The 144,179-nt window shown below is 38.8% G+C and overlaps 1 protein-coding gene and 2 pseudogenes across 2 annotated transcripts; all 3 read right to left on the bottom strand.

Annotated features, from left to right (window-relative positions):
• Window positions 1-16,354: 16,354 nt before the first annotated feature.
• On the bottom strand, window positions 16,355-17,102 carry LOC114208006 (large ribosomal subunit protein uL30 pseudogene; annotated as a pseudogene).
• Window positions 17,103-27,961: 10,859 nt separating this feature from the next.
• TRIM33 (tripartite motif containing 33) lies at window positions 27,962-143,721 on the bottom strand. Of its 2 annotated transcripts, XM_028101962.2 has the most exons (20): window positions 143,172-143,721; window positions 91,723-91,841; window positions 91,184-91,328; window positions 90,891-91,023; window positions 65,449-65,565; window positions 62,606-62,720; window positions 60,377-60,523; window positions 59,750-59,867; window positions 58,095-58,369; window positions 57,107-57,271; window positions 52,550-52,750; window positions 45,543-45,675; window positions 43,726-43,789; window positions 41,685-41,844; window positions 40,151-40,500; window positions 38,256-38,379; window positions 36,306-36,380; window positions 34,483-34,635; window positions 33,022-33,072; window positions 27,962-32,942 (listed from the first exon to the last, which is right to left on the bottom strand). In XM_028101962.2, the coding sequence occupies exons 1-20, from the start codon at window positions 143,695-143,697 to the stop codon at window positions 32,730-32,732; spliced, it is 3,384 nt and encodes a 1,127-aa protein (XP_027957763.1). In that variant the 5' UTR covers window positions 143,698-143,721; the 3' UTR covers window positions 27,962-32,729. The 2 variants fall into 2 exon arrangements, with proteins under 2 accessions (XP_027957763.1, XP_027957764.1); XM_028101963.2 differs by lacking the exon at window positions 33,022-33,072.
• Window positions 54,190-54,255, bottom strand: LOC114208127 (U4 spliceosomal RNA; annotated as a pseudogene).
• Window positions 143,722-144,179: the final 458 nt, after the last annotated feature.

Below are 144,179 nucleotides of genomic sequence, written 5' to 3'. Positions count from 1 at the left end.
GCCACCTGTACAGTCACACATGGACGGGTGTGGCTGGGAGTACCAGGCCCTCTCCCCACAGCAGCTGGGCCACAGCTGGTATAGAAAGGAGGCCGTGGGCCTGCGAGCTCTTCAGACTTGTGTCTGTGGACGAAGGTTCTGGTCCCCATCCGGTCACCACCTGTGTGGCCCCGGACACCACACCAACCCATACGGTTCCTGAACCCGATACTGAGAAGGTTCCCTGGCCGTGCAGTCTCTGAGGAGGGCCCTCAGAGACACAGCTCTATCTTTCCTGGACGGCGACTGTTGGGAGAGCCAGAACCCACCACCGAGGAGAAAGTGCGGCGTGTGGTGTTGGGGTAAACTGAGGGTGAGTGTCTCCATCTATTAGTCAACCCCGAGCACCGAGCTTCTCCCCAAAGTCAGCCCTGAGCTCAGGCTCCTCCCTCACTCCGCACAGCCAGCAAAGCACTTCTCAGGAGCCAGATTCTGCAAGCCCCAAAGCGGGTAGTTTGGTCTGACGACTACTCATAAGAGCTAAATATCGAGCGGTCAGGGCCACGCCACGGTGTCCCTGTGCGGCAGAAGCCCAGGCAACCGTGTTCAAGAACCTTCCCCCACATCTCTGCTGCTTCACTTCATGACCTCAACCTCACACCTCCCCAGGCTGGGGGGATTCGATCCTCATTTACGGTGGAGCAGCTCCCAGCTTCCCTTGTCTTTTTTCTCCCCAGATGCCACCCCTGAGAACTTTGAAATACAATAAATGAGCTCATTGTGATGATAAGATTAATTACAAAAATTGTCTTTTCACTAAAGGAAAAACTCTGGCGTTTCCAGGAAGCCTCACCGAACAGTAGACTCCAGGTAGAGGGAAGCTCACATATTCCAAGAACCAATGCTATCTGCATTTTGCTGGAACATGTGAGTGGGGTTCAAAGACTGAAATCACGTGGCTTTCCAAAAGTTTGGCTCATTTATTTTTTTCTGACAAGTACCGTTGCTCTCATGTGCTGTCCTTATGCCGTTCATGGTGTCCCTTCAGGCATCTTCCCTCCCAGCTTCCTAAGGGCTCTGTGTCCAAGTTATTTTGGTTCTTTTTGTCCTCAGGCTCGACCTTGCACCTGTACTTAGCATGTGTCGCTCTTCAAAAGTCAGGACGGAGGTGGACGTGGAGGTGGGGGGGGAGGATTGGAGCCTGAGGGGCCAGTGGTTGGGCCAGTGTCAGACCTGCAGCCAGTCCTCAGGCTCTGAAGTCTTAGACAAGGTTCCCAGGGGTTCCTGACGGGAAAGTTCTGGTGCCCTCAGGCCATCAGGTGGGCTGGGCATCAAGTGTCCCCGCCAGGGTGAGTTGGGACCAGCTGATCACAGACGGGGAGCCTGGCCAGATGGGGATTTGCCTGGCTGCCATTTTTCCTGAGCTGCCCAGGGCAAAGGGGCAGTCAGTCCCTGCCTTCAGCCCTGGGGCCCTACTATCCTGAGGCAGCAGGGGCGACTTGCTCCAACAACCTCTAGCCTCAAACTCTTGGCCTCCCCTGGCAAAGAGTGTCTTCCTCTGTGGGGCAGACTCCTTAGCCCCCAGGCGTGTTCCACATCCTCCAGGAAGCTTGTCAAAGGCAAGGCCAAAACCCTCCCAGCTCTCCAGAGTAAGTGGTCTGCAGGCTCATGCCACCCTCGGGTTCTGCACACATCAGAGTCCTGACTCACAGCCTGACCCGGGCAGCCCAGGAAGCCAGCAGGGTTGAAAGGCCACCACTGAGCTTACGCCATGCCAAACTTAATTTCTAGTTTCTCAAAGAATTTCCATGTAGTTTCTCCCTCTGTGTCCTCAAGCACTTCCTATGATCTAGGGAAGATGCTGAGACTGAGCCCACTGTGTTTCTCACATGTGAGAAGTCTCCGACTCGTGAGGTTACCCAGGTCTGAGGCTACATAGCCAGGAACTTTCAGACTTGCTTCTCACTCCAAGTCCAGGAAGCCCACCGAAGCTGCCCATCTCCTCCTCTCCCAGGCCCACCCCAAAAGGGACCCTGAGTGCCACGCTCGTCCAAGAGGGCCTGGGTGAACCACCTGCGGGAGGCTGACTGAGCCAGGTTGAGTCTAAAGGGCACACACTGCAGAACTCCCATCCACACACAAAACCAGACGATGCTTCCCCTTAACCCCTAGATATTATAATATGTGCTTTATTTGAAAAGAAATCATTTTAGGATGCTCAACAGCACTCACCATCAGGGAAATGCAAATTAAAACCACAATGAGCTATCACCTCACACCTGTCAGAATGGCTAAAATAAAAAACGCAAGAAACAACAAGTGTTGGCGAGGATGTGGAGAAAAAGGAACCCTCGTGCACTGTTGGTGGGATTGGTGTAGTCACTATGGAAGATGTTATGGAGGTTCTTCAAAAAACTAAAAACACAATTACCATATGATCCAGCAATCCCACTCCTGGGTATGTATCTAAAGAAATATTATTCCTATTTTACAGATAGGAAGACCGAGGCAGAGAAAGGATAAGTGACATGCCCAAGGCCCCAGAGCTAACATTCAACCCCAGCAGTCTGGCTATGAGCCCACACAAACTACGAGGCTATACTTCTGAAGACATGTCACTGAGAAAGGAAAACATCTGGGAGTCAAAATAGGAGTTATGAGCTAAAGAGTGCCCAGAGAATCTTGCTAAATAGGACTGTTTGCAGGGAGGAGGGGAGGACACCAGCCAGGGCAGGTCCACACACAGGGGCGGCCCCAGTGAACATCCAGATGGAAATCCAAAACTCCGTGAGGGGCCTTCTTGCTGTCTGCTCACGCTCCATCCCCAGAAGAGGCCAGACGTCTGCACAGCAGTGGAGGGCGCTGCTCCCTCCTCTGTCTGTCTCTCCCCAACTCCTGAGAAGCTGTGGTTCTTTCTCTTTGCAGGGCCACAGGCCTGGTGGCGTGTGTTCACCGTTGGTCCTCTCCTGACTAGATGCCGGGAAAGGCCTGGGTCACACCTAGGAACCCACAAGCTGCCTGCCACAGTTCCAGGTGGGAGAATTCGTTCCCTTCCTGAGCCAAGTGTGTCGACAGGGTCTTTGGGGCAACACTCTCACCCCGTGGCTGTCATGTGGTTCTACGTTCCTGGCCCACCTCACCAGTGTTACCAGGCCTTTCCTCCCTTTCTCTCGCGTTCCTTAACGTCATTCTGGATCTGGTCTTCAGGAGAACCATTACTGACCGTGGAGGTGTTGGCTGATGAGACTATCCTCCCAAGGTGCCAGTATGTTGAAAAGACAGTGCTAAGAAGGTTTATAACTGGGAGACAATATATTGGATGGACAGATGGAAGGATGGACGGATGGACAGATGGATGGATGGAAGGATGGATGGATGGATGGATGGATGGAAAGAAGGACGGATAGATGGACGGATGGATGGACGGATGGATGGAAGGACGGACGGACGGACAGATGGATGGATGGAAGGATGGATGGATGGATGGACGGATGGACGGATGGACAGATGGATGGGGCCTTCCTGCAAAAGCCTTAGCTCTTTTCAGAGTATGGCCAGCCTCACTGCTGAGATTTTTGGCAGCACAGGAGAGGCAACAGGCTTCAGTTAACTGCTTGGGTTGAAAGAACAAAGACTCTCCAGTGAACCTGGGGCCACAGTGTTCTGGAGCCCCCCGAGCTGGAATGGGAAGGAGCAGTCCTCGGACCAGCCAAGCCGCCCACTGCTCATGGGCCAGGGTCTCTTCTCTACATATGTGCTCTGTTCTCCTTTAAACCCAGACTCGAGGCTGCTGCTTTTCCTCTCCTTTATTTACCTTTTCTCTCCTGTAGCTTCTGCCTCTTCATAGTTTGCATTTCCCCATGAGCTAGGCACCCCGGCCCCTCAAAGCTCTAAGTCCGTTTCTTGCTTTTGCCCCACCTGACCATTCAGCCGCAGTGCCCGGGCTACTTGATTTTCTCTATATTCCCAAATTCAAATGTCTCTCTTAGACCAACCTGCCTAAGCCCCCCAAGGGACAAACCTGGTGTTCCAACACGACAAAGCCAGGTTTATTGACCCACACAGAACTCACCAGATGCGGGGGAGATTGGGTGATTAAGAGAATGTTTAGGGGGCATTTAAATGGACAGTGGTTTGCGAGACTCATGGCAAAGCCAGGCTGAGTGTGAAGGGCTCAAATGAGGTCTGGGCTGCAGAGTGAACCCCAGTTCTCCGTCCTTGGAGACACAGCCAGGACAGCTGTCACCTACTGTGTCCAGCAAGCCCTTATCTGCAGCTCTGCCCTTGGGCTATAAACAAGGGCTCCCTCCTTGCATCAAAGTGACTTAGACCCTCCAGGCAAGAGGGGGCCCTTTCATTCGTACTGATAGAATTTCAAACACTGAAATTTCTGATCATCTATGATTTTAGAAGACAAGGTTTCTCAGTGAATGAACACACAGTATAGGGGTGTCTGGCTGGCTCCGTCAGTGGAGCCTGCGACTCTTGATCTCAGGGTTGTGAGTTCGAGCCCCACCTTGGGTGTAGAGATTGCTTTAAAAAAAATAAAATCTTAAAAAAAGAAAGAAAGAAAACACAGTATACACTCAAAGAAGAGAGCTATGACCTTTTACAGATAGCACCTCCTTGGGAGAAATATGGTTTCCTGTTAGCTCTTCAGCGTGCTCTATTCATGTCCGTTATTCCAGCATGCATAGCCAGGCAGACTGGTACCGTCTCGGTCCAAGAAGGAGGATCGGATTGACCTGGCCTATCTTTGCAGGCTGGGGCACGGAAGCTGGGTGGTGAAGCACACTGCAGGTGGGATCTCAGGCACTGGGCCTCCTTGGGTTGGCTGCCCTCAGCTCCGGTGCCCTGAGCTGAGAGAGAGCCATGGGCTGCCCCCCTCACAGGGACCATGGGCACCCCGAAGTTCAGTGTGCCTGGCACAGGGCGAGTAAATCCCACACAGGCAAAGGGGGGGCTCCAGCTCCCAAGCTGAGGAAGGTCCATCATACGGTCAGCCTGGCCCGGGTTCCTAGCCTCAGGCAGCCTCCACCAGCTGCTCCCGCTTCCTTCACCTCTTTAAGCGGAACGCTGCATCTTAGGGCAGAGCATAAACTCCTCTAAAAACACGAGAGCTTAAACCAGAGAGAAGTTTCTCGTTTCTCAGGTAACAGTCCAGAAGCAGACAGGTGATCCGGGTGGGCAGCTCTGCCCTCCTCAGCACGCGGTTGCCATTTGCAGATAAAAATGGTGCCTGTGCTTCTTGCCAAGGCCCCAGCCAACAGGAAGGGGAGAAGCCGAGAGCACGCACTCAGTCCTTTCAAGTGCATGGCTGGGGAACAAGATCCATCATTTCAGCTCACATCTTGGGGGCGGAACTTGGTTTCCTGCAAGGGAGGCTGGGAAATGTTCTTGGCTTGGTGGCCACGGGCCCAGGTGAACCTCTCTTCCTGTGGGAAAGGGAAGAGCAGAAACAGAGGCACCAAGCCCAACACTGGGGGACATGGTCTTCATTAGCTGAGCCTCGTCCACTCCCAAACGCTTCCTTTCCCCTTTGTCCCGTCCTGGCCTTTGAAAGGAATCAGGGATTTGAACACTCGAGCCTCCCTGCGCCCAGGCAAATGGGGATCCTGGGAGGGGTCTCGCTGGTGATGAGGATGAGGGATTGCTTCATCAGATCCCACCTGCAGTGTCCTTCACCACCCACCTTCCGTGCCCGCCTATGTCATTTGTCACTGAATTTCAGTTGCCTGCCCATGCCCGCGTCACTCCAAAGGGTCTTGGTAGGCCAAGGAGGCGTCGCCCTGGGCCCCCCGGGAGCACTGGACCGTCCTGAGGCCAGGGCTTTTCCCATCCTCCTCCAAACAGCTCGTTCTCTTCTCTCTCCCACGGGGCCAAGGTGAGGGGCCAGTTGGGAGCAGAGGTGCTGATGTCATGCTGCCCTTTGCACCCGGCCCCCTCACTGCCCGCCTGTGTGGGCAGCTCTCTGGGCTCAGTGACCAGTGGCCGGCCAGGCTGAGGGGGGCCACTCTCGTCAGCGTCCAGGGCAAAGCAGCGGAAGCCTGGCACCACAAGCACAAGGTCACACATCCCCACCCAACTCAGATGCCAGTCTCCACAGCAAGTGCCGCCCCTGCCAGCCTTGCGGACACTCGGGTGCTGGTTCCCAAGCCCAGGAAGATGCCACAGCCCTGAGGGGATGGACAAGGTTCTGACTTGTGTCGGGCCCAGAGGAAGTGGAACCAGTGGACCGATGGACACCCCCCCACACACACACACGATTATTGTTGACACACCCCTCCACACCAACACTTGCTCTCAAGTTGCCATGGAGGAACACCCCAGAGACACAAATTCAGACTGAGGTACTAGTGACTTCATGGGCAGAGAGGCGGGGTGGCAGAGGGGTAAAGGGCACAGACCTAAGCCAAGTTAACAGAGTTTAAATCTAAAGTCTGCCCCTTACTAGCTCTGGGGCCTTGAGCAAATTACTTAAGCCCTCTGAGCCTCAGTTCCTGCATTTATAAAATAGGACTAATAATGATACCTACTTCACAGGGGTCATGGAGACGAAAGAGTTGCTACATTAAAAGTGCTTAGAACAGGGCGCCTGGGTGGCTCAGCCAGTTAAGTGTTTGACTCTTGATTTCAGCTTAGGTCTTGATCTCAGGGTTGTGGGATCAAGCCCTGGGTTGGGCTCCACGCTCAGCACAGAATCTGCTTAATTTTCTCTCTCCCCTTCTCCCTCTGCCCCTCCCCCTGCTCGCATTCTAAGTAAGTAAATAAATAAAACCTTTTTTTTAAAAAGAGCTTAAAACAATATATGTAATCTAAAAAGCAAAACAAAGAATAAACAAACAAAAAGCAGAAACAGACCCTTAAAGACAGAGAACAATCTGATGGTTGCCAGAGAGGAGGAGGGTGTGAGGATGGGCCAAATGGGTGAAGGGGAGAGGGAGATACAGGCTTCCAGTTACAGAGTAACTAAGTCATGGGAACAAAAGGTACAGGATAGGGAACACAGTCAATGATATTGTGATAGTGTTATATGGTGACAGATGGTAGCTACCCTTGTGGTGAGCAGAGCATAACGAGCAGACTATACTGTACACCTGAAACTAATGTAACACGTGCATCAACTCTACTGCAATAAAAGGGGGGGGTGCTTAAAACAATGCCTAGCACAAAGCATTCAATAAATATTGGCTATTGTTACCTTTCTGGATTTTACTAAAGGATAAGGACATTAAATGACCCTGTGGAAAGACACCCCAATGGTGGATTCCCACCCATGGTATTACATAGGTAATTGCCACGAAATTTTGGCCCTTTCTTCTTCACTCTAATTCTTGCCTCCGTAATCCTGGGAGACTTCACTGTCCATGTGGATAAACCGTGCAATCCCTGGCTTCTTGCCACCTGACCTCTCCCCACCCCCCTTCTAGCCCCTCCATGTTCATAGTAGGGATATTATCATTCCCCAATTTTCTTCCCCTTGAAAAATCACTAACTCAAGTATCTTATTATCTTCCCAGCTTGTCTATTCTACTACTCTGGCTATAACAGGTCCTCAACATCATGAAAATATCCTGTCCATCCAGGTAATATTTACCTCTTCCCCTCATCACCTCTTCCTCTCGATCAATGGCTCATCTTGGTCTATGGTTCATCACATCATTATTTTCAGTCAGCATTCTAAACTCCTTTGCCTTCTGTCCTTTTATGCACGAGTCTAGCAAAATCCCAGCACTGGATAACTCTGCCTGCCCTCAGCCAGTGAGCAATGTTAGAGAAAATAAAGAGCTAACACTAGTACCTGTTAATGCCTTACTATATTATCAAGCACTTTTCTAAGTGCTCCTCATATAATCATTCATTCACTTCTTCCAACAATCCTATTAAGATACGGATTATGCACAAAATCACACAGTCCGGGTTTCTCTGGCTCCAAAACCCGAACTCCAATCATTACATCAAATTGCCTCTTACACAAAGTCTCACAGAAAATCAGATTGCTACCAATGTATAAATTCATGGTCACTGACCTCCAGCAGTGCCTCAGCGAGACCTGATAATCCTGTCTTTCTCAAGTCAATTCACCTACTCCTCTCTCCTCCACTATGGATGTTCTAAACTTTCGTTCTTCTCAAATCTCAACCCTCTCAACAACCCCACACTCCCAGCTAATGACCTCCAACATAATGCAGAGAAAAAAAGAGCCAGCAAACATGGATGCACTCAACTTCCCAGCACCAAATCCATAAACACCGTGCCCCGCCCATCCTCTCCTAGATCCATTCTGTAAGAAGAGGGGCTCATCATTAGCTGACCTCTCATACAGATTAGCACATGAATAGTCCTTCCTCTCTAGATTCTGTCTCCCACCTCCTTTCCCTTGGGACCCTATATTGATTGTTCAGCTCTCTTTAGTCTTGAACTTCTCCTCTGCTGAGTCTTTCATAGCAGCTCTGAACTTGCTTAAGTAGCTCTCATTAAAAAACAAACCATCCCCATCTGTACTTCCCTCTTTGTCTCTTCCTCATCACGGCCAAATATCTCTAAAACATGGTCTACATTGTCTGCCTGATAGCCAATTCTTCTGATGCTATAGTCATGCTGAAAAATGGGAGCAGAAGATACAGGCTCTGGATGACCACAAAGAAGAGGTTAACTACCGTGGCACTACCACAGAGAGCCTTGTCTTTCTCTGCACTCCCTCGATGCGGATCACAGACCTCAGTAGGACCAGTCTCTCCAAGGTTCCACCCCAGAAAAATTCCAAATTGTCAAGCCCCTCAAAACATCACAAACTACATGATTAGCAGTGGCTTATTTAACCACAATGATGACCATTCTTGATCCAGAGGTATGGTCACTTAAAGGCTTTGCTCAGTTGCCCAAGGATGGTTATCTTTCATTTCTAGATTTGGAAGAGGATGAAGAGGAGGGTGCCACTTTTTAGGTTCAGCAGCCTCTTCACATGGAACAGAAACCTTCAAAAGAAACTAGTAACAGGGTCCTCCTACTACCCATACTTCAGCATGTGGACTGGTTACTTACTGTTACAGCTTCAAACCCAAGAAAGCATCTTTCATTCACAAACTGAATTTCACCCTCACTACCTATGGGATATTATGTCTCTCTGAAATTTCTCGGGAACTCAGGTTCCCTTTATAATCCCAGGAGAAGAGATGACAGCTGTTCCCTCCACACCAGTATAAATTCTCCTGCTAGGTAGGATAAATTCAGCATTGGTGAATCCATCACCAACTAACCAGATTCTACTGTAACCTTCAATAGCATCATAAGCGTGGCCAGACTCCTATAAGAGTGAGGCAGCTTTCATAAAGTATATCACAGCCTGGTCTTGGAGAACCCTCTCCTTTTGCCTCCCCCAAGGCCCTGGCTATTACTTTCACCCCACCAAATCTACCCTCTCACATACCTTGCCCTTATCCTTTGCTTTTTAAGCCTCAAGCACATCTCTCTGAAAGTTTTTGGGCCTCCTAATGGGATGAAACATTCCCCCAGGAAATGTCTGGCTTAAGCCCTTCATGAAGTCCTCCTGATGGGGGCCAGTTGAAGAGGAGTGTGGTGGACAAGCTGAAGAGATTAAGGATCGCCAAAGTGATAGATAGCACTGATGCCCAAGAGAAGGGAAGATGCCAAGAGGCACAAATTCATCTTCAAAGACCATACTCTGCTGTTTATTTAAATGTAGGTAGCAGTTTATTGGGTGAAACAAAAAGAAATCACTCTTTTAGGCATGAAAGGTAACTTTGGAATTCCAGTCTGTCCATCCCAACCCAAAATAGGTATCATGTAGGACTGGGGCTCCACATTAGCTGACCTCGCATACAAATTAGCACATTAATAGTCATGACTGAAAAGAAAATGTGTTTTGAAAGAAACATGTTAATAGAAAATGTAGAAATAAACCCACAATAATATAGTCAATTAATCTTTGACAAAGCAGGAAAGAATATCCAATGGGAAAAAGACAGGCTCTTCAACAAATGGTGTTGGGAAAACTGGACAGCAACATGCAAAAGAATGAAACTGGACTTTTTACACCATACACAAAAATAAACTCAAAATGGATTAAAGATCTAAATGTGAGACCTGAAACCATAAAAATTCTAGAGGAGAACACAGGCAGTAATTTCTCTGACATCAGCTATAGTAGCATTTTTCTAGATATGTCTCCTGAGGCAAGTGAAATAAAAGCAAAATTAAACTATTGTGATTACATCAAAATTAAAAGCTTCTGCACAGCAAAGGAAACAACCAACAAAACTGAACAACAACTCACTGAATGGGAGAAGATATTTGCAAATGACATATCCAATAAAGGGCTAGTATCTAAAACATATAAAGAACTTATAAAACTCAACACCCAAAAAACAAATAACCCAATTAAAGAATGGGCAGAAGACATGAATAGGCATTTTTCCAAAGAAGACATGCGGATGGCCAACAGACACATGAAAAGATATTCATCATCACTTATCAACAGGGAAATGCAAATCAAAAGTACAATGAGATATCACCTCACACCTGTCAGAATGGCTAAATTAAAAAATACAAGTAACAAAATGTGTTGAGGTTGTAGAGGAAAAGGAACCCTCGTGCACTGTTGGTGGGAATGCAAATGGGTGCAGCCACTGTGGAAAACAGCTTCAAGGTTCCTCAGCAAGTTAGAAATGGAACTACCTTACGATCCAGCAATTGCACTATTTGGGTAGTGCACTATTTGGGTATTTACCCAAAGGATACAAAAACAGTGATTCAAAGGGATACATGCACACCTATGCTTATAGCAGCATTATTAACAATAACAAAGATATGGAAGCAGCCCAAGGGTCCATTAATAAATGAATGGATAAAGATATGTGTGTATGTATGAATATATTCATCCAATATATATTGGAATATTATTCAGCCATAAAAAACAATGAAATCTTTTGTCATTTTCAATGACATGGATGGAGTTAAGAGTATAATGCTAAGCCAGGCAAAGACAAATACCATATGATTCCACTCATATGTTGAATAAGAAACAAACAAAACAAAATAATCATAGGGGGAAAATAGAGACAAACCAAGAAATAGACTCTTAATTATAGAGAACAATGTGATAGTTACCAGAGGGGAGGGGAGGGGATAGGGAGATGGGTTAAATAGGTGATGGGGATTAAGGAGAGCACTTGTGATGAGCACCAGGTGATGTATGGAAGGGGTGAACCACTGTATTGTACACCTGAAATTAAGATAACACTGTATGTTAACTACCCTGGAATTAAAATAAAAACTTTAAAAAGAAAGAAACATGTTATGTAATATACCCCTTCAGTTGTGTTTTCCTGTCTTGGAAAAAAAATAGTGGATACAAAATGAGTTGGTGAGTAATCCCTCATTATTTTTTGGAAGGAATTGAGTAAATAATTTCCTCATATGATTAGAACCATTTGTCTTTGGAGTTTTCTTTAGTGAAAAATTTTTTATTATAGACCCAACTTCTTTAAAAGTTGTAAGAATTTTCATCAGTTTTGGGGTGCCTGAGTGGCTCAGTCAGTTGAGCATCCAACTCTTGATTTTGGCTCAGGTCATGATATCGAGGTCATGGGGATCCAGCCCCGTGTCAGGCTCCGTGCTCAGGAGGGAATCTGCTTCTCTCCCTCTCCTTCTCCTTATCTCTCTCTGCCCCTCTCCCTCATCCGGCTATCACGCTCTCTCTCTAAAATGGATAAATAAATCTCTAAAAAAAGAATTTGCATCAGTTTTTATTTTTCTAGGAATTTGTTAATTTCATCTAAATTTTCTAATTTATTGGCATAAAGTTGTCCATATCTATTTTTAAAATTCCTTTAACATTTTAATTGTAAAATAAAATAGATATAGAAAAATCACACAAATGTATAGTTTAGTGAGTTTTGATGAGGTTAACATCTTTGTAACTAACCAATCAAACCATAAATAGAACCCCGGCAGCCACCCCAGAACGCTCAAGGCCTTGTTCCTATCACCACCACTTTCTCCCTCCAAAAGCAATAACCATCCTGAGTTCTGAGAATCATTTCTTTAAGTTTTTATAACCCAAGAATGTATCCTGAAACAATATAATTTAGGCTTGCCCATTTTTTTTTTCAGCTGGCATTGTCTTTTAAGCCCCTTTTATTGCACAGATTGCAACTTCCATCTGTCTTTCCCTCACAATGTATCTGTTGATGAACACAGGGCATTTCACCTATAGAGTTTCAATCTGGATTTTGTTGATGGCATAATCATGGTGCAGCTCAACATGTTCTTCTCAGTCTTGTAATTTCTACAAATTGGCAGTTGGATCCAGAGGCTTCATGATTCAGGTTCTATTCCTTTGGTCTATGGGTTGGGTTGTATTTTTCATCAGGAAGCATGCTTCCCATCCCTCCCCCCATGGATGGCACACTGCACAGATCCATTAATTCACTGAGGGTTGCAAAATGATACTTTGATTCTATAATTTCATTTTCATTCATGAACTACAATAATTTTATAAAGGAATACTTCCCTCATCTACTACTTGGTTATCCAGTGATACGGTTCATATAGGAAAAGACCGGATAATGTATTTGATTCTTTCCACTTATTTACTGTTTTGTAAGGTAATGAATTGGTTCCCATCATCTTCTAAGTTTAGGTGCCCATCACCTCAATTTTTATATCATTATGAACTCACAAATATAAGTATATATTATGGGCTTCAATCAATTGCAATTATTCACTTTGAAATTAAAATTGTACCATTTTTGGAAAGGGAAAACCTCTTCATAGTGGCTTCTAAGTCCTTATAACATATGGTTAGCTTCCTTTATTCATTTATATGACAAGATGCCCAGGCTTGTCTTCTACATTTCCCACACCAAAACTGGAATCAATCATTTCACTGAAAATCTGATTAATTTTAGTGGGAATAGTATTTCAAGACCACATCATGTGCTAGGAATTGGTAGTAGCTTGGATATAATGACATCTTTAGTGGAACAGTTAAGGAAGAAAAAAAACACCTAAGAAAATATTCTTTTAAAATAAACTTGAGATGTAATTTATATAAAATGCATCCATTTAAAATACATAGATGAATTTTGACAAATTTATACATTTTTGTAACCATCACCCCAATCAAGATATAAAACATTTTCATGACCTGAAAATGCTCTTTCAGGAAATCTACCCTTTCAGTAAGTCTACCTTCACCACCAGAGGCAACCACTACTCTAATTTCCATTACCATACATTAGCTAGCCCTGGATACTGTGTTCTATAAATCCTCACTGAACTTGATAGTATTTTGTCTGTTTGACCTATCAGTTACCAACCCCTAAAATGGTGGAGTTTTCCATTTCTTCTTGTAGTTCTGCCAATCCTTCATGTTTTTCATTTACTATGTTCTCGCAAGTTTACTATTTGTATTTATTATTTGTCATTATGTGGTGAATGTTAGTTTTCACCTGGTGTATTTTTTTGTAAATTTTTCTTTCAGCCTTTCTGAGAGCCTTGTTTTAGGGGTATCTCTCATACACAGCAGATGTATGGATTTTTACATGGAGTTTGACAGTTTCTTTTTACTCGGTGTTTTGGTTTGTTTACATGTACTGACTATTAATATTTGGATTTATTTCCAGCATATTATGCTTTATGCTATTCCCCCCTTCCTTCCCTGCCTTCTTTTAGATTTTCCCTCTCTCCTTTTCCTTGTATGTATATTACACACTCTGTATTTATTCTTTCTAAAACGTTGCCTTTGAAGTTTCAGCAAAAATGTTTAACTCAAGGTCCAACAGTGACCAATCTTCACTCCCCTGTCAAACAGCTCAACATCCTTAAAATGTTCTGAGTACCGCTGTCCTACGTATATGCTATTTTTAATAGTAGTTTAGTTTTATTGTTTATGGGGTTTTTTAAATACATTTATTAAGAAATTTCAAATACCACACAATTCATCCTTTTATAGTATGTAATTCAGGGATTTTAGTATACTCACAATATGTACAATCATCTCTACCATCCTTTATAGAACATTTTTACCACCTCCAAAAGAAACTCCACACCCTGTAGTTATCAATCCCTACCTCCAAACAAACACTAATCTATTTTCTATCTTATAGATTTCCCTGTTCTGGACATTTTATATAAATGGAATCATATTGAAATGTGATTTTTTTGTGACTGGCTTTTTCACTTACTTTAACATTTTCAAGGTTCATCCGTGTCAATACATTGTTCCTTTTTATGGCCAAATAATTTTCATTTGTTTAAATATACCACTTTTTGGGGCACCTGGGTGGCTCAGTTGGTTGAGTGTCCAACTCTTGGTTTCAGCTCAGGTCATGATCTCAGGGTCATGAGATCAAACCCCATGTCAGGCTCCGAGTTGGGCAGGGAGTCTATTTGAAGGTTCTCTCCCTCTGCCTCTCCCCGAAATCACATGCGTGTTCTCTCTCAAATAAATAAATCTTTAAATAAATTAATAAACCACATTTTGTTTATATATTAGTCATTGGTAGACATTTGGATTATTCCAACTTTTGGCTATGCTGCTATGAACATTAGTGTACAAGTTTTTGTGTGGACATATGTCTTCATTTCTGTTGGTTATATACTAAAAGTGGAATTGTTAGATCATATGGTAACCCTACTCTTAATAGTTTGAACAGTGTTAGACTGTTTTCCAAAGCAGCTGAACCATCTTACATTCCCACTAACATTGTATGAGGATTCTCTCACACTTGTTATTATGACTTTTCACTTCCAGCCATCATAGTGGGTGTGAAGTGCTATCTTATTATGGTTTGCTTTACATTTCCCTGATGATGTTGAGCATCTTTTCATGTGCTTATTGGCCATTTGTCTATCTTCTTTGGAGAAATATCTATTCAGATCCTTTGCCCATTTCTTAATTGGGTTGTATTTTTATTATTGAGTTGTAAAAGATTTTTATACAGGGGTGCCTTGGGTGGCTCAGTTGGTTGAGCATCTGACTCTTGATTTCAGCTCAGGTCATGATCTCAAGGTCATGAGATCGAGCCCCACATCAGGCTCTGCAAAAGACTTGCTCCCTCTCTTAAACACACACACACACACATTCTTGATATAAGTCCCTTATCAGATATAGGATTTGTATGTATTTTCTCCCATTCTGTGGGTTGTCTTTTTACTTTCTTGATGGTGTCCTTTGATGAACAAAATTTTTAATTTTGATAAGTCAAATGTATCTTTTTGTTGTTCCTTGTGCTTTTGGCGTCACATTTAAGAATCCTTTGTCAAACACAAGGTAATGAAGATTTTCCCCTATGTTGTCTTCCAAAAGTTTTATAGTTTAGCTTATATTTACATGCATGTGGCTATCCAGGTAACCATTAACATTGTTTTTGAACCATTAACATTTGTTAAAAAGACTTCCTTTCCCATTGGATGGTCTTTGCACCCTTGTTAACAAATCAGTTGACAATACATGTATGGGTTTATTTCTGGACTTTCGATTCTATTCCACTGATCTGTTTCTGTCCTTGTGCCAGTATCAATGTGTCTTACCATTGCTTTGCAAATAGGTTTGAAATGGGGAAGTATGAGGCCTCTTATTTTATTCTTTTTAAAGATTGTTTTAGCTATTCTGGGTCCCCTGAAATTCTGAATGAACTTTAGAATCAGCTTGTCAATTTCTACAAAATAAATCGATTGGGATTTTGATAGGGATTACAATGAATCCATTATCAGTTTTCTGATCCATGAACATGAGATTTTTCCAAGTAGATGTTCTTTAATTTCTTTAAATGTTTTGTTTTCAGAGTACAAATTTTGCACTTATTTTGTTAAACTTAATTCCTAAGTTTTTTGATGCTATTATAAATGGAATTACTTTCTCAACTTCATTTTCAGAATGTTCATGGCAAGTGTGTAGAAACACAACAGATTTTGTATATTGTCTTTTATCCTGTAACCCTGCTGAACACGATTATTAGTTCTAATAGATTTTTAGTGTATTCATTAGGATTTTCTCTTTATAAGTTCTTGTCATCTATAAATAGAGATCATTTTACTTCTTTGGAGGCCTTTCATTTCTTTTTCTTGCCTAATTGTCATGGCTAGAACCTCAAGTACAGTGTTGAACAATAGTAAGAGCAGATATCCTTGCCTTTTTCCTAATGACTGAGAGAAAACATTCAATCTTTTACTGTTAAGTCTGATGTTAGCTATGGATTTTTCATCAATGCCCTTAATCATGTTGAGGAAGTTCCCTCCTATTCCTAGTTTGTGGAGTGTTTTTTTGTTTGTTTGTTTGTTTTGTTTTTTCCATGAGAGTAGTCATTTATTAACTGGCCAGATTACAAAAATAATCATAGCAGATACCTTAGTTCATCTTTCTAATAAGCCTATTGATCTGGTCTTCCCTGTTACCAGCATCTCCACCTTCTACAAAATGGGTGGTCTTTTTCTTCATTCCCCCTCGTGGAGAAGATAATTTGAAGGGCCATAAAAAGTTGTTTGCTTCTTTGAAACGTTTTCCAACAGAATAGATCTCGTGAATCAGATCCTCCATGCAGATGATGCCATATTTACCAAGAGATCGGGCAATCAATGTGTCATCTGTCAGGGCAATTCGCTTCTTGTTGATTTTGCCATAACCACGCTTGTAGATCAATTCATTCACCGACTTCAGATTTGGGTACCCCCAATGCTATATAAGGTTCCACAATCCTTAGCATGTTAACTGAAACCTTGTTGAGCTTAACAAAGTTGCCATTGAAGATCTGGCGAAGGCGAAGAAGCTGCAACACCTTTCGAAACTTTGGGCTCACACCATTGATACCTCTGATCCTGATGACAAATGCCAATTTGGGTTCCGCAGGTATGTAGAAGTTGCCAGCTTTTCCTGCCATTCGAATCTCAGTTCTGTACATCTGCCTATATTCCTTGTGGTAATGCTTAGCTTTTTCATAGATAAGCTTCCTTCTTGCCTTTTGAAGCATCTTCTGAGCAAACTTCTTCCTCAGACGCCTGATCTTCAACTCTGCGAAATTCCTTCGCTTCTTCTTAAGGGTTTCTGGCACAGCAGGAACCTTCTTTTTCTTCTCTTCTGCACCCTCCATGGTTCCAGCCGGAAAGGAGTTGTGGAGTGTTTTTATCATGAAAGGGCACTGCATTCTGTCAAATGCTTTTCTTGAACCTGAGATGATCATGTAGTTTCCTTTATTGTATTCATATGATGTATTACATTGATTTTCAGATGTTGAATTAACTGTGGATCCCCAGGATAAATCCTACTCAGTCGTGGAGTATAATTCTTTTTTATGTTGCTTCATTCAGTTTGCTAGTGTTTTGTTGAGGATCTACACATCTATATTCATGAAAGATATTGGTCTGTAGTCTTTTCTTGTGATGTCTTGTCTGGTTTTAATATCAGGGTAATAAAGGCCATATAAAATGAGTTGGGAAGTGTTCTTTTCTCTTTTTAGGAAGAGTTAGTGAATAATTGATCTTATTCTTTACATGTTTAGAATTAAAATGTGAAGCCAACTGTGCCTGTGCTTTTGTGGGTAGTTTTTAAATTACTACTTCACTCTTCACTTGTTACATATCTGTTGACATTTTCTATTTTTTTCCTTAGTTTTAGTTTGTCTTTCTAGAAATTTATCCATTTCATCTAGGTTATCTCATTTGTTGTCATACAATTGTTCATTGTATTCTCTTACATTCTTTTATTTCTAAAGAATAATTTCTAAGGTTAGGTTATTGATTTGAAATCTTTCTTAATATAGACATTTACAACTATAAAATTCCCTCTATGCACTGCTTTAGCTGAAGCTAATAACTTTTGTAATGTGTCCTTTTCATTCATCTCTAAGTGTTTTCTGATTTCCCTTGATTTCTTTATTGACCCATTGGTTATTTGGAGTGTTGTGTTCAGTAACTCCACATATTTATGATTTTCTCAACCTTTTTTCCTGTTACTGATTCCTAATTTAATTCCATTGTTCCTGAAGAACATACGTTGCACTCTTTCTATTCTCCTAAATTTACTGAGGTTTGTTTTATGGCTTAGCACATGACCTATCCTGGAGAATGTTCCATACACACTTGAGAAGAATGTGTATCTGTAGTCCATTGAGAGGAGTGTTCTACAAATATCTATTAGATCAGTTTGTAGTGTTGTTCATCTTCTGTTTTGTTGTTCTGTCTAGTTTTCTATCCATTATTGAAAAGTAGGATATTGAAGTCTCCAACCATTAGTGTTGTATTTATTTTCCTCTTCATCTTTCTTTGTTTTCAGGTATTTTGGTGCTTTGTTATTAGGTGTATATATGTTTAGAATTGTTAAATCTCTCTGATGTCAACTGACACTTTTATCGTTATAAAATGTGCCCCATTTGAATTTTTGTATTAAAGCCTATCTTCTCTTAAAATAGCCACTCCAGCTTATTGTGATTGCTGTTTGCAGTATATGACTTATTTCCTCCTACTACTTTCAAACTATTTGTATTTTTTAATCTAAAGTGTGTTTCCTGCAGACAGTATGTACTTGAATCAGGTCTTCTTACCCAGTCTGACAATCTCCGTGATTTGAATTGTTTAATCCATTCGTATTTAATATTATGTTGATGTCTACGATTTTACTTTTTGCTGTCTCATGTCTTTTTGTTCTTCTACTCCTCCTTTAATGCTTTCTTTCACTTCAAGTGAATATTTTTCAAAGTATTTTAATTTCTTTAATGAATGTTTTGCTGTTTTCTTAGGTTTTTTTTTTTTTAAGTTGCTCTAGTCTTTATCATATACATCCTATCAGAATGAGCTATTGATTTATACTAGGCTAATTCCATATAGGAACATTATTCTTTTTTTTATTTTTTAAAAAATTTTACTTTATTATGTTATGTTAGTCACCATACATCATTAGTTTTTGATGTAGTGTTCCATGATTCATTGTTTGTGTATAACACCGTGCTCCATTCAATAGGTGCCCTCCTTAATACCCATCACCAGGCTAACCCATCCCCCCACCCCCCTCCCCTCTAAAACCCTCAGTTTCTGAGTCCATAGTCTCTCACAGTTCGTTTCCCCCTGTGATTTCCCCCCCTTCATTTTTCCCTACTTTTTTTTTTAACATATAGTGTATTAGTTTCAGAGGTACAGGTCTGTAATTCATCAGTCTTACACAATTCATAGTGCTCACCATAGCACACACCCTCCCAATGTCCATCACCCAGCCAACCCATCCCTCCCACCCCCCACCACTCCAGCAACCCTCAGTTTGCTTCCTGAGATTAAGAATTCCTCATATCAGTGAGATCATATGATACTTGTCTTTCTCTGATTGACTTATTTCGCTTAGCATAATACCCTCTAGTTCCATCCACATCATTGCAAATGGCAAGATTTTCTGTTTGTTTTTTTATGGCCGCATAAGATTCCATTGTATATGTGTATACACCACATCTTCTTTATCCATTCGTCTGTTGATGGACATTTTGGCTCTTTCCGTAGTTTGGCTATCGTGCATGTACCCCTTCGGATCACTACATTTGTATCTTTGGAGTAAATACCCAGTAATGCAATTGCTGGGTCATAGGGTAGCTCTGTTTTCAACTTTTTGAGTAAACTCCATACTATTTTCCAGAGTGGCTGGCTGCACCAGTTTGCATTCCCACCAACAGCGTAGGAGGGTTCCCCTTTCTCCACATCCTTGCCAACATCTGTCGTTTCCTGACTTGTTAATTTTAGCCATTCTGACTGGTGTGAGGTGGTATCTCATTGAGGTTTTGATTTGGACTTCCCTGATGCCGAGTGATGTTGAGCAATTTTTCATGTGTCTGTTGGCCATTTGGATGTCTTCTTTGCAGAAATGTCTTCTGTCATGTTCGTGTCTTCTGCCCATTTCTTGATTGGATTATTTGTTCTTTGGGTGTTATCATGGTAAGTTCTTTATAGATGTTGGATACTAGCCCTTTATCTGATATGTCATTTGCAAATATCTTCTCCCATTCTCTCAGTTGTCTTTTGGTTTTGTTGACTGTTTCCTTTGCTGTGCAAAAGCTTTTTATCTTGATGAAGTTCCAATAGTTCATTTTTGCCTTTGCTTTCCTTGCCTTTAGCGATGTTTCTAGGAAGAAGTTGCTGCGGCTGAGGTCAGAGAGTTGCTGCCTGTGTTCTCCTCTAGGATTTTGATGGATTCCTGTCTCACATTTAGGTCTTTCATCCATTTTTAGTCTTATTTTTGTGTGTGGTGTAAGGAAATGGTCCAGTTTCATTCTTCTGCATGTGGCTCTCCAATCTTCCCAACACCATTTGTTGAAGAGACTGTCTTTTTTGCATTGGACATTCTTTCCTGCTTTGTTGAAGATTAGTTGACCACAGAGTTGAGGGACCATTTCTGGGCTCTCTGTTCTGAGGAACATTACTCTTATGTAGCTCTATTTGTTTTTTTTTTTTTTGTGATGTTATTATAAATAAACTTCCTTTGATGTTACAAACCCAACAAATAGTTATAATTATTAACTTACCAACTACAGTAATTTCCTTAGCCTAATACAAATTCTCTCCTACCCATCTCCTTTATGCTATTAGCAAATACAAATATATTACATTTCTGTATGGCCCCAATGATATACCATATGAAGTTTTATAGTCCCACTTTTTGTATCAGAGGAGGAAAATAAGCATTTATGTGGTCTTATGTTATTGTTTTTGCAATACCTTGGGGAATTTTTCATCTGTCTTTGAATATTTTTACTTCTTTCTCTCCTTTCCTTCTGCTACTCCCATTATGCATGTGTCAGAGTGTACTTGATGGCATCCCACGTTTCTCTGAAGCTGTGCTCATTTTTCTCCATTTCTTTTTATCTCTACTGATCTATTTTCAAGTTTGTTTATTCTTTCTTCTGCCAGCTCAAGTCTACTGTTCAGTCTCTCTGGTCAATTTTTTATTTGTTATACATTTCAACTCGTTTTTTGTTTTTTGTTTTTTTTTAAGATTTTATTTGTCAGAGAGAGCACAAGCAGGGTGAAAGGCAGGCAAAGGGAGAAGAAGGCTCCCCGCTGAAGGAGGAGCCTGGTGTGGGACTTGATCCCAGGACCCTGGGATCATGACCCGGCCTGAAGGCAGACACTTAACTGACTGAGCCACCCAGGCATCCCTCAACTCCAGAATTTCCTTTGGGTTCTTTTTAATGTCAATCTCTTTATTGATATTCTCCATTTGATGTGACATTGACATCATACCTTCATTTACCTTTTAACCATGGTTTTTAGTTCCGGGAACATGTTTACAGTGACTTTCAAGTTTTTCTCATGTTTCTATTGCCTGCTTTATTTCCAGCATATTATACTTTTGTATTTGAATGAGTATTTGTTGGGGAATGGAGATTTTAGATAACATAGCTGCTGGTCATTCCCCTCCTCCACCCCAAATGACAGTCATTGTTATTTGTTTAGTGACTGGTTGAATTGTTTTAGCCAAGTGTACTCCCTCCTCTCTCCCAGCATTAAGCCTCCAATGTTTCTCTCTGAGAAGGCAGAGCTTTGGGTTAATTTCCCTGGGATGACAGTGGGTTTGATAGGGCTCCCGTATTATTTTTTTGACCAGGCCAGCTGTTAAAACTCCCATAATTGCCAGCTGCTATATTGTTTTCAACAATGCTGTAGGGCATAAATTGCTCTATAAACTAATCCAATCATATTCTGGCTCCTTTAAATATATAGTTACTGAGATCTGTGTGTTAGTCTTATAATTCCAGGATGGCTCCTTTGGGCTTGTTTCCCAGTTCTCTCCTGCAAACTAGCTAACCTACAGTTTAGATTGTTATCTTGATCTCTCTTCAGTTGCCTTTTGTCACAACCTCCAGCGCTGTGACCTCATGTTTGAATTTGGCCATGCTCTTACAACTGAAGTCTATCCTTTTGGAAGAGATTAGGGGCTATCAGTTTCATAAAGTGCCTCCTTCTCAAGTTAAAATCTCAAAGCTAGGGCTTAGCTGAAACAATGTGAAACTTCTGAGTGACATCTGTAAGTGCTCAGTAGAGGAAGCGGGGAAGCAGCCTGAGGCCTTCTCGCTTGTCTCTCCTGGTATGGAACTACCACCTCATGTGCTAGGGCAAAGGTGGTCAGTGTCCCGAGTAATTCTAAGCATGCCATACCCAAGGTAGAGTCTCCATTCTCTGAGTGGGGGCTTAGAGTAAGAGCCCCCAGACACACACACTTCTCAACCACACTTACTTCAAACTTCACCACAGCAACAGGCACATAGGACAGGATGAGAAAGACTGATGTCTTGCTTTTCCCAGGAAGACAGCCCTTCAACTGGGAGTTGAGAAAGACGAAGCTTTGTGATTTTTGGCTGTAGCAGTCTGGAGTCTCCACATTGCTGAGCTGGAGAAAGGAGCTAGAGAGAAGCCTTGATTCAAATGTCACCATCCCTACAGAATTTTCATAGGTTTTCTTAAAAAGATGTTACTTTATCACCTGCTGTTTGCACAGCTGTTTCTTCATTTGCTGTTTGTTCATAGGTCCATTTCCAGAGGCTTCACATGTTTTGTTTTGTAAATTTTCACCACTTTCCCTGGAAGCAGGGAAGCAGAATCACACTGTCATGCTGGGTGTCATCTGGTTCACTTTTTAACTCAAAAATTGACACTACTGTTTTAAAAAGTTTAGCTTACCCTCATTAACCATTTTCCTTGATCACCATTCCTTCTTGTGTCTTAGAACTTTGTTTTCTTTTTCCAGGAATAAACCAGGAATTCATTTAATGAAGATATGTTACTAGTAAGTTCTCACTTTTTATCCAAAATGACCTTGTCCTCCTTTCTTGGTAGTTTTGTTGGGTACAAAATTCTAGATTGACAGCTTCCTCTATCTAAAAATATCCCACTGTCTTCTAGTTTTCATTGTTGTAACTGTAGCACTAACTACTGTGAACTTCATAAGTCTTCTGTTGCTCTTTTAAAGACTTATTTTCAGTAGTTTGCTTTACATAAGAGTGTCAACTCTGACTTCCCACTTTTGTAGGTCCTAGATTTTGTCTATCTTCCAGAACTTAGCTCAGTATGTCTAGATGTTGATTTATTTTCTAAACTCCACAAAGCTGATGTATGACTTTAAGCAAATGTGGAAAGTTCTCAGCCAAAATACCCTCAAATATCATCCCTAACCATTCTGTGTGTCATCCTTCTGGTACTCTATGTCTCTTGGCCTTTACCATATGCTTTTGGTGACCTTTAACTTCTTCACACATTCTCTCTGTACTGTACTGCACTGTGTAATTTCTTCATCTTGGTCTTCTTTTTGTTCTCAAATCTGATCATTTTTCTTCCCATGCACCCATTATCCCCACCTCCACCATTTTTAATAGTCTCTCATTCTTGCTCAAATTTTGGACATTCTTCTATTCCTTATGCATTTTGTATTTCAATGAATCTAAGCCATCAAGTATTAAAGGATATACCACTTTTTATACCAGTAACATAGCCGATCTACTACAAAGCCACCCCAATTTTAGAGACACTAAAATCTTTTCAATGAATACACTCATCCAATAATTCCAACGTCTGCAATCATTACAGGCCAGATTCTGCTGTCTCCTAATTTTTAATAATGACTTGTTTCTCATTTTTGTGACTTTGAATGAGTCCAAGATTATTATAACACTATCTGTGAAAATTCTTCAAGATTGGGTTTGAAGTGCTTTCCTTAATAGAGTTATAACACTTGTTTAAGTGCCTGGAAAACACTTCTAACCTGATACCACTTTAAGTCTTAGTTTTTCTCATGACATAAGTAAGTCCAATTCCAAAACCGTTTTAAGTGTCAGCTTGTAGACACCAATTCTAAGGGTAGGTTTTTGTTTTTTTTTTAAGATTTTATTTATTTGAGAGAGAGAGTGAGAGAGAGAGAGAGCACATGAGGTGGGGAGGGTCAGAGGGAGAAGCAGACTCCCTGCTGAGCAGGGAGCCCGATGCGGGACTCGATCCTGGGACTCGATCCTGGGACTCCAGGATCATGACCTAAGCCGAAGGCAGTCGCTTAACCAACTGAGCCACCCAGGCACCCTAAGGGTAGGTTTTTTTTCCCCCTTCCCCCCACCCAGTTTTCTTTCTCTCCTCTCCTCAGGTAGGCTATTCCAGCTCATTCTTTCACTGAGTGTATCATATTTTGAGGTACCAGGTTTTGGAAGACTGTCTCACTCTGACCCTACCCTTATGTTGGCCCTATGCTCTGTCTCCTTTTTAAAGTTTAGCCCATTCCAAAGTCTTTAGGACACAAGGACTGGCAGAGCCTTTGGAGCAACTTTTTCAATACTTCTTTGGATTCACGCTTTTTGTTGCACCCCGCTAAACCTTATTTTGAAAACTTTGTGAAGTCTTCAAAAACTTGAAATAACAATAAACACCACAACTACTTTTCACTAAGACTCACCAGTTGTTATTCTGCCACATTCACACGATCTCATATATCTATTTTACACACATACCCATTTAGCCTAACCATTTGAAAGTAGTATGACACTTCATTCCTAGATATTTCAGCATGCATTTCCTAAGAAAAACGACATTCTTCTGTATAAGGAAAAAAATGATTGTCACCTAAGATAATTAAACATTCCATATCATTAAGAATTCATATACAAATCTCCACAAAAGTCTCTAAAATGGCTTTGATTGCTAGGTTTACTTAATTCAAGATCAAATCTAAGTTAATGCATTACACCATTTTTTTTTAAAAGATTTATTTTAAAGAGAGAGCAAGCGAGCATGCGGGGCGGTAGAGAGAGAAATGGATAAAGCCAAGCAGACTCCACACTGAGTGCAGAGCTGATGCAGGGCTTGATCTCACAACCCTGAGATCATGACCTGAGCCAAAACCAAGAGTCTGACGCTTAACTGACTGTGCCACCCAGGTGCTCCCATTACATGTTGTTTTTTGATCTATAAGTCTCCCCACCCGTTTCACACAACAGTTACTTTAAAAATTCACACCAGGCATGTTTGTAAATGTCCTACATTGCACTTTTGTCTAATTGTTTCATATGATTAGACTGTCAAATATTTTTGGTTAAAATGCTACAGGTGATAAAGTGGAGCTGTGTTTTGTACTGGTCTCAATCTACCAATAACTAATGCTGTGGCTGGATGGGCCTCTGTGGTTCTTATTATGATAGCAAGACACTTCAGCAACAACCATCAAGAAACTGAAGAAATAAAGTTTTATGACTTACAAAACCTGGAAATTACACAGTACACCTGGGCCCACATAGCAAGGTTACAGAGCGAGATGGGGGCGGGGTGTGGGGGTGTGGGGGGAGACACACACACAGGACCAGAGGTTCCATGTTTACTGAGGTTGGGGGTAGGTCTAGGGTTTCATGGGCTCACTCCTTATTGGTGAATTTAAAACAGCAAAATGGGAATTATTTAAAGTGTGGAGAAGACAAGTGGTTCAAATGGTCACTTACTGAAATCAACCAAGATTTGTAAATCAAAGGAGCCTCCTTGGGGAAAAGAGTCCTAGCTCTTTATCTAGTTGTGTGGCTGGCAATGTGTTTAGTCAGAAAGTTGTCTTCAAAGTGGATGCCTCTTTGAAACGGATGCCTTGGCAATCAAAGCTTAAGCCAGACACTCACGTACAAAAAAAAAAAAGACCAAAAATCAAAGGAAAAAAACAAAACAAAACAAAACAAAAAACCAAACCCCAGGGCTTAAGCTACAGCTCTGAGTATTTTCCTTGCTAGCTCAGCAATAAATTTAAAGATTTTTTTAAAACCAATCTTATCCAGCATTTCAGATGTTTTATACCATTAGGAGGGTTCCTCAGTGCATGCAGTCTACCATATTGTCAGAACAGAGGTCACTATATATTGCCTTTCCAGATCAACAGTAACAACTTTATAAATGAAAGAATAGTGACATATTTACCACCACCTAAGGCCATGAAAAGGGGAAGCTTGAGACAAAACCTTGGATTAAGTGTTTTATCCTACCAATTCATTTTTGCAAGTATTATCTTAAAAATGTAGAGGCCAATTTGGGTGTTTGTTGGAGTTTAGAACTCAAGTCTCAAATAAGTGAAGGACAAGCTAAATATTTAAGAGTTGAGGACAGATTTTAAAGCCTTGGGGTCCTGCATCTACATTTTTTCTCATCTCATTAGTAAAAAGGGAGAAACTACATTTCTAACTTGCCCCTTTTCATGGCAATAACAGGAAGAGGAAATAGGAGGAAAAAAGGAAACTATATGTTTCCTTATCACAACTTACCATTTGTCAACCTTGTGCTATAAATGACCTCTCGTCCATATTAATTCCAGGAGCTAGATATAACTATCCTAATTTGACAAATAAAGTGAAACTCAGAGTTCATACAGGTAACTGGTTAAACAAAGTTTACCAGTTCAAACCAAAGGGTTCATGTGGCCCAATGGCCAAAACTCGATTTTTCCACTACACAAAATGCATCCAGAAAGGTAACAATTTGGTACTTCCATTGTGATATTTCACTTGGTTATTCATGGCCATAGTTCTGCATAACCTAAAGAAAAACCAAAGTCAAATTTCTTGAAAAACAATCTATACTCAATCACTTATCTAACCCACTGTATTCTTACCGCTGCTTGAAATGGAATAGCTCTCCCAAGGTCATCTATGGCTTCTATATTGCTCAACTCAGTGGCCACTGTACCTTTACTTCATTCTTGTTCTAACACTTGATTTCAAGGATACTCCTTTTGAAACCCCTTATGAAACCTCTCTCATCTTCCATTATGGCTCCTCTGCCTTTCCCCCATAAATAATCCACAGTCTTCTTATAGAATCTTTTTTTTTAAATATACTTCTTAAATGTTTCCTCTGCTACCATAAGAATCCAACTCTTACCATTCTATAACTTTCCTAGGCAAGAACGTATCTTACATTGTTTTAGTTAACATTATGCTAAAGGCTCAACTTTTGACAGGTGTTTGCTGAATGCCTATCATGTGCTAGCCATTTTCAGTGACAAATAAGACAGACGGGATCCTGATGGATCTTAGAGGCTCTGTCTGCAGCTCAGTTACTTTTCATGAGCACCAGAACCATGGACACCCACACCTTCATTCTCCACGGGTACCTAAAACTCAACATGCCTCCCAAACTGAACTCATTTCTCTCCACTCATTATCTATTCCTTTTTCCCCACTCTTTAATAGGTGTCATATAAAATATGCCTAAGGTAAGGACCACCTGGCCTCAATTATTGGTCTGTTTTACTTTCTCTCTCACTCTAAAATTTGACTGCTAGTTTCCATCTCCACTACCAGATAGCTAGTTTAGGGCTCATCTGGATTACTCACAGCCTATAACTCTCTCCACTTCCAATATTCTCCATAATCCATTCTTCACAGTTTAAAACAAACTTTCAAAAAGGCAAATCTGATTATATCAGCTCTCCAAGCATTATTCTTGGATAATTCTTTAAGAAGAATTCTTAAAATTCTTCAAGGGCTCCCTGTTACCATCAGTGAAAGCCCCAAACCCTTTAACATGACTCTCAAGGCACTGCTTAAAAAGGACCCTGGCTCAGTTCTCCAGCTTAGGATTTTACTGCTTCAACTAATACTCTAATCCAAGCTGAACTTCTCAGGTCCTGGAATATATAAATACGTTCCCTTCCATTTTCAGACTTTTCTATATTTTATTCTCTCTTCACTCTTTGCCTGGTCCCCTGTCATCATATTTTTATGAGTGAAAGAGATCACTTCCCCGTTAGAGACTTTCCTATATGTTCCTACTATATTCTTTGTTGATGCCATCATAACATGCATGTTCTCATATAGAGTCTAAACACTTGTGGAAGGCAGGGACTGTAATTTATCTTGTTCACTTCTGTATCTCCAGTGCCTGGCACACAGTAAATATTTTTCAAGCAAACTAACAATTAAATCTCAACTCAAAGAGGAAGAAAAAAAGGAATTCATTTGCAAACTTTTTCAATTTTCTAATTTAATAGAAATAACCAAAACAATGTGGCTTTCAAACAAGGCTTTAAACTAATCTAATACAACTTCTACAACACATTCCAGAGCATTATAACAAGAAATATTTACAGGCAGCTAATGTATTAAATAACCATGAAAAAGAAAATCTTGCTTTTAATACACACCAGCAAAAAACACAGGAACGGAACAATTAGAAACTGCAACCTTGTTTTAAAAAATTAAATATGATTATTTAGAGAATACAATACCACAGAAACAGCACTTTTTCTTAAGAATCATATTGAAGGGTAGTTAATTATGTGCAAAAATAATAGTAGTTGTAGTAGTAGTAGTAATAATAATAATAATAATAATAATAATAATGAGGGGAGGAGACCAGTTGAAATACTGGAAGCAAGGAACTAGTAAGGCTGTGAATTTAACCCTTTCGTGTGTATGTCTACATAGAAAATTAACAGGCTTTCAGATTGCACATACCGTTTTTATAGGCTTATATACATGTTTCACTGTGATTTAAAACATAGTAAATGCCTACATTTTTCAGACCAGGAGCAGACAAGCACTTCCTTCTTAAGACTGAAATTTAGGCCACACCTGAAAGGGAATATTGCAGTGGCACCTACAAAATCATTTGAGTGCCTTCCCACATACAAATTCGGTGCATTTTTGACTTTAAAGATTACTTGCTAGAAAAGGGCTAAACTTAATTTTGTACATTTTGTAGTATGATTATGACAAATATATCCAAATTGAGTTATTTTTGAAGATAATTTTCTCAGATACAATAAAAAATATATAAAAGACCACGAAGGCAAACACAAGGAACTAAGATGGAAGATATGCTTTACATGCATTTTGGCCAAGTAAAAGAAACCATTATATCCAAGAGTACATGTTGAAATCTGAAATGTCTATGTAAACTGTGGCATATAAATTTTTTTCTTAAAAAAGTACCTTCAATTTTTTTTACTCAAATACCTACTTTTAAAAAAATATGCAACTTTCCCCAATTTTTAAAATAAAATGCCACAATATATTGTCATAAGCTCCAGCATACATTTAAATTTCTTATTTTTTAAAAGATAGACTGGGTGATATGCATACAAACTTTCCTATAAAATCATCCGGGAGAGGACTATGACATGCCTATTAGGCAACAGACCTAAAGCAGTGTTATTGCTTTATCAAGGAGGAGAGAACTATGAGAAAACTAAAAGAAAGCATCCAGGTTCAGTTCAAGATCAAACTGATACACCTTGAAAACCTTGGATCATCTTCAGCAGATTAATAATACAGATGGTATGAATTAAGCATCTGATTGTTTTAATTAGGGGAGTTGGGGTGGGTGGATTTTACAAAACTACTCACCGATCCAATGCTGAGTATGCAAATAAGCAGTGTTGACTTCAACAAGAAATGAGATCTTTATACTTCCTGTATTGTGAATGGGAATGGGTAAGGGACTTAAAAAGGCCAAGGGAGAGGGGGCCACAGCATCTACTCCCATTTTGGATACTAAGAGATTGCTGACTAACATATGGTAGGCCAAAATCCAAGGGCACAGTCAGAAGACCTAAATCTACTGGCTTATTAACACTAATTACTAATAATTACATGGCAGGATACCTGCTGAGGTAATTGGTAAACCTACCATTTGCACACTATTAACCTTTTGCTTCTACTTAAAAGCATTATTTCTTTGGATTAACTAAAAATCTCAAAAACTGTTACAACAAAAAGTGAGAATTAACTGACTTTATATTATTTAAAATTCCTTTATATAAGACATAGAAGTCAGAAAGTACCTTGTTGATTCCAAAAAGAATAATTTCAACAGGGGATCCAATGCCTTATCATCTCTCTGTGGTAATGATTTGATGTTTCTATATAGAGCATGACCTACAATCTAACCATACTTTGGAACACTTACATGCTTCACCTTGCAAAACAGTTCCTTTACTCAATCAGCTGAGCCAAGTGCTAAAAAAAAAATACAAATTTAGGCCAGCAGAACAGACTGAGGAACACTTTGTTCTTAGTGTTCTGATGGGAGATGGGAACTGAAGTATTCCAAAACTTTGCACATTTTTAAGGAAATATTTAACACCTCCAAATCTAAAATACTGCCTTTTAACAAAGAAAGAGTAAATTGCCTTCAGGAATTGATATTCAATGTTTGCTTTTTTGAAACATAAATTAATAGAAAAACATGAAGACATCTGAATATCAATTTAAGCTTTTATACTTTCTAACGGTTATATTAGATAGTGGCTGAACTGATTATCAGCTTAGGAACACTGATCAGTGTACAAGAAAAAAGCTTCAATGAAATCTAAATCTTCATTTAAGGGTGGTTTGTTGATAGCTATTTACTTAAGAGTAAATCCTCAGTAATATGAATTGTCTTCTGTTAACAGAAATGGAGCCTATTAAATGTTGACAATAAAGTGGCTTTTCAAAAACCAATCTTAAAAGAAAAAAAATATTACACCTAACACATGGAAATATCTTTAAGGGAACACATTATCTTTTAAGGCCCCAAATATCAAGAAATATTTACTTAAAATTTAGTTTCTCCCCCATTGGTAGAACCTATATAAAAGATTTATCTAAGAATCATGAAAAGGATTCATCTGAAGAGCAAGTATAAAATATCAGAAATCAATGGCTTGACAAAAGAAGTTATACTGCGTGCTACTCATCGCTTTCCAAAAACGTGCCCTTAGATACAACTGATAAACTGAAATCATAAAAGTTGTGGGAAAGAGAGAAATGCACATAAATAAAGCATTTTAAAATGATTCTCTCCCTCTTATAAGAAAACTCTTCTTAGGTACCTGAAATTTGAGTAAAATGATAAAACAGTTTGGTGTAAATTTTAAAGCTGAACTTATAACAAAACTGAAAGAGAAGCTAGAAGGAAGCCACAGAATGAAGTCAGTCAACAGCAGTAATAAAATCAACACCACTTACATACACCATCAAAAAGCCTGAATAATATTCATGTTTACCCCCAACACTTGTTAAGAAAAGAAAAACAACCCAAAGGAATTTGTATAATAATTTCTTTAGAGCACTTTATTTGATTCAATATGCACTAAAAAATATTTACCTCTTAAGACAATTATGTCAAATAATTTTTACTTAGTCTACTGTCTGAACTGCAGAAGCTGAAGTTTTAAAAAGGCAAATGATTTGCCAACAAATCTGCTGACGTCTGAAAAATATCTAATGGCAAGTCTTCTATTTTGGTCACTTTATATTCTAAGGTGTCCATAAAAAAGTAGGACTAAATTTTTTAATCCAACAAAAGAGAAGCCTGTACACGGTCTAGAACACACATCTTGGATCTGAGCATCACAAATGAAGAGAAGAAAAATGAAACCAAGCCAAGGTGGTTTATCTGCCTCAGGGGCTGAACTCAGGGTAGTAAAGGTGGGTTTACTCCAGTAACCATTCAAGTGGGGATTGGCTCATTTTCAGGATTTACTTACAGGCCTCTTCTAAGTCCGTTAAGCCCCAGTCCATGCAAATGTCCCACTTGGTGGACAGATGAGTAATCTAACCCCACCGGGTTTATTTCAATAGTTTGATATTTAATAATAAGCTGCTTCTGAAGATTTTCTGAGAAGTCTGTTCTCTATTAAAATAAGATAGAACCTCAAAATATGAATGTGAACATTAGAAATAGACAGCATATATTACAAATCCATTCTTGATAGGAACATTAGTAAGAATACACATTAGCTTAAAAAACAGGCTCAGCAAATGTTGCTGATCTGCCAGAAGTTTTAGTTCACTATTTACAAATAAGACAAAGTGAAATACAGAAAATTTTACACATTTGGTAGTTGACAGATTACTGTTTGCCAATAGTGGTCTATCAGAAAACTGACATGAAGGAAGACTGGATAAGAGCCAGTTGTCACCTTCTCAATCAAATTTAAATGTACAGAAAACTATAGATTAATTTTGAAACGAACATTCTGCCTTTGATGGGAATAACTGTATGATCAGATGATCTGATTGGGAAGTGCAATTCTGTGGAAGTGTTTTTCTGGAAATGATTACTCTATGATCTGCCACTGAAAAGTTAATCATATTTATTTCAGCAGACCATTAAAATTGATTAAATGATGATCAATGATGTTTCTTAGACTAAATAGAAAATAAAACTACCTTTGAGTTCTTTAAGCCGTTATAAAAACTATAAGGCCCAACAGCATGAAAGTTAAGAAAAAATATAATGGCATGATTCAACACACATCTGCACTGACATCAAAGTGGAATCTGAGCAACTTTGATTTTACCTAGAAAACAAACCAGTATGTATGTGTGTGGAAGGGGAGGCATGAAAGTTGTTTTTAACAGCTGTGTACTCTTGTCCAAAGAGACAATTTATCAAGCGACATGACCCTCAAGTATTTACTTGTACACCCAGCATCCTGAACCAATCAATACTACATGATCACCAACATCTGCCATTCTAAAGAACCATCCTCTTTAGTAACAGAAATCTTCAAATCATTTCACTTTTGCTTTTTGTTTTCACTTTTAAAGTTGCAAATAGAGTTCTCTCCCCCCTTTCTTGACAAGAAGTGACTTCTGTCCATTACTTCAACCTAATACTGTGTAAAAGCTATCAGCTTCTTCAAGGAGGTGCCCACTGTAGGCAGGATATTCCAGCAACACTTAAATAAAAGGGTTTTTTTTTTCTCTCTTTCTTTTATTTTTTTTTTAAACAATTATTTAAGTTCATGTCATTTTACTTTATATGTACTGGTCTCTCATCTGACTTTAGGCGTTTCCTGCGGGGCTGTATAAAGTCTTCATCAGAGTCCTCAGTTACCTCACCATCATCCTCTTCCTGCTCAAACTCTGGCAAAGGTGCGAAGGTCCTGTCTGAGTAGATCTCTGTGAGTTTATCTTCAAAGTACAATGCAACTGCTTTCCCTGCCTGAGCTACTTCTGAATCAGCCTGCAAGCAAAAGATAGGAATATTCACCTATTGGTAATGCATATTCTTTCACCAAGTTTGCATGGTCTGAAAAGCTTACCTTCAAATTAATCTCTTGTGTTTCTGCATAAACTTGAACAACTTTCATCATCTAAAAAGGATACCAGAGTCAAAAAAAAAAAGGGAAATTATAATCCTTTCTAAAGTTATGAAACTGCATAGGATTGGCGACGAAAGTCAGCCATACTAGGGGGAACAAATTGCTATAACCAGATTAAGTGCTTTCTAAAATTCTACAGAACACATGGAACCACTTTCTTTACAAAGTTCTGTTACTACAGCTGATGTGAAACCTCAAGAATGCTCTCAAATTCTGAATTAGTAAAGTCAATCTGAAATGGAGGTCAACTGAATACATCAATCTAATTAAGACAAAAAAACTAATCATATAAGAAATGTTGCTTTTTAAAAACTGCCAAACCATCAACAAACCACTTAGAATTCTATCTGTATGGCAATCTGTTAACCATAAATTATTTAACTATTACTAAAGCAGATAAAATGTGTCTTCTTCCTCGCAAATGTTAGCTACAATTCACAAAAGCACATTTATTTGAAAATAATCTAACTAGATTATAAAGTAAGACAAAAAAATGGGACTATACCGATTTAACTTCAAGTGAGTAAGGTTTTACTATACTCTGTGGTATAGTGCTACACTGTACTTTTAACCTATAAGGATTTTTTTTTTCAAATTTTAAAAAGGTCAACTAGATGCTTCCAGAGGTAGCTATGAGTATACTTTAAATGATTTGATGTCCTTTTAGTAACAGTCATATGGCACCAAATTTCAACCACAATAAAGAAGGTATTTTACTGTTAATCTTTCTAAAGATTTTATAGATTCTTATCCAATTCCATTTTCTTCTCCTAGAATAATGAAAATCTTCCCTAACAATAAGAGACTTGCCTTTTCTCAAAGAAAACAAAACAATTTCCTTGAAGGAGTGAGTCATGTATCATATTTTTCCTCAAGGATAGCCATCCTTATCCTCAAAAAGATACATAATCAAAGTTAATGAAAGTCATATCGCTGAGATCAAAAAATTCAACATTATATATTCTGGGCTACTATTCAAGATGAGTCACCAGAGATTAGTTTATGATATTATTATTTTAATATTATTAACCTACATTAATAATAAAATCAAAGTAACCAGTACAAATGCCTTTCCTAAATGTACCCCAAATATAAGCTATTTATAATCATATCCCATATACTTAACTACAGACTACTTTCTATACTTGTATATCTCAATCCTCAACTTGTTCAAAAAGGCATATCCAATATACTTCAAATTATACACAGTAAACTTTCTTCATTAGAGCTGTGGATGCAATCAAATTTTACTTTTGACAGAACTGCAGCAGAAAAAAATTTTTTAATCAAATTAGAAAAATCTCTTAGCAGGAAAAACAATTAAAAAATAAAACAAGCAAAAAAAAAAAAAAACCCAAAAAACTAATAATCCAAGACTTTATAGTTTGGAAGCTAACATACTTCATTAAACCTTTCACAGTTCTTGAAGATCAAACGGACATCAGCCACAAAGTCATCTGGGATTTGGTAGTGTTGGGAATGTTTTTTCTGAAGCTTCTTTTTCACCGTGGATAAATCCATTGGTTTCTTTATAATTTTATAGTAGTTTGGTATCTAAAGAAACAAATAAATAAGGATAGATAAGGATTCTCCAAAAATGCCAAACTGTTTTATTTGAAAATGCATAGCACATTGATTGTAGAAAACAACATATGTTAATTATTGAGCCAGCTGCTTGCAAATTTTAGGTATAGTAAAGGTATTTTAAATCTTATGCCCCAATCATATATCATAAAAACCAAATCATATTCAGAATCTGTGGCAGTCTTAATGGTTAATAAAGACCCCAAAAGCTCTATCTGTGGTAAGGAGATATGGAAAGAACACAATCAGCAAGGGTAGCCAACCATTAGTGTTAAGGACACATCTGGCTCATCAGAATATTATGACTCCTGAAGAGTTTTGGTTTTTTTTAGAAGGAAAGAAAAAATAAAAAGAACAAAAATTATTATTATTATTATTATCATTAGAATGTTATCTTTTAGAGGCTAACTATATCACAAAGAACTCTGGACATAAAACAACAGAGGGAGAAAGAGCATAAATAACAAGAAAAATTTTATTAACCCTTTAGTGATCATGCCAGGGAGAGTTCTGACCCCAACTTTGACCAAAAATTTGTACCCTTGAGAAACAATTGAACTTGGAGAAGCTATTTAGACAGTTGATGAAAAGAAATGTTTGAAAGTTATTTTCTACTGTAAAGTCCCTGAACTTGAAGACAAACTTCCTAGTATCAGATGATTACTACTTACACAAAACAGCTTCCTTGTGTCTAGGTCTTTTGTGCTTTAAAATTCATTTCTGAGCCTACCCAGTAAACAAGTCTACTATTTAATATTCTATTATAGGCCTGGTATTCAACAATATCTTAATTCAACAAATGATGGTGAGCAAATGTGTGTAGCATATTCTCATTCCATTTATGAAGCCTGAGGACCCCTGATATTCCTTTTCCTATGGGACTTTACAGCTTTTATTCCTTATTAGTCTCCTTTAAGATAAACAAAGAGCATTGACTTCCAAAACTTCCAGTCTTTTCTTAATCTTGACTATTCACAAAGAGGGCTTATCTTCATAACGTAAGAGCCAGTGTGAAAGATTCAATTTTACATTTTTATTCAAATTAATACTTACATATAGAGTGTTTTCTCCCAACGTACAGAGCCTAGAATCATAGAACTGGAATTTTAGAAATAATTCAGTCCAGTACTCCCACTGTATGTTTAAAAAAGTAGAGGCAGAAAATTAAATAGTTTCCCCAAAGTTTTAAGGCTGGTTAATGGAAGAACTGGGAGAAGTTAAGTCTTCTGACTCTTGGTCCAAGATTCTTTCCATTACACCCATATCCTTTATGTCCATTTTAAAAGTGAAAGAGGATATAGAAATTAAATTCATTAAGTTTTCATGACAACAACAAAACCTTTAAAAAACAAAATGCAATTTTTGAGAAGTGAATCCCACATCCATAAGAGCCCTAATAAAATTTTAGATTAATAAATACTTACATTATCAGGTACTGTGCTAAAACATTCTTTATCCTATGTGTTCTTGGAATATCCAAAATGGGGAAAGAAATAGTATTAGAAAAGAAAACTTGGAACCTTGGAGAGGTTGAGATTATTCAAGAAGCCTGACACAAGAAGTCTTAAGGGCATAGCCAACACTCTTAAGTCTTAATACTAAGTTTCTTCATCAGAGATGTCAAAAAGTAAACAACTCACCGAAGCAGGAACTGGCTCCTGGAATTCAATACTTAATTCATGGCAATAGAGGTAAAGCAGAAGACGTTCACATTTCTGGCCCAAAAAAAAAGAAAGGAAAACTCATGAAATGTTTTTTCCCCTAATAAGATATTCTTTTTTTTTTCTTAAGAGAACTTTATCAGTACAAAGCATTATTACAACAAACTGAACATATGCTTCCTATATATTGACTTATCTAAGTAAATACACATACCCAAAGAAAACCGTCTTGTTTCCCATTTAGTTTTGAGACTATCTTCTGTTCTACTTTAAATGAATTTCTGTTCTACTTTAAATGAATTTATCGAAGATAGAGTGCTTTTGTTCTTAGACAATGACTAAGGTAATTTATCTACTACTATTTACAGAAATGAAAAGGAGTTGGTCATAAAAGCAACATACAGCATTTTGTGCAAAAATTTATAAATTACTAGGTAATCCTATAAATCTTAGTAATTAGGATTACCTAGTAATCTTTTTTTTTTAAGATTTTATTTGGGGCGCCTGGGTGGCTCAGTTGGTTAAGCAACTGCCTTCGGCTCAGGTCACGATCCTGGGGTCCCAGGATTGAGTCCCGCATCGGGCTCCCTGCTCAGGAGAGAGTCTGCTTCTCCCTCTGACCCTACCCCCCCTCATGTGCTCTCTCTCTCATTCTCTCTCTCAAATAAATAAATAAAATCTTTAAAAAATAAAAATAAAGATTTTATTTATTTGACAGAGAGACAGTTTAAGAGAGAAAACATGCAGGGGGAGTGGAAGAGGGGAGGGAGAGGGAGAAGCAGGCCTCCCACTGAGCAGGGAGCCCAATGTAGGGCTCGATCCCAGGACCCTGAGATCACAACCTGAGCCGAAGGCAGACGCTTAACGACTGAGCCACCCAGGTGCCCCAGGATTACCTAGTAATCTATAGCAATCCTAGTAATCTACAAATTACTGCTGTTGCTATTCACTGTAATTTTCTGATGCAAGCAAGACACGTATTATTCTTTCTTTTCCTGAAATGATTCCATGCAGGCCCAGAATTAAATACAAATTATGTCTTCTCAATATAATTCTAGAATTTTTTTATACAGTCAGAAAATGAAATGCATTTTACATTTAGTTTTCATTTGCTTAAACTTCTTTTAATAGAAGTTTACACACACTAAACAGATAGTAGAGGGGGATTTTGCAAGTATATACATCAGGATCAGAGCCAAACATAACTGTAATGACCATAGAGATTTTGATTTTGGAGATGAGACCAGATCAGCAGAAATCTGAGTGAAATGAGGACAGGATTCTGGATTTCATTTTTAATGACAGAAAGCTATTAGAGGATTTTAAGCAAGGAAGTGGCAGACTTATTTATATTTTTTAAAAAGAATACTATGTAGAGGCGCCTGGGTGGCTCAGTCAGTTGGGCGTCTGACTCTTGATTTTGGCACGGGTTGTGGTCTCAGGGTTGTGGCTCTGCACAGAGCTGGCTTCAGATTCTCTCACTCCCTCTCCTTCTGCCCGTCTCCCCTCTTGTACTGTCCGAAATCTTTTTTAAAAAAGAACACTATGTACAGTACAGAAAACTATAGTAGGAAGACGCAAGAGTAAACTCAGGGAGTCTGAGTGAAGAGTTTATTATGATAGTGCAGATGAACAACCATGAGGGCTATCTCAGAAGGTGATGGTGAGGACAAGTAAGAAAATCATATTATGGTCATTTCTGATTCTTTTACTTCTAATAGATTTCTGGCTTGGTACCATTTAATGATGGGAAATACCAGAGGAAGAGTGCAGTTTTTTGTTGTTATTTGCTTATTGTTTTTTTTTTTTAAATCAAGCTTTTGGTTGGGACATGTTAAATATGAGGAAGCTGGATGTAAAAGTCTAGAGGTGCATAGCCAGACAACTACAGAATCCCTAATAATAAATCCAACTTTATCTGACACTTACCCTTTGGTCCACGGGGCTTAACCCTTGTGCAGTTTTCCCCTTCTTACTATGTTGCAAATTATCACAATCATATTCAACTTCTGGTTTCCCAATATCTCTGCAAAATGTGCATATCCAGTCCCCACTAAAGAGGGAAACAGGCAATTAGTCCTTGTAATTATTAAAAAATCCACTCTAGAGAAGCTAATTCTCTGGAGGTAAGTCTCCAGTTTGCTTTCTTTCCTTTCCAGTCTTTGAGGGGAAGAGAGGCTCTATTCTTGTCAGATCTCATAAAGTGAAGCTGTATGATAAAAGCTTCCCAAAACTTTTCCCAGTCATTCTTCAATTAATTACTTTCTAGAAAGCTTTATGAAACTGGTAGCCCTGCATTTCAAAAGGGATCTCTTCATAACACCAAGTAGATGATCAGTACTTACAGCATAAGACTGACTGTCAACCCCAGTTACTACCTCACAATGACCCCACACTCATGAATAAGGAAAGAGTATGGGATATGGAATTCCTCGGGTATCCCATACTGGTTTGGCATGTGTTAAATAGGCCAAAAATAAAACAATTCTTCTTCATGCCAGTCAAAAGCCAAGAATACACACACACACCTCTATAAATACAAACACATGTACATATACCCCTTACCTTTTAAATTTTCTCAGTCTATAGTTTGTTTACATCAGGATTTCCATCAAACTGTAAATTCTAAAATGATTCATTCCCAGTAATTCTCCCTACTCTCCCCCGCCATAAAGAAATTCTAAATCTAGAGATTGTACTAGTCTTTGCCAACAGTTCCAATTCCTTCCGAAGTATCAGCCTTTGAGAGAAAGCATTCAGTGGCAAAATTCTAACATTCCAGCAGATGTTACAACCCAAAGGGAAGAAAAATATGAAAAGCCTTAATTACAACATCAAAATGTCAATACTTTTCTTCTATAAAGAGTAAAGTAAAAGAAGGTCCTTATTACATCTCTGGCAAATGACTGTTCCTCTCTTAAGACCTAGGTAAGAATTATGATTCTTCAGAAAAATATTCTGGCACTGTTTATATATTCACCATTTTTCTAATCCAAAAGGCTGAATTATTCAAAATGAGTAGCATTTACTCAACTAAAAGCACTGCTTCTTAGGACTGAGAGGAAATGTGAATGTTTTATTTAAAGGCAGAAAAAAAGCTGGGCTTTCCCAAGAACACTATTTACTGCCACTTAAAAGGGTAATTTGAGGGTAAGAGCTTGGGAAGGGGGAAGGTCTCTGAAATCAACTGCAGACAAGATGGCACGAACACAACTTGTTAAATGAGAAATGTGCACACAGTGCTACAGGCTGGCACTACAATTAACTGCTTCCACTGGTCAAGAGGAAGCGATAACTAAAAACTTCAAGATGTTGAAGGTGTTTTTACGAAGTACTTTTTCCTTTAAAATGCCTTTCAAGAGCTTTCAAACTTCAGAAAAGTAGGTTCTAGGTAAGACCCAACAGTTGCCTCCAACTGAATAGTATTCTTAAATGAAATTATTATACATCCTATTAAGACTGATGGCAATAGATAAAAAAGATTCAGCTTCAATAGGAAATCGACTAAATTCTCCAACACCCCAGGCCCCTGCCTCTCATAATTTAGAGTGTTATCTACTTTGTTTACACTAAGTATAAACTGAAGGCCAGGAAGTAGTCTACTTTTTATCATTCATACACTACTTAGATCTTGGACATTTCACCATTCAGCTGTTAGTTTCTCTAGAAGGTAGTAACAGAGGAATAATAGGCTCCCTGTTTTACAGAAACAGTATGCATTGGTTAGGAAGGCCATCTGCATGAACAATTTTGTTTGTTTTTGTTTTTGTTTTTAAGCTTATAAAAATAAATAAGAACAAAAAAATCAATTATCTCACTGGTACCTTGGAAAGCTAAGAAGTGTTGGAACATGACAAGTTAGATGAAAGACCTTTGGACATTTTTCACAGCATAACAGATCCCCTCCATTTTGGCAGACAGCACACCAGTCTTCATTTGGGTCATCATCTTTGCTATTGCCATCTCCTCCAATCCTTGATGACCTGTGTACGAGGCTTCGAATTGGGGACTTTCCATTAACAAGGCTGCTGAGCCCTGACTGTTTGCAGCTTTCATTTGTATCTGCAGGTTCAGTTTTCACATGGTTTTCCAGGCTTGCTAATGCATCCAATTCACTCTCTAGATGCAGGTTGGTTGAGAGAGGTGGTGTCAAGCTACTCTCAGGACTGCTCAACTAAAACAAAACAAGGACAAATTCTTAAAGAATCATTTAATCTAATCCTTAGTGTATGCAATGTGCATGTAACTTAAGAGTTATGTCAATACAAATACATATATGCTAACATAACTTAAAAAATAATTTGGAAATGACATTAGTGACATAAAGTAACGAAAAATTATTAGGCATGTTAATTTATGATTTTACAGAACACTCTAATATTGGTTCATTTGGATAATAAGAAAATTAAACTAACCTGTTAAGCACACTGATTGTAAAGTGAGCATAGGGTTATACTTTTCCTACAAAGAGCTGACTAAGATATCCTATTTTTCACACAAGAATCTGTTGCATAGCTTTTAAGAAATGTTACTCTGCCCACTTATCATTTTACTAAAGTAAGAAGATTGTGACAATGGTAAAAAAATATCTTTTACCACCCTTAAAAGCACCCAGTTTTCTGGGGGCACTTTCCAAACCGGATACTGGATGAAGATGTGACACCACAAATACAAGGCTAAATCCCTTTGCTCTTAAATGTACATATACTGTGTTAAATATGCTAATACTCCAAGTTGAAATGTCTATATGCCAACCATGTAGAAAATGACACCTAAGCCTGGGCAGGAAGAAAAAAACCAAGATCAAAATTTATTGCGTGGGGGGAGGGGGGTGGCGCAGGAGGAGGAAGAGAAGGTGGCTTTCCTTCATTCTATATTGTAAATTGTATAAAATGTTCTATCTGAAAAACTTCTAAATGGTTAATTATTCATAAGCCAAAAGCAATCTTCCCATCACACAACTCTTTGAGCATTAACTTCTTTCATGTCAGCAGTCCTAATCCTGAGCTCACAGGTCCAGGAAAATAGTCAAGGATCTTTGGTGTCCTGAGACTCAATATGACTGTTGAGATGATTAATAAAGTCAAAACAAAATAAAACCCAATTTAGAACCACGACAAAAATACTGACCAATAACAAACTAAAAGATATTTCAAATTTGTCAAATCTTTTGTGATAAACTGCAGCTGACACTTAGATGAAAAACTTGAATTACAGAGAGATATTTGAATTATACCAGGCATAAATATCCAAAAATAAATAAGTGTCCACAGAACCACTATTCAGTCTAGTAGGGAGAGCTGGAGATTCCATGAAGCGGCCTCCTTGAATCCCTGAAAGACCCCAGTGGGAGCTTACCATGCAGGCACTCCTCCTGCCATCCTCTGTCTTTTCTTGTTTAACAGCTCCTGAAAAGCTACATATTTCATCTTCAGTCCCAGGTTCTTGTTTGACCTTCACTTGATCAGACTTAAAACTAAGACTTGTCTTCTCAGCAGTTCTTCCTGATGACCCACAGCTAATAAAAAACAATAAAAAATGTCACATGTCTGTATAATATACATAAAACCAAATACACAAAAAGTAATATTCATTAAAGTAAAAACAGACAACGTATTAACTTTCTATAAGATAAAGATACCTCATAATGCCGGTAAGAGAAATATGATATAAGCTTAGCTTCAGATTCTTTAAAAACGTAGATCAAACTTTCAAAAGACCCTAAAAACATATTTTATGGTGTGAGGCACTTATACTAAGTCATTTAAACCATTTTCCCAGACTAGTTAATACAGAATGTTAGCGATTGCTTTTCTCTATAAAAGTAGTTCTGATTCTTCTCTGCCCCCAAACAAATGAAGAAGACCCTAATAATAGTTGTTCGTGAAACCTCCTCAAGGGAACCTCTATTTTAGCTTGTGAGGGGAGGACACTGGGGGATGAGGATACCAGGCAGTCACCAGCCCTGAATATCCTTATTTGAAGAAACAAAATGACAGGCTAAGAGGACAGAGTATACGACTAATCAGTTCCATCTAGACCAGAAAGTAAAACCACTGGCAAGAGAAGCGAATAACTAGTAAGAAGACTGTACTGCTACTGAGAATGAATACCTTTTTACTCAATTTGTACTTTTCTTTTAAAAGTAATGATTATTTATTTAAAGTATAATTAAAAAGTCAAGCAAGTATTTAATAGCACTAGTCTTCAGAATGCACACACACAGCCAAATAAAAAAAACATTCATGTAGCTTAAATCTTTCCTGCAGCATAAAAATCAGGCAACATTTATTCTACTTTAACATTTATTCCATTTTATGTTAACACACTCCACATACCACCCCATTTCTTAGCTTTGTCCACCAAAAAGGCATAACAAGCAATTCAGCAGCAACGAGTGCCCCTAGTACCCAGGAGACTGTCTCCAAGCACTATTTCCTCACTAACACAACCAGGACTTCTTAGAAAAATGGTGGGCTCTAGGCCTGAGGCAGGAAATATGTTAAGACAAACCTGGAACATCATTTCAGAACAGGAAATAAGGAAGCTTTCAAAGACTACTGGGGTTATACCAAAGGCCTAAGGAGCCAACATGAAAAAGCTCTGACAGGCCAAAGATGGAACAATATAACCCATTAATAAAAATAACATCTATAATAGTTTGCAATATATAAAATGTTTAAATATATGAGTTCATGAAGGTAACTAAAAAAACTCAAACAAAACAAAACAAACACTCACTGGTCACTATTCGAAGGTGCTGGGAACCAACTCACTATTATGAAAACAGAAATAAAAAAGAATCTCTTCTGCCTGTCCTATAACCAAACAGATGATGACAGAAAAGTTTCTCTATATAGAAATATTCTAAACTAGTAAATAAAAAGAAATAACACAATAATTAAAATATCCTTATTTTTCAACAAGTTAAAAAAAAAAAGAACTAGGCAATGATCAATTAATGGTTGCTGTCACAAACAAAAACCACCAAATGTTATGTGCCCCTTATGGAAGTACATGCCACCATCAGTGAAGAATTCTTCCCACCCCACCCTCCCCCTGATCAAAACTCCTGATCAAAATTATCAATACAGAGGAAAAAAACAGCACATACTGTATTTAAATGACAAGGTGGGGGAAAACTCTGTATGAGAAACAATGTATTTCTTCATCATATAAATCAATTTTGACCTCAATATATCTGTTGATGGCAATGTTTCAAAATAATCAAGACCAGGGACAAATACATGGGAGCAAAGAAGAGATAAGACTGGCTATAACTTGGTAATTGTTGAAGCCAGGTGATAAGTATAGGAGTTCAATGTAATTTTCTACTTTTTTAAATACATATTTAAATTTTTTCTTAAGGAAAAAAAAAACTAATAACATTAATACTCACCTGCCTCGACTGCCAGTACTAGAGGTACTAGGGGGTCTTACAGGTGTGTGAGAATTGGATAAACCTGGAAAATAATATGTCAAAATGAATTATCAATGCAGATAAAAATATTCAGAATTCTACCTAGTAGTTACAGAATTAAAGATTACTATAATGCAATTTAGCAATTCTTGGAAATCAGGCCTAGCCTTAATGTCAAAATCAGGGATGGCCATGTATAACCCTTGGCAGGAAGTCATCAACCAGTTTCTGTCAGCTGAGCCCAGATAGGATTCTCAGAATCCTCCTCAGAGCAACACTATCCAATCAATGAAAACTACCAGGTCAAGAGAAAGCTATTTGCCACCTTGCCCCAAGTCATCTGGTAAGTCTCCTACTTAGATTCCTAGTAATTGTTCTTTCTTTTAGAAGTCCTGGAATAACTATATTAAACCTTAAAAATTCTACAACTAAAAATCACATTAATGATGCATCTCATGAAAGACTCACATTTATTTGAACTATTTTTACTCTAGAAATAATAAGGTGGTCTGTTTCAGTAAGAAATAAGTAATATTTAATTTAATCCAAAAAAATACACTCCATAACCACTTGTGCACTGTCAATCTGTTTGGAGTTGCTTGAATCATTCATTTATGATAACAGGGTCAATAAAATAACCTGGATTTTCGAAGAGATGTGTATCTCATAGACTTGATTAGTCACAACTTTGTTTCCAGTAAATTTAAATTTTTGTTTTAAAATTGCAATTTGAAAATTTACTTGTCTTTCCTCAACTCTTGTTTTTTTTTTTTTAATTTTTCAATATCTTACAAGTTTTAAACTTGGGATGAAACCAAAGAACTCTTCAACTGACCATCTGTATCACAAAATATAAGCAAATGCATCTACAAATCTCGCCACGAATGTGAAAATAGCTAGGGGTTGAGGGAAGGGTAATTAACAGCTCTGAACAGTGTATACTACAGATATACTACTTCAGTTAGCTGAAAACTGCCAACAGTATTTGAAGAGATATAATTAGAAAAAGCAATCAGGAAAAAAAAATGATCTGATACTATGATGGTTAATTTTATGTATCAATTTGGCTAGAATATAGCTACTCAGTTGTTTGGCCAAACACCAGTCTAGATGTTGCTGTGAAGGTATCTTTAGATGTGATTAACATTTTAATCAGGAGATTCTGCCTAAGCAGATCAAGCTCCACAATGTGGGTGGGTGTCATCCAATCAGTTAAAGACCTTAAGAGAAAGGACTGAGGCCCCCAGAAGAAGGAATTTTGCCTCCAGACTCAAGCCTGTAACATCAACTTTCCCCTGGGTCTCCAGCCTGTTAACCTGCCCTATATGGCTTGCCAGTCCTAACAATCATATGAGCCAATTCTTTAAAATCTCTCTCTACACACACACACACACCCCGCTCCTGTTCGTTCAGAACCCTAATATATACATATACAGTTGACCCTTAAACAATGTGAGAGTTAGGGACATTGACCTGACCCCCAATTGGGCAAAAATTGCATATAACTTTTGACTCCCTAAAAACTACTAATAGCCTACTGCTGACCAGAAGCCTTACCAATAATATAGTCAATTAACACGTATTTTGCATGGTACGTATATTATATACTGTATTCTTATAGTAAAGTCAGCCAAAGAAAATATTATTAAGAAAATCACAAGGAAAAGAAAATACACTTACAGCACTGCATTCTTTGAAAAGAATCCACATATATGTGGACCTGTACAGTTCAAACCCATGTTGTTCAAGGGTCAGCTGTAACAAAAGAAATGAGGCAGTACCTCTGATGGCTTTACCTGATGATCCTGGAGACAGGGCAGAGGGTCCTGGGGAGGGATTCATGGTGCTTGTAGGCTGTGGGGGTAGGTGACTGCCTGAGATGTATCTACTTAGTAGATTATCTAAACTACTTGAACCAGCATCTTCCAACTAAAGAGAAAGAATGAAATGACAAATTTGCTTTGATTAAAGCAGAGGAGAAGCTATTAATTTCATTAATATAATCGCTTATGTTCACAGTTTACTAAGAGATTATTTTATCAAACTTGGCTTAATTGTTGCTTCCTTAGCCTCTCCTGAGGACCCACACAGTTTAAAGTTTTTGTGAACAAAGCTATAATAAATACTATTCAGCAAATACCTGGGGCAGCTCATGACAAAACCCAACAAATCACTAAATCCCTCATGTTCTACCATGAAAATAAAATAGCTCTGACACACACTGACACTTTTGCCTTTTCTCAAAGTTGATGAAGACCCTATTTATCAGCATTCTTGTCCATCTAGTCTTCCTTTCTTTATTCCAACATTCACAGTCCTGCCAGAATCACTCACCTCAATAGAAATTTAATCATGTCAGTGCCTAACTTCAAAGCTTTAAAAGATTTCAAACTCAAAATAAAGCCCTTAGCCTGGGATATAAGGCCCCTTATTACACAGGGGCAGCCCACAGGAAAACTGAGCCATTTTCTCACTTATAGGCAAGGCAGTAGGTTAAAGCCAGAGGACCTGGCAACCTAAACATCCATTTCCTCTCTTTAAAACCTCCCAACTACACTGAAGAACTGTAATGATGGGGCGCCTGGGTGGCTCAGTTGGTTAAGCGACTGCCTTCGGCTCAGGTCATGATCCTGGAGTCCTGGGATCGAGTCCTGCATCGGGCTCCCCGCTCAGCGAGGAACCTGCTTCTCCCTCTGGCCCTCCCTCCTCTCATGTGCTCTCTCTCTCTCTCTCTCTCAAAATAAATAATAAATAAATCTTAAAAAAAAAAAAAAAGAACTGTAATGATGAAACAGAAAATATTTAGTTAAGTATTTACTGTTAAGAAACAGTAAATACTATTTAATTATGAAAATTACCTTAAGAAAAATTTTACACTATTCCATAAGAGGTGGTCAAACTATTCTTAAACAACTGCCAATCTTGCTTATTGGTCTAACTTGTGCCATACTTGCCCCCTTTTTTTTAAAAAAAGATTTTATTTATTTATTTGACAGAGAGAGAGAGACAGCCAAAGAGGGAACACAAGCAGGGGGAGAGCGAGAGGGAGAAGCAGGCTTCCCGCCGAGCAGGGAGCCCAATGCGGGGCTCGATCCCAGGACCCCGGGATCATGACCTGAGCCGAAGGCAAACGCTTAATGACTGAGCCACCCAGGCGCCCTTATACTTGCCCCTTTTAAGCTTCTCTCTCACTAGAGGCAAATTACCTTTTATGCATATTAGATAACTTATTCAAGACAGAAAACTGAACACATACATTTACTTCTTGTTCTCCTTTCCTCTCAAAATTGCACTGATTTTCATAGTCATAAAACAGAAAAGGATGTCATCAAAGTAGAAACTTTGAAGAAAATTATAGAAATTAAAGCAAGGTAGAATTGGATCAATAGAAAAATGATCAAAATAAAGCAGGTCACAATATATCACAGGCAAGGGAGGACTCTCCTAAAAAGTAAACAGGCCTTTCTCATTGAAGCCCTTAAAAAACTTCACATCAGAAACATAAAGGGCTGAAGGTGATAGCAGGCAGTGGGCTCATTGGGAGTTGTGACTGCCCACTACAAGACTGGACAGATTAGGAAGACGCAAACTGGAAGTACATAAAAGGGCCTCCATTACATCACTACGGTTGCCAACAAGGAAATGCTAGCTGAAGCATTCACCCCCAGGTTTCACTGGACACGGATGAAGAGCAAGCATTAATAAAGTTATAAGTCTAACTGGAAAAACATTAATTCAATTATTGATTAAATCAATGTTCTCTGAACATGTATAATTTCTATGAATTAAAAGGAAAAAGACAATCCAAAGAAAAAAATACAAATCATCAATTAACCTATGAAAAGGCAACCAAGCACACAAATAAAAGAAATGTAATCAAAAGAAATGAAATCAATTAATATCTTTTTAACTATCAGATTGGTAAAGATGGGGAGAAAAGACTGATTCATTTATTTTATTTTTTTTTAAAGATTTTATTTATTTATTTGACAGAGAGAGAGAACACAAGTAGGCAGAGTGGCAGGCAGAAACAGAGGGAGAAGCAGGCTCCCTGCTGAGCAGGGAGCCCAACAGAGGGCTCGATCCCAGGACCCTGGGATCATGACCTGAGCCAAAGGCAGACGCTTAACCGACTGAGCCACCCAGGCACCCCAAGACTGATTCAATTAGTTAGTACTAAGAGCACATACAGAAATGGGTATCCCATAACATTTAAGTTTACATACAAATATCAGAAATATATAGTTTTCCCAAAACTTCATAATATCCAATACAGTATCCAGATAAATGGTTACTAAGTATGCCAAATATGAAAAGTTCTTTATAAAGAATAGATCTTAGAATATACATCTATTGGGGTGCCTGGGTGGCTCAGTCGGTTAAGCTCTTGATTTCGGCTCGGGTCATGATCTTGGGGTCCTGGAATTGAGCCCTGCGTCAGGCTCTGTGCTTAGGAGTCTGCTTAAGATTCTCTCTCTCCCTCTGCTCCCCGCCCCCCACTCACGTACACTCTCTCTCAATAAAATCTTTAAAAAATATATATTACATCTATTAATTATAATCTAATCTGAATAGAATCTAATATTATGTATTCAAAAAGTATTCATGGGCGCCTGGGTGGCTCAGTTGGTTAAGCAACTGCCTTCGGCTCAGGTCATGATCCTGGAGTCCCGGGATCAAGTCCCGCGTCAGGCTCCCGGCTCAGTGGGGAGCCTGCTTCTTCCTCTGACCCTCTCCCCTCTCATGCTCTCTAATAACTAAAATCTTAAAAAAAAACAAAAAAAAACAAAAGTATTCAGGTTCATCATGTATCACCTCAAAGTCGAAATTACAAACATGCATTATACCACTATGTTGGAGATGGACAGTAGAGCAAACACAATGAGAGAATTCTATTTAGATCTGTCACGACTACTATTAAGATATATCAACAAATATCAAGTATCAAAACTGCCTTTGAATTTACTTCTGATTTGCATTACATAGTTAATGCTACCTTGTCTACTTCCTGTGTAGCCTCCGCCAGGTTTCTTCTTACTATACCATGGAAACTACAGGATAGGAGAGAAAGTAAGTGATTCTTTAAGAGGGGATAGATTTCCTTCCCTTTCTGTTCTTGGTTCATTTGGTTAACTATTTCTTACTATAGTTGTGCTTTCATGGTAACCACCTCCACTTTTAAAAGCAGATGACAGTAACAAGTGTTTGTAAGAATGTGTAGAAACTGAAACCCTCACACTGTTGGTGGGAATGTAAAATGGTGCATCCACTGTGGAAAACAGTTTGGGAGTTCCTCAAAAACTTATACAATATATGACACAGCAATTCCACTCCTAGAAATTTACCAAAGAGAACCAATAACCTGTGTTTATACAAAAACTTGTATAAATACGTTCATAGCATTATTCCTCACCAGCCAAAAAGTGGAAACCCAAATGTCCATCAACTGATGAGCCCATGAACAAACGTCGTATAACCATACAATGGAATACTAAGCCATAAAAAGGAATTAAGTACTAATGCAGGCTACAACACAGATGGACCTAGAAAACACTGCTAAGTGAAAGAAGCCAGGCACAGAAAGGCATAAATATTATGTAATTCTACTCATGCAAAATGTCTAGAAGAGGCAAAACCATAAAAACAGAAAGTAAATTAATGGTTTCCAGGGATTGGGAAAGAGGGAAATGTGACTGTTAGGTTCTTTTGGGATAATAAAAATATAAAAATATAAAATATATTTTTATATTTTATATATAAAATATATATATAATTTTATTATATATTTTAAATATATAAATATATATATTTTATATAAATATATAAAAATATAAATATATATTTATTAAATTATTAAATTATAATAATATAATATATATTATATTAAATTATATATTAAAATATATAAATATATAAATATATATTTTAATATATAAATTTATTATATATATTAAAATATATATATAATATATATATTTTATATATAAAAAATAATTTTATATTTTATATATAAAATATAAAAATAAAAAAATAGAAATAGTGGTAATGGTTCATAATCTTGAGCATATATTAAAAACCACTGAATTGTACATTTTTTAAAAAATTGGGACTTCCTGGTATGTGAATTATATCTCAATTTTTAAGAGCAGGTGATAAAAACGGAAGTCTAATATGATGCCCAGCTTTTCAAAGATGCATAGCATCTATATTTCCTCCATTTGGTCTCTGTCAGAAAGCACCAAACCAAGATCAAAGTAGCCTAGCAAATTATGTTAAATAAGACATTAGCAAACTTCTTTTCCTTTTGAAAGTTTCTTAAGACCTGGAACCAAGTTTTATTTATCTTCTTATTCTCAATCCCCAAGGACTTTAGCATATACTAAGTGTTTAGCAAAACTTGAATGATTCTTCTAACACTACACATTCCTCTCTCTCATTGCCCAAAACCTCTCAATACTATACCTTTCGAGGCCTACAATCCAGAACTATCTCCCTACCATCTCTATGGATAGTGGGGAGAAAACTAGACTTGTAATCAGGAATCTGAGCTTTGAGTTTTCCATGTACTGGGTTACTAGTCACTAACCTTTCTTACTCTCTCATCCATAAAATAGGGGTATCATATTATCACAAGATGGTTTTACATATTAAACTGATAAACTGCCTGTGGAAATGCTTTGTAAACTATAAGCTTATAACTTAGAAATTTTACTTTTTAGGGGCACCTGGGTGGCTCAGTCAGTTAAGCATCGGACTCTTGATTTCAGCTCGGGTCATGATCTCAGGGTTGTGGGATAGAGCCCTGCTTCAGGTTCCATTGCTCAGCAGGGAGTCTGCTTGAGATTCTTTCCCTCTGTCCCTCCCCCTGTTCATGCATGCACTCTCTCTAATAAATAAGTCTTAAAAAAAGAAATTTTATTTTTTATAGATATATTCCCAAATTTCCCATTCTGTATTGTCCAGTCCTCTCAGCACCAATACAACTACCATTCACTCAGCCAAAAAAGATCTCTCCTAATATTAGGGAAGCAATAAGATTAAGAGAATTCACAATGAGTTAAGTGATTTTGAAACAATTTTGAAGTTAAAGAAACATCCTTTAAAACTGATAAAATCCATTAAATACATAAAAATATTAAAATGCAATCAAGGGCCCCAGTGTCTTAGTAATTTCACTGCTCCTTGCTCCCATGGTGACCCTTGACTCTGAGTAACTCATACAATGCACGAGAGGACGACTCGGTATAACTTCGAAGGTTATATTTAAACTTATAAGTAAAATGTTTTTTGTCAAGTCATTGCCTTGACTTGATGCGGACAAGCAGTCTGCTGTGCCCACTCTTGGTGCCTCAGTGCTTCCACCCACCCTGCCCACAAGCAGATCTACCAACTTGAACAAGTATTTCAACGAGCAGAAGGAGTACTGGCATGTCATGTTACCCAGAGAACTTTCCAAACAAGTACCCAAAACCCATCTGATGTCTGAAGGGGAGTGGAGGAGATCTGGTGTCCCAAAGAGTCTAGGCCGGGTTCATTTCACAATTCATAAGCCAGAATCACAGACTGTTCTCTTAAATAAGCTCTTGCAAAATATCAACAAAAATGAAGTATACCCAGGGATCGTTAATTAAACCTTTTTCAATTTAATATATATGTGTATGTAAGGTAGTATTCAGTGAATACCTGAAAAATGTACAAATCATTCATAACTGTGCATGAGTTGTATTCTTCACAGCAACAGAGATCAGTTAAATTTAACTGTAATTAAGTTACAATAAGGTAGATTTTTAAAGATCTTTTTTTTTTAAGTAACCTCTATACTCAATGTGGGGCTTGAACTCACAACCCCAAGATCAAGAGTTGCAAGCTCCACTGATGGAGCCAGCCAGGTGTTTAAGATAAAATTTCTTCTAGTCAGTTTTTCTCTTAATAATAAGCATCTGTTTGACTTTGTCTATTATTTTTATATTAAGTAGTTTGTATGCTGCACCAAAAAAATATTTATTTGAGGGAGAGCGAGTGAGCATGCAGGGAGGAGGGGCAGAGGAAGAGGGAGAGAGAGAGTTCCAAGCAGGCTTCACGCTCAGTGCAGAGCCTGACGCAGGGCTCAATCTCAGGACCGTGAGTTCATGACCTGAGCCAAAATCAAGTCAGATGCTTAACAGACTGAACCACCCAGGCGCCCCCCCCAACCAAAAAATTTTTTTAATAAAATGCTTTTAATTCAAATGAATTCATGAAATTTCAGAAGGCACTGCAAGATCTTTTTCTTCAGGAAAATGCTACAGGTGAAAGGGACAGAAGTCTCAGAAGCTTCTACTCTTCACCATCACTTTCTCTCTCAGTATGCACTACCTCCACCAAGTGCCTGATATCTAGACTTTCCAACTTCTTCCTTTCTTAAACCAAGCTGTTTGCAGAAGGGGGTACACCATCCCTTTTAGACCTAACAGAAGACTGGCAAATATGTGACCACATTTTGGTCCTGGGTCTCCTCTTGGGATCCAAACTTATAGCACAAGTGCTTTATCTAACACAAGGTTTGTCTGTTGGCAAGTGGCAGAAAGATGAGCAAAGCTGCTATCTTACAGCTTTAAAATATGGAGGCATGCTAGTTTTAGCACACATGACTTTGAAAAATCAAATATTATACTCTACTCTTTGGAAATTTCAAAACACGTTGCTCCTGAAAAAGGAAAAGAGAAAAGAACAGCAGAAGAGAAAAGAAAAAGAATAGGTATACCCTTAACTCCCTAATTAATAACATGAGGTTTTAAATCTCTCATTCAACTTAAATACAAACCTGTATGGGTGGAATATCTGGCAGTGATGGAAGGTTTTCAGGATTGGTGACTGAGGGGATTAGCTCTATTGCTGTAACAGATGGGCTCGTGGGACCTCGATTTGCATTTGCCATCGTAGCTGTAGTAGGGCTGGTTGGATTGATTGTGGTGTTGTGCACCGACACAACAGGGAAGGGTCCAGCATGCCCTGGGTTTGAGTGCTGTTAGGAAAAAAGATGTTATCATTACTTGATCTGCCAAGATATCCTAATATGAACTATACCTTCACAACAATTTTTAGTTCAGGAAAGATACGTAAGTGTTTGACATCGGTGACTGAGAAACAAAGAAGTAAGCACTATCTTAACAATAGCCAAGACACAGAAGCAACCTGTGTCCGTGCACAGACGAATGGACAAAGAAGACATGATATGTATGTGGATGTCTGTCCATGTACAAAATGTGTATGTGTTTGTATACAGAACAGAGTATTATTCAGCCATAAAAAATGAGGCAATCATCTGCCACAGCATGGATGGACCTTGAAGGCATCATGCTAAGTGAAATAAGACAGAGGAAGACAAATACTGTATGATCTCATTCATATGTAGAATCTTAAAACAAAAACAAATGCATAGAAAAACAGTTCAGATCTGTGGTTTCCAGAGGCAGAGGATGGAAGAAGGGGGAACTGAAGGTGGTCAAAAGGGGAAAGGTACAAACTTCCAGTTGTAAGATAAAAAGTACTAGGGGTGTAACATATGTACAATATAACATAGTTTTAACACCATTGTATGACATGTAGGAAAGCTGTTAAGAAAGTAAATTCTAAAGAAGATGTGGTGTACGTACTTGTGTACACACACACACACACACACACACACACACACACACACACACACACACACACGGAATATTACTCAGCCATCAAAAAGAATGAAATCTTGTCATCTGCAATGACATAGATGGAGCTAGAGTGTATTATCCTAAGCAAAATAAGTCAAAGAAAGATAAATACCATATGATTTCATTCATATGTGGAATTTAAGAAACTAAACGGATGGGGGTAAGAAAAGAAAAGAAAAGAGAGGGACACAAACCATAAGAGACTCTTAAAGACAGAGAACAAACTGAGGGTGGATGGGGGGCACTTGTGATGAGCACTGGGTGTTGTATGTAAGTGATGAATCACTGAATTCTACTCCTGAAACCAATACTGCACTGTATGTTAACTAACTAGAATTTAAATTAAAAATTTGAAAAGAAAAAACAGTAAATCCTAAGAGTTCTTATTACAAGGAGAAAAAAAGTTTCTTTTCTTTTTATTGTTATCTATATAACATGAATGTTAGCAGAACCTACTGTAGCAATCATTTCACAGTATATCAAACCATTATGCTGTTAAGTCTTAAATTTATAAGGTGATGTACATCAATTATTAATCAACAAAACTGGAAAAAAAAGAGTAAGCCTTCTCCAACTTATACAAAAAAATAATCATAATTCAAACTTAGGCTTTTCATTTTCCTACTCATTTTTGTGTAGTATTAGGAAAAGGCAGACTTGCCAATAATTTTCAACCTGTCAACCTGGTGATACGTTATTTCAGAACAAAGATGTATATAAATAGATGATCTGGAAGCCCCCAAAGTTTTCAAACATCAATTAGCAATAATCGCGCCTCGGATAAACCTCATTGGCTACGATACTGCCACTACACAAAGCTAGTTTTCAAACATCAGACCAGGAAAGCCACTGCTCTATTTATAGTCCTCTTTAACTCTTTTGTCTTTTTAAAAATAATTGTGAAAAAAATTGTGTAGTTGTACATTGTGTAACTGATAAGGTAGGAAAAAAACAATGAATGTACAAATAGAAATATGACACCAATTCCTGATTGTAATACTCCGTGACTTCAGGCAAATCACGTCTCAGTAATTTAGAAATGTGGCTAATACCTCACTTGTCTCATTGTGAGGGACCATTAGGAGGATCATCTTTAAGGTAATATGGGAGGGGCGCCTGGGTGGCTCAGTTGGTTAAGCGACTGCCTTCGGCTCAGGTCATGATCCTGGAGTCCCAGGATGGAGTCCCACATCGGGCTTCCTGCTCAGCAGGGAGTCTGCTTCTCCCTCTGACCCTCTTCCCTCTCGTGCTTTCTATCTCTCATTCTCTCTCTCAAATAAATAAATAAAATCTTTAAAAAAAAAATAAGGTAATATGGGAAACAAATTATACATCTATCAATAAATTAGAAATTTAAACATTTAAAATTCTAACATCTAGTGATTTCTGTAGGAGCCCTGAAGCCTAATTCTGCAGCTTCTGTGCTCTTCCAAAGGGTGTGCCTGCCTCCTGGCAATACTTGAGGGCTTTCCACATTCTAACAGGCACATGGGTACATTAACAGCTGTAAAGAAATTAATGTCCATTTCTTCAACCTTTATATGTATCTTTTCTAAAGAAAACCCGATTTCCCTAGGAATGTGCCAGAGTCTACAGGCTCTCCTCTTCTTCCTTCACTACTGCGCTTCTCCCCCAGCCTCAGAACAGCACAGCTCTGACTGGATCCTCATCTTATCTAGCACATGGCCCCAGGGGCAGAAAATACTCTTGGAAAGACAAGCAAAGTATGAGTGGCAAGCTGGTGAAAAAGTGCCCAGCTCAAAAACCTGGTAACAGATCTCTAAGTGGGTTCTGATACCTGATGATCAACAAAAACGAAAAGACCTAGGGGCGCCAGGGTGGTTCAGTCGGTTAAGCGTCTGCCTTCGGCTCAGGTCATAATCTCAGGGTCCTGGGATCGAGCCCCGTGCATCAGGCTCCCTGCTCAGTGGAAAGCCTGCTTCTCCCGCTCCCACTCCCCCTGCTTGTGTTCCTTCTCTCATTCTGTCTCTTTATGTCAAAATAAATAAACTCTTTAAAAAAAAAAGACCTAAAGAAACTGTCAAATGATAAAAAGATTGATAGAACAGTACTAATAGCTCATTTTGAGTTTCAGTTTATAACCTACAAAAGTTCAAACAGCTGAGGAACATGAGAAATTTCTTTTAATTCCCAGATACATGATTCTGTGAACAAATTTCCTGAGGATCATGAGAAAAAAAGTAATAAAAATTAATGTTGAATTCTAACTTACTCTAATAAGTAACAGACATACAAATATACATAAATGAATAGGAAGGGGGAAAAGGCTTCTTCTATCTCATAAAGAAATGTATACCTAAAAGAATTTTATTTTATGTTTCCTAGTATTTTTAAATCATGTCAATATACTTATGTTGTTTAAACGATTGTATAGGAGTTATTGTAATGAAAATTTAGTCCAGGAAAAATCTTTTTAAGCTTAATAATAGTCTTATTGTTGCTGGAAATTTAAAAATTTTTAAATTGACATTTTTCCCACAGAAAACTACAACTAACTGATCTATCAGTCTATCAAACGTAAGTATATTAAGATAAAATTCTGTAGATAGAGTAGAAGATTCAAGTCGAATTCAAGTCCAAGGAGAAAGACAGAATAAAATTTTAACTTTCAAAAAAGAGCTTGCTATGGTATTTGGGATTCTAATGGATTTGTCTACAAGAATGATACAAGGGTTTTACTTTATAATTTCAATATTTACAATATGCCAGAAAATGCATCCTCAGCAATCATTTAAATTTAAGTTTATGACAGAACTTTTAAATGTCAACCGTAAACGTGAGGGAGTGCATATTTTTCAAGTCTTTCCAGAGATACTTGGGCCTAAAAGTTGAAGGACCACTGCTCTGGGACTGTTGATCCAACTTTAGTATGCAGATTGATCTGAGAGTTAAGTAAAAATTCACATATTTCTGAGTATTCCACTCCTAGAAATTCTGATTCAGTAACTATGGCTCAGAATCTATTTCTGACAAGGACCCCCCCAAGTCATTCTGATGGTCATTAAAGCACGCTATGAGAAATATCACTGTAGCGGTTATAATATGAACTTCATTCTTTTATAACTAAAAATCACAGGTAAAAGTAGCCTGATTGTATAATCCTAACTCCTATTCAAATATAACCTGCTATTCAGGCAAAAGTTAGAAAACATGTTTCTAAATATTTATTTTTAAGAGTAGGCACATCTATATCCTTAAAAGAAAAGCAAAGAGAAGCAAAAAATAAATAAATAAATTACATATAGCGTAGCTCTATTGTTTTCAAAGTCCTTTTTATAGATTAGGTTCCAAACATCACATTAAAAGAGTAGAGGAACAATTTCAGGAAACTAAGGTTCTAATCTTGACTTTACCATTACCTCTTGTGACTGTGGATAAATAACTAGCTACTGTGTTTTTTACTTCTATAAAATGAATTGGTTGGACTAGGGTTCTTAACCTAGGATACAATGGGTTGAATGTCATTAAAGAAGCTCTTAAAATTGAATTCATATGTATGTATATTTTTCTGGGATAAGAAGATACACAGCATTAATCAAATTCTCAAAGGTATCAATGGCCACACAGCACGTCCCCCCAACTGCTTAAGAAGAATGATGTCTTTTAGTTTTAAAATTGTATGATTCTTACAAATGTAACTCTAGGCATACTTGTCTTTGGAGGTGTGGCTGCATCATGGAATACTGAGGGCCGCTGTGCCTGGGTATCCCTGGTATTCGGGCAGCGTTCTGAGCCAATCTCATCTGATGGGCTTGGAAAGCTCCACAGTTCATGTTGCCTCTTTGCATTGTTTGCACACTGATCAATCTTGGAGGCTACAAAAAGCAGAAATTGCATTTATGTAATAATATTTTTTATATATATACCTTTCAATTATAAAATGTTATGGGAAAAATCATTCTGTCAGGACAGAAGGGCATAAAGTAAAAAGTATAAGCCACAATTCTCCCCATCTCTAGCCCCAATTCCTTCCTCTCAATACACGTGTGTATTTAAGGCCTATCAACATTAACTTATCCAACCCTGGATTAATGGTTTTGATTTGGATGGGGGTGGGGAGATCAGGAGAGATACAGGGATGGAAATGATTTGAACAAATGCCTAAAGAACTTATCAGATTAGGGCGCCTAGGTGGCTCAGTCGGTTAAGTGTCCGACTCTTCATTTCGGTTCAGGTTGTGATCTCAGGGTCGTAGGATCAAGCCCTGTGTGGGGCTCTGCACTCAGTGTGGAGTCTGCTCCAGATTTCCTCCCCCCCACCCCCTTCTTAAATAAATAAATTAAATAAATAAATAAATAAATAAATAAGAACTTATCAGATCCTAGACAAAAACTATCTGTCCCTCTGGCCCAAAACCACATGTGGAAAACAAAAAAATATCTGGTATGGAGGGATAAAATAATCCTGTGCTCCTCCATAGTACTAGTGAATTAATTTTGTTTCCCATGGTAAGTATTTAATACCCTTCCTCACATCTCCCCCAAATCCCTGCCAAACCCAGAGCAAATATTTAAATTCTAACTTTTGAGCTTTGTCCCTGCTAGTAACGTTGAAATGTATAATTCATCCATACAGGACAGAGTGTAATCCTGAGGCCTTCATAATTTGTCAATAATGTCATGACGTAGTAATACTCACCTGTTGCTGTAACATCTGTGGGGCTGCTTGCCTAGGGTGCTGCTGTGTTGTTGTTGTTGTTGTTGATACAGGTGCAGGTGGTTGCTGCATTCTCATCTGTTGCAACTGCTGATGTTTCTGTGCATACACTTGTTGTTGCATGTGCTGGAGTCGAAGCTGTGCTAAGTTAATCTGTCCAGGGGTTTTACTAATGTGGTTTGTCCCTGGAGGAACTTGCCCAACTACAACATTAGGAGTATAACCAGGAGCTGGTTTACTCTCTATTACTAGATTACCTGAAGGATTTAAAAAATGAGAATAATTTGCATATAAATGATTGTATCATCTACTTTGTGGATTAGTCACTATCTTTTCCTCTTTCTTTTGACAACTATCAGCACCAAAAGCTTCTGACAGTACAGCAGAGATGGGAGCTAGGTTTAAAGATAATGAAGATCAGAAACATAGTCCAAAGCCAAATAACTGACTTTTGAGGTGTCAGAATAATATATTACCTGCCCTTTTTCTTTATTTACACAAATGCACAGAAAATTAAAGATCTGAAAGAGATATTATCAGAGGCGGCCCACGTAGTCAAAATCAATTCTCCCGGACAGACTCAAGGATACCTAAGATTGCTAATGCTGATGTCATCTGCCTCTGAATTGCCAAAGTCTGCAGGGCAGAGTAGGACACTGCTCCAAAACTGTCTGTGGAAACATGGAACGTTTTAACCACTTATGTCGCTAAAAATGACAATTTTCCTTGCTTCTTACTGAGCCCAGTGTTTTCTAGGAATAGAAAGCAAATTTTAGGAAGGTTTGATATAAGGCAGAGTCGGCAAACCTTTCCTTTAATGGGTCAGATATTTTAGGCTTTGCAGGCCACATAAGATCTATCATATATTCTTTTATTTTCATTTGTTTTTACAACCCTTTAAAATGTAAAAAAACTCAGCCACCATGCCACACACCGTTTGCCAATGCCTGATCTAAGGCTATAACCAAATTTTAATATACACAATTATTTTTTTACAGAAAGCCATCCACCTCTGCTTTTACAACTTCCAATGGTGAGGATCTGACTATTTTGAAAGTGAGTTTACTCATCTGTAGATAGTTCTAACTGTCGGGAAGTTTTTGGCCTTTGTTGTGAATTGAGCTGTTTGTCTGTCTCCCTGTAACTTTCACCTGTGGTCCGCAGGTCCACACTGTGGAGTAACTAGAGTGAAGTCCATTTCTCTTCCGTGTGGAAAAGAGCTACTCTTATCTTTCAAACATTCCTCAGTACATGACTTTCAGACACATCAGCATCCTGGAGGTCCTCCTCTAGTGGACAATTTGGTACAATTTATATACAAACTACTAAGCATCTAATAAATTCTTCCAGAGAATGAAACTCCATTTGCTAATAAGTTTTTGACATGAAATAGTCATTATTAATTTTAAAAGATGGGGAAAAGTTAGCAATGACACACATTTTTAAAATCTACACATAGGAGATTCTCAACATTCTTAAAGATGTCATGAACATAGCTCAAGTTCCCAATGAGGAACATATTTTCCAAGAAGTTTACATGTTAGAGTGAAGTTTCAAGTCTCTAAAATTTGCTTTAGATGTTTTCTCCTCCTAATTCAGTGAACCCAGTTACATTCATAAAACTAATTATTTCTCACCTAAATTGACTACATTCTTTGCCCAGAAGGTGGGATCACAATGGAAACGAATTGCTCCATTAGCAGCAGGCACAGGATCACACCGTGCTTTCAAAATATGGCGCAATTGAAAAGTAATCTTAAAGGGAAAAAATTCACATTAGTCTTAAAAATTATAAGTATCACTTGAGAAAACATACATGATAAAGACATAAAAAGCTCATGTAGCCCCACAAATCAATCTCAGATGAGACAGTATGTGTTTAAAAGGCTATCTATATTAGCAATCAAACGCACATGCTTGAACTTCTGACATTTCTGGTGATAAAACTACATTATGATGGTGATAAACTACTAGGTACATTACGATACTAGGTATCTTCAGGACAGTAAATACTGTATGATTCCATTCGTATGCGATTCCAGAAAGTGAAAGAAATCAGACTATGGTTGCCTAGGGTCAGGAGCAGAGGGGAACAAGGACACTTTTGTGGGTGACAGAAATTTTCTGTATCTTAACGTGGCGGTGGTTACACTTGCAAAAATACAAAATCTAATACTTTACCCAAGTGCAATTCACTGAATGTAAGTATCTCAATAAAGTCCACTTAGAGACCATAAATATACTATACTATGTATGTGTCTCACCAGTCGCTTGCTGTACAGTAGTGCTGTGCTGCTGCCACTTGCAATTGCCCAGTTTGTAAAGTTCATAACATGCTTCACCTGCCGGGAGAGGCCCGTGATGTCGTTCTGCTGCTGCAGTAACTTCATCTGTCTTTCTTTTGTAACATTCTGAAACAGAACAAGAATTCAATGACGAATTCTATATGAAAAATTCAACTCACAATTTTTATTGCAAATGAACACAATACCTACATTACTTTTTAAAATTAGGATAAGTTGGCAAGCACCTCATTATTTAATGAGTCTCTGATCAAAAGAAAAGTCACTAACAAAAGCGGAACTAAAACTTAAGTTCCCTAAGCTAACAAGGGACATTCCATATATAGAAATTAATGTTAGTTGATGTCTCTCTTTTCCTTCAGAAGATAAAAATATTTTTATTAAAAGCAGTATCTATTATTAGGCTGATCCAATACACAGAATCTACGGCATAATGAGCTGACCTTTAGAAATATGATATACTCAACTCTACTTTTCAGACCAAAGAAAATTTTGTGTTGCCAGTGCCACCTACTGGTGCAGCATGAGGCTAGAGTTAAAATCTCTTCCTTTAAATACTTTAGACAAAATGAGAAACGTAAATTCCAAAGTTCTAAGAGCAGAGTTAGGGAAACTTTTTTTAAAATGACAAAAGTTCATAAAAGAACAAGGAAGTCAGTAAGAGTTGAAGGACCAATTTTGGGGGAAATGTTGCAAAGGAAAATTAAACTATCTGGGAACTAAAACTCCTAGAAGCAATATAGGTGATGTCCTATACACTTTAACATTTGGCACGCCAAACAACCTATCTACTTGGTACTTAACCATTTTTCTTAATGCCTCAACTTGATTTATTGGAACAGATTTTTTCCTAAGAAAACAAGTTGCTCATTTTGTAATGTAAAACAGGGGATAAAAGTATTCAACTGATAGAAGCTTGATTCACAACTTCCCTGGAAATAACCAAAGCTTAGGAAAACTTCTGTTTTACAAAGTTTAAGAACATTTTACACTAGAAAACATCTATCGTTTAAATTCAGCATATTAGGAATATGTGGCAGATTTATCATTTCGTATTTTTGTATATTTTAGTATTAAGATGCATCTTTTCACTCAAAAATTCTTGAAACTGTTTAACATTATTTTAGACTATAGTTAAAAATGTATTTGCAGTAACTTAAAAGGTTATCAAAAATAGTTGCTGCTCAGTGCTCTCCATTCACACAGTCCTTTTGAAAACAAAAATCTAGTAGAATTAAATGCATCAGCTGGATGTACAACAAGAAAGAGACCTCCAACTTTTAAAAGTATGTGCAAGAGTACTTTTAATCTCACAACTGTGTCTCAATAAAAAGATGTATTTCAAAAGACTAAATTCAGAAATAGCACTGCCAACATCATTTCTTTCATTTGTATGTAACTATGTCTCTAATATTTCTACAATGTTCTATGAAGGACTGGAACAGAAAAAAAACTGTGGAAAATGTGAGGTTAATAGTAATGGAAGTTAAAAAATCAAATACATAGTTTAAATTGCTACCATTTAATGGTGCAGAAAACGCAACCCCATATCATCTAAGCCTACTAAAGAGCACCAAATCTTGAAAACCAATGAACATAGCAGTGGTCAGTAGAGGCGACTCTTTGTTTAAAACTTAATTTGGATTTCACAAATTGACTGATTCTTATCTAGAAATTTATATCTACATATTAATCTCAAAATATGCAACAAAAAACAATACAACAAAATTATCAGTAAGTTTAAAGTTTATAAATTTCAAAATGAGCATTTTTAGCAAAACTATGGAATATTTTTAAAATAAAGTGAAACACACAAAGGACTCAAGCAGACTCCCAATATACATTCACATGTTAATAGTTAAATTGAGGGCCTATCTTGGGGGGTGGGGAGGATGTAGCAGGTTGGCTTTGTCTTAGTTTATATAACATTTTAGTAATAATTCTTTCATTCCTAAGAGGACAACACTATCTCCTAATTTATACAGCTAAAATCAGTATTATTAAATTGGGCTGCAAATTAACTAACTCAATAAAGCTCTATTTTCCAATAGAAAATGAAATAAAAAAATGTTTTTAACTTTCTTTACTTCCAGGCCCCCCCAACCAATCTAAAAGAGCTTTCAATAAACATTAAAAACAGCTAAAGAGCAATAGAAGCAGTTTTTGTTTTATTTTGGCTTTGAACCGTACCTCTAGCTGCTGTAAGAGAGATTTTCCTTTCTTATTAATTTCATTGATAAGGGTGAAAATGGCCACTTTAATTTCCTGTTCTACTCGTTTGTTAGTCTCATTTACTTCTTTTATCCTGAATAAGAGAAATGCATCATTAGGTTATCAACTTATCCTATGTCTCTGAATCATCAACTGTTACAGAAATTCATCCAACTGGGCACTTAAAGCGAGTAATTAAAATTAAACCTTTGTCAAAATGTACAATTTATGTTTCGGTAGACCTGAGCACTCAATTTGGTCCAAACAAGTTATTTATACAAAGAACGGAATATTTAGTAATTTTAAATTAAGTTCATAAAGGCCAGTTTATTAGTCTAGATGGAAATCTCCTTTAGTTCCTATGACCTGAATGTGATATATAAACATCTGACATCAACATTTGTTGGCTAGTGTCAAATCTGGCACCTTGGATCTACTTAACACTTATCAAGAACATGTGCAAAAGAACAATGAATGTTGCAAACAGTAATTATCTGTTGAAATAACAGGAATTAAGCTTAGAAGCATTTATTTTCTCTTACAACTTAACCACTTCAAATGTGGGTTCTGATACACACCCCCCCCCTTCCCTAGCTTCTTCTCAAAACAGTTTTCCTACTGTACAGAATTAAGGGTATAAAACAACTTCAATCCATTTTGTAAAAGAGTTGTCAGATGTTTTAGAATAGGTATAAGCTCCCACTTTGGCAATGAAAAGTTCTGGTTGCAGATATGAAATAGCTGATACCTATTTCAGAGGGGGGGGTCCCACCAATATAAATATGTAAAATGTTCAACAATCAAAGAAAGCAGCCTTCAACTTTTACATTCTACTTCTTTAGAAATTATTATCCATATTTTCAACCTCTAAAATGTCTTTTATTTGCCCAATTCAAATTTGAGTAACTTTAATCTGAGTAATTATAATGTAATTTTCCCTCCTTTGTCTATACATCAGCACATGTTTGGGCACTTATTTGAAAATTTTATTCAATTCTGTTCTTATCTTATTAAAGTGAGTAGAAGATGTCTTTTTAAAAAATAAGAGTGCTAATTACTATTGATAATGTAAGGTTCCAACTTAAAATGATTCAGCCAAAGACTAAAATCATTAAGCATGCTAAAAGCAGAGAACAGTTAGCCATAGTCAGATTCTCATTAGATTTAAGCACGTCTACTATATGTTCAATTGTGAAGAAAGAAATCAATGTACATTCAAAAATGGAGATAGGTCATTAAAGAATGTGCCTAAAGGGAAGTATTATCGGAGATTTCAATACTTTAAAAAAAAAAATCTTTCTGGAGATGAAATCATTAGTCTCCCCAACCCTCTGCAATTTTATAACACATAAACTCCTTGTTCTCCTTCTCTACACAGATTCAGAAACACATATATAAAATATGTACAAAACATTTGTACAAAAATACGGGACACCATATGAATCAACTCACTATCCTTTTCCTGAAAAGGACATTCATCTGTTATTTATGAGATGGTAGCTACCACCCTCTCCAATATCACCCACAACAGAGCAGTATCACTAAAACATCCTGACATTTTCATAACAATTAACCATCCATGAATAGTTTATGTAATATATTAGTGTAGGTATATACAGTTGACCCTTGAGCAAAGTCGGGGTTAGGAGCACCTACCCCTATGCAGTAAAAAATCCATGTATACCTTTTGACTCCCCAAAAACTTAGCTAGTAGCCTACTGTTGACCAGAAGCCTTCCTGCTAACATAAACAGCCGATTAACACGTTTCATGTTATATGTATCACATACTATATTCTTAACAATCAAGTTAGCTAGAGAAAAGAAAATGTTGTATTTATTGAAAAAATATATAAGTGGCCCCACAGTTCAAATCCATGTTGTTCAAGGGTCAACTGCATTGTTACATCTACAACTTCAGAATAGCCTTTGTTTTCTTTTGGTATCACTTCGGAAGATGAAAGTTAAGATGAAAGTTCTACCACCTTATGGTCTAATATATAATGTACTATTCATTCATTCATCTATTTAATACTTTTGAGTATCTACTGTCATTTTTAATCATTTTAATCATCATAAATTAACTTCAACATTCTAGAAGTACCTAAAAGTCTCAATATTTGTGAAACTGAAAAATAAATACTTATTAACCCTAGTCACACCTTCAGGAATATACAGATTTTAATTATGCCAGCTCCAAGTGTTCATCTTTCTACACTGAGTCCCCACCTTGTTAATGTACTCTTTATGGAACCTATTCCAACTTCCCTTATCAATAAATTTAGTTCATTTAGAAATGAACCTGAATAAAATGTTTAAATACTGATGGTATTATTGATAAACAGCAACAGTTAAAATCTGAGGGTCTGCTATGTGCCACAAATTGTGCTATACACTCATCTTATAATAACACTATTAAAAGAAGTAGTATTTTTAATTCTTGTTTTACAGATGGGGAGGTAAATTTAACCACCATTCTTCATATCCTCTCCTCTATACTATGTCTTCCACATAGTTAAAATTTGTAATTCAACTCTACGTATTAATTGCTTTTTCCACAGTTATTTAAGGCTTTACAGAGTCTAGAGTTTTGTTGATTATAAAATAGTCAAAGACATATCTTAAAAGTATTCAAAATTTTGGTGAATTAAATCTTACTTAACTAACAAATATTATTATCCAAATTCAAACTTATATGATTTACCCTTCCAAAAATGTTTTCTACATATGCTTAATATAATATAGAAGGAAAACATATGTAAACTGGACCTACTGTGCTATTAATTCTTAAAGTGAAATTATGGTTTTAAGGCAACACACTTACCTATTCTGCACCTGAGTAGCTGCAAAATGAACATAATTCTTCTTCTCAAGAAGCTTAGCCAGTAGATTCTCAATTGCACCTTTCTGGTTTTGAAAAGCTTCTTCCAAAAACTGGTATCTTAGAACAAAAACAAAAACTACACTTAGAATGGAAAATTTACCATTAAAATTATGAAAATGAATTGCTACATGACTCAAACGTAAGACCTTACTTAAATGATGGACATTCTATGCTGTCCTCACATACCTTACCTCAACAGCAACTTTTAATTACCAATCCCTTTCCTTCTGAGCCAAGCCTGAGAAGCCATTTTATAAGACTAAAAAAATTAAAAACTATTCAAGTGCTCTTACATCAGAATTTTGATTCAGAATTACATTTTTTTAAAAATCCAAATATTGGAATAAGTTGTATACGTTTTAAATCATAAAATATAACATTACAGAAAATACTTTCAAAAGTGGGGAACTACCCGTAGTTTTAACATCATAAAACCACTACTACCACTGTAATATATACTCCTTAGCCTTTTTATTCCGTATTCCAAAATACAAGTATATAGAATGTATGTGCAATTTTATATCTGACTTTTCTTTATCTTGTCTTTACAATCACCATCTGAAACAGTATTTCAGCGCTCCATACTAATCAAATTTTTCTAAGACTTGAACCAATTAAAAAATCACCAACACCAGTTTTAATTTAACTTTGTCAATGTGAGTGGTGTTTATTATTTCCTAATATTATTGTGTGAAAATTTACACTTGAGAGTAAAGACTACAGTTCTTTGGCTACTAGGAGGGTAGAATGGTTTTCTTTCCTAGTTTTAGTTCCTTTGTGTAAATTGTTCATTAAGTCAACAAATATTTTTGGGATTCTTCTGTATGTTAGAGATACATGAGTAAAAAAAAATCCATTATTGTTCATATTCTTGTAATAAATAGGCACACATATGAAATGATACCATACTGTGATAAAAACTATAATGGAGATACATATAGTCTGCAACAAGAACACAGCCTTAATACCAAGGAAAGCTTCACAGTGAAGTCAGAATAGTATTATCATATGCTACATACAGAGGCATATTTAGGGAACTACAAAGACTTCAATTTAGCCAAAGAAAGCCAGGCAAAGGTCAAAATATGAGATAATAATTAATAAAATCCAGAATCAGGCTGTGAAAGGCTGGGTATGCCATGCTAATGTTTGGATTTTACCTTCTTAGTAATGAGAAGCCCTTGAAAAATTCTAACCAAGATGTAATAATCAGATTTATGTTCCAGGAAAATCAACAGACAGAGATATAAAAGATAAATCCAAAGAAGAGAGAACAGGATGACCACCTAGAACTCTATGACAGTAGCTCAGATAAGGTATCAGAATATAACACTAGCTTACATAGCTGCACAAACAAGCCTGAACAATGGACTCTGTCAGAGAGATCAGCACCTTTGGTAATTTGGGAGTTTACACGCTCCAGTTAATGTAAGGTCTATGGTATGCCCTAAAAATTAAACGCCTAGCTAAGGCACAGTCAAGAGAAGGTCACTGGAAATGAGCTCAAGATACTGATAAAGTTACAACTGTCTATGTGGATACTGAAATCACTAAAGGCAGAAATTGAGATAAAGAGGAAGACTATGAGCATCTAGATGTCTGTGTCTTCAGTGAAAGTCTCGCTTAAGGTAAATTTAGAAGAAAAGGTTAAAAAGTTGTGAATGCTGAGGAAAGTTTGGTAAGATGAAGGAAAAGTTCACTTAGTGCTCAGGTTCAAGAGGTAAAGGAAAAATGGAGGGCAGTAGAAGGCAAAATGTATGGCAATATGAGGACTGGTATAACAGAACATTCAGCAACTGAGGTTTTTATTTTGTGCATTGCTTTTAAGAATTTTATTGTAGTAAACCATACTTAATAAAACTGGCCACTTTACAATTCTTAAGAATTCATTTTTAAAGCAAAACAAAACAAAAAAACAAAACCCAAACCCTGTATGTAAAGTCTAATAACACTTCATAGTTTAAGATATTAAACAGCAAAAAAAGATGTGGGTATTTTAATTTTAAATTAAAACTATCAAAATTAATTAAAACTATCTACTGTCAGATAGATAGGTAACCCAAAGATAGTTTCATTTCATTCTTTTATTGAAAAACATCTGATTTATTCCATATACCACAATTTCTCTATGTCAAAAATAAAATTTTACTTTGTTAAATCTGTACAAATGAAGTAGGAATATGAGATTACCATGCTAACGAGTTACCATTTGTGACTCAATGAGCTTTAAATTGAGATGAAGAAAGAACTTTTGACAGAGTTTGATTATGTCAGTAAATAGAAAAGCACTTGGTAGAAAGGTCAACTAGTATCATAATTCACAAAATTTTAATTCATAAAATTTAACCCTGTACAAATTTATTTCTCTTCTCACCTCAAAATAAAGGTTTCAGAATCCTGTTTCTAGAAATATCTTCTTGATTTATGTGAACAAGTACTAAGCAAACACACTATGATATACCTACATTTAAGTATGTGTTCTTTCCTCCCCTTATACAGGAGTTAACATTTGAGCTGGATGTTTAAGGATGAGTAAGAGTACTCGGAATAAACTTGGGAGGAAGGTAAGCCTTCCCACTGGGGGAAAAAAAAATCTGAATGTATATTAGTTCATAGTTCTGAAGCGATCTGTCCTTTTCAAGGCTAAGGAAAAGAGAGCAAAACCAGAAAAGTAGAAAAATATGAGATGCTAAAAAGACTTGCACATTTTGCTTAAGTTGCATTCAGATAACAAATAATAGTGAACCATTAAGGAACTGAATGAAAAGTGATGCTCAGATTTGTCTCTGTTCACTTGATTAATTTCAATTATATAATTAGAAGAAAAATACTAACTGGATCTTGAACAACAAAAAAGCAACATGGAAGTAGTTTTGGCTACAACTTCTGATTCTCCTAGCTAACAGAATAACTAACTCCGCATTTTCATTTTTAGCAAATCAAAATTATTGTTGAAATACTTCAGGGGCTCCTGGGTGGCTCAATCGTTAAGCATCTGCCTTCGGCTCAGGTCATGATCCCAGGGTCCTGGGATTGAGCCCCTCATGGGGCTCCCTGCTCAGAGGGAAGCCTGCTTCTCCCTCTCCCACTCCCTCTGCTTGTGTTCCTGCTCTCACTGTGTCTCTCTCTTGTCAAATAAACAAATAAAATCTTTAAAAAACAAAAGGAAAAAAAAGAAATACTTCAGAAATGGGGAGAAAAAAGAATAACCAATAAATGGATTAAGTATAATTTCCATTAGGGGCGCCTGAGTGTCTCAGTTGGTTAAGCATCCCAACTCTAGATTTTGGCCGAGGTCATGATCTCAGGTTCCTGGGTTGGAGCCCCAAGTCAGGCTCTGAACTCAGTGGGGAGTCTACTTAAGAATTTCTCTCTCCCTCTCCTTCAGCCCCTCCCCTCTACATGCTCTCTCTCTCTCTCTCTCTAGGTCTCTCCAAAATAAATAAATAAATCTTTTTTTAAAATATAATTTTGAGGGCGCCTGGGTGGCTCAGATGGTTAAGCGTCTGCCTTCGGCTCAGGTCATGATCCCGGGGTCCTGGGATCGAGTCCCGCATCGGGCTCCCCGCTCAGCGGGAAGCCTGCTTCTCCCTCTGCCTCTCTCTCTCTCTCTGTCTCTCATGAATAAATAAATAATCTTTAAAAAAAAATAAATAAAATAAAATAAAATAAAATAAAATATAATATAATTTTGAGGGGCGCCTGGGTGGCTCAATCGTTAAGCGTATGCCTTCCGCTCAGGTCATGGTCCCATGCCAAATAAATAAAATCTTTTAAAAAAATAAAATAATAAAATATAATTTTGATTAATATGTAAACACATGAAAGCCTTCTCTTAGGTGTTAATCTTTTATATGAAGTAGAAGTGATTCTTAACCTGGGCTTCAACTCACAGTGAGTTATATTCAGTATTTCAAAATGTGTAGGTAAAAATTACAGATGCCCATGATTTAGTTAGAATAGGCAGGCTAGGTAAGACTTTCTGTGCTTTTTTTTTTTTTTTTTTTTTTTAAGATTTTACTTATTTATTTGAGAGAGAGAGACCACAAGGCAGGGGGGGCGGTTGAGAGGGAGAAGCAGACTCCCCACCGAGCAGGAAGCCCAATGCGGGACTGAATCCTGGGACTCCAGGTTCATGACCTGAGCCGAAAGCAGTCACTTAACCAACTGAGCCACCCAGGTGCCCAGACTTTCTGTGCTTTTGATTAGAATCATAGAAACTCAGGATAACATATAAACCACTGGTTATGTAGTTTAGAACAGAAATTATCATCATGATTATATGTTTTTTATTATTGAGAAATTATTTAATGCAGTTTGCTAAGAAATTTTTGAAAACATGTTTGTCAGAAGACTGGGAAATGAATAAGGGCTTTTTTTTTTTTAAGATTTTATTTATTTATTTGACAGAGAGAGACACAGTGAGAGAAGGAACACAAGCAGGGGGAGTGGGAGAGGAAGAAGCAGGCTTCCAGCGGAGCAGGGAGCCCGATGCGGGGCTCGATCCCAGGACCCTGGGATCATGACCTGAGCCGAAGGCAGACCCTTAACGACTGAGCCACCCAGGCACCCCATCATCTTAGTTTATAACGAAACTGAATATGCACTTTTTAGCTAGTATATAAGAATTCTGACTCAGTATCTTTTTTAAGTATCAGTATTTTTTTAAGATCTTTAGAGAGAGAGAGAGCGCACATGTGTGAGTGGGGGGAGAGGAGGAGAATCTCAAGCAGACTCCCTGTTTAATCACTCCTTACACTGTACTTTTAGGTACTTCTCTGTATATATATGATACTGTCTTGTGATTTTAAAACTTTTAAAAGTATGCAGTCATTAGTGATATGCAATGAATTCTTCTATTTACCAGGAAGTATTCAAAGGGTAGGGATACTGGGTGCCTGAGTGGCTCAGTCGTTAAGCATCTGCCTTAGGTCATGATCCCAGGGTCCTGGGACTGAGCCCCACATCGGGCTCCCTGCTTGGCGGGAGCCTGCTTCTCCCTCTCCCACTCCCCCTGCTTGTGTTCTCTCTCTCGCTGTATCTCTCTCTGTCAAATAAAGAAATAAAATCTTAAAAAAAAAAAAAAGGTAGGGATACCACAGTAAACAAAACAAAATACGGTCATCGTCTTCTTCCTTTCCTTACATTCTGAGGAGAAAACAAAAATTTAACTAGAGTTATGTGACAGAGAAAACACAAGTAGAAAAAAAATCTAGATCAGAAACCCAGAAAAGGTTCTTGAAGAGTTTGTACTGAGATCTCAAAGATCAGAACCAGCCATGCAGAAATCATAGATGAATCATAAAATGATCAGAGGCATGTCTGCATTGCTGCAAAGGAAAATGACCAACCAATAGAGTTTTTACTTTTGTAAAATTTACCAATTAACATTTTTGCCAACACACATCTCAACCAACCTGTCCCTTTGCCAAATGGATAACTGATTACTCTGAATGTTTCTTTCTCAAATCTTCTCTCCTGATATTCCTGTCATTCAAGCTCTTAGCCAAGCCCAATTCTTTTCCTAGTCATAAGCATTCATTCTGCTGGGTAAGTGAACCTGAGACTTATGAGTTCCTCAGATAATCTGACAGGCACACAAACTATAGTACTAAAATTAACAACTTTTTTTTTTTAAGCAAAACCAAAAGGAATTAACTCTATTTTGGAGTGAATCACTAAAGTGAACTACAACTGAACCATATATTCAATCTCAAGACTCATACAGACTCCAAGATAGCAAGGACAGTCTCAGTTGTTTTTATTATTGTATAGTCATCACCTAGCATGGTACCTGGTACATGGTGAGCCCTCAAATATCTAATGAACAAAAAGAGCTGAATGAATACAAATACTGAAACAAGCTGCTTTTTCTCACAATAAATGTACCACATGAAAACAATATGCTTGGGGGCACCTGGGTAGCTCAGTTGGTTAAGAGTCCAACTCTTGATCTCAGCTCAGGCCTTGATCTCAGGGTCATGAGTTCAAGCCCCTCACTGGGCTCCACACTGGGCGTGGAGCCTACTACAAAAGAAGGAAAGAAGGAAAGGAAGGCAGGCAGGCAGGCAGGCAGGCAAGCAAACAATATACTTGGACAGAAAATCTTGATTTGTCACCATAGCTCTGAATCTGAAATTTGCTCCCTGAGAAAACTGATGGTACATATGAATTTACATGTCATTTTTACCGGCAATTTGGATTTTATCTGAAAGTCTTCGGGAACTTTGCAAGAATTTACAGAAAAATAATGGGTTTGGCAAAGGTTCTTCCTAAGTAGAGGTTATCAAACTTCACTGAATAACAAAAACCACCTGGGGTGATTTACCAGTATTTGTAACATACATAAAAAATTTTGATACCCAGGATGTAATTTAAAATTCTTATTTAACCAGTCTGGAGTAGGACTAAGGCATCAGTATTTTTTTTTTTTAAAGATTTTTTATTTATTTATTTGACAGAGACAAGCGAGAGAGGGAACACAAGCAGGGAGAATGGGAGAGGAGAAGCAAGCTTCCTGTGGAGCAGGATCCCAGGACCCTGGGATCATGACCTGAGCCGAAGGCAGATGCTTAACGACTGAGCCACCCAGGCACCCCAACATCAGTGTTTTTTTAGAGCTCTCTAGGTAGGTCTACATCTAGGATTGAAAAGAAAAATATCTGCTCTAAAGCTTATTTATCCATCTATCCACCCATCTATCCATTTTTCAATATAAAAGCCTAATACAAGAAAAGTTATTTCTCAGGAAAATATTTTAGAGAAATTTCACTTATACAGCTCCATTCAAGTGACTTCCATTATAAACTATCTTGCTCTTTAACAAAAATGTCTGGCATTATATTTTAAGTACACTCTTTTAAACCATAATGATCCTAAAAATCTACAAATGCCCCTATACACAAAACCTCAGACATAGAATCAATGAACTCCTCACAAGTCCTCAGCCAAAATCTGGGCTGTATATGTACAGCATGAGATTATGCAAGGCTTAACAGAGAGCAGTTGCTATGAAGTTGACGGTAGAACAGAGAAACTAGAGGTCAAGCAGTTCCAGGAAACAGAATTCCAACTGAGCTAGTGGGGGAAAAGACTTGTCCATCTCCCCAGATATCTATTTGAGAAACCAGAAAGCCACACCTTAAAAGAAAAAACTATACTTGGAACAAATTTTATCCTAGGCCTATCCTGTCCTAAAAAAGCCTAAAACCAAGTCCTCTCAAGATCTTCCAGGAAACAGAATTCAGAAGTTGAGTCCAACCGAGTTAGAGAGGCTGGGGAAATACATTGGGCTTTCCATAGATCCTCCCTGAAAAAGCAGAAAACCAAGCTTACCCAAGATCAAGGTGATCAGCCAGTAATTTAACCCCCCCGACAGAACAACAATCAACAGTCTACAAAGGAAAATAAAAGAATCTAGTTCCTATAATGTGACATCCACAACATCCAAACATCAATTCAAAAATCACTAGGTGTCGGGAGCACCTGGGTGGCTCAAATGGTTGAGCGTCTGCCTTCTGCTCAGGTCGTGGTCCCGGTGTGCTGGGATCAAGTCCCACATCAGGCTCCTGACTCAGCGGGGAGCCTGCTTCTCCCTCTCCCTCTGCCTCTCCCCCTGCTCATGTACTCTCTCTCTCTCTCTGTCTCAAATGAATAAATAAAATCTTTAAAAACAAAACAAAACAAAAATCACCAGGCATCAAAGAAACAGGAAAAAAAATTTTTTTAAGTAAAAAGTAAAAACAAAACAAAACAAAACCCAACAACAGAATATAACTTCAAGAAAATAAAGAAAAACAGTTCAGTAGAAACTAACACCAAGATGGTTCAGATAGTCTATTTAGCAGACTTTAAATAGGTTATTGTGTATTTGTTCAAAATTTACATGAAAACATCTTTTAGTGAGTGAACAGAAAATCTGAGCAGAGAAATTAAACTACAGAAAGAGAAATGGAAATTCTAGGAAAGTGCAATAATTGAAATAATTCACTACATGGGTTTGGCAGCAAATGGAAATGGCTGAAGCATTAGTGAAAATGAACACAAATGGAAAGTTATAAAGTCTGGAAAAGAGAGAATAGATTAAAGGAAAATGATCAAAGCCTCAGGGACCTGTGTGACAAAAACAACATATAATTGGGAGTTTCAGAAGACAGAAATAATGGGGGGAGTGTTTAAGGAAATAATGGCCACGTTCCCAAATTTGATGAAAACCATAAACTTATAAAGAACGTCCGTGAACCACACACAGGATAAACAGAATGAAATATACACCTTAAAACATAATAGTCAAATGGTGAAGACCACAGAAAAACACACTCTTGAAAGCAGCCTGAGAAGCACCAAACATTCGGGTAAGAACAATATGAATGATACCATTAAAAACAAAGGAGGCCAGAATACAAGGTAATACAACTAAAAATGTTGAAAGAAAACACTGTCAATCCAGAATTCTATAACTAGTGCAAACATCCTTCTAAACTGAGGATTTTCTGATGAACATAAGCTGAGAAGATTAACTACAGCAAACCTGCAAAACAAGAAATGCTGAAGGATATTCTTCAGGACAAGGGAAAATAATAAAATATGGTTAACTCATATAAACAGGAAGATATAAAGAGAAACAGAAATGGTAATAAATGGAAAAATATTTTTAAAAACTAGGATTTTGTTTTTCCTTCTCATAATTTCCTTAAAAAACAGCTTTTATGGGGGGGGAGGATAGTGTGTACACATGGCAGGGACCAGAAGGAGAGGGAAAGAGAGAATCCCAAGCAGGCTCCGTGCATAGCACAGAGCCCATTATGGGGCTGATCCCACAACCCGGAGATCATGACCTGAGCCAAGACACCCAGGTGCCCCAAAGACAGCTATTTTTTTAAAGAAGGCATTGTAATGTAAGATTTATAAGGTATGTATGAATAAATGATATGGCATTAGTATAAAGGAATGAGGGTTTGATAAACTGAATCATCCTTTTGTATTCATAAAGTAGGAAATACTACAATACTTTAAGAAGGCTTTAAGTTAAAACTGCATATCATTAGCCCTAGAGCAATCATTAAAAGTAATAGAATTAGAGGCGCCTGGGTGGCTCAGTTTGTTAAGCGACTGCCTTCGGCTTAGGCCATGATCCTGGAGCCCAGGGATTGAGTCCCGCACCGGGCTCCCTGCTCAGCAAGGAGTCTGCTTCTTCCTCTGACCCTCCCGCTTCTTATGTGCTTTTTCTCTCTCATTCTCACCCTCTCAAATAAATAAAATCTTTAAAAAAAAAAAAAGATAATAACAATAATAATGATAGAATACAGGGTGCCTGGGTGGCTCAAATGGTTGGCTGTCTGCCTTCAGCTCAGGTCATGACTCTGGGGTCCTGGGATTGAGCACCCTGTCAGGCTCCCTGTTCAGTGGGGTGTCTGCTTCTCCCTTTCTCCCTCACCCCCTTATACTCACTCGCTCTCTAATAAAATATTTTTTAAAAAATAATAGAATTGAGCTTAAAAAAGCTAAAAGTGGATGTAAAATTAATCAAATACCAAAAACAGTTTTATTAACTTGAAACATGGCAGAGGAAAAAAAAACCAGAAAAATAAAACAAAACTAAATGGTAAACTTAAACTTAACCATATCAATAATTACATTAAGTGTAATGGGATTAGGGTGCCTGGGTGGCTCAGTCAGTTAAGCACCTGCCTTCCACTCAGGTCATGATCCCAGGGTCCAAGGATCGAGCACCACACTGGGCTCCCTGCTCAGTGGGGAATCTGCTTCTCCCTCCCCCTATGTCTCTCCCCCTGCTTATGTTCTCTCTGTGTGTCAAATAAATAAACTCTTTAGATAGATAGATAGATAGATAGACAGACAGACAGACAGACAGACAGGATGGAATTAAACATTCCAATTAAAAAAGCTAGGACCTGGCTGGCTCAGTTGGAGGAGCATGCGACTCTTGATCTCGGGGTCTTGAGTTCAAACCCCACGTTGGGTGTAGAAATTACTTAAATATTAAAAAGAAAGAGCAAGGGCCTCCAATTAAGAAACAGAAGAAGCAGCCCTCAACTACTTATACAATTAAAAACTGATTTCTATGAAAATACACAGATATAACTGACAACTCCTATATTCAGGCAGGTCTACCACCTCTTTTTTTCCTATACCTAAATTAATAAGTATTTGCTGAATAGATGAAATGTCTAAATGTGTGTCAAATACCAGTCTAGGCTCTTCAGACACCATGAATAAAACAAATGCCTATCTTCATGAAGCTTATATTCTAATGAGAAGAACACAAAAAATAAGTTTATAAATTAAGAACATATTTAGAAAGGGATAAGTGCAATAAAAAAAAAAAAAAAAAAACCTGAAACAGAATAAGGAGAATTAGGGGTAAAGGGACAAATTGCAATTTTAAATACAGTGATCAGAGTAGATCTTGACAGTTACATTTAAGCAGACTTGACGGATAAATGGAAGTTCGGTATGCAAATAAGTGGACCAACAGTGTCCCAGGTAGAGAAAACAGGGAGGCGGCAGCATCTCTGCCATGTTTTAGAAACAACAAAAGCCAGACTGAGGGGGGAAAGCAGTAGTAGATGAAATATGAGCATATAGGCCACTATAAGGAATCTGACTTTTACTCTGACAAAAGTGGAGAGCCACTGCAGGTTTTGAGCAAAGAGTGAGTCTGACATGAGACTGTTCTAGTAATTAAGAATAAACTGAAGGAGGGCAGTATTACAAGCACAGGGATGACTTTGGAGACGACTGCAGTCATCCAGGCCAGAAATGATGGTGTCTGAGACCAGCCTGGTAGCAATGGAGCTAACAGCAATGAGACAGTAAGAAATTTTGAGATTCAGGGATAGATTTTGAAAAGGGAACCAAAAAGATGGCTTTTTTTTAAAAAAGATTTTATTTATTCATTTGACAGAGAGAGAGAGAGAGCGATCACAAGAAGGCAGACAGGCAGGCAGAGGGAGAGGGAGATGCAGGCTCGCCCCACTGAGCACAGAGCCTGATGCGGGGCTAGATCCCAGGATGCTGGGATCATGACCTGAGCCAAAGGCAGCTGCTTAACTGAGCCACCCAGGCACCCCCAAAAAGATGTTCTAATAATTTTGAGTTCGGGTATGAGAAAACAGTGGAATCAATGATAGTGCCAAGATTTCTGGCTTATGCAGTGGCAAAAATGCAACTGCCACAAACTGAGATAGGGCAAGGCTGCCAGTGAAAAAGATTTGAAGTGATCAGTTCTATTTTGGATATATTATATTTGAGAAAGCAGACACTCAAGAAGAGATGTTACAGTTTATAGAATAGACAAATCTGAAAGTTCAGGAGAAGAGTACTGAGCTAGAAATAGAAATTTGGACATCATCAGCATATGGATGGTATTTAAAGCCATAAATCTGTAGCTGCAGATAATGAAGTAATGCCTGGCACATCCAACATTAAGAGATGGAGGAAAATGAGCAAATGAAACTGAGAAGTAATCAGTGTGGTAGGAGGAAAACTAAAAGAATGTGGTCTCTTGGTAGCCAAGTAAATAACATGTATTAAGGGGATGATCAACTATGTCAAATGTTGCTGATGTGTCAAGTATTAAGATGATGACCAAGTAATGACCTCTAGATTTAGTAATGCAATGGTTACTGGTGACCTTGAAAAGAACAATGTTGGTAAAATGTTGACAGAGAGCATGGGACAGGAGAAATTAGGAGATCATGATTATAAGTAATCCTTTCAAAATATTTTGCTGCAAAGAGGAACGGGGACAGCTGCCCGCTGGGAAAGTGGATTAAAGAGAAGTTTTACATTTTCTTTCATTTTTTAAAGATGGAAGAAAAAATAGAATATTAAAATACTGGTGGGAATAAATGCTAGAGTGAAAAACTGACATCAGCAGAGAAAGCCAAACTGCTGAAGCAATTTCCCTGGCTGTATGAGATGAGATGGAATCTAAGTGTATAAGGAGAGAAACTGGCTTCATAGAGGAAGAGAATTCAACTAAGATAACAGAGAAATGAAAAATGTGGGTGCAACTGCTTGGTAGACAAGTAGATGTGGGAAAGGAAGTCTGCAGAAGTTCTCTTTGTATTGCTTCAGTTTTCTCAATGAAGTAGGAAGCATTGCCAATATCTGGGAGTGAGGATGAACAATGAAATGTTGACAGGAAACAGCATTAATGCACAGTATGACTGCCAGGTAACATTAAGAGTCTATTTGAGGTAAGTGGTCATGAACTGAGAATAAGACCAGTTGGTGTCATGATGTTCAGCTGCATAAGCAAAGCATGATGGAAGGAAAGCTGGGTTTAATCAAGACTGTGGTTTTACCTAGAGACCTCAACCAAATGGGATTCAGGAGTCAAAGCTAAATGTGAGGGAGTGAAAATGATTAGCCCGAAGTTAAACTGGAAAAGGGTTAAGTGAAAACATAAAGGACTGAGATAAAGTGAAAAAAAAAAATAGTACTATCAATGGATTATAATAAAAGTCACTGAGTGGTGAAAAACGAAGTCTGACACTAAGCAGAATGAGCTAGAATGATGAGATGTGGTCACAGAGAGGAATGCGTGAAATTGAATATAATTATTAGAAATGCCAAGGTCTAGAATACAATTATGGATGTGACTGGCAAACTTTAGAAAGAAGTTCAAAGAACACAAAGACTAGAATGTCTGAAGGATCAAAACTGCCAGGAATTAAGACAACAGTAGTATCTACAGATGACCTCTGAGTTAGAAACTGTTTAAGGGATGAAGTTGAATGACCCATGGGTTTTTATATTATAGCACCAATGAGGAATAGGAATGATAACGTAAGATTAAAGTTTAGAGATTTTTAGGGAGGAAGGAGGAAGAATGGTCTAAAAATAACGAGAATAGCTATATATCTCCAGGTCCAGTGATACATGAAATATCAAAGAAAAAACAGCCACCAATTAAGAGGGCTGCAGGGGAAGCGGTGTCCTGGAGCTCTGTTTCCACTACAGCAGAGAAGCCACAGAAAAGGATTTAAAAAGAGACTGAAGATAAAGAGATCCTACTGATGACAAACCACGAATCCCAAAGAACAAAGTGGCAGAGAGACATAATTGTCATATGCAGAGCCTTACGGGAATTAAATTATGGCAGATGAGGGAAACCTAGGAATGTGGGACTTTTCTCAGGTGACAAACAGGGATAAAGAACACGGTAATGTTAGTCCTAGTAAATTTAAAGCAAATAACGATGGAGCCCCAGGCCCCACCCTTCTTTACCACCATTGGTAAAGAAGGGTGGGGCCTGGGGCTTCCTCTTATAATCTGTTAAAGGAGAAGAAATTCTATCAAGTCAACCACATCTTCACCCCACATAAAGGAAGAATAGTCAGAATTGTGTGGTCTTAGAATCTGTGGGATCGCTCTCACTCTTAAGAGCTTTTTCTGTATCTTCACATAATAAACTTCTATCGCTTTACTCACACACACAAAAAAAAGGACCTGCAATTTTACTCATGACCCACATTTCAGGAGAAACAAACTCACTCCTCCAAATGTGTAAGTTCCATCTTGCCCCATCCTGAGAATTCACAGAACAGAGGAGATCTGAGAAGGCGCAGTAAATGTGAGGAAACTCTTCTCCTGTGAGGATGGGGACAGATCTATGGGATGTCTTCTAAAATGATAGGCCTAAATAGTTTTAATCAATTTTACTTTTTTTTTACCTTTTATCATCTCAAATGATTTTTTCTTTTTTTCTTTTTATTATGCTATGTTAATCACCATACATTACATCATTAGTTTTTGATGTAATGTTCCATGATTGTTTGCGTGTAACACCCAGTGCTCCATGCAGAGCGTGCCCTCTTTAATACCCATCACCAGGCTAACCCATCCCCCCACCCCCCTTCCCTCTAGAACCCTCAGTTTGTTTCTCAGAGTCCACAGTCTCTCCTGGTTCGTCTCCCCCTCAGATTTCCCCCCTTCATTCTTCCCCTCCTGCTATCTTTTTTTTTTTTTAACATATAATGTATTATTTGTTTCAGAGGTACAGATCTGTGATTATTTTTTTTAAGATTTTATTTTTTAAGTAATCACTACACCCAATGTGGGACTCGAACTTATAACCTTGAGATCAAGAGTCACATACTCTACCAACTGAGCCAGTCAGGTGCCCCAGAGTTTTATCAATTTTAGATAGTGGAGAATTCAACATTTATAATACCATCTCCCTTACTTTTATCATGCCCAATCTAATTTTATCATTAAAGTAGTTGGTGTTTATATTATTTTAAGATCTCAAATTTAATATGGCCAAAACTTGACTACCAATTCCCTAGAAACACCTAACAAACCATGTCTTCCCATGGTCTTCTCCACATTAGTAAATTCAATCCTATCCTTTCACTTACTCTTAGTAAGCTGAAAGCCAAAAATCTTGGTGTTAGTGATACCCCTCTAACTCATACAACTCATACATCAGCAAATCCATACATCCCAGTTTCAGGCATCAAATCCAAATTCAAACTATGTGTAGAATTTGATCACATCTTACTATCTCCAATGTTAGCACTCAGTCTACACCACCACTATCTTGTGTAAATTACTGAAAACAGCCTCCTAACTAATCTCCTAATTCTTTGTGCCCCTTTAATGTCTCTTCACTACAGACAGCAATATCATTTTATTTTTTTTTTTTAAGATTTTATTTATTTGAAAGAGAGAGACACAGCGAGAGAGGGAACACAAGCAGGGGGAGTAGAAGAGGGAAAAGCAGGCTTCCCGCAGAGCAGGGAGCCCGATGCGGGACTTGATCCCAGGATCCTGGGATCATGACCTGAGCCGAAGGCAGACGCTTAACAACTGAGCCACCTAGGCGCCCCAGCAATATTATTTTAAAACAATACTCAAATCATTCCACTACTCAAAAGCTTTAGACTAAAACCCAGCATTCTTATAACGGCCTACAAAGCACTCAGTAAGTTGGCCCTTTCTGCCCCTCTGACCTCATCTGATACCAATCTTCCCCTTGTTCATTCCATTCAGACTATGTAGCTCCTCAATGAAGTCAAGTATGCTACTATCTCTGGCCCTTGCCAGTTGCTTTCTCTATCTGAAACATGCTCCCCTGGCTTGCCAAGTTTAAGCAGGGTTGCTCCCATCTTCCTTCAGTCTCTACTCAAAGTCTACCTCATCATGGAAACCTTGTGAAACTACCCTATTTAAAATAAAAACACACATCCACATACCCTGTCCCAACTTCCCAGCTTTATTTTTCTTTGTAACCATCAGCATCTGATATATTTACTGTTTGACTCTTCATAAAAATTAGGTCCTTGTGGACACTGAGTTTAATTTGTTCAATGAAATATACCATGCCTAGCACTCAGTAGGCATGCAATTATTTGTTGAATAAATGACTACGTAAATACTGTCCAATGATAAGCCAAGGAGTGTAATCAGAATAATTTTATTTTTTGTAGAACTTTTTCCTTTGGAATTAATGAATGCCCTCTGTTCTCCTTTGTTTAACTTTTAATTTACCAATCCCTAATGAATCTCATTTTCCACCAGATACATCAAAAATTTGTCAATATTATTTTTTAAATGACCTGTAACAATACCAAATATATTAGAAGTGGTTCCGTTTTTTCATTTTTTTTTTTCTCCTGGAGATATCCTCATTCTAATGCTTCACTTAAACTACCTAGTGTATAGACGTCATTCTGGGCATTCCAGAATTCATTCACAATTCACCATTTCTTTTCTGGTTGACTAACATTTTTGTGGATCACATTCTCTAATAGCACTCCAGAAAGAGGTGCATGGGAGGCAGTTTCTGAGTCCTTGCATGCTGAAAAATGTCTACATCTCACTCTCACATTAATAATTTAGCTATAGAAGGGGCATCAGGCTGGCTGTCAGTGGAGTGATTCTTGATCTTGGGGTTGTGAATTTGAGCCCCCCTTTGGGGGTAGATTACTTAAAAATAAAAAAAAATCTTGAAAAAAATAATAATTTAGCTACTATTGAAAATCTTTCCCTCTCAGTTCCCAACTTTTGAAATCAAGACAGCATCTTCTGTCTCCTGATATTGCTATTTTTAAAGATCCTATTTAGATTCCCATTTCATTACATGTCGCCTACTTTGGAAACTTTGCTGATCTTCATTTTAATCCATAGCATACTGTCATTTTATGGTGAGATATACTTTTTTGTGGGTCTTTTGTTTTTTTACAATCAATGTACTGGGCACTAAATAGGTCATTTCAGACTGGCAACTCTAGGTTCTTAGGAGAGTTTCTTGTATTACTTATCTGATCATTTCTTCTTCTATAATTCATATTGCTGGCTGTTGGTATCTTGTAATTTTCTTATCTGTCTTTTCTCTTTTTGCTCTATTTTCTAAGAGACTAACTAGAATTTATCTACAAAACCTATTTTTTATTTCAGCTATCACGCTTCTAACAGCTCTTTCTTCTTTTAATGATTTCTTTTTCAAAGACTCTATCCTTATTTTGTGACCAGTAGCTTGTCATATCTTTAAGGATGTCATAATTTTGTTTGATTTTACATTTCCTTTTGTTCCTATATTATCTTATGCCCTTCATGGTCCTTTTATTCAGTGTCTTGGTCTTTTTCATGTGGGTGGCTATATCAATCAGAAATGTGTACAGCTGTAGTGACTAATAAAGACTCATATAACAAGACCAGATGTAGCTAATGGTGTTAGTTGATCAACATCAAAGCCACAATCTGAGATGATCTTGGCTTTACCTTCATGAGCATATAATGGTGTGACAGTACCACCAGGCATCACATCCTATTCAAGAAAGGAAAAAGCTGGGAAAAAGCTGACACCAGCAACATTTGTCCCTTTTAAAATCACAAACTAAGGGGTGCCTGGGTGGCTCAGTTGTTAGGCGTCTGCCTTCGGCTCAGGTCATGATCCCAGGGTCCTGGGATCGAGCCCCGCATCCAGCTCCCTGCTTAGCGGGAAGCCTGCTTCTTCCTCTCCCACTCCCCCTGCTTGTGTTCCCTCTCTCACTGTGTCCCTGTCAGATAAATAAATAAAAATCTTTAAAAAAAAAAAAAGTCACAAACTAAACAGAATTCCACTTATATTTTATGGGAATAAACTAGGGATCAGAGCTACCCAAATGCCAGGAATGCTGAGAAAGGAAATATTTAGCTTTTCCATTCTCTATATTTGAAGCAGACAAGAGAGGGAAGAGTTAAGAATTCTCAACATAGCCCACAATGTATGGGATATGGCACATGAGGGTGGCTCTATTCAAATGTCAGATGATCCTTTCATCCATTCACATTTAAATACACTTTAAAAAAAACCTGCTTAGAGTCATGTGTAAGAGCAGAACTTATGAATTGGTAGGCTTCACTTAAGGGAGTTTTCTTAATTAGAAATGAACCCTCAATGTCAACATTTAGAGGTCTTTTCTGATCACTTTCTCCAGAGAATGAAAAGGCCTCTGTAATTTCAGAGAGGAGGATAGCAAGGGATAATTTAAAAAAAAAAAAAGTCACTACTGGTACTCTGGAAGCAAGTCAGGGAAAGTGAAGGTCCCACAGTGTAATGCAGACTTACATATAACCTCCCTGATGTCAGCCATGTACCTCATCCCCACTCTCCATCTAGACCTAATATCGCCAAAGAGAGTAAGCCCAACTTCCATACCTATGAATTCTAAATCCTGATCCTAAATAGGTTTCTAGGAATTAAATCACATAGCTTCCTTTATATATCTCCTTTCTGCCTGCCCTTGGGTTGTAGTTCATTCAACTCTACTAGGTCAATTACCATCAGGACCCACCATATATTCAATTCATTTCCCAGCTTTTGAAAAATTCACTGAAATATCCATTGGTGTCTCTTTTCTCATTTTGATTTTAAGTCTATACTTATTTTATTCATTTACTGTGAACAGAATTATAGAGGGAGGTGGAATAACCCCATGGTAGAGCTAGAAACCATGTAATGTTCAAAACTGTACAAAATTTCATAAAGTTCTATAGCTGTTTTCCTTTTTGAGAACAACCTCCAAGGCCATAAAGAATAAAGACATAAACACCAACAACTTCAATAAAATGTTTTTAAAAAAAGAGAAAAAAGAAAATGTATAGGTTACAATGTTAGTAATAACAGCTAATAATAGCTAAACTGATACTGGGTACTTATTGTGCTAAGCACTTTACAGGTAAAATTCTCATTCAATCCCTACAGCCAGCTTCTAAAGTTGGTACTACATTTTGTGCATTTAAAAGATGCAGAGAGGCACATGAGTGGCTCAGTAAGTTAAGCGTCCAACTCTTGATTTTGGCCCGGGTCATGATCTCAGGGTCATGAGATCAAGCTCCACATTGGGCTCCACGGGAGCCTGCTTAAGATTCTCCCTCTCTTCTGCTCCTCCCCTCTACCTACGTGCACGCTCTCCCCCCCCCTCAAAAAAAAATGTGTGTGTGTGTGTGTGTGTGTGTATGGGGTGCCTGGATGGCTCATCGGTTAGGCGTCCCACTCGTTTCAGCTCAGGTCATGATCTCAGGGTTATGAGACTGAGCCCCACATGAAACTCCATGTTCAGTACGGAGTCTGCTTGGGATTCTCTCCCTCTGCCCATCCCCTCACTCACGTGCATGTTCTCGCTCTCTAAAACAAATAAATCTTTAAAAAAAAAAAAGGATACACAGGCACACGCACATCAGAGTTCATCATCTTTATCACTATAATATGAAGCAATTATCTTTAAAGATTTTTTTATAAATTTTATAAATTTACATCATAAATTTTATAATTTTTATAATTCTAGATACGCAGGGTCAGATGAGCCCCCTGGGCTGCAAATAGTCCATGCATACTGTCACACATCATTGCTGGGAGGAGTTAATTATGTCCAAGATTCCACTGAGAGAAGACAACTGGAACCTCCACATTTGGAACACTCCTAGACTTTGTACCATATTTGAATGATTTTAATCTGTATCCTTTCACTATCCTTTCAGTATAACAGCTTTCAGTGAGTTCTAGCAAATTACCTAACAATTTCAGCAAATTACTGAATCTGACAGTAGCCTCAGGAAATCCTCAACTTACAATGGGTATCAGAAGGGTGGTCTGGGGGGCACCTGGGTGGCTCAGCTGGTCAAATGTCCGACTCGATTTCAGCTAAGATCATGATCTCAGGGTTGTAAAACAGAGCCCTGCTGCGTTGGGATTGTCTCTCTCCCTCTCCTCTGTCCCTCCCTCTGTGCGTGTGCACTCACTCGCTCTCTCAAAAAAAAGGGTGGTTTGGGTGCTCCTAAAATTCTGCACTTGGTGTCAATGGTGAGGGGGCATTTGTGCATTGTTCTCTAACTTCATAGTTGGTATCAGAAATGGGAGTCACTAGAATGACCCTGACTCACTGAAACATGTGGTTTGGGAAGAGGAAGGATGAGAAAACGGGTTTATGAACCTTTAATTCCTGGATGACTACCGAGTCACTCATGGTATGAAACTGCAGCTGAATTTACTAGAGGTAAGTTTTCAATGGAACTGAGTAAGGTAGACCCAACTTCCTAGAAGGTGACTCCCTGGATAAATAAGAAAATGCAAACCAGTAAGAAACAAGTTAATTACACAATCCTTTGGTTACTGATTCTGCAACAGCTAAAATGAACAGTGTGTTGGGACAGATACTGACACTGGGCAAAGCTTAGGTTTCAGCTAGTCTGAACTATGGCCACTGCTAGTCTCCAGGTCACTCCAAAAGGAAAAAGTACTCTGGGAAAACAGAGAGTACCTCAATGACCTCTGGTCACAGAATGTAGTCCAGGTTGAGGAAAAGAAACTAATGAAATCACAGAGTATAGTGAAAAGGAATGTCTCATTTTGTAGATCAATGCTTCTGGAAGAAAAACCTATACTAAAATATTGTTGAGAGTGATTATCTAGAAGCAGTATCACTGGTTCTGAATGGTGCAAAATAGAAGAGCAACGTCTGAGCTGACGCAGGACCCACAACTCACTAGTGAACAACCAAAGATGGCTATACCTAATTCAGACACACAGGAGGTCATTCCCAAGGGGACAGCTAACCCAGTAGACTAGATAAATGATCCCATAAAATTTGTTGACCCTGAAACAAAGGAAGAGGATTGTCCTCCTATAAATGTGGAGATTCCCCACACATTTCTTATGCAAGCCATGCTGGATTGGCACTATGAAAAGCAGGATATTCACCTACTGAGTAGGCCTCTTACTGAGGTTATAGTAAATACTGTGATTAAGGGGGACTCTTTTACATGGGCTCCCCATGTAACCTTACCACTGCAATATTTAGCAACAACCTGAAAAGCCTTATCAGATCTATTTTCTCAGGTTCCCAATATGCGCCTTACAGATGCTAAGAAAATTAGAGAGAGTCTTGAGAAAACAGGGAGAAACTAAGGGAAGAGTCAAGGGATTTAACACAGCAGGATGGAAATCTTCAGATGGCTACTAAAAAATGGGATGAGGGGCACCTGGGTGGCTCAGTCGTTAGGCATCTGCCTTCAGCTCAGGTCATGATCCCAGGGTCCTGGGATCAAGCACTGCATCGGGCTCCCTGCTCAGCAGAGAGCCTGCCTCTCCCTCTCCTACTCCCCCTGCTTGTGTTCCCTCTCTCGCTGTCTCTGTCAAATAAATAAAATCTTTAAAAGGGGGGGGGGGATGAATAAAAACAGATATTGATGGGGTTGAAACAAAAATCTTAATGTAGCATGACTAGAGGTTGGGTAGACATGAGAGTTACTGCTGCTTCCCAACATTAAAGGGCCCTGAACAACTCTGCTGTATTTACCCCAGTTTAGAGAAATTTTAAAAGCCAGAGGACAAAGACGACAGTCAAAAACCTTACCTGGAATTACCAGGGGTGACTGTCCTATAAATTAATCAAATTGAAGACTGAAGGAGAGGCAAGGGTCTCTGGCTCAACCCCCAACTGGAAAACCAAGGTAATATGCACTTGTGTGGGTAAAATAGCCAGGGAGTGGATAAGAGACATTTCTGGGACTCCTTAACATGACAGCCCAGTGCACTATAATTCTAAAATCTGTTGGAAGTCCTTTTTTTTTTTAAAGATTTTATTTATTTATTTGAGAGAGAGAGAGAATGAGAGATAGAGAGCACGAGAGGGAAGAGGGTCAGAGGGAGAAGCAGACTCCCTGCCGAGCAGGGAGCCCGATGTGGGACTCGATCCCGGGACTCCAGGATCATGACCTGAGCCGAAAGCAGTCGCCCAACCAACTGAGCCACCCAGGCGCCCCTGTTGGAAGTCCTAATGGGGAGCTACAGTTAGACTGGGAGGAGAAGCAATAGTTAACAGGATTAAGGTAAAAATTTGGATTAAAGTTGGAATGTCAGAACAGGCTTTCTGTGAAGTGGTAACATCTCCTTTACGTGACTGTATTATTGGGATGGATATTATGTCTGACTGGTACTATAAAACAGAAGGCATATAAATAAATTCACCTTAAGGCCAGTCTTGATTAGACATGCTAAAATGACTGTCTGAGCCCATTAATTTGAGACAGAATTCTCTGAAGAATAATGTATATGCAGTCTGTGAAAAAATGTTTATTGTAGCCTGTGAAAAAAGTGGATGGCTCATCAAGCCCTAAAAGTAGACTACAAAGCTTGAATAAAGTAGTGCCCCCATATCAGCAGTCCCTGATATGATTTCAATAGTTGAAAAAAATACATAGCAGGCTAAAAGAATGATAGTACCTGACCCTGCAACTTTTATTTTTCTGCCTTGATCCCCCCAAAAAAGCCAACAATTTTCCTTCACATGGAAGGATCCCAATTTATATTTACTATATTGCCAAAGGATTACTTAAATTCACCAGCTTAGTGGTATAAGGCAGTTAGAAGGGACATACTATCTTGATGATACCATAAGATCACAAACTAAAGATAAAGGTACAACTGACTTAAATGCAAGAAGGACATATATGATCAAAAGAAGCTGTTAATAAATCCACCAGGTCCAAGGACCTGCCCAAACTGGTAAAATTCTTAGCAATAACCTAGTCAGGTACAAACCTTGACATTTCACAGGTAAAGAAAAATAAATTGTTTTTGCCACCTATCCCTAAAACTAAACAAGAAGCCCAACGTTTGGTGGTGTATTTGAATTCTGAAGGACACATGTTCCACATCTGGGAATATTAGTAGCACCAATCAATACAACTATCCAAAAGAAGGCTGTATTTGAATGGCATCCTGAACAAAGGTAGGCCATGTCTCAATTGCAAAAAGTAGCCTGTCTCCGGATGCTCTCGGGCCCCTATGATACACAGTTGGACATGATTTGGGGACTGTCAGCAACACATATTTATGTGGACTAGAGCTTATGGCAAAAGCCAATGAGTGCCACTAAGCAACAACCATTGGGATTTTGGACCAGAAAATTCTGGATACCATGCTAAAATATATGCCACTTGAGAGAAAATTACTAACTTGCTGTTGGGTATTAAGTGAGACTGACTCTATGACTGAAGGACATAATATAACTCTGCAACATGAAACACACACAATGTCTTGGGCAACAGAGAACGTTCTAGTAAGGAAGGCAGTGCCCATGGAGCCTGGACAGCTCAGTCGGCTAAGTGTCTGCCTTCAGCTCAGGTCATGATCCCAGGGTCCTGGGATCGAGCCTCACATCTGGCTCCCTGCTTGGTAGTGAGTCTGCTTCTCCCTCTCCCTCTGCCGCTTACCCTGCTTGTGGTCTCCCTTTCTCTCTCAAATAAATAAAAGGAAGGCAGTGCCTAGAAGAATTCTGTATAAAATAGAAATGGTTTGTTCAGGAACATATGACCAGCAGGATGCTAAGAGTTATTTATTGTATTTATGAGCAAATACCCCCTTTTTCCCCCTAATGATGACTTTAAAACCCCTCAAGGAGCTGCTGAATCCTAGAATCATATGGGCAGTGCCCTATGAACAGCTAGCTCTCTGAGAACCAAAAAACAACTGTTTGGTTGTCAACTACACTTCAAAACTGAATGACCTAATAAATTTAAATTTAAGAGAGAGAGAAGGGATGCAAACTATTTGGTTCATGGATAACAGTTCCAAGGTGAACAGACAGCATCCTGTTTAGAAGGCTCTAAATTGGAGATGGTAATAACAAATCATATCGATGAGCTGAACTGCACGCTATTTTCCCATCAGGGTTTTCACTGAACTCTCTGCAGTTCATGTCAGAAATGAAGGTAGTCTTGTGGGCTGTCTCCTAACTTTATACAGATGATGAAGAGAAAGACTAGTATGACTCAATAATGTATGCTATATTGAACACTTGAAACTTTAGCTATGGGGCAACCACTGAAAGGTGTTCTAAAAGGGGAGTGAGGGGTGAGGAGGGACTCTATTTTAGCAAAATAATCCTGGTAGCAATGTGGACAGAATGAATTTGACAAGGTAAAACTCAGAGCAGGGAGATCAACTCTAAGTGTGTTGTAGTAATAGGAACCAAGGGTTTTAAAGTGCAGTGACAGGGGCTCCTGCGTGGCTCAGTCAGTTAAGCGTCCAACTCTTGATTTCAGCTCAGGTCATGAGTTCAGGGTCATGAGATCAAGTCCCATGTCAGGCTCTGTACTGGCTGGGCATGGAGCCTGCTTGAGATTCTTTCTCCCCCTCTCCCTCCCATTCATTCATTCAGAAACAGATAGATGAAACAAACAAACAAACAAACAAACAGTGCAATGACATCAGTTCTGTAAGAGTCTATCCTGGAAAAAATACAGTGTGGGCTAAAGAAAAGACAGAAAACATTCAAGAGATGATTAGGACTTGAAACTAAGTGGCAAAGGAAAATGGTAAGGGAAAAAGAAGGATCAGGCAGGGTTAAGCTTTGAGGGAAGGACAGTTGAAGCTATTCTTTCATGGTAAAAAGGATGCCATCTTCCTTCTCTTTTTGCTCCTCACCAACAATTTAAAAAGCGTAAGTAACCCAAATGCTCAAAGATCTGACTGACTGCAGCTGTGAGAATGATGATCTAATGTCTTACTGAGATTATTACAAAATAATCAATGGTAAAATTTGGCCCTAAGGTAAAGGCATCTGCAAGATTAGTCACTTCAAGTGAAACATTAGCCAACTTTACAGGTAGGATGAAACATTTGGGAACAAATTAAGGTTACAAAAGTTTACAGTAGCAATTCTAAACAAATGTTCTATAGAACAGTAAAAAAGAACAAAGATCATTACTTTTATGTGGTCAAGTTTGAGAGGGTCCATATACTCTGTCTGTATCTATATACTATACGGAAGAAAATGAGCATACAGGCTTAAAATAGATCCAACTGCCTATATTCAAACCCAGGCTCTACTACTTATGGTGAGACCCTGTACAGATTACTATAGCTTTCTGTAAGTAGGCTCCCTCACCTTTAAAACAGTCATGATACCAGTACTAACACTTCATGGATAGCTGGTGTGAATTAAACAAACATGCTGCATTCAGAAAAGTGCCTCACACAAACTACGAATGCAGTAATTGTTAGCTATTAGGATTAATGTATTCCCTCTTTAAGAGGATTCTAACAAATTTCAATGAACTTAAGGAATTAAAAGCACTAAGACATCCTACTGTTAAGAAACACATTTAAATGTAGTTAATCCAACTTAACCTACTCTTCTTTGGCAGGAGATTCATAAAACCTATTTCCATCAAATCAGCAGAAGTATTTTAAGAACACTTTAGAAAAGGCTGGACTATGGGTAAGCAAGACCATCTTTTAAACTATAATACAATTTAATAGAAACTTGGAAATTTGCTGGAGGACTGTTATACTCCTGACTAGAAATTTTAGTACATTTCCAGAAGAGTTCAAATGTAATAGACTGGTTACAAGCAAATACTATTGAATTCTGAGGGTACAGTGGGGTTGAAATAGAAAGCTATGTATTAAAAAATTAGTAACTATGCTTGCTTAGGTAACTTACATAGTTTGTAGAAAATCAAGGGATTTATACTGAACATGAAATAAGTACAGTTATGCTTTGATGTTAAAATGTGTATCAGCCATGCCTGCAGGAATATTACTTTTTTAGATTACAGCTTAGAGCCTAAATAACCACAGTATACTTGAAAAAAGCTTATCTGAACCAGAAGCACAGCAAATAAATAATGTAACTCCTTTCTTGCAAACCCAAATGTAATGATACATTTTTAAAAAGTATTCATAAGATAATTAGATATGAATGTGGAAACCATTAAATAATTCATCAAAAACATATCTTGCTTTAAGAAATAAAATATATGAAACTGAGAAAATGCTAACAAAATTATGGATTAAATAAGAATAATAATTTTACAAAACATATTGAAGATTTCTTGTTATGCAATTATGACTTCTGTACCTATGTTCTTTGTGTTCCAATAGCTGACAGTCTCTACATGTCAATCTATCACATGTTTCACAGAAAAGCTTCAATTGTTCTTGTTTGTGTACAGGGCAGAAAACAGGGCGCTGACCAGATGCTCCAACAGATTCTGCAGTAAAATAAAACATTTTTTAAACTAAAAATTGTTATTTAACTTTCTAAATTCCCATTAATATTGATGTCCAAAACATATGAAGAATAAATAAAAATGTTATGAGGTAAAAGAGAGAGATTAATAGTATATTAATCATTAAAACCGTTTATCTTACCTGAGACATCTTCTTTCTTCCTGATCAAGTGATCTTTAGTGAATTTTACTCTTTGATGTGCTTCAATACATGTCTTACATAGCCACTCTCCACATTCTACACAAAAGCCAACTGCACTTGCATTGTCTTCACAACTAGTACATACCTAAAAGAGGAAATAAATAATCTACATCAAGTTTACAAAATATAAATCCACAAAATAAAAACTTTCTGACTTGCTCTCAAATATACTAAATGACTAGAATAAAATTATTTTGTAATCCATTTATCTTCAATAAAATCCTGTTCCTTCCAAATCAAACATTCAAGTGAGTAAAAATCTAAGTCTGAGAACACGAAAACTATATACAAGATTTGAATTTTTAAGAATGACTTTTCATCTCATTTAATTAGATATGAGGATATAGAATAAAGAGCCTTTATTTTCAATTGGAAAAATAGAACTATACCTGAACTACCCTAAATTATGTAACTATCCAAACATATTTTTCTTATTACTTACATTTCAATATCAAGATAAGAATATAAAGAAAGCATACCTGTTCTGATTTCTCATCAGAACTGCTAGGAGCTTCAGATGTATCTTTCACAAAATAATTATCCACAAGGTCTATCTGTCTGCATTCTTGGCGGCATACTGGGCACCGTATTACACCAACTACAACACAAAACAACAACATTAAAAATTATTCCTTGGGAAAAAAATAAGGAAATTGTGCATGATGCCCATATGGAAAGCATTCATTCATATGTCACAGACAAGATAAAAAAAAAATGAAGAACATTAAGAGCTCAGTAAAATAATCCACTGAGTTATTCCACTGGGGGAAAATGATACCCTATTTAGGAAGAGAAAACAAGCATTTATACAAAAAAAACCTCTAAAAGTGTTTATTACAACGTATTAGTCAAATAATGGCTCCCAAAGATATTCAGATCTTAATCCTTGGAACCTGTCAGTGTCACTTTATAGAGCGAAGGTGACTTTGCAGATATGATGAAATTAAGGCTCTTGAGATGCTGTCCTGGATTACTTGATGGGCCCTAAATGTCATCTTGTAAGAGGGAGACAGAGGAAGGTTAGGTTACAAAAAAGGAGAAGGTGGCGAACAATGGAAGCAGAGATGGGAGTCATGTACTTCGAGGATGAAGCAATAAACTAAGAAATACAAGTGGCCACTATAAGCTGAAAAAGACAAGGAAATGGATTTTCTCCTCAGAGCCTCTAGAAGGAACCAGACCTGACTACACTTTGACTCTAGCCGACATCCTGACTGTAGAGCAGTAAAACTGACAACAGTAAAAGATTAAAATGTGCGTTATTTTAAGCCACCAAATTAATGGCAATTTTGTTACAGCAGCAATGGAAATGCACAATCTATCATCTAATAAATTCTGATTTGGTTCAGAACTACGTGAATTCACTTTCATGTGGGAAGAAAGATCACATGTGCCTGCACCTCCTAGTGATCTAGCAGATGTCAGAAGAAATAAAGCTATGGAAGTTAAAAACTAAAAAAACAGCAACACAGTGAACACAGCAAACAAACTACTATGTGTCAGCCATAAAACTGAGAATATAGCATAAACGATACAATCCTTACTTTCAAGAAAGGGTTCAAGACTAGTATGTAATTTTTTAAAGTTTATACCATGTACAACTATAGGAAGCACCGTACATAGACTAGGATATAAACAGAATCCCCAAGAGTTTTAAGTATACAAATTATAGAACCTTATATAGTAGTTCCAATGGAAAATAGAAACTTAAATACAGTGTCATTCTAAAAGTAGGAATATCAGGGGGCATCTGGGTGGTTCAGTCCACTGGGCATTCCAACTCTTGATTTCCACTCAGGTCATGAGGTCAGACCTGCATTGGCTCCGTGCTGAGAACGGAGTCTGCTTGAGATTCTCTCCTCCTCTCCCTCTGCCCCACTCCCTTACCCCACCCCCACTCATGTGCACACACACTCTAAATAAGTTAATTAATTTAAGTAGGAATATCAGTCTCCCAGTAGACATATACACTGTTAAACTCAAAGTTGTATGTCTGAAAACAAAACATAGTTTTTATAATACAAAGTACAAAGATGCTGCTCAAAGGAAATAAATAAAAATAATTTTTCAAATCAAAGGAAGAAACACTATGGGAAAGAGAAAAGAGGAAAAGGTATACAAATATTTCCATATTTGAGATGGCACTGAGTTACAAACCTTTCAAGAAACACAGAGTATAATAAAACTACAAAGGAGGTAAGTAATTGTAGGAGCAAAATTATGGGAGCAACTAACTTCTTACAATAAATTAAGCTTTCACTGAAGAGATCACACTTAAACATGGTCTTGAAAAATTAACATTCATCTACTAGTGTGCAGGAAAGTTTACTTTGCTGACTTGGTTCTTCAAATCCTGTACGTTCCTAAGGAAGGCCTATCTCCAGTACTAGTCCTCAAATGGCTCCCGTGACATGACCTCTAACTCTTGGAATATTCTACCTGATAAAACTGTTTTTGTATGCCTGAGGCCTTGGGCCATGCTGTATTCAGTCTGACCTCTGAGGGTGGCTGGAGTCTCAGTAGGTGGTGTGAGTTCTACGGAGAATGCACCCCTTTATGACCATTCCCCAATAAAAACCTAGACATGGAGGCTCAGGTAAGCTTTCCTGGTTGGCAATACTCCTGCATATTGTCAGACATAGTTACTCTAAAACTAAGCATTCCCCTGCGCAACTCCACTGAAAGGAGACATCTGGAAGCGTGTGCCTATTTTCTCCTGGACTTCACACCAAGCACCTTTGCTAATTTTAATCTATTTCTTCTCTCCCTCTAATAAAATGCAACCATGAGAGTAAACATTTTTCTGTATCAATCCTAACAGTCAATCACTGAGCCTGAGGGTGACTCCAAACTCAACTAGGAAAGGAACAGTATACAAACCAAGAACAGCAAGTGCAAAGTTCACACATGAAAAAAAAAAGGCTATAAAAAAATGGAAAAATGTCCACATATACATATGTAAAATACTGAGAAAGTTAAGAAATTTGCAGCATCTAAATGAAGGAATATTTTTGTTGAAGGATACAAAAGATGGAGAGATATTCTGTTCTGAGCAAGAAACATTATTATAAAAGTGTTCATTATATCTGTGTAAATGATAATTTGATGCAAGTCTTTGTTTTTTTTGAACCCAATAAACTGATTCTCAGATTCTTAAAATTACTTCAATCTGGCAAGCAGACATCCCAGTTATGACAACAAAAAGTCACCTATTATCCCATTAAAATAATATTATCCCATTAAAATAATATTAAGGAATTTGGAAGATAAAAACAATATCCAAAAATCTTAAGGCAAAGGAAGGAGCAAAGCACACAAATCAGTATACATGCAATTTTAAGAAATGTAGAAGCAAAATAATACGAACAATGCAAAAGAAACCCAACCCAGAGTACACAAGGAATGGAAACATACACCTCAGAAAGACTCTTATTTTCCATAAATATTTTCCTGTGTCAATGGAGAGGCACTCTTGAAGCTTGGAATTCAGAAATTTAAGGCATGAAAGAAGTTCCAATGAGAGGGAATAAGTTCAGGTCTACAGATATCAGGAAACCCCATTCCTAAACTGACTACTTACACCTGACAGATTACCCAGCAGCCAAGGTATCTTACCACTAAAACAAAAAGAGTTGAAGCTTCTTCAGGGATCTTTTTGCTATCTGCTTCTGTATTTATTCAATAAATTTAAAAATTACTAAATGTTTACTTTGAAAATAAGAGCCATTTTCCATTTGAATTTATGAGTAAGTATACCCTTATAATTAGGGTATTAGATCAGGTGAGTGTGCTCCTGACTCAATCACTGAGTGCTGGTTGTCATGCTAAGTCTGGATCATTATTCAAAACTAAAACCCAAACTCCAAAGCCAAAACTGCTGACCAACTTCATGCATAATACCCTAGAAAAGATTTCATTACTTCAAAGTTCAAGTTCTGGGAGACCCTTCCAGGCCTATAAGATTATTTTTAAATGCCAATTTACTAAAATGTAAAATTATGCGGGACATAGGGGAGGACCCTTCTATAAAGCCAGAAGTCTATAAAAGTAGCTTATCTCCACAGTGTTAAGTGAAATTTAGTTTCAGTAAGTTGACTGGTGTGAACTTCCATTCATGATGACTAAGCAGATATGGAAAGACCACCTGAAATGACTAAACACAGAAATAACTAAAATATAAAAAATTAAAATGTACTTTGAAAAATATATAACTGAGTCCCCAACCTAAAGACAAAACCGAAGTAGCAGAAACAAAAGGGAACTCAAAGCTCAAGTTGCCTGGTATCAGCTGATGCAAATGGATCACAGGGGTTTTAAGTACCACTACCAGGAATAGGAAGTAAGACAAAGGTTAAAAGGTGAACCTGAACTCCTTCAATAAAGCTATGGGGCAGGCTTTAAGTCCCCCACAATCTAAAATTTTTACCAACCCTAGAGTCACCCACAAGAAGTCAGAGCACCAAACAAGCTTTATGCATAGATATAAGCAAAGTTTGTGCTATCTGCATGGTACACAGAAAGGCCAAGCCGAGAAACTAGTAAGAAGCTTCCAGGTTGGTGAACTCATGGAGATTAAGGGAGAGGCACTCTTGAGAGCATGGAAGCTCTGCACTCCTTCCCACATACACTGCCCTATGCATCTCTTCCTTCTAGCTATTTCCATGTTATAACATTTTATAATAAACTGGAAATCTATCTAGTGCTGGATGACTATGGGGAAGTTCGTGATGCAACCTCCAGCCCTGCACCCTCATGCCCTGGGCCCCAGTTTTCCTGAGACTTCAGAAACTGAATGGAAAATTGGGAATAAATCTACCATGAATAAGAAGTAATCAAAGGAATCCAGTCCAACATACTACTCTGGTCATCCTCCTCAGGGCTAAAGTCAACATTTCTCTTCTGCTCTCTCTATCCTAAATTCTTTTTTTTTTTTTTAAGATTTATTATTTTAGAGCAAGAGAGAGCATGGGGGAGGGGCAGATGAAGAGGGAAAGAACTCACACCACCTACTGAGACTCCAGCCACCCTCAGAGGTCTCCCCGCTGAGCATGGAGCCCAAAATGGGGTGATCTCACCACCCTGAAATCATGACCTGAGCCGAAGTCAAGAGTCAGATGCTTAACCAACTGAGCCACCCAGGTGTCCCCACCACTTAGTTCAAGTTCTTACTTAAAACCCCTTCTTTGGGACACCTGGGTGGCTCAGTTGGTTAAGTGCCTTCGGCTCAGGTCATGATCCTGGGGTCCTAGGATCAAGTCCCTGCTTCTCCCTCTACCTGCCACTCTCCCTGCTTGTGCATTCTCTCTCTGACAAATAAATAAAATCTTTTTTATATTAAAAAGTAAAACCATTTCTTTAATCAACCCAGAACTCCAAACAAAATGTCCATAAAACAAAAGTTATATCTTTGCCTCATCTCTACTTCTCTTCCTGGGATTCCTATTTATTTTTTTTAAGATTTTATTTATTTGACACAGAGAGACACAGCAAGAGCAGGAACACAAGGAGGGGGAGTGGGAGAGGGAGAAGCAGGCTTCCCGCGGAGCAGGGAGCCAGATGCGGGGCTCGATCCCAGGACGCTGGGATCATGACCTGAGCTGAAGGCAGATGCCTAACGACTGAGCCACCCAGGCGCCCCTGGGATTCCTATTTAGGTGAATTCACATATTCATTCAACAACAACAAAAAGAGAAGCTTCTCTGGAACCTTACCAACACAAAATTATCTCATTAGAACACCTCCCAACCCAGGGCACAAGTAGTACACCAACTTAAGATAGGCTCATAAAATAAACTTACAGTACCCAATACTATTAGAGTAAGTCAACAAACACAGTAAGGCAAGAAATAAAAACCTAACCCACAGAAAATAAAACAATCTGTTAAAAGACTTCAAAAATTTATGTGTAAAATGTTGAGGGGGTTAAAGGGACAAACAGAATCTATGAAAATAGCTAAAAAAGAATCAAAGAGAAATAAAATATAGTATTGAATAAATTCACAACACAAGTTAAACAGTAAGCAAGAGATAACTGAAAAGGAAATTAATGAAGTAGAAGAGAGATATTCATCACAGAGATAAAGAGAGAAGGAACTACAAAAGAAAAGAAAGCTAAAGAACTGAATGAGAAACTCTGGTATGCATCCAATAGAAGTCCTAGAAGTTCATGAAGGAAATGAGGTACAGATGCTATTTAAAGAAGATAATGGCTAAGAGTTTCAGAACTGAAGAAATGAGCTCTCAGACTGCAATTCAAATCCTGAGCAGGATAAATAAAAATAAACCCACAACTAAACATAGTAAAGATGGAGGAAAAACTCTTAATAACTGCTAGTTATTATAACACAATCAGACTGACAGCAGACCTCATTAGTAAAAAACAATGCAAAAAGATAATGGATAATATCTTAAAAGATTGGGGCACGTGGGTGGCTCAGTCCTTAAGCGTCTGCCTTTGGCTCGGGTCATGATCCCAGGGTCCTGGGATCAAGCCCCGCATCGGGCTCCCTGCTCAGCGGGAAGCCTGCTTCTCCCTCTCCCACTTCCCCTGCTTGTGTTCCTTCTCTAGCTTTGTCTCTGTCAAATAAATAAATAAAATCTTTTTAAAAAAAAATCTTAAAAGCTTTTGGAGAAAAAAAGTCCACTTAGCAATCTATATCCCGATAATACCACTATTCAAAAGCAAAAGCAAATTAAATTTTCAGACATAACAATACTGCTCATTACTACAAGAATAAAGCACTCAATTTAACCATATAAAACTGCCAGTTTTAGACTACTTATGACTTACAAATTGGTAATTTTATACAGGTTAACCTACTGCTGACTATAAGAAAATGGAAAAGGGATGCCTGGTGGCTCAGTCAGTTAAGCATCTGCCTTCAGCTCGGGTCGTGATCCCAGGGTCCTGAGATCTAGTTCCACATCAGGCTCCTTGCTCAGCAGGGAGCCTGCTTCTCCCTCTGCCGGCTGCTTCCCCTGCTTGTGCTCTCTCTCTCTCTGATAAATAAATAAAATCTTAAAAAAAATAAAATAGAAAAGAAAATGGAAAAATATTTAGGGGTCCCTATCTGGCTCAGTCAGTACAGCACGCAACTCCTGATCTTAGGGTTGTGAGTTCAAGCCCCATACTGGCCACAGAGCTTATTTGAAAAAAAAAAAGAAAAAAAAGAACATGGAAAATTGTTCTTGAGATGCAAAAAAATAATAAAATAATTAGCAAAGTCATTAATAGAACATGTTGATATCTAAATATGCATGTAAAAGTAAATATATAGAGATAAGTATTAATTTAGGAAGATAAACATGAAATTAAAATCTCAAAACTACAATAACATGTTCTCTTACAATTAAACTACAGCTTTAAAAAAAAATCATTCTAAATACAGTATGAAGGAAAAATCAAGAGATAAAATGTTAATTAAAAATAAGGTAAGCGGCGCCTGACTAGCTCAGTCAAACATCTGATTCCTGGGACGCCTGAGTGGCTCAGTCGGTTAAACATCTGCCTTCAGCTCGGGTCATGATCCCAGGGTCCTGGGATCGGGCCCGGCATCAGGCTCCCTGCTCGGCAGGAAGCCTGCTTCTCCCTCTCCCGCTCCCGCTCCCCCTGCTTGTGTTCCTGCTCTCGCTATCTCTCTGTCAAATAAATAAATAAAATCTTAAAAAAAATAAAAATCTGATTCCTGATCTCCACCCAGTTTTTGATCTCAGGGTCCTGAGTTCAAGCCTCACACTGGGCTTTACGCTGGGTGTGGAGCCTACTTTAATAAAATGAATGAATGAATAAAAAAATAAAGTAAAATCTTGCCTTTACAAAAATAAGTGAGGGCACCAAAATTCAACTGCAAAAAATACAGTCAAGTTGTTGGAAAGAGAAATAACTATGCAAACTTTCTTAGCTAGCCAATAACAAGTGTCCAAAGACTGCAGTTTAGTACCATGCCTAAGTGTGTTCTAAAGACCAGTTTTGAAAACAACTGTTCTAAAATATCAGAAGGAATTCTAAGAATGTACTCTATTGACTGCCACCATTTTTTCAATTTGATTCACAATAACTGGTTGACAAGACTACTGGGGACACAGGGACTCTCTGCCACTACATATCCCTTGTCTTACTTCCCAGCCCAACCTTGCTCCACCATGTACTTCTGCCTTCATTCACCCCAGTAAGAATTTTAACCTGTTTGAGAATGAAGGTTTTGCTGAGGACAGGAGACAATCATGAACCAAATTTTATCTAAATTTGCACTAATACAAGGTTTTACTATAAGACCAGTTAGTATTTATTGTGAAATTTTTATGTATTAGCTCAGTTACTGATCATAACACCTCTGTAAAGTAGGTTCAATTACTATCCCCATTTGAAAGGTGAGGAAATTGAGCTTCAGAGAAATCAGGTAATGTTCTCAAGGTCTTAGGACAATGTAAATGCGTGAGGGGGGTAAGATCTGAAACCACAATGTCTGAACTGACAGCCCATGCCCTTAAAACCTATGCTGAAGAGGTTCTCTAATTAAAAGGCTGATCCATTAGTAACAAAATGAGAGACTAAACTAAGGCAATCATAAAAGAAATACAGAGGATAAATTAGAGGCAGAATCAATTGCTTAATGAATAACTGCATGATGATGGAGAGGTAGCAGTTACAGCAAAGGAAAAAATTAGAAATTCTACATTATTTGCAAGTTTCTGACATGGATAATTACACAATAACTCAAAATGAGGAAAAAGTAATATTAGCCAGAATGTAATGAGTAAGTTTTGGACAGACTGTGTTTAACTAGCATAGTTCTGCAGCTGAGTGTGTAGAAAGAACCATCAGCATATAACTAGTTAAAATCTGAAGCTCAGTAAGGATTAGCAAGGGAGAACAGGATCAAAGACACTATGTACCCTTCGATATACCAATATTTATGGTAAAGCAGAAAAGGAGTTCACAGATTCAGGACACAGATTACAACATTTACAAATGCAAATCCCAGGAAGTGAAATTTACATGAAAAGCCAGTATGGGGCACCTGGCTAGCAAAGCATGCAACACTTGATCTCAGGGTTATGAGCTGAAGCCCCATGATGCACATAGAGATTACTTAAACATAAAATCCTTTCTTTCTTAACGAGGCTCCATGCCCAACATGGGCCTTGAACTCACAACCCTGAGATGAAGCGTCGCATGCTCTTCTGACTGAACCACCCAAGCACCCAAAAATAAAATCTTAAAAAAAAAAAAAAAGCCCGGGGCGCCTGGGTGGCTCAGTCAGTTAAGCGTCTGCCTTCAGCTCAGGTCATGATCCCAGGGTTCTAGGGTCAAGCCCCACATCCGACTCCTGCTCGGAAGGTAGCCTCCTTCTCCCTCTCCTCCCTGCTTGTGCTCTCTCTCGCTATGTCTGTCGCTATCACTGTCTCTCTCAAATAATTTTTTTTAAAAAGCCAGTAAAATATACACAAGTATAACTGAAATAAATGAGAATCAAACAAAAGTCAATTACTTTTTCTTTTTTTTCCTTTGGGGGGTGCGGTCAACTATTTTTTCTATTAACTACTCATGATTAACTTGTCATCACTGTACCAATTTACTTTTAAAATTATATTCTATCCTTAGGGGCGCCTGGGTGTCTCAGTGGGTTGAGCATCTGACTGTTGGTTTCGGCTCAGATCATGATCTCATGGCTCATGGGATCAAGCCTGGTGTCAGGCTTCTCACTCAGCGGGGAGTCTGCTTGAGATTCTCTCCCTCTGCCCCACCCCCCACTTATGCGCCCATGTGCTCTCTCTAAAAATAAATAAATCTTTAAAAAAATAAAATTGTATTCTATCCCTGAATCTCAGTTAACTACTAACATGCACACTTTTTTTAACGTAAGCTCTAAACCCAACATGGGGCTTGAACTCACAACCCCAAAATCAAGAGTCCCATGCTCTACCAACTGAGCCAGCCAGGCACCCCAACCTAACACTCTTTTTATTCAACCCTAGCTTCTCTTTCCCATATCCTGGAATGGTTGGTCCAAACCTTTAATCATCAACTCCCCTCTCCTTTCCCTTAGAAAATAATTATGAATAAGAAATACAGATACATTTTCAGATGAAGAAGGGAGTATAAGAGAATTTGCACCCATGCCTCTAATAACCTAAGTGGGAGGCCAGATCAAGTGATGAGAGTCAGAGTCTTGTGAGCTAAATGCCAAAAGACTGAATAATCCAGGCAACAGGAAAAACACGCTAGAAAGTATATTAAGATTATCAGGTAGCATCAAGAGTCCCAAGTTTGAAAGGTATAACCATTCCTAAGGCTAATTCCTCCTTCCATCTTTTTTTTTTAAGATTTTATTTATTTGAGAGAGAGAGAAAGAGAGACAGCGAGTGCACAAGCAGGGGGGAGGGGCGGAGGTAGTGGGAGAAGCAGACTCCTCGCTGAACTGGGAGCCTGATGTGGCCTGGGATCATGATCGAGCTGAAGGCAAATGCTTAACCGACTGATCCACCCAAGCGCCCCTCCTCCTTCCATCTTGAACCTATCTCCTGTTCAGCCTTGTGTACCCTCAATAATATGAACTTAGGAAGTATTACATTTGCTGAAAGGAAGGCAAAAAATAGTAACTAGAGGGGCACCTGGGTGGCTCGGTCAGTTAAGCATCTGACTCTTGATCTCAGCTTAGGTCTTGATCTCAGGGTCGGGAGTTCAAGCCCCGCCTTGGGCTCCATGCTGGGCATGGAGCCTACTTAAAATCATAAGGATAATAATAATAATAATAATAACAACAACAACAACAACAGGATTCTGAAGCAAGAGATCACTGATCTTTTCTACAAAATTGCAGACCAAAAGAGGTTAACAGCAGAAAGATTTTATTATATGTATGGGGGAGTTGAAGATGTAGACTGCTGAATTTCTTGCCCATTCTTACAAAAAATTGGCAATGAAGAGAAGGAAAGAGAATGATTTGTTGCTAAGAGAGGCAAAATAAAGAATACTGCTTTAGGGGTGTCTGGCTGGCTCAGCTGGAAGAGAGTGTGACTCTTGATCTTGGGGACACAAGTTTAAACCCCAAGGTGGGTGTAGAAATTACTTAATAAAAAACTTTACATAGTTTTTAAAGATTTTATTTATTTGTTATATGACAGAGAGAGCGAGAGAGAGCAAGCAGCGGGAGAAGCAGGCAAAAGGAGACAGAGAAGCAGACTCCCCGCTGAGCAGGGAGCCTAATATAGGGCTCAATCCCAGGATTCCGGGATCATGACCTGAGCTGAAGGCAGACGCTTAAACGACTGAGCCACCCAGGAGACCCAATAAAAAACTTTAAAAAAGAAAAGTGCTTTACATTGGGAGAAATTGGGGATATTATATAAAAAGTAACTGAAATAATTCATTTATAAACAAACTGGCTTAATATTTACAAAACAATACCATAGAGCAACACGTATTTAAATTATGCTGATACATATCCAGCCAATTTCCACAAGTCAGTTTTACAATTAAATGTACAACTGGCTTAAGCTGAAAACATGGCCACCATGTGCACATGTGATCATTCATATAAGACCCAATGCTGATAATCAAACATCATTAAATATATTTAGGAAATGCATTAAGCACATCTATTATAAAGTTTCTTGGTGTTCTTTCTTAATTCTTCAGTATATACTCTTTAAAATTAAAAAACCTCGTAGGGGGCACCTGGCTGGCTCACTCCATACGTAGAGCATGCAATTCTTGATTTTGGAGTAGTAAGTTTGAGCCCCAGGATGGGTGTGGAGCCTACTTTAAAAAATAAATAAATAAAAAGTAAAATAGGGGCACATAGGTGGCTCAGTCAATCTGACTCTTGATTTTGGCCCAGGTCATGATCCCAAGGTTATAAGACAGAGCCCTGCGTAGGGCTCCATGCTGGGCATGGAGCCTGCTTAACATTCTTTCTCTCCCTCTCCCTTTGCCCCTCCCCACGCACATGCTCTTTAAAAAAAAAGGTAAGGCCATCAGGGAAATTCAAATCAAAACCACATTGAGATGGCAAAAATTGACAAGGCAAGAAACAACAAATGTTGGAGAGGTTATGGAGAAAGGGGAACCCTCTTACACTGTTGGTGGGAATGCAAGTTGGTACAGCCACTTTGGAAAAGTGTGGAGGTGCCTCAGAAAATTAAAAATAGAGCTACCCTATGACCCAGCAATTGCACTCCTGGGTATTTACCCCAAAGACACAGATGTAATGAAAAGAAGGGCCATATGCACCCCAATGTTCATAGCAGCAATGTCCACAATAGCCAAACTGTGGAAAGAGCCGAGATGCCCTTCAACAGATGAATGGATAAAGAAGATGTGGTCCATATATACAATGGAATATTACTCAGTCATCAGAAAGGATGAATACCCAATTTTTACATCAACATGGATGGGACTGGAGGAGATTATGCTAAGTGAAATAAGTCAAGCAGAGAAAGTCACTTATCATATGGTTTCACTTATTTGTGGAACATAAGGAATAACATGGAGGACACTAGGAGAAGGAAGGGAAAAATGAAGGGGGGAATCAGAGGGAGAGATGAACCATGAGAGACTATGGACTCTGAGAAACAAACAGGGTTTTGGGGGGGCGGGATGGGTTAGCCCACCGATGGGTATTAAGGAGGGCACGTACTGCATGGAGCACTGGGTGTTATACGAAAACAATGAATCGTGGATCACTACATCAAAAACTAATGATGTATGGTGACTAACATAATAAAATAAGATTAAATTTTTAAAAAAATTCAAAAACTGGGCACCCAGGTGGCTCAGTTGGTTAAACGTCTGCCTTCAGCTCAGGTCAGGATCCCACGGTCCTGGGATCGAGTCCCGCACTGTTCTCCTTGCTCAGCGGGGAGCTTGCTTCTCCCTCTCCTGCTCCCCCTGCTTGTGCTTTGTCAAATAAAATCTTTAAAAATATATATAAATAAAAAAATAAAAATTCAAAAACCTTATATAATCAGAAAATTGTAAGTTCATTAACAATTAAATCAATCTAGGGCGCCTGGGTGGCTCAGTTGATTAAGCGACTGCCTTTGGCTCAGGTCATGATCCTGGAGTCCCGGGATCGGGTTCCGCATCGGGCTCCCTGCTCGGCGGGGAGTCTGCTTCTCCCTCTGACCCTCTCCCCTCTCATGCTCTCTCTCTATCTCATTCTCTCTCTCAAATAAATAAAATCTTAAAAAAAAAAACAATTAAATCAATCTAATTATAATACTCAGCATTATCTGAAATAAAATACCAAAGTTTTTTCTTTTTTTCAAAGTTTTTTCAATATTAACAGAAACTTGTGTAAAAATAACTTTTTTTTTTTAAGTAGGCATAATTATAGCCTGGAGCTTTAACATTTATCATGGAGCCCAACACAGGGCTTGAACTCACGACCCTGAGATCAAGATCTGGGCTGAGATCAAGAATCAGACGCTTAACCAACTGAGCCATCCAGGAGCCCCAAAATAACATATCTTTAAATTGGTGATATGGGCCAGTTATAGCCTGCTATTAAAAAAAAGTCAGTATCAAACAACAAGACAGTTCAGCCAACAATTTGTTAAGACTGATTTTTCTACTTTTAAACAAGAAGAATGGAAGAAGGTAAAAGCTATAGAGATAGTATTTGGACACAAAGTCTAAAGTGTTTACTATCTGGTTCATTAAAGAGAAAGTACAGAACATCCAGCTTAAATGACTGAATATTCACTAACTCAGGTGGAAACAATGTCATATTACAGAAAATTCAACACAGTTCCTGAATTCAAGTACTCAAATCCAAATCTACAGAAATTCTGAGTCTTCTCTGCAGGTATACGTCACAGGAGAGAGGGCTTCAGTTTGTGTATGCATACATATGCTTGTGTGAGTAAACTTGCATGCAACTCTGTTTTCCTTTCTCTCTTTTTATGGGGGAAGGAGGTAGGAAACCAAAAAGATCCTGAAGTGAGGCCTGAAGACATGACCATGAAGACCCAAATTGGATGGGCTACCTAGGTCCACTGTATCTGTTTATTCACTACCTCCTTTAGGAGGCCATGTGAATTCTGCAAAGAGAGGCTCCAACAGTCCCTGGATCATGATACAGCAGCTCCTACACTAGCTGTACAAGCTGAGTAGGGAAAGAGTAAGGATCTGATACTCTCAGGATAAGGTATTTAATTTGAAAATGCATTCAGTACAGGGCAACTGAAACAAAGTTTATCAAGTATTCCATGGTCTACTGGTTCACCACTGACCAATACCACACCACTACCCCAAGCTTGACCCTGTAAATGAAGCCATACTCATGAATATGCAAAGAACAAGTATATCCCATTCGAGGAGGTTCAGTAACTTGAGAGAGACTGAAGTGAACAATCAGAACCAGCTGGCTGGCTCCTACTGAGGCAGAACTAATACAAGAAACAAAAGAGAACTTGAGTTCAAAAAAAAGTACTGAGAACTTCCACAGAAATGCAATTAGAATACACGTAACAAAAGGAAAAGGGCTCCACTAAAATTAAGTAAGTATGATTTCAAAATTTAAATAAACAGAAGACCCGAAAAAAAGAATGGAAACTCCTAAGAAGCAAACTAATAGTTTGGAAGATCAAATTAAGAAACATACCTGAAACAAAAGAAGCCTGAAGGAGAAAAGGATAAACAAATATATACCAGCAAATGGGTAACCATTACAGTTAAACTACTGAAAATCAAAGACAAAAAAAAGTGACCCATGATGTACAAGGAAACAATGAGAACAGTAGACTTGGCAGAAACAGTGGAGGCCAGGAAGCAGTGGGATGACATAATTCAAAGGGGTGAAAGAAAAAACTACCAACCAAGAATTCCACATTCATTAAAATTAACCTGTAAAAGTGGAAATGAAATAAGAACACCACATACAAATATGGATTGAGGAAATTCATTGCAAGTCCACCTGCCTTACAAGAAATACTAAAGAAAGTTCCTCAGTCTGATAGGAACGGACATCAGACAGTAACTCAAATGTATGTAAAGAAATAAAGACCACAGGTAAGGCTAATTACATAAGCAAATGTATAACACAGTATAAAACTACTTTTTCTCTTTAACTGATTTAAAAGAAAACTGCAGGGGCGCCTGGGTGGCTCAGTCGTTAAGCATCTGCCTTCGGCTCAGGTCATGATCCCAGAGTCCTGGGATGGAGCCCTACATTGGGCTCCCTGCTCCGCTGAGAGCTGGCTTCTCCTTCTCCCACTCCCCCTGCTGTGTTTCCCTCTCTCACTGTGTCTCTCTCTGTCAAATAAATAAATAAAACCTAAAAAAAAAGAAAAGAAAACTGCATGGGGTGCCTGGGTGGCTCAGTTGGTTAAGCGTCTGCCTTCAGTTCAGGTAATGATGCCAGAGTCCTAGATAAAGCCCCACAACGTTGGGCTCTCTTCTCAGTGGGGAGCCTGCTTCTTCCTCTCCCTCTGCCTGCCGCTCCCCCTGCTTGTGCTCTCTCCCTCCCCGCTCTCTGTCAAATAAAATACATACAATTTTTAAAAATAAATAAATAAAAGAAAACTGCATGAAACACCACCACAAAGGTAGAGAGAGGAAATGGAAGTCATCCTGAAGCAAGACATGACACCAAACCATAATGAAAAGTCACAGAAATTAATGTGTACCAGAAATAAATATATGCAAATTGATATAAAACACTGTAAATTTTTTTCCTTTATTCTCTTAACTTCTTTGAAACTGTAAAAAACCAACAATAACAAACATATTGCTGGGTTTGTAACACACAGATGTAACATAAACAACAATAACACAAAGGATGGAGAAAGTAAAGGAACCATATTGGAGACTCCATATTTTACTGAAATCAAGTTAGTAGTAATCTCAGGTCTTGATCTCAGGGTTGTGAGTTCAAGCCCTGCAGTGGGCTCCACACTAGGCATAGAGCCTACTTTAAAAAAGAAGCCTGAACAAAACTGACAGACTCATACACAAAAACCCACCTATTTCAGAGCACTGAGAACCATTAAAAGACAAAACAAGAAGGGCTTATTCTACAAAAACTGCTAAAATTTCAGGTGAAACAGTGGGAAATGCTGCCCTTCTTGCATGAGAATGATCCTATGATCCTCACTACCACCCCAACAGTCTGGTCCCCAAGATTCAGCAGATTTACTTGAGTGGAACTGACCACAAAAACAGCAGCTTTGGTGCAATATGAGGCATAATCAATTAGGGGAGGAGGGCAAATGTGAAAACAGAAGCTCTGCCCACTAAAAATACGAATCTCAGGAAATAACAGCTTGCTATATATACCAAGATTAGGGTCAAGAGCAAGCCCCACCCCAAACATAAAATCAACACAGCTGACCCCTGAACAACACAGGTTTGAACAGTGAAGGTCCACTTATAGGTGGGTTTTTTACAGTAATATAAATGTATTTTCCCTTCCTTAGGATTTTCTTAACATTTTCTTGTGGTGCCTGGGTGGCTTAATCAGTTAAGCAGCTGACTTCTGCTCAAGTCATGACCTCAGGGTCCCAGGATCAAATCCTTGGGCTCCATCCTCAGCAGGGAGGTCTGCTTCTACCTCTCTCTCTGCCCCTGTCCCTGCCCATGTGCATGTGCACGCCCACATGCTCTCTCCCTAATAAATAAAATCTTTAAAAAAAAAATTTAAAAATAATTTTTTTTTTTACTAGCTTACTTTATTGTGAGAATACAGTATATGACACATACAATGTATAGCACATGTGCTAATTGAATATTTATGTTATCAGTAAGGTTTCCTGTCATCATCAGGCTATTAGTAGTGAAGTTTTGGGAGAGTCAAAAGTTATATGAGGATTGACAAGTGCGTCAGAGTTGGTGCCCCATCCCCCACCAATGTTCTAGGGTCAACTCTATACTTAAAATGAGAAAGTCACAGAAGGACTAAAACTCTCCACACATAACTGGCTAACCAAAAGGGAGACCCAAGAAATCCCAGTCTTGTGAGACTAAAAATTGGCCACCAATTTGAAGATGTTTCCCAAACCACAGAGATCAATCATTAGTGGGCATACACCTCATAGGCCCAAGGTATTCCATCACAACTAATGCCCAAAGCACAGACTGACCACCAAGCTATTCAAATACAGGAGCAAGCCCTACAAAGCCAGACGAAACAAAGAAACAAAAATACTTAAGAGACATCAGAGGCTGTACAATATACAAAAGATCGATTCCGCATTTTAAGTCTAGGCAAATTACTAAAAAATACCAACAAATCACAGAAAGATAAAGCATAGTCTAGAGTGGCTACAATATAGATATACAGATATATATTATCTAAGATATCAAACTGAGAAAACATTCAAAGAAATAGCAAAGTGTGACCTGTGACCTGACTTCAGGGAAGAAGAAAAAATCAGTCAACTGATAACTGAGCCCAGACACTGGGAGTTAGTAGACAAAGATTTTGAAGCAGCTACTATAAATATTCCCAAGAATAAAAGGAATCTTTCAAAGAATAAAGTAAAATAGGAGGACAGTGCCTCAACATGCAGGAAGTCTCAAGAGAGTACTAGAAATTATAGTAACAACCCACAAAGATGAAAAGTCCAAAATCCAAAATAAAAATTTCATTACATAGGGGTGCCTGGGTGGCTCAGTCGTTAAGTGTCTGCCTTCAGCTCAGGTCATGGTCCCAGGGTCCTGGAATTGAGCTCCGCAGGGAGCCTGCTTCTCCCTCTCCTACTCCTCCTGTTTGTGTTCCCTCTCTCACTGTGTCTCTGTCAAATAAATAAATAAAATCTTAAAAAAAAAAATTTCATTACATATCTGGGCTCAATAGCAGACCTGAGTGAACCTGTAGATAAACGTATTCAACCCAAAAAAGGAAAAAAGACCAAAGAAAATGGAACAGATCCTCAGAAACCAGCTAGACAATGCCAAGAATCCCAACATAAATGTAATGGGAATCCACAAATAAAAAGTAGGAAAAACATTTGTAGAAATAATAGCTGAAAATGTTCCAAACCTGATGAAATAACATTAACCTGCAGATTTAAAAAACTAGAAGAACTCCAATTATGATCAAAAGAAAGTGAATCAAACCTAGATTATCTCAAACCCAAACTGCTGGCAGACAAAGATTTTCAAACAAAATCTTTAAAGTAGCAAGAGAAAAACAATTCATCACACATAAGGGAACAATACCATTAACATCTGACTTTTCACCAGAAACAATGGTAGGCCAAAAAGCAGTGAAATGACATACAGAAAGTACTAAAAGACTGTAAACCAAGAATTTGATAGCAAGGAAAAATATTCTTCAAAATGAAAGCAAAATAAAAACATCCTCAGATAAATAAAATTTAAGAGAATGTCATTTGCATAGTTGTACCACAAAAAATAATAAAGGAAGTACATCAGGCTGAAAAGAACTGAAATGAGACTGTAACTCAGATCCACAGGAAAGAAATAAAAAGCACTAGAAAGAGTAAACATGGAAGAAGACACAAAATATTGGTTTTTCCCACTTAATTTCTTTAATAGAAACAAGATTGTTTAAAACAATAATCATAACAATGCACTGATGGTTTTTTAAACATTTACATGGAATAGTACACAGTAACAGTACAAAGGAGAGGAATGGATCTATAGTGAAGCAAAGTTTCCATATTTTAACAAAATTAATACAGTAGTATTCTGAAGAGGTTAATAATAAAGACATATAATTGCTAGAGCAACAACTAAAACAAAAACAAAGTGAAAACAAAACCAGAGAAAATTTTAAAGTGCATTAAAAATACCAAGACAAAATGTATAATAAAGTAACAAAAAATTATGATGATACAGATAGAAAACAAACAGCAAAATGGCCAAATTAAATCCAATTGCATCATTACTTACATTAAATATGAGCGGACTAAGCACTCCAAGCAGAGATTGTCAGACTGAATAAAATACAAAATCCAGCTATATGCTATCTAAACCAAACATTTTTAGATTCAAACACATAACAGATTTAAAGTAAAAGGAGGGGCTTGGGCAGCTGGGTGGCTCAGTCAGTTAAGCAGCTGACTCTTGATTTCAGCTCAGGTCATGATCTCAGCCTCCTGAGACCTAGCCCTGCAATGGGCTCGTGCTGAGCATGGAGCCTGCTTGGGACTCTTTCCCTCTTCCTCTGCACCCCTACCCCCACTCATGCCCATGCACATGCTCTATCCCTCTCTCAAATAAATAAATAAAATCTTTTATAAATAAATAAAGTAAAAGGAGGGGAAAAGACCAGGAAAATAGTAACCATGAGAGGCAGAATGGCTAAGTTAAGGGGCGCCTGGGTGGCTCAGTCGGTTAAGCGTCTGCCTTCAGCTCAGGTCATGATCCCAGGGTCCTGGGATCAAGTCCCACATCAGGCTCCCTACTCCTCAGCAGGAAGCCTGCTTCTCCCTCTCCTACTCCCCCTGCTTGTGTTCCCTCTCTCACTGTCTCTCTCTGTCAAATACATAAATAAAATCTTAAAAAAAAAAAAAGAATGGCTAAGTTAACATCAGGAAAAAAAAAACTCAGATGAGTAAAATTACTAGACACAGATAAAATTTTTATATGCTAAGTATCAATACATAAGGAATATGTAACATTTATGAATGCTTACACACCTAACAAATACACAAAACAATATGTAATAGAATAAATGGAGAACAGACAATTCAACAATTTCAGTGGCAGATTTCAATACTCATCTCTCAGAAACTGGTAAAACCGTATTAGCAACAATACAGACCCTTGAACATACTAACCAACTAACTGACCTATTCAGAGCATGCCATAACAGACAGTACAATACACATTCTATTCAACCACAAACAGGACATTCTCAAGGACATACCATTTATTAGTCCAGAGATGGGCATACTAAGACCTATGGGATAGATCAAGCCCAGTCTATTTCTATATGGCCCTCAAGTTAAGAACTGGTTTGCATTTTTATAAAGTTGTGAGAGGTTTTTTCCTCCTGACACCAAATACCTGGTATCATTTCCAATACTAATTCTCCAACTCTGACACCAACTGGATGTCCTACAATTCAATTCTGACACTAACTACCCAGAGTTAGCATTAGATTCCAAAAGTTAAAGGCTCAGTGTCACAAGAATGCCCCCAGATGCCAATCACAAGTCCTAGGTTATCACTGGTACTTATGACCAACTGGAAATAAATTTAGGTTTCCACAAGCCCCTGTTTCAGGTTCAATTATTCATGAGAACGACTCCCAGAACTCAGGAAAGTTCTTTACTTACTATTACCAATTTATTATAAAGGATAGAACTCGGGGGGCACCTGGGTGGCTCAGTCGGTTAAGCATCTGCCTTTGGCTTGAGTCATGATTCCAGAGTCCTGAGATCCAGCCCCACGTCGGGCTCCCTACTCAGCAGGAAAGCTTCTCCCTCTCCCTCCGACCCCTGCTCATGCTCTCTCTCTCTCAAACAAATATTAAAAAAAAAAAGGAAGGATAGAACTCAGGAACACTCAAATGGTAGAGATGCAGAGAGCAAAGTATGGAGAAGCATAGAGCTTCCTTATCTTTTCTAGGAACCCCACTTTTTCAAGACCTGCATGCCTTCACCAACCCAAAGCACTCCAAAATCAGTTTAGTTTTTTTTAAGATTTTATTTATTTGAGAAAGAAAGAACACGCCCACACAAAAGGGGTGAGTGGCAGAGGGGTAGGAGAAACAGACTCTCCGCTTAACAGGGAGCCCGACATGGGGCTTGATTCCAGAACCCTGGGATCATACCCTGAGCTGAAGGCAGACACTTAACCGACTGAACCACCCAGCCACCCCTATTTAGGGTTTACAGAGATTCCATTGCATTTAGGCACACATTGGCCATTAGTGATTTAATTCAATCTCCAGCCCTTCTCCACTCCTCAGAGGTCCAGGAACATTCAGCCCATCCTCTAATCACGTGGCTGGCTTCTCTTACCAGCCTCCACCCTGAAGCCATCTAGAGGCCTACTAAGAGTCATCCTCTTAGAGATTCCTGGGTGGCTCAGTCGGTTAGGTGTCTGCCTTTGGCTCAGGTCATGATCCCAGGGTCCTGGGATCGAGCCCCATGTTGGGCTCCCTGCTCAGCGGGGAGCCTGCTCCTCCATCTCCCCCTTCCCCTGCTTGTGTTCCCTCTCTCGTTGTCTCTCTGTCAAGTAAATAAATCTTCACACACACACACAAAGAATGAAATCTTGCTATGTGCAACGTCATGGATGGAACTAGAGGGTATTCGGCTAAGTGAAATAAGCCACTCAGAGAAAGACAAATACCGAATGATTTCACTCATAGGTGGAATCTGAGAAACAAAACACATGAACATAGGGGAAGGGAAGGAAAAATAAAATAACATAAAAACAGAGAGGGAGGAAAGCCATAAGAAACTCTTAACTAGGGGCGCCTGGGTGGCTCAGCCGTTAAGCATGTGCCTTCAGCTCAGCTCATGATCCCAGAGTCCTGGGATGGAGCCCCACCATCAGGCTCCCTGCTTAGCGGGAAGCCTGCTTCTCCCTCTCCCACTCCCCCTGCTTGTGTTCCCTCTTTCGCTGTGTCTCTCTGTGTCAAATAAATAAATAAAATCTCAAAAAAAAAAAAAAACAACTCAACTATAGGAAACTGAGGATTGCTGGAGGGGAGGTGGGGGGGATGGGGTAATTAGGTGATGGCATTAAGGAGAGCACTTAATGTAATGGGCACTGGGTGTTACATACAACGGATGAATCAATCACTAAATTCTACCTCTGAAACTAGTAATACATTATATGCTAACTACACTGAATTTAAATAAAAAATTTTTAAAAACTAATTTCAACAAATGGCTCAAAATGTCCCAAATTTTCCAAAAGACATAAACAAACCTACAGATTCAAAAACCTTAAAAATCCCAAACAAGTTAAACCCAAAGAAATCCACACTAGGACATGTGGTTAAGTTCTAAAAACAAAGAAAAAAATCTTGAAAGCAGCTAATGACTACATGACAGAGGAACATCCATTCAAATAACAGAGGATATCCCAAGAAAACCATGTAGGCCAGAAGAAAGTGGCACAATATTTTTCAAAAGTTGGAAGAAAAGAACTCTTAACCACAAACTCTATATGCATCAAAAAATATCCTTCAGGAATAAAGGAGAACTAAAAACATTCTCAATGGAGGAAAACTACAAACATTTGTCACTAGCAAACCCCTTACAGCTAAAGGAAATTTGCTAAACAGAAAAAGAAATGTTAACGGACAAAACTTTGATCTTCAGAAAAGAAAGAACATTATAAAGGTTAAGAATGACGGTAAACATAATACTTTTCATGGGACTGTCTTAAATCGTATGTAATGGCTGCTGTAAAAAGTATAACACTGCCTGATATAGTGCTATGCAGAGGATATATTTAAAGACAACTACAGGGTGCCTGGGTGGCTCAGTTGGTTGAGCGACTGCCTTCGGCTCAGGTCATGATCCAGGAGTCCCTGGATCGAGTCCCGCATCGGGCTCCCTGCTCGGCAGAGAGTTTGCTTCTCCCTCTGACCCTCCCCCCTCTCATGTGCGCTCTCTCTCTCTCTCTCTCATTCTGTCTCAAATAAATAAATAAATAAAAATCTTTAAAAAAATAAAAAAATAAAAAAATAAATAAATAAAGACAACTACACTGGGGTGCCTGGGTGGCTCAGTCAGCTAAGCATCTGCCTTCAGCTCAGATCATGATCCCAGGGTCCTGGGATGGAAGCGCCACATCCAGCTCCCTGCTCAGTGGGGAACCTGCTTGTCCCTCTCCTTCTACCTGCTGCTCCCCCTGCTTGTACACACTCTCTCTGCCAAATAAATAAAACCTAAAAAAAAAAAAAAATGACAACCACATTATAAAACTAAAAAGGGTGGGGGTGCCCGGGTGGCTCAGTCAGTTGAGCATCCAACTCTTGATTTTAGCTCAGGTCTTGATCTCAGGGTCATGAATTCAAGTCCCCAGTGGGCTCCACGCTAGGCGTGAAGCCTACTTAGAAATAAAACAAAACAAAACAAAAAAAAACACTAAAATAAAAAGGGTAAAAGGATCTAAACAGAAGATCCTATATTTTAGAAGATCCTATATTCTACTCTAAATGGTAAATTGTCAATATAAATAGCATGTAAATTACAAATGGGTATACTATCTAAAACAACCACTAAGAAACTATTCAAGCACTACACAGAACTATAAAAAACTATACTAAAAGCATCATAATTAAATAAAGATGAAATCTTTTTTTTTAAGATTTATTTATATGAGAGAGAGAATGAGAGAGAGAGAGCGCGCACATGAGAAGGGGGAGGGGCAGAAGGAGAAGCAGACTCCCTGCCGAGCAGGGAGCCCGATGGGGGACTCGATCCTGGGACTCCAGGATCATGACCTGAGCCGAAGGCAGTCGCTTAACCAACTGAGCCACCCAGGCGCCCTAAATAAAGATGAAATCTTAAAAAAATATTTAGGTAATCCCATGAAGGGAACATCCATTCAAAGAAAAGAAAAACAGAAGACTCAAACCAAAAAATAATAATAATAATAATAATAAGAGCAGATTTAGGCCCTAATGTATCCGTAACTACCTTAAATGTGAACAGTCTACTACATGAATTAAAGACAAAGACTGGCAGAATGGATAAAATAAAAACATGGCCCAACAATACACTGTCTAAAAGAAATGCACTTCAAACAAAAACAAATGTGTATGTTGAAAGCAAAAGGATGGAAACAGACACACCAAGAAAATAATTATTTAAAAAGTAGGACAGGGAAAACTTTTGAAAAAATAGTGAGAGAAATTCTGCAGATCCCTCCCCAGAGAAGCAACCATAACTGGTTAAAAAAAAAAAAAAAATTAAGTAAGCTCCACACCCAACATGGGGCTTGAATGCACACCCGAGATCAAGAGTTGCATGCTCTACCAACTGAGTCAGCTAGGCACCCCACTGAAAAGTATTTTTTTTTAAAAAACCATTATTTAAGGATCTGGAAATTGTCCTAAGAGCATACAGTAAAAATGATTTAAAAATTAAAAATCCAAGAAAATTGACTTAGTCAATTTTAGTCTGTGGCACTTAAGTCCCAGCCCCCTCCCTCCCTCCACTACAAACTCATCGTGATGGAAGCAACACTCCAGGGAGGTATAGCCAAAAAAGCCTCTCCCAGCAGCTCCAAGTCAAGGGCTACAATACCTTCCCCCAAGAGAGGCAGGCCACCAACATTTCTCTCCCCACAGAGCTCTGGATTGCAAATGCTGAATTCAAGGCAGTGTGGCCAGGAGGTCAGAAGCTTCCTTCCTCCATACTAACTCAATTCATCGGACAGAGTTCTATTCCAGTCGCAACTGGACAAAAATAGTGGGGCAACTGGATCACTTGGTAGAAGAGAGGTCCCATGCCTAAAAGGCAAGCCAATAAGACCAGAGGCTACTGTACCCCACCCAGCACCCTCTTCATACAGCAGGGATTTCATCCCCAGAAGTGAGCCACTGGCCCCACCTACAGTTCAGAGCAGTGGGCCCAAGAGAATTTGCCCAGGAGAGGCAGGCTATAACAAAAGACCCTCAAGCTCTTCCCAACAGGAATGACTTTATTTGGAGTGTACAAAAGTTCAAACCTAAGGACATTCTTAAAAACAGAGGAAATTTTGATGGCAATTAAGAGGAAGGTGGTGGCTCCATGAGAACAACAAGCTAAACCACAGAACAGCTAGTTTATGAGAGACCCAAGGAACCTAAAAAAGAGTGCTCCTGGGGTCAAAATAAAATCTCAAAGAGCAACCTCAAAAACTACCTCAGAAAGGAGTCCGAACTTAATTACAATGAACTGTGAAAAAAGCTATGTCCCAGGCCACTGTCAAAAACAATAGATAACCAGACCCCAATTAGTGAAGCCTAACAGCTTTGTGTGATACTAACAGTTTAACAGAGATCAAGGAAATCGTTTAAAAAGCGCCCTCCTAAAACCATGATATCCCAGGGTGACTATATATGCCCAAGGTTATGCCCTCTGACAAGAAACATCAGAGGCTTCACACTGCAGTGGAAAATAGACTTCATTTCACAAATGATCTAGTCAAGTCACTAAAGAGACAATAACACAACTGTCACCCTTGGGAGTGGGGAAGATCAGTTTCACAAAAAAACAAAGAAATGGAAAAATGCAAAAACAGGATATAAGACATAGAGAAAAGAAAAGGCGGGGCGCCTGGGTGGCTCGGTCGGTTAAGTGTCTGCCTTCAGCTCAGATCATGAGCCTGGGGTCCTGGGATTGAGCCCCACATCGGGCTCCCTGCTCAGTGGGGAGCCTGCTTCTCCCTCTCCCTCTGCACCTTTGCTCCTGGCTCTCTCTCTAATAAATCTTTTTAAAAAAAAGAAAAGCCAAATGGCAGGCATAAATCCAACTATATCAACAGTAACATTAAATGTAAATGGTTTAAACAATCCAACTAAGGGACAAAGATTGCCAGGCTCTATTTAAAAAGAAAAAACAAAAACAAAAGGATAACACAGACAATCCAACAGTGCACATTTACAAAAGAGGCAATTTAAATTTAAATATATAGCAGTGCCTCAGAAGAGCATGTGACTCAATCTCCTGGTTGTGAGTTTGACCCCCACGTTGGGTGTAGAGATTACTATTTAAAAGAAAATCAAATATATAAGTTCAAAGTAAAAAGGTAGGAAAAGATATTATGCAAACAGCAACCGTAAGAAAGCTAGAGTGTCTATACTAATTATACCTGGCAGAATAATTGCCCTCCAGGGCGCCTGGGTGTCTCAGTCAGTTAAGTGTCTGCCTTCTGTTCAGGTTATGATCTCAGGGTCCTGGAATCAATCCCCACATCGGCCTTCCTACTCAGTGGGGAGTCTGCTTCTCCTCCTCCTTCTCCCCCTCTGTCTCTCCCCCTGCTCGTTCTCTCACTCTCAAATAATTTTTTTTTTAAGATTTTATTTGTCAGAGAGAGAGAGAGAGAGAGAGAGATCACAAGCAGGGGGGAGTGGCAGGTAGAGGGAGAAGCAGGTTCCCCGCCGAGCAAGGAGCCTGATGTGGGACTCGATCCGAGGACCCTGGGATCATGACCTGAGCCAAAGGCAGACACTTAACGACTTAGCCACCCAGGTGTCCCATCAAATAAATTTTTTTTAAAGGTAAAAAAAATTAAAAAAAGAATGACCCTCCAAAGATATCTATCTCCTAATCCCCAGAATCTGTTGAAGAATGAAAGATCAGTGTACAAAATTCAATTGTATTTTTATGCAATGAATAATGAATATGAAATAATAGATAATCCCAAAAAGTGAAGAAAACAATTTCACTGACAATAGCATTAGAAAAAAACAAAATAAAAACACTTAGAAATAAATTTTTTAAGTATCAAAATCTATATTCTAGAAACAGACTTAAGTTTTTATTTAAAGTAGGCTCCACACCCAACATGGCGCTCAAACTCACAACCCTGAGAGATCAAGAGTCTCAAGAATGCTCTACTGACTGAGCCAGCAGGGCGCCGCAACAGACTCATAATTATAGAGAACAAACTGATGGTTACCAGAGAAGAGGGGGGATGGGGGAATGGGTTAAATGGGTGAGAGGGATTAAGAATGCACTTGTCATGATGAGCACCAGGTGATGTGTGAAACTGCTGAATCACTACAATGTAACACTTATTAACTAAGTGAAATTAAAAACTTTTAAAAATAATTAAAAATAAGTAGAAGGAAAAAAACCCACAAAACATTTTTATTTAACCACAAAACATTTTGAAAGAAAGTAAAGATGACCTAAGTAAATGTAAAGACATCCTATCTTCATGGATTGGAAAACTTTAATATTGTTAAGATAGTTTTACTCCCCAAAACTGACCTACAAATTCAACACACCATCAAAATCCTGGCTGGCTTTTTTATAGAGATTGTCAAACTGATGTTAAAATTTATATGAAAACTCAAGGGACCTAAAATAGCTAAAACAATCTTTAAAAAGAACAAAGATGGGGAACTTATTACCAATTTCAAAACACTACAAAAAAAAAAAAAAACCTTGGGAGACTGGGTGGCTCAGTCACTTAAGCATCTGCCTTCAGCTCAGGTGGTGGTCCCAGGGTCCTAGGACTGGCCCTACATCAGGCTCCCTGCTCAGTGGGGAGCCTGCTTCTCCCTCTCCCCAATCCCCACTCATGCTCTCTCTTGCTGTCTCTCTCAAATAAATAAATAAAACCTTAAAAAAAAACTTTACTACAGAACTACAATAAACAATGCTATAAGCATAAGGATATATATATATATATATATATATACGCAGAAATCAATGGAATGGTTGAGAGTCCAGAAATAAAAACTCATTTTTATGGTCAACTCATTTTAGCACTTAGGATGCTAAGACAATTGAATGGGTAAGAAATAATCTTCAATAAATGGGACAATGGATATCTATGCGCAAAAAAAAAAAACCTGGATCCTTACTTCACACAAAAATTTTACATGCACAAATTAACTGCATCATGGCTCCAGACCTAAAAGCTCAAACTGTAAAGCTCTTAAAAGAAAACAAAAGAGTACATCTTCAAGACCCTGGGTTAGGCAATGGGTTTTTTTTAGATATAGCATCAAACACAAGAGCACTAAAGAAAAAGTATATTAGACTTCATCAAAATTTGGCTTCAACACAAAACCTTTGTGCTGCCAATACTATGAATGTAATTAATGCCAATGAGTTGTACACTTAATAATGTGTGAAACAGCAAAATATGTTAAATACTTTTTCAACAAAAGTTTAAAAAAACAGCAACATCCAATAGATAAATAAAATCTTTAAAATTAAAAAATAGCAACATATTCAAAAAGTTTGTGTGGCAAACAATACCACCTAAAAACTGAAAGACAGGGCGCCTGTGTGGCTCAGATAGTTAAGCGTCTGCCTTCGGCTCAGGTCATGCATGATCCCAGGGTCCTGGGATCAAGTCCCGCATCGGGCTCCCTGCTCCTTGGGAGCCTGCTTCTCCCTCTGCTTCTCTCTCTCTCTCCCTCTCTCTCCCCTTCTGTCTCTCATGAATAAATAAATAAAATCTTTAAAAAAAAAAAAAAACTGAGAGACAACCTACAAATAGAAGATAAATGCAGGGGCGCCTGGGTGGCTCAGTCATTAAGCGTCTACCTTCGGCTCAGGTCATGATCCCAGGGCCCTGGGATCAAGCCCTGCATCGGGCTCCATCCCAGGGTCCTGGGATCGAGCCCTACATTGGGCTCCCTGCTCCGCGGGAAGCCTGCTTCTCCCTTTCCCACTCCCCCTGCTTGTGTTCCCTCTCTCGCTGTGTCTGTCTCTGTCAAATAAATAAATAAAATCTTAAGAAAATAATAAAAATAAAAAAATAAAATCCTGTTAAAAAAAGATAAATGCAAATCAGAAATAAAGGTCTACTATCCAGAACATACAAAAACTTTTAATAATTTCAAATAATCCAAGTAAATAATAAGCAAAAGTCATTTCTTCAAACATTTCTTCAAAGATGGCATACAAATACAGAAGCGCGAGAAGATGTTCAACATCATCAGCCATCAGGAAAACGCGAGTCAAAACCACAATGAATATGACCTTCAACCCACCAGAATGGCTCTAATTTAAAAAGATGTAATAATGGTACAGCCATAGACCCCTGGGTGGCTCAGTCCAGTTAAGCATCTGCCTTCGGCTGAGGTCATGATCTCAAGGTCCTGGGATCCAGTCCCTCATTGGACTCCCAGCTTTCCCTCTCCTTCTGCCCCTCCCCCTGCTCATGCTCTCTCTCTCTCAAATAAATAAAATCTTTAAAAAATAATATATACCACATGATCCAATAACTCCACCACTAGGTATTTACTCAAAGAAAACAAAAACACTAATCTGGAAACGATATATATGGACCTCTACGTTTATTGCAGTATTTATAATAACTAAAACATAAAAGCAACCCAAATGTCCGCTGATAGACAAATGATAGATGCACACACACACACACACACACACACACACACACACACACAGGAATATTACCCATAAAAAAGGATAAGATCTTGCCATTTACGACAACATGAAAAGACCTAGAGGGCATTATGCTAAGTGAAATAAGTCAGAGAAAGACCAATACCATATGATTACACTTACTGTATAATCTAAAAAACAAACAGAAAAGCAGAACCAAACCTATAAATACAGAGAACAAAGTGATGGTTGCCAGAGGGGAGGAGGATGAGGGGGGTGGGCAAAATGGGTGAAGGGAAGCAAAAAATACAGGCCTCCCCGTTATGGAATGAGTAAGTCACAGGAATAAGTGATGTTATGGAATTAATAAATCATGGGACTAAAAGATACAACACAGGCAACAGTCAAAGAGTATTGTAATAGCACTGTATGGTGACAAATGATAGGTAGCTACACTTGCGAGCACAACATAACCTATCAACTTGTTGAATCACTAGGTTATACAACTGCAAACTAATGTAACATTGTATGTCAACTATACTCAAATTAAAAAATAAGTCACAATAACTGTTGGCAAGATTATGGAAAAATTGAAACCCTCATACACATTGCTGATGGGAATGTAAAATAGTACAGCCATGTTGGAAAGTTTGGCAGTTCCTCAAAAAATGAAATGTAGTTACTATATAACCCAGAAATTCCACTCCTAGAGATATATATATATATATATATATATATACATACACACACACAAATATATATATAAAAAGATAAAAACATATGTTCATGCAAAAACTTGTATAAAAAATGTTCATAGCAGCATTATTCATAAGAGTCAAAAAAGAGAAACAATTCAAACATCCATCAACTGAAGAATAGGTAAATAAAATGTGGTATAGACATAAAATGGAGTATTATTCAAGCCTAAAAAGAATGGACTGACACACTACAGCCATGTATGAACTTTGAAAACTTTGTCTAAATGAAAGAAGCCAGCCACAAAAGACCACATATTCATTCTATGATCCCATTTATATAAAATGTCCAGAATAGGCAAATCTGTAGCGACAGAAAGTAGATCAGTGGTTGTCTGGGGGATGGTACTGAGGGTAAATAGGGAATGACTACTAATGGGTACAGGGTTTCATAAGACCGTAATAAAAATGCTCTAAAATTAACTGTGGTTGTACAGCTCTGTGCATATACTAAAACAGCCGAACTGTATACTTCTAATGTGTGAATGATATGCTTTGTGAATTATATCTCAATAAAGCCCTTATATATTTTTCAAGAGTGGCTATATTAGTATCAGATCAAATCGATTTCAGAACAAAAAAACATAAAAAGAGAACAAAAAAACATAAAAAGAGAACAAAAAAACAAAATATCTCCGATACATTTTTAAATGAAAAAATTAAATGTTGCCATTTACACAAAATAATTATTTTTATTCATACATAGGATCAGGTCTCATTATTCACAGTAGTTATGTTCTGTGAAGTTGCTACAAAAAAATGAATTACTGATTACTGAATCATCACTAGGGGACATACAGGGTTAGAGTCCTGCAAGCCTCTGATCACAAGATTTTTATCAAACCAATTAATATATAAGCTTGTTTTACATGTATTTCTGTTTAAACACACTTTATATATTCTTGGTTCATTAACACTGAATTCAGTTAACAGCAGTATTACTCCAACCACAATATATAAAGCTTATATCTAAGACATATTTTCTCAATAAAGCACACATAGACTTCCTGAACTTAGGAATACTAAAGCATGTCAGTTTTATGCTTGGGAGTCATTTTAAACAGTGAAATCACCAACAAAAAGCACTAAGATCAGAAAAACAGCACAAAATAGACCACAAGAAGAATATTAGTTTCCAATATGAGAGCTGAAAGGCCAGATCATCACCTTATTTTACCTCAGCTGTGGTAAAATATATAATTTGCCATTTTAACCATTTTCATTTATCCAGTTCGGTAGCATTAATTACATTCACAATGTTGTGCAACCATCCCCACCAAAATGTTTTCCAAAGTGGCAGCACCATTTTACATTCACACCAGCAACGTACAAGGGTTCAAATTTCTCCAAATCCTTGCCAACACTTTCTGATTTATTACAGTCATTGTTGTAGATGTAAAGTGGTCATTTTGTGGTTTTGATTTACATCTCTAATGACTAATGATATTGAGCATCTTTTTATCTGCTTATTGGCCATGTGTATAGCTTCTCTGGAGAACTGTCTATTCGGATCTTTGGGTCACTACTGGAGTCTTTGTCTTTATTGTTAGGTTGTAAGCATTCTTTATACATTCTAGGTACTAGACTCTTTTCTGATATATAACCAACAAATACTTTCTCCTATTTATAGGTTGTTTCTTCACCTCTTGAAAATGTCCTCTGATGTACAAAAAAAAATTTTTTTTTAAGACTGTATTTATTTGAGAGAGAGAGAGAGAGAGCACAAGCAGGGGAAGCATCAGAGGGAAAGGGAGAAGCAGGCTCTCTGCTGAGCAGGGAGCCCGATGCGGTGGTCAAACCCAGAACCTTGGGATCATGACCTGAGCTGAAGGCCGCTTAACAACTGAGCCACCCAGGCACCCCTGATGTACAAAATTTTAATTCTGATGCAGTACAATTTCTCAATTATTTTTTTGTTGCTCATGCTTTTAGTAGCATATCTAAAAATCTGCCAAATCCAAAGTCATGAAGATTTACTCCTATGTTTTAAGAGTTTTATGGGTTGGGGCGCCTAGGTGGCTCAGTCGTTAGGCGTCTGCCTTCAGCTCAGGTCATGATCCCAGGGTCCTGGGATCAAGCCCCGCATCCGGCTTCCCTGCTCCTCAGATGGCCTGCTTCCCCCTCTCCCACTCCCCCTGCTTGTGTTCCCTCTCTCGCTGTGTCTGTCAATTAAATAAATAAAATCTTTTAAAAAAAAGTTTCATGGGTTTAACGTTTATATTTAGGTTTTTGATCCATTTGGAGTTAATTTTTTCTCTATAGTGTGAGGGAGGGGTTGAACTTCATTCTTTTGCATGTGGAAAACCCAGCGTCCCAACATCATTTGTTGAAAAAATTCCTTTCCTCCACTGAATGGATTCGGCAACCTTGTCAAAACTCATTTGGGGGGCGCCTGGGTGGCTCAGTTGGTTGGGCGACTGCCTTCGGCTCAGGTCATGATCCTGGACTCCCGGGATCGAGTCCCGCATCGGACTCCCTGCTCAGCAGGGAGTCTGCTTCTCCCTCTGACCCTCCCCCCTCTCATGTGCTCTCTCTCTCATTCTCTCTCAAATAAATAAATCAAATCTTTAAAAAAAAAAAAAAAAACTCATTTGGATGGGGCGCCTGGGTGGCTCAGTCGGTTAAGCATCTGCCTTCTGCTCAGGTCATGATCCCAGGGTCTTGGGATAGAGCCCTGTGTCAGGTTCCTTGTTCAGTGGGGAGCCTGCTTCTCCTCGCCCCTGCTTGTGCTCTCCCTCTCTCTCTCTCTGAAATAAATAAAATCTTTAAAAAAAAATCATTTGGATAGGGGTGCCTCAGTGGCTCAGTCAGTTAAGCATCTGCCTTCGGCTCAGGTCATGATCCCAGGGTCCAGGTATCGAGCCCCACATTGGGCTCGTCACTCTGCGGGGAGCCTGCTTCTCCCTCTCCCTCTGCCTGCAGATCCCCCTACTTGTGTGCTTGTTTGCTCACTCACTCTCTGTCAAATAAATAAAAATCTTTAAGAAAAAAAAAATCATTTGGATAGGGGCACCTGGGTGGCTCAGTCAGTTAAGCACCTACCTTAGGCTCAGATCATGATCCCAGGGTCCTGGGATAGAGCCCCGCATCAGGCTCCCTGCTCAGCGGGGAACCTACTTCTCCCTCTCTGCTGCTCCCCTCTGCTTGTACTCTCTTGCTTTCTCTCTCTGTCAAAAAACTACATAAAATCTTTTTTAAAAAATCATTTGGATATACTGGAAGAAAAAATGAACTATTAACACATGTTATATGTTGGAGGAGATAGGAACTGAATGAGGACAAAGAGTGGGAGGGAGACCTTTCCTTAGTTTAATTTTGTATACTTTAACTTGTGAGCCATGTGAAAGAACTACTTATTCAAAAACCAAATTAAATTCCGGTTTTAAAAATACAATTATTTGAAAAAAAAAATTACTTGGCAAGCCACAGAACAGGACGTATATCTGACAAAGGACTCATGCTTAGAATATATAAAGAATTCTACAAAAGCACTGGGGAAAACGTAGATAACCCACAGGACAAAAACACAGGTACAATTTGAACAGGCACATCATAATAAAAGATATCCAAAAGCCAATAAACATACAAAAATATGTTCAATTTTACTGATCATCAGGGAAATGCAAATTAAACTACAATGTTACACCACTACACACCCATAAGAATGGCTGAAAGGTCAAAGACAGATAATACCAGGTATTATTAGTAAGGGTATATAGCAACAAAAATCTCAAACACTGTTGGAAGAAGTGTAAATTGATACAATCGCTTCAGAAAACTGTTTGGCAGTATCTAGTAATATCTAGTAACGCTGAACTTATGTGCAACCTATGACTCAGCATGTCCACTCTAATATACATAACCAAGAGAAAAGTGTCCATATATTCAAGAGATATGTTAAAGGGGTCCCTGGGTGACTCAGTCGGTTAAGTGTCAGACTCTTGGTTTCGGCTCAGGTCATGATCTCAGAGTTGTGGGATTGAGCACCGCCCCGGGCTCAGCAGAGTCAGCTAAGATTCTTTCCCTCACCCTCTCCCTCAGCTCCTCCCCACCCTTGTGCACACACACTCTCTCTCAAATAAATGAAATCTTTAAAAAAAATTTTTTTAAAGAGAGATATTAAAGGAGAGCTTCATGAACACATTCCTAATAGTTAAAAACTAGGGGCGCCTGGGTGGCTCAGTCAGTTAAGCGTCTGCTCAGGTCATGATCCCGAGGTCCTGGGATAGAACTCCACATCAGGCTCCCTGCTCAGCAGGGAGTCCGGTTCTCCCTCTGCCCCCACCCTCACTGTTCATGCTCTCTCTCTCAAATAATTAAAATCTTTAAAAAATAGTAAAAAACTAAAAAAAAGTTAAAAAAATAGTAAAAGACTGTAACATATTGTATCAACTATACTTCAATTTAAAAGAAACTAAACAACTCAAATGTCCATCAACATTTGAATAGGCAAGTAAATTTTAGTATATTCATACAACCAATGCTGTGAATTTTTAATACCTGCCACAAGCAACACAATCTCATAATGTTGAGAAAGCACATTCAGTCACAAACTGGTACATACTGCTTAGTTCCACTTAAAGTTTATAAATAGGCAAAATTAATCTGGGGTTATAAGGTAGGATCAGGGGCATTCAGCTGGCTCAGTCAGTAGAGCATGTGACTCTTGATCTCAGTGTTGTGAGTTCAAGCCCCACGGTGGATGTGGTGATTACCAAAATCTTAAAAAAAAAAAAATAGGAATGCAAGATCATTAAGTAGTGACTGGAAGGGGACAGAGGGTTTATAAAGTGCTACCAATGTACTGTTTCTCATTCTGGCTGCTGGATTTATACAAGTGTGCTTACTCTATGTGCATTCATTCACTGAACTATATCCTTCAGAGTTTTATACTTTATGTGTATTTCTTTTTTTTTCAATAGAATATTTACTTTAAAAATTACATATACTGTTAAAAATTATATAAGCCTCCCATCACAGAACTACTCTGCATAAGTAAATCTGTTTACTATCTTGACTATGCTCTGTACTAAAAACACAAAATCTTCATTTTCTTTGACATCAAACTGACTTTATCCCAAGCTCCTACAAGGATAAGCAATCTAAGCATATTGCACCAAGTTTCACACCACATTAAATGACCCACTGGAATCAACAGTACATCTAACCTGCATCAATTGTGCAAATGTAACAAAAATAAACATCACACACTGTTCAAAATCTGGCAATAGGCCGGTGAAGAGCTCATATGTAACATGCTACTATGACACATCAGTTGAGATCCAGTCACCGAACTCCATCTTGAACATGTAAAACCTTGAGTGTTTTGGGAGGTGGGAAAAATAGGTAGGTAAATTTCATAAGTATATTATAATCTAGTTTGGTACAGAATTAGTAAAATTCTGAAGGTACCTATGTCATAGCTTTGGTGAACTTGCTAATCACCATTTATCCAGCACTTCAATCAACTTACCAAATCTGACTACACAATTCAGAATTTGAAAATTCTCTTGCATTTGTCTCTTGTCTAACTAGATAGTAAAAACAATGCTGATCATTCTAATGATGTTTAATTCATATTAAAATATTACAATATAGCTTACTGATAATACTCTAAAGGCAAACTTTATGTAAGTACTTAAACTTAAGCTTTCAAAATTATGAAGTCAAACTAATTATAAATTAATTATATCCAACTCAAAAGTGACTAATCAAATTCTAAGTTAGGACAAAAGTAGAAGACTGACAGCCTATCTGGTATTATTTGGCCAGGATAAATTTGTTTTAAATTCAAATTTTACTGTTTATAGGCTGGCATGCTTTGGTACTCCATGTCTTACACTAGTTATCTGCCTGGCCCCCAAAGTCATCTATCTGAGGCTGTGCTATTATCTACATATGGGAGAGCCACATTTATGTATGATCTTACATCTCTGCCTCAGTAGCCTCATTTGTTTAAAACAAAAAAATTGAGAATATTACCTGAAGATTTTTATAAGCAAATAAGGTAACATGAAGAAGTTTGTTTTTTTTTTAAGATTTTATTTATTTGAGAGAGGGGGAGAGCGCGCGCACACAAGCAAGGGGAGGAGCAGAGGGAGAGGGACAAGCAGACTCCACACAGACCTGGAAGCCCAATGTGGGGCTCGATCTCACAACCCTGAGATCATGACCTGAGCGGAGATCATGACCTGAGACAAAATCAAGAGTCAGACGCTCAACCAACTGAGCCACCGAAGCACCCTAACAAAAAGTTTTAACTTGAAGATGACATTATTTTATAGATAAGGCACATGAAGTCTAGTCAGGTTCAAATAAACTTATTCACATGTAATTCTCTCCTGCCATCAAGGTTCATTTCATATATCTGTTTTATATACCTCACAATACAAAGTGATGCTTAACCAAAAATAGAATTTCATATTTGAAGAGGACAGCTAAAATGCTCTCTCCTAATCATTATAGTCAACTCTTCAGACTTACTTCAGGCTCATAAGCATACTAATACAGTGAAATGACTCTAAATTCCCTACCCTCATGTCTGCTCTATTCCCGGTGGAAACCTGGTGGAGATCCTCTGAGTGACATTAGTTTTTTGCGTAAGTATTTATGTGAAGATTAGTTTTTAAGTCATTCCTCCATGACTAGAAAAATAATCTGCATATATTTGGATATTAGCATTCTATCAATAAACTCAAATGGGATAAAGGTCAGACTGGTCTAAAATTCTTAATTCTAGCAGTTATTTGTGATGTTAGAAGAAGAAACCTGGAAATTCTCATTCTTCCAAATCTACTGTGGACAACAGGTCAAGCTGTACATACCACACTCCTTCAAACCCAACCCATAACTAACGACTAATACATCCCAAATTCAAATGTGGGACGTGAAATCAAAAGGCATAGTAAATATGTTCCGTTTTGCAGGCAAAGAGACAATATCAGGGATACTATGTAGATACTTATGTAGCAAAAGAAAATAAATTTCCACAATTTTTATTCACAAAATTCAAAATATAATAAAAATAAGGGGATTTAATAAACTTAGCACTATTTAGTAAACAGTAAAGAAATCTGAGTAAAGTTTTTTGTAATACAGGTCTAAAGAATAAACAAAATTCTTTTTGGAAGTTAGCATTTTACTTAACTGGGAGGATTTAATTAACCTGCTGTAAGTAAAGGGATTTCCTTGCCTGGCTAACCAATAAACACTCACAAACCTACCTTGGTTTCATTGTTTTATTTTTTTTTTTAAGATTTTATTTATTTGTCAGAGAGAGAGAGCACGTGCGCGAGCACAAGGAGGGGGAGCGGCAGAGGGAGAAAGAGAAGCAGGCTCCCCGCGAAGCAAGGAGCCCGACATGGGGCTCGATCCCAGAACCCTGAGATTATGACCTGAGCAGAAGGCAGATGCTTAACTGACTGAGCCACCCAGGTGCCCCTCATTTTTTTTTTATTTTTAAGAAATTCTGCCATGATAAGATATTCCATTTTAAATTTTCTGATTTCCCCATCCATTGCTTTCCTGTGAGTTGGGAAAATGTCATGACAAGTACTTAGTCTGCTTCTGTCCACATACGTACTCTTTTAGTTGAACTACGGTAGAAATGTATAATAAACACTTTGCCATCTAATTGGAAACGAAATAACCAACACTCTACTGTCTCTTCAAAGTATGACATTTGAAATCCTCTTTTCTCGTTTGAAAAGACAGGTAAGCACTAGTAATTAAAATGGGGTTTTTTTGGAAATGCCGTGCAAGAGCCACACATATGCCTAACAAGTTGTAACTGCATCACTGCAATTTGTAGTGCACCACACAGAAGCACAAAGCAATGAGTCCACATAGTCTTTGTCACAACTAGTCATTTCCCACTGTAGCATGAAAGCAGTCAGAAAATACATGAACAGACATAGCTGTGTTCCAAATATTTCATTTATAAACACAAACTCGAACTTCATATACCTTTCACATGTCACAAAATATTCTTCTGATTTTTTGTAACCATTTAAAAATATAAAAATCATTCTTAGTTCATCAGTCATATAAAAACAGGCAGCAGGCTAGATTTGGCCCATTGGCCATAGTTTGCCAACCCTTGGTCTAAAGTGCCCTTGGTCTAAGTCCAACAATTAACAAGCACAAAACCCTCAATCAGAATTATAGTGCCTCACTCAAGCAGAAAGAGAACCAAGGATCATCCACTGTGTGAAGAAGCCTCCAAGACGAAACATGAGAGACTATGGACTCTGAAAAACAAACTGAGGGTTCTAGAGGGGAGGGGGGGTGAGGGGATGGGTTAACCTGGTGATGGGTATTAAAGAGGGCACGTTCTGCATGGAGCACTGGGTGTTATATGCAAACAATGAATCATGGAACACTACATCAAAAACTAATGATGTGTTGTATGGTGATTAACAATAATAAAAAAACAGATCTGAAGAAGCCTCCAAGACAAAAAGATCAAGATATCAAGGAACACTTAGAAAATCAAGTCAAGGAGGTCTTTCAGAACATCAGTTGAAGGAAACAAAGAGAAGGAAAACCTAAGAAAAAAGACATGAGAGAATGTGACTCCTCAAAGGCTAACACCCAAAGAGTAACAGTTCCAGAAAGAGTAGAGGGAGAGGAAAAGGAGGGAATCTTATAAAAAAAACATTTAAAGTTTAAAATTTTGTTACTATAAAGATTACAAGACTAATAGAAAAAGCACAGTAAATTTTTAAAAAAGAATGAAAGGGGGGGAAAAATCAACAGAGGCACAATACTATATTTAAGAACAAGGAGAGGGGCGCCTGGGTGGCTCAGTCAGTTAAGTGTCTGCCTTCGGCTCAAGTCATCATCCCAGGATCCTGGGATCGAGCCCTGCATTGGGCTCCCTGCTCTACAGAGAGTCTACTTCTCCCTCTGCCTTCGCCCCCAGCTTGTGCTCTCTGTCTCTCTCTCAAATGATTAAAATCTTAAAAAAAATAAAAATTTTTTTAAAAGAACAAGGATAAAGATATTAAAAGGTTCCAGAAGGGTACCATTGGTGGAGCATGTAACTCTTGATCTAGGGGTCATGAGTTCAAGCCCCATATTGGGTATAGAGATTACTCAAAAATTTTAAAAAAAATTTTTTTTGGGGGGGGTTTATATCTTAAGAAGTTCCAGGAAGAGGTAAATAAAACAAACAAAACCCAACTGGGGTCATACAAAGAAGCAAAATCAGACCAGTATCAGCAACACTGATTTCGTTAAGACGCTGGAAAAGAGGTATCTTCAAAGTTCTGCGCAAAAAACATGCTTTAACCTAAAATTCCATATCTAGTCAAGCTACCATTTAAGTAGAATACAATAAAAAGAACATTGGGGCGCCTGGGTGGCTCAGTTAGTTAAGCATCTGCCTTCAGCTCAGGTCTCGATCCCAGAGTCCTGGGACTGAGTCCTGCATCAGGCTCCCTGCTCAGCGGAAGTCTGCTTCTCCCTCTCCCTCTGCCTGCTGCTCCCCCTGCTTGTGCCCGCCCTTTCTCCCTGTCAAATAAATATATAAAATCCTTAAAAAAAAGAGAGAGAACATCAAAAATGCAAAGGTCACGGGGGCACGTGGGTGGCTCCGTCAGCTGGGTGTCCAACTCTTGGTTTTGACCATGATCTCAGGGTCTTGAGATCCAGCCCTGCATTGGGCTACATGCTCAGCAGGGAGTCTATTTGAGATTCTTTCTCCCTCTCCTTCTGCCCCTCCCCTTACTCTCTCTCTCTCTGTCTCAAATAGATAATTCTTAAAAAAAAAAAAAAAAAAAATGCAAAGGCTCAGAGCACCTGGATGGCTCAGCTGGTGGAGGGTGCAACTCTTGATCTTGGGGTTGTGGGTTCAAGACTTACGTTGGGTGTAGAGATTACTTAAAAATAAAATCTCTTAAAAAAAAAAGCAAAGGCTCAAAAATTTTATTCTCAACTACTCTTTAGGATGAAAAAAATGGAATAAACGAAGAATGGGGAAAACATGAGAGGCTAGGGCATGCGTAAAGTAATTAGAACCAAGACACATCTTCATAAAGTAGGCTTGAGGATTATACCCTTAGTTGGAAAGGTGCATAAGCAAATAATAGTAAAATATTTTAAAAAATAAATCTTGGAGCGCCTTGGTGGCTCAGTTGGTTGGGCATCTGCCTTCAGCTCACATCATGATCCCAGGGTCCTGGGATCGAGCCCCGTGTCGGGCCCCCTGCTCAGCGAGGAGTCTGCTTCTCCCTCTGCCCCTGCTCATGTGTGCTCCCCTTCTCAATCACTCTCACTCAAATAAATAAAATCTTTAAAAAATAAAATAAATCTGACCAATAACCTAGGAAAAAAACTGTCACTGCCTGGGTTCAAAGGAAGGAAAATTTTCTCCTGAAAATTTCCAAATACAGGTAAGCCTATAAAGTAAAGTACACTCTAAATCAACATCTGGCAGTTCTAAGAAATGCCAAACTAAAAATTAACTTGTGATTTTTGCACTGGTGGCACCTCACAGAAGCAAAGGCAAAATACTCTTTGGAGGCTGGTTCCCACAAACCAGGTCTGGCAAGTTTCATAAATAAAGGCCTGGTAAACGTGCTCACGATCCCAAACTATAGAACACCGGTAGACACCACCTACTATAATCAAGAGTAGGAAGAAGCAAGTAGTAGTAAAATAAGACCTCAAGAACTTCACATAATGGAATTATCAAATATAAATATGAAATCAGAATACTTTTGGTATTCTAAAATAAAAAGTAAAATGAAAAAACTACAAAGCAAACACAGTTAAATGTATTTTAAGGGAAACTATTTACAGTAAAAGATAAAGTATACAGGAATAACTCAGAGAAGATGTGAAAAATCTCTCCAGGAAAAAAAAAAAAACCTATATAATATTCAAAAACACAGAAGATTACAGCCAGTGGAAAGGCATTCAATGTTTATGAATAGACAGACACCATATTATAAAGATAGCATTTTCTCCCTAATTAACCTATACAGATGATCCCTGACTTACAATGGTTCGACTTACTATTTTCCAACTTTCCAGCGGTGTGAAAGTGATGTATTCAGGAAAAACCATACTTTGAATTTGGGAATTTTGATCTTTTCCCAGGCAGATGATATGCAGTACCTATTCTCACGATGCTGGGAGCAGCAGCGAGCCAGAGCTCCCCATTAGCCACATGATTATGAAGGTAAACAACCAATACATTTAAAATCATTGTATATCCGGGGCATCTGGGTGGTTTATTTGGTTAAGCGTCTGCCTTTGGCTCAGGTCATGATCCCAGGGTCCTGGGACTGAGCCCCGCGTCAGGCTCCCTACTCCGCGGGGAACCTGCTTTATCCTCTCCCTCTGCCTGCCGCTCTCCCTGCTTGTGCTAATAAATAAATAAAATCTTTAAAAAAATATCATTCTAGGGGTGCCTGGGTGGCTCAGTCGTTAAGCATCTGCCTTCAGTTCAGGTCATGATCCCAGAGTCCTGGGATTGAGCTCCGCATCGGGCTGCCAGGTCGGCGGGAAAGCCTGCTTCTCCCTCTCTACTCCCCCTACTGTGTTTCCTCTCTCACTGTGTCTGTCAAATTAATAAATAAAATCTTAAAAAAAAAAATCATTCTATATCCATATAACCATTCTGATTTTTCATTTTCAGCACAGCATTCAATAAATTACATGATCTATTCAACACTGTATTATAAATTAGGTTTTGTGTTAGATGATTTTGCCCACCTAAAGACTAACGTAAGTGTTCTGAGCACATTTAAGGTAGGCTAGGCTAAGCTGTAATATACAGTAAGTTAGGTGTATTAATGTATTTTCAACTTAGGATGTTTTCAACTTACAATGGGTTTATCAGGATGTAATCCCATCACAGATCAAGAAAGATATGTATATTCAAAGGAATTCCAACCAAAATGTTGACAAATTTTTTAAAAAGATTTTATTTATTTATTTGTCAGAGAGAGAGAGAGAGAGCGAGCACAAGCAGGGGGAAGGGCAGGCAGAGGGAAGAGCAGGCTCCCCACTGAGCAAGGAGCCTGACGCAGGGCTCTATCCCAGAACCCAGATCACGACCTGGGCCGAAATCAGATGCTTAACCAACTGAGCCACCCAGGTGTCCCAAAAATGCTAACAAATTTTTTAAATGAACTTTTACATGATTCTAAATGTGCAAGGCACGCCTGGGTGGCTCAGTCAGTTAAGCATCCCGCTCTTGGATTCGGTTCAGGTCATGATCTTGGGGTCACTACATCCAGCCCTATGTCAGGCTCTCCGCTCAGCAGTCTGCTTCAGATTCTTACTCCCTCTCCCTCCTCCTCTACCCCTCCCTGCTTGCTCTGTGTGTCTCTCTCTCTAAAACTAAGTAATTTTTTAAAAATGTGTAAGAGCAAAAAGTCAACATGAGTGAAGATCATCTTGAAGATGAACAAGGTGTATGTGGAAGAGAATGAAATTACCTAAATGAATAACAAAGTTTATTGCTTATTATAAAGCTATATATAGTAAAAGGGAAAAAATAGAGGGAAAAAAGTCAAGTGTGTTAGTTATCTATTGCTGCATAACAAATTACCCTCAAACTTAGTGGCTTAAAACAATACATTATCTCAAGTTTTCTTTGAGTCAGGAATTTGGGAGTGACTTGGCAAATAGTTCTGGCTCAGTGCCTCTAAAAAGGCTGCAGTAATATGTGAGCCAAAACTGCAGTCATCTGAAAACCTGACCATGCTAGAGAATCCACCTCCAAAGTGGCTCATTTACATGACTAGCAAGTCGGTGCTGGATGTTGGCAGAAGGCCCCAGTTCCTCTCTACTTGGGCCTCTTTACAGGATTACTACAGTGGCAATTGTTTTCATCTAGAAGGAAAAAGTTGTGCACCTTTAATAACCTAGCTTCAGAAGTCACTATTTAATTCTCCTATATTCTCTTGGTTACCCAGACCAGTTCCAAGTCACTGTAGTGGAGACTCTAGAAGAGTGGGAATACCAGGAGAAAGGAACACTGGGGCCCTCTTGGAGGCTGGCTACCACACCAAGCCATAGTAGGCTTAGAATAAATCTTCAACTTACATAACCAACAAAGGATCAGTATGCAGAACTTACCAAAATCCTTGTAAATCAAAAATTTTTTAAAATGTGAGCAAGTTAAAGAACACCAAAATAGAAGGCATACAAATAATTCACAAAAGCAGCAACATAAATTGCATATAAGCAGCATTCAAAAAGTATTATTTATTAGCACCACATAATTCCTGCTATTTACCTATCACTAAGGTACAGGCTTTAAATATTTTTCTAAAAATGATACATTTAATGTTCATTCAATCCATGGGTTTTTTTTTCCCTCACTTCCCTTTGGGACCAATATCCATTCTAGAAGCTGGCTAGGGACAGAGTTTCAGTTTGTGGCCACAAAAGAGACATAGGTTAATGTATTGAACACTATGAGCCCAAACTCTGAACCTGGCCTCGGGAAAGTAAAGCAATAGATCTCAGTCAACCAGTCATAAATATGAAAAAATAAAATAAAATCAGCAGACTTACAGTGAGCTATTTAAAAAACGTCAACTCCAGTTACTCAGTATAAACATATGAATTTGCCACCTTCCACTATTCTATGATCTGACATTCTTCCCAGCAACTACATTATCATTTTCTTATTGTCTTTTTTTGGTCTCAGGATCCGTCTTACACTATTAAATTACTGAGGACCTCATAGAGCTTTTGTTTAGATGGGTTTCATCCATCAAGATGTACAATATTAGAAATAAAAATTCGTAATTTTAAAATGTTAATATTGTAACAGTTGATAATAATTCACTTTCTTTTATTAAAAATAAATGGTCTAGGGGCGCCTGGGTGGCTCAGTCAGTTAAGCGACTGACTCTTGATTTCAGTTCAGGTCATGATCTCAGGGTCATGGGATCGAGCCCCAAGCTGGGCTCCACTCTCACCAAGGATACTCTCCCTCAGCCCCTCCCCCTGCTCACGTGCTTTCTCTCTCCCTCTTTCAAAAATAAAAATCTTAAAAAAAAGAAATGGTCTATTAGTTCATTTAAAAATAAAACCACAGCATGTTTAAACATTTTTATGAGAAATAACTATATTTTCCAAAACAAAAAGGTTTTAAGGGTGGCACTGCTTTTACATTTTTAAATCTCTTTAATGTCCAGTTTAATTAATATATTCAGATCCCTGAATGTATGCTTTTGCATTTAATCTGTTGTGACAGACTGTTTTGTTGAAGAATACAAAGAGAACAGCTATGTATTTTAAAAAAGGGAAGACTATTTTAATGGTCCTTCAAACAACAGTGTGGACATTCTTTTTTTTTTTTTAAGATTTTATTTATTTATTTGACAGAGAGAGATAGAACAGGAACACAAGCAGGGGGAGAGCGAGAGGGAGAAGCAGGCTTCCCGCGGAGCAGGGAGCCCAACACAGGGCTCAATCCCAGGACCCCGGGATCATGACCTGAGCCGAAGGCAGACGCTTAACAACTGAGCCACCCAGGGGCCCCAACAGTGTGGATATTCTTTGATTATAATACAAAAATATAAAGAGTTGGGGCCCCTGGCTGGCTCAGTTGGCAAAGCATGTGATTCTTTTTTTCAATTTTATTTATTTGACAGAGAGAGCACATGCAGGGGGAGCAGCAGGCAGAAGGACAGGGAGCAGCAGGCCCCCCACGGAGCAGGGAGCCCAATATGGGGCTTGATCCCAGGACCCTGAGATCATGACCTGAGCCGAAGATAGACGCTTAACCAACTGAGCCACCAAGGCACCGAGAGCATGCGATTCTTAATCTGTGTCATGAGTGTGAGCTCATGCTGGGCATGTAGACTTAAAATTTTAAAAATGTGTGTATATATATATGTACGTATATAAATATATGTATATATGTGTATGTAAAATATCTATACGTATATACAAAGTGGAAAGAGATATGTATATATATAACTTATTTCTTTTCTTTTTTGAAAGAGAGAGAGAGAGAGAGTGTGCATGCACGAGCAGAAAGGTGGGGAAGGGCAGAGGGAAAGAGAGAATCTTAAGCAGGCTCCACACACAGCTTGGAGCCAGACATGGGGCTCAATCTCACAACTCTGAGATAATGACCTGAACCAAAATCAAGAGCTGGAAGCTTAAGATGCTTAACTGACTGAGCCACCCAGGCACCCGTGAAGTGTATTTATTTCTTAAATGTCAGCAGAAATGTGGAATTTCAAACCATATTAACTTTACTCCCTTACATTAAAATCTACTGGTCTGTTTTACATTTTGAATCCCTTTGTTATGCATGATTTTGTAACATAATGCATTGCATTGGTCAACTGGTCATTTGGAAAATATTGGTTCACTGTGTTGACATTTCATTGCACACTATCAAAAAAAATTTGATGGTGCCTGGGTGGCTCAGTCGGTTAAGCATCTGCCTTCAGCTCAGGTCATGATCCCAGGGTCCGATCCCAGGTGCTCAGCAGGGAGCCTGCTTCTTCCTCTCCCTCTGCCTGCTGCTCCCCCTGCTTGTGCTCTCTTCCTCTCTCTCTGTGTCAAATAAATAAAATCTTTAAAAAATTGTTTCTGATACTTTGATACACCTACCAATCTCATCAGAAAAGCCTTTAAATACTGAAAAGCTGGGGCACCTGGGTGGCTCAGTCGTTAAGCGTCTGCCTTCGGCCCAGGTCATGATCCCAGTGTCCTGGGATCAAGCCCCGCATCGGGCTCCCTGCTCCGTGGGAAGCCTGCTTCTCCCTCTCCCACTCCCCCTGCTTGTGTTCCCTCTCTCGCTGTATCTCTTTCTGTGAAATAAAATCTTTAAAAAAAAAAATACTGAGAAGCTATCAAACTCAGGGTTGCACATACAAGCTTTTTCCAAAATTCTAATTTTCATTTAAAAGCTCAATTTTTATCATTGGCAACATATGTCAGTTATTTTCCTTGAATTGACAGGCTCAATTCATTCATTTTTGAGAAAATGGCTACCAAACACACATGTCTGAAAATCATAGTTTGTCAATCACTGTTTCAAGTAAAAGTTATTTTCTACGAAAATAAAGAAGCTAATTCAGCTTGGAATTCAAACAACTGCACAAGGACTTTCCTTCTTATACTTCAGTCTGCAGCAGAAGCATTTTATGCACATTTCCCATTTCATCACACAGAATTATTAAAAATCAAGCTTTAATAAAATAATGTCCTAATGCTTCATCAAAGACAAAATGAAACTAGCATGTTTTTCGTTGTTGTGTCTGTTTTTACTCTAAGTGTATGGAGGTAAAGATACAATGATGATTACTATGGTTTGGAGGCACTATCTTAATCCCTGCTAGGGTGCCAGCAGTTTTACACATCACTGCTTTTGCATCACTAATACAGACATCAAAACAGTGAATACGGCAAATAATGAATAAGTATTATTGTGAAAACAGTTTTGGGGCACCCGGGTGGCTCAGTGTTGTTGGGTGTCATGATCCCAGGGTTCTGGGATCGAGCCCCGCACTGGGCTCCCTGCTCAGCAGGAAGCCTGCTTCTCCCTCTCCCACTCCCCCTGCTTGTGTTCCCTCTCTCACTGTGTCTCTGTCAAAATAAAATCTTTAAAAAAAAAAGAAATAAAAACCAGTTAGATTCTTCTAAAATTTTTGATGTACAGATAGCAGACCTCGTAAAGAGGTCTTACAACATTAGTTTACAAGTTTTCACGCTATAAATTTTTAAGTAGCTGGAGAGACTGGAATGCAAATGACTTTGTCAGGTGTGCTATACAACACTAGATGTCAGAAAAGCCTAGAAAAACACCAACAATTTATCTTACTTCCTCTTCTTTCTGCTTACTGAATAGAGGCAGTCATAAAGACAATGGGGGACAACTGGAAGACAACAGAAATAATAGTTTTGGGGGTCTTATCACGTGTTAGGCACTCTATGAAGCACTTTACCATGTATTTACTCATTGAATCCCCACAAGAACATTATGAAGTAGGTGTCATTATTATTCTCAATTTACAGATGTTAAGTAACTTATTCAGAGACATTCAAGTGGTTAAATGGTGGAGCTCAAAAATGAATTCAGGTACTCTGAGTCTTGAATTGTGTGCACTTAACCAACCACAGAGCACTTAACCAACCACAAAAGTATTTCAGTTTTCTTTGACACATCTTTAAGGACTGCTTGCTGATGACTATATTATCATTCAAAAACTCAAGCTTGTTTATGTAAATAGGTCATTAGAGAAAGTAGGGCCTAAAAAATCCCAAATAGATAAGCCAAAGAACTAGCAAACTGCCGTATAGTATATATATATATACTCTTGGGGCAAGAATTTCTGACTTGGGGCGCCTGGGTGGCTCAGATGGTTAAGCGTCTGCCTTCGGCTCAGGTCATGATCCCAGGGTCCTGGGATCGAGCCCCGCATCGGGCTCCCTGCTTGGTGGGGAGTGTGCTTCTCCCTCTCCCTCTACTGTTCCCCCTGCTTGTGCTCACGCTGTCAAATAAATAAATAAAATCTTAAAAAAAAAAAAAAGAATTTCTGAGGGCTTAAACAGAAGGCTCCCCAGAGTGGCTCACCATGCTCAGTGATAAAACACAGAACTACCGTGAGAAGGTGCTCTTCACACTACACACAGAGGTATCCCCTCCCACTTACCCCATTTAAGGTTGCCATTCAGGCTCTTCACAATAAGCTGAAGATTCAGAAATAGAATAAGTTTTCCATGTTGATTCTTCCATCATTTCCCACAAATAATAAAATTATATAGATATAAAAAGTTGGCATAAAAAACAATACAATCATAGAATTTAATAGGATAGGAACTCAAATTGTTCATACTGCAGAAGACCTGAAAAGGCTGCTGAGTGCTTTACCCAAGGTTACACAATTAAGAGCAGAACACAATCCAAGTTACTCTCAATCCAGTTCATGCATATCACCATGCTGTCTTGATGTGCCCTACTATACAGAAGTCTCATCCCCTTCAAGAGTCATTTGAGAATTTGTTCAGATGCATCAACACAAATCTGTATATTGATACATTACAGATCTATACACACCCTCTACTGACAGCTATTTGAACTCAACCTGAAATAGAATTTTTTTAAAAATCACAAAGCATTAAAAGCTTACTGTTGAGATTCAACAAATAGTAACTAATTTATCTATTTTGATTTTCCAAATACTTCAACAGTAAATAGATCAGCCTTTCTTGTCCAAATATCTAAATCCGTGTTTCTCAAAGTATAGTAGGTACCAGAATTAGAGTCACATGAGGTACTTGTTAAAAATGAGATTCCTAGGGGTGCCTGGGTGGCTCAGTCTGTTAAGCATCTGACTCTAAGCATCAGCTCAGGTCATGATCTCAGGGTCATGAGATGGAGCCCTGCACTGGGCATCCAACTCCGCATGGAGTCTACTTGAGGTTCTCTCTCCCTCTGCCCCTCCCCCTGCTCTCATGGGCACGCTCTAAAATAAATGAATAAATTTTTTTTTAAAGATTTTATTTATTTATTCATGAGAGACGGGGCGGGGGGGGAGAGAGAGAGAGAGAAGCAGAGGGAGAAGCAGGCTCCCAAGGAGCAGGGAGCCCGATGTGGGACTCGATCCCAGGACCTCGGGATCATGACCTGAGCCGAAGGCAGATGCTTAACCATCTGAGCCACCCAGGCGCCCAAATGAATAAATTTTTTTAAAAATGAGATTCCTAGTATCATCCCCAAATCAACTGAGGTTCTGAAACTCCCAAAATGGCATTTTAAAAAGTTCTTCAGGTGATTCTTATTCATTCAAAAGATATTTATTGAACATTCACTCTACAATATTCTAGTAGGAAACAAATAAACGAGTAAACAAAAAAAATTTTAGATTTTAGCTATGTCGTGAAGAAAAAAGGTAGTAAGAGAGTGACCTCGAGGACTACTTTAAAAAGAACAGTGAGGCACGGGGTTTTTTAGGGTGATGAAAATACTCTGTATGGTATTATAATGATGGATACATGTCATTATACATTTGTCCAAACCCATAGAATGTACAAACACTAAGAGTGAGCACTAATGTCAACTATGGACTTTGGCTGATTATGATAGGTCAATGTAGGTCCTACAACTGTGACAAATGGACTACTCTGGTGGGAGATATTCATAATGTGGGAGGCTAGACATGTGTGGGGGCTGGGGATAAATGGGAAATCCCTATTTCTTCCTCTTAATTTTGCTGTAAGCCTAAAACTACTCTAAAAATAAAGCCTGAATTTTTTTTTTTTAAAGGGGAGACAGAGAATGCCTTTCTGAGGAGGCAACATCTGAAATGAGGAATCCTTCACTAAAGAAAAGTGGTACTTAAACTTAGTGTGCATCAAAATCACCTGGATGACTTGTTAAAACAGATGGCTGGTCAGAAGGTCTGGAGTGGGGCCCAAGAATTTGCATTCCTAACAAGATCACAGATGATGCTGGTGCTGCTGGTCCAGAAACTACACTTGGAGAACCACTGATCTAGAAGGAACAGCTAAAAAGTGTGAATAACTTTGGTGTGTTAGAGGAACAGAAAAAAGGCCAGTTAGAAGGAAGGGTAATGCATCTGTCATTGTTTCAAAACCACTTAAACATGTTGACTTAAGTTACCAGTTATGGCTCCCAAGACCAGAGAAGGAACCAGTGTTCCATAATACTTATATTTGCAAAGCATTTCAGTTTATAAAAGTATTTTCATTTGACTTAGTGAGATGTAAATAAAGGACTATTAGGTACATTTTATTTTTTTATATTATTAGCTACATTTTAGAGATAAACTGAGGAGCAGAAACATTATAAACCTCCTTTAGAGAAAACAGTTAAGTGGCAGAACTGTCCCTTGACCCCAAACCCAGTGTTCCTCTAGAATAGCATGCTTGCTTTCTTAAAGAGCAAAGCAAAGGACACATACAGGAGCTAATACTAACAAATTATTTTCTAGACTCCCTGTCTAAAAATATGGTGACTTCCAGACTTAATTTGTTTTAGTGACTGGCTGGAAAGCAACATTACCTTAAAACGACAATATTTAGTCCAATCTACTTACTGCTCCTAGTGCAAAAACAAAGGATGGAAAATGAAGAGGGAATTCACAGACTATTACTCTCTCTCTCCTGCATAAATATCAGAGAGCCAATTTCATAACCTCAAGTCCCTCAGCCACATCAGTCAAACACAATTTTCATGTCGTGTTCTCTCTAAATCTTTCACCTAATCCAGGTTCCCACAAGAACACTGAATCCCACACATCTTGCCATACTCATGAGGCCATGAGCAGTTAGTTATACACCCATTTTCCACCCTCTATACACCCATTATCACTTCGTATCTTCAACATCAATCAAATCCTTATTCTTAACATAACACTCTTACCTGTATGTCTCAATAATACTTCAAACCCAAAACATCCATAACTGAAATTATATCCTCCTTCCACCACACACACACACCTGCTTCTGTTCCTGAATTCTTTTATTTGCATTAATAGCACTGCCACCCACCAAACAAGAAACCTGGAACTCAGCCTAGACACATCTGTCTCCCCAACACCAATCTTGACACCCCCCATCCACACTCCCATGGCTACTTAGAATTAGTTACTACTACGAATTAAGTAGCTGCCATTTCATTAATAATTACCATGTACTAGTCACTTTACACACTTCATTCTATCAATAACCCCATGAGGTAGCTAATTCTCATTTCACAATTGAAAAAAACTACGGCTAAGAAAAATTAACCTGTCCAAATCACAAGTGGGACATGACAAAGTAGACATCCAAACTCAAATGTGTCTCACAAAGTCCATAACCTTCCCCAATGCCAAAATGCTTCCTTCTTTAATACCTCTTATCATTTATTAATTCCAAATGCTCATTTCTCTATATTACTGTCAAGATTCCCTGCCTCCCCTTACCCTTCAATATGCCCCCAAGTGATCTTTTTGGATCACAAATGTGATCCTTTTATCCTCTTGATAAAAAAGCCCTTCAGGGACTCCTTTTAGTCTACCCTGTACAAGATATACTTTACAGGCTTAATCCCAAACCCTTTAGTACAGATCAGTCATCCCTTACCCGCAGTTCCAATTTCAAGAGCTTTGAAATTTTAAAGTTTTTCACAAATTTACAACAAAACCCACCCTGAATTGTGATAAGTTATTTATGTCTAGCCCATTAGTGGGATATTTGTACGTTCCATGGCAGAAACATTAATGTATTTTATAATGACTAGTAAACCTTTAGATCCAGGGATGTGTAAAGTACCCTGTGCCCTGAAAACTCCCCAATCCAGTGAGCAACTCACCCTTCAAGAAACCTTCTCAAGGGTTTCCTTTTCAGTGAAGTTCCCCTGACCTTCTCTTGATTTGTCACAACCACTGTACCAAGTACCCACCGCCACTGCCGCACGTTGGATATGTTTCACCTATATGACTATGAATGAGCTCTTCACTCAGTGTTTTATTCAATCCTAGCACACTGTCTGGAACACTAGGGGCTCGTTAATGTGCAATGAAATCCAGCTGTCTCTGAATCCCAATTCCCTTCGAAGTTCATTTCTCCTTCACCCCTGAACCTTAGAATATTTCCCTAAACATGCAGGCCCTTCAAAGCTATTTTCGCGTCCAGTTCCTCCTTCCCAATCTCATCCTAAAATTACTTTCCACCAGACAGCTTCTCTCAGCCCCAAACGCTCCAATACCCTTTATCTTCCTCTTTTTAGTCCCTAGTCCTTCTTTCCCCTAGCCTCGAACAGGTCAAGTCCTTCCCTCCAAAGCAATTCGTCCTCACAGCCCTTACCGCTTACCTACTCCCTCCTCAACACCTCTCCCGCTTACAGGCCTTTTCCCCCCACAACACTCCTCCAAAGCGGTTTCCCAGACCCTCTCTCCTCTCTCTGTCCGAGTCCACCAGCTCCTGAACCTGCGCTCGGCCGGAGTCCACGCCTTCCCGGCCCGTATCCGCACACCCTAAACCTCCCTTGCAGCCGGTGTCCCCTCCCCCAGCCTCTCGCCGCCGGCACCCTTCCCTTCACCCTCCCCTATCTCCGGCGGTCCACCTTCTCTGGAAACTGTCCCGAGGCCGTGTCTTTCACCTCTCAGACCCCTCAGAATCGCGCCGGTCCGAGCAGCCCTGGGCCCGAGCACCTCCATCCCCAGATCCTCCTCGGCCCCGCAAATCTCCTTCAGCCCAGACCTCGGGCAGGGCCTCCCGCTCACCTTGCTGGATGTCGCCGTTGCTGCCCCCCGGGATGGGCACGCTGAGCTGGCGCTCCGGTTCGGGCAGGCAGCGCAGGCAGAAGGAGTGAAGGCAGGGCAGCAGCTTGGGCTCCGCCTCACGCCGGCTCTGCAAGCTCTGCTGACACACGGCGCAGGTGTCCAGGAGCGAGGCTGGCGGTCCAGGAGGCGGCCCCGCCGACGGACCCGGAGCGGGAGCCGAGGCTGGAGCTGGGGCCGGAGTCGATACCGCCCCCCCGGGAACTCCGGGGCCCACTGAGGCCGCAGGGGCTGAGGCAGCCGGGGCCGAGCCGGAGGAGGCCGCGGACACCCCCCCGTCGTCGGGCCCGGCCGCGCCGCTCTCCGCGCCCGCCCTGCCGCCTTCCTCCTCCTCCTCCTCTACCAGCACCGCGGCGAGAGGCGGCTCCGCCTCCTGCGCCGCGGGCCCGGCGGCCCCGGCAGTTACCGGCGCGCTACCGCTGCCCCCGCCGCCGCTCTCAGCCTCGCCGCCGCCTTTGTTTTCCGCCATGTTTTCCTCTTTGAACCCGCCGGACCGCCCCGCGCCGCCCGCCGCCCGCGCCGCCGCCGCCGCCGCCGCCGCCCCCAGCCCCAGCCGCAGCCGCAGCGAGAGCGGCAGCCGAGAGCGAGCAGGCAAGCGAACGAACGAGAGCGCGCGCGCACGCGGCGCCCCCGCCCTCGCGTCGCGCGGCTGAAGGGGGGCGGGCGCGGGGCGCGCACGTACGCACGGACGTCCCCCGGAGGGAGGCGGGAACTTGGGGCGCGGGCGGGGACTCGTTCTCGCCCCCCCACCCCCGCGCCCCGAACTTCGGCACAGCAGCGCTGCGTCCACGCCGCAGCCGCTCGGCTCGCTGGGAGCGTTTGAAGCCAGTGGCCGTTGACGCCGAGCCGCCTTTGGCCGGCAGTGGTTATGAGCTCCGACACGGCGGTGGTGCGGGAAGAAAAGCGGGAAAGCATAGAAGGCCGGGACCGGTCCCTTCCGAGCCAGCGTCT

Source organism: Eumetopias jubatus, unplaced genomic scaffold, assembly GCF_037043125.1.
Source record: "Eumetopias jubatus isolate StellerSeaLion01/CBP00866 unplaced genomic scaffold, mEumJub1_p1.0 scaffold_4, whole genome shotgun sequence".
NCBI lineage: Eukaryota > Metazoa > Chordata > Mammalia > Carnivora > Otariidae > Eumetopias > Eumetopias jubatus.
This window is presented reverse-complemented; position numbering and strand designations above follow the sequence as displayed.

Bases quoted from the DNA above. Each gene is read 5' to 3' on its own strand.
- TRIM33 (XM_028101962.2), bottom strand. From the start codon at position 143,697: ATGGCGGAAAACAAAGGCGGCGGCGAGGCTGAGAGCGGCGGCGGGGGC. The intron at 91,842-143,171 runs GTGAGCGGGAGG...TTTGTGTTGTAG, and splicing joins CAACGGCGACATCCAGCAAG to TTGGTGTAATACGGTGCCCA. The intron at 57,272-58,094 runs GTGAGTATTACT...TGCTTTTTGTAG, and splicing joins CACAGATGTTACAGCAACAG to CCTCCAAGATTGATCAGTGT.